We start from the raw sequence: 117,094 nt of genomic DNA, 5'->3' as shown, positions 1-117,094 counted from the left end.
GGCTTAGCTGGCCACTCGTCTGGACTTTGAATGAGAAACGATGGTCCTTGGCTCCATCTGTTGGGCTCCGCAAGGTCTTTCAGAGTCTTGCCTCTTGTGATGTCATCTGCGGGATTCCTCGCCAAATCCACATAGCGCCATGCACGGAGGTCTGTAAGTTCTTGAATCTCAGCCACCTGGGTGCCTAAAAAAAACTTGAAAGCGGCAGGATTTCCACTGCAACCACATCAGCAATGTTGTGGAATATGTCCACAGCGTGGTCGGGTCTATCTTCAAGGTAAGCTCTTTCTCTAGCAGCTTTGCAAACTGGGTTCCAGTGACGGCTGCACAGAGCTCCAGTCTTGGCATGGAATGTAGTCGCTAAGGAGAAACTCTGGACCTGGCCATCAGGAATGACAGGTAGGTCTTGTTGCGACTCTCATCTGTCCTCAGTTACGCAACAAACCTGTAGGCCTTCTCACAGAACGTCACAGAACACATGGACCTCTCTGGTGACACTCGACTGGTAGACATCTGCAGGTACGTAACACCTAGGCAGAGTGATGCGTGGCAGGATCTGTAGCTCCCCTTCCCAATTGTTCCAAGCCTGGAGAAGATCTTGAATGAGAAAAGGGTCATCCCAGTCCCAATGTTTATGCCAGAGGTGCTGGACCAACACTTTGGCTCAGGTGGTGTACACCAAGAGGATCCAACCTCACTGGTTTGATGGGAAGATCAAATGAGGATGATCTTCACCAATGAGGACTAGAGGGTTGGCTTTGATGAACAACTGTAGGGGGAGACCAACCAAGTGCTTGTACCTCATCTGAAGTTGGTCTTGGATTGCGAGGCAGGAGAGTTTCGAAGGGTCACTGATGCACCACAGAGGGTTTGGATGTCCAGGCGAATGGTTCTGAGGGCTAGTTATTCTGTGTTCCCCTGTAACCCAAGCTTCTGTGCAACATCTGGAAGGAGCATGGTATGCTCGGACCCGTCGTCCAGAATATTTTAGGTGTCCACGGTACACTCTCCATGGTGTAGGAGCACCCCGATCACCTTCAGTAGGACGTGATTACAATCAGCTGGTCTGTCCAAGTAGAGCACCTCTGTGACTGCTTACCAGGCAGCTCTCCTCTTTTGGTGCCTCTTTGGGGGTTCTGGCAGTGACCTTGTGAAAGACTTGTAGATGTGTTTCCTTGCAGAGACCGCAGGGCTTGTTGTGGGTGCACGAGGACGCCTGATGGCCCCTTCCACAATGCCAGCACTTCTTGTTGGTCTTGATCATCCACTCTGTTACTTGCTACTTGGTGAGCTTCTGGATGGCTGAGCACTGGTTGAGATAGTGCTCAGGGTTGTTGCAATAAGGACAGTATATTTCTTCTTGCAGCCAAACTATTGAATGCTGAGGCAGCGGATCCATTCTCCGGGTTGTCTTTAGCTCTGTGAAGGATGGATGTTGCACGTTTCGCCCTTCTGACTTCTGCCCAAGTCTGTCCTTATGCACTTTTCTTGATGACTGGCCATCATATTCTTGACACCAGGACATACTGTAACCACTCTGAGAACTCAAGTAAGGTGTATGTAGTACCTGGCTGATGAAACATGTGACAGTGGAAGTCCGACCTCATCTCGGATGGTAGCTTGCTGAGTAGGCATGCCACATGAGACTCACACATCAGCTCTATGTCGCCATCTGGACCCAGTGTCCGGAGCATGCCCACTGAGGATTAGACCTGTAGTTCAAACTTCTTGAAGGCAGCTGTATCTCCAAGGCATACATCGGGAGAGTCCATGACACTGGCTATCTTCTTCAGAGTGACATGGTGTGGCTGTCCAAACTTGAGTTGAGATATGAATCTACCACGAGGCAGGCTTCTTCTTGCTTTAGGTGATCCACTAGGATCTGATACGTGAAGAGCTTGTTCCCATCAGCTGGCAGGATCTGACTTGGGTCTCGGCTGTTGAAATTAGTTGGTTGGCCTAGGCCCTCTGAAGGTCTGCACTGCTGCTGCGGCAGTGGAGCCGCTAGAGGGCTGCGGATGGAGTTGAGATTATGGCCCAGGTATACATGGAACTTGACCTGTTCAGTGACCTGGTGGGTGCTCTGGTTGCCTTTGGCTGGCATCGCTTCATGGCTCATAGGCTGCTGCATGAGGGTGAGCCCTTGGAGGAAAAGGGTCACTGTACCGACGTTACGCTGTGAGGGTCCAGCACTGGCCTGATGAGGAGGTTGGCTATAGTCCACATCTGGGTGGTAGCTTGACTCTCTGGGACACGGCAAAGGTGTAGCCACTCTTTGAGGGTGGCCTGGAGTCTTGACTACTGATGATGGTCTGCTCTGCTTAGCACCAGTGGAAGTAGCCTGATCCCTCATGACTTTGAGCTCACTCATCATCTTATTCCCTCGTCTACCAGCAAGCTCTGGCAAGGGCTGAAACTAATCGGGAGGAAGATGGGCCCGGTGACCGACGAGGTGCTGCACCCGGACAAGGGTAAGGAGAAGCAAACCTACCATGTGAACCTCTTCAAGGCCTGGGAGGAGAGAGAGGAACTGTCCAAGGGGATGTACTTCCTGGTCCACAGAGTAGAAGAAGAGGACGTGTCGGACGGGGTCCCAGAGGCATGGAAGGGACGAGTAGAGGTCATACACTTTAAAGCAAGATGAGCTGAAGGAGCTGTTTGGCAAGTATCTGGCCCTCTTCAGTTAGAGGTCAAGAAGAACAAAGGTCGTGGAACACGTCATCCGTTTGAAGCCTGACCAGAACCCTGTGCACCAGCATCCTTACCCTGTGCCCGAGAGGCTGGTGGTAGCCCTCAAGGAAGAGGTCCACACCATGATAGAAATGGATGTTTTCGAGCCATCGTCAAGTGAATGGAGCAGCCCCATTGTCATTGTCCCAAAGAAGGATGGCTCTTTGCGCGTCTGCGTGGACTTCAGGAAGGTGAATGCCATCTCCCAGTTTGATGCCTACCCCATGCCCCGCATTGACAACTTACTGGAGAGAATAGGTAGAGCTCATTACATCACCACATTTGGAACTCTGCAAAGGGTACTGGCCGGTGCCCCTGGACGAACACTGCCTTCCGGATGCCGATGGGCCTGTTCCAGTTTAAGGTTATGTCGTTTGGCCTTCATGGGGCCCCTGCAACTTTCCAGAGGCTGATGGACAAGGTCCTCCAGAACTGTGACGATTGCTGTGCTGGCCACTTGGACAACGTGGTGATCTACAGCCATTCCTGGGAGGGGCACATACAGCATCTTAGCAGACTCCTGGAGAAGATCCATGATGCGGGCCTCACGCTTAACCTCCTGAAGTGTCAGTGGGCAAACCAGGTATTCAAAAATCAAGAAGGAGTGCCTGGCTATAAAGTGGGCACCAGATAGCCTCTGTTACTACCTTCTTGGGATAACTGTTTACCTGCACATGGACCACAGAGCCCTGACCTGGATCCAGACCATGAAGGACCGGAATTCTCGCGTGACCAGGTGGTATATGGAGCTCTGGCCCTTCCAGTGCTGTGTCCATCACAAGGGAGGAAAATAAAATGTCAAGGTGGACTATCTATCCCGGCTCCCGAACTTGGCCGCTTCACGAGTGGAGGAAGGTAATGTGACGGAGAAGTCTGTCACTGGCCGCGAGCAGCATTTGGTAAGCTAACACAACCACACACACTCATCTCCCCGTCCTTGCTCCGTTTTCAGCTACATTAGCAATGTGGGTCGACACACAAGTTAACTTAGCGATCTTAGTTCATACATTACACACATTATTCTTACCTCCCTTCAGTAACAAAGTAAGCTTTAATTTTTAATTTAAGTGCCGTTTATTGTACTTATCAATGTTATGGATGAGCAAGCTGTTTGTTTGTATCTCTTCCTCTGTCTTTGTAGATTCCGGGTATGCTGAAATAAGGATTTGAACTATCGGCAATCGGGCTGGCTTTGCAGTGCCTGTCCCTCATGTGAATGGGCGTATTGGAAGCCACCATGTCAGTAGTGATGGGATTCTGTAAGTGTGTTATTGTGCTATATTGTATTATGATAAACCGATTGCAACGGTTCAATGAAGATAATTCCTGATATGTTTAGCTGGGTGGAAAATGTAGGCTACAAGATTACGAGGTAGGCTATGTGAGCCATAGACGGCACTCTTCACCACACCATAGCACAGCATGGTATGATGTACAATATTACTAAGACATCAAAACTATGAAATAACACATATGGAATCATCTAGTAACCAAAAAAGTGTTAAACAAATCAAAATATATTTTAGATTCTTCAAAGTAGTCAACCTTCGCCTTGACAGCTTTGCACACTCTTGGCATTCTCTCAACCAGCTTCACCTGGAATGCTTTTCCAACAGTCTTGAAGGAGTTCCCACATATGCTGAGCACTTGTTGGCTGCTTTTCCTTCACTCTGCGGTCCAACTCATCCCAAACCATCTCAATTGGGTTGAGATTGGGTGATTGTGGAGGCCACGTAATCTGATGTAGCACTCCATCACTTTCCTTCTGGGTCAAATAGCCCGTACACAGCCGAGAGGTGTGTTGGGTCATTGTCCTATTGAAAAACTAATTCTAGTCTCACTAAGCGCAAAACAGATGGGATGGTGTATCGCTGCAGAATGCTGTGGTAGCCATGCTAGTTCAATGTTTCTTGAATTCTAAATAAATCACTGACAATGTCACCAGCAAAGCACCATCACACCACCTCCTCCGTGCTTCACAGTGGGAACCACACATGTGGAGATCATCCGTTCACTTACTCTGCGTCTCACAAAGACATGGCGGTTGGAACCAAAAATCTCAAACTTGTACACATCAGACCAAAGGACAGATTTCCACCGGTCTAATGTTCACTGCTCATGTTTCTTGGCCCAAGCAAGTTTCTTCTTATTGGTGTCCTTTAGTAGTGGCTTCTTTGCAGCAATTCGACCATGATGTTCTGATTCACGCCGTCTCCCCTGAACAGTTGATGTTGAGATGTGTTTGTTACTTGAACTCTGTGAAGCATTTATTTGGACTGCAATTTCTGAGGCTCGTAACTCTAATGAACTTATTCTCTGCAGCACAGGTAACTCTGGGTCTTCCTTTCCTGTGGTGGTCCTCATGAGATCCAGTTTCATTTTGGTGCTTGATAGTTTTTGCGACTGCACTTGAAGAAACTTTCAAAGTTCTTGAAATGTTCCGTGTGACTAACCTTCATGTCTTAAAGTAATGATGGACTGTTGTTTCTCTGCTTATTTGAGCTGTTCTTGCCATAATATGGACTTGGTCTTTTGCCAAATAGGGCTATCTTCTCTATACCACCCCTACCTTGTCACAACACAACTGATTGGCTCAAACGCATTAAGAAGTATAGAGATTTCACAAATGAACTTTTAACAAGGCACCTGTTAATTGAAAGGCATTCCAGGTGATTAGCTCATGAAGCTGGTTGAGAGAATTGCAAGAGTGTGCAAAGCTGTCATCAAGGCAAAGGTTGGCTACTTTGAAACATTTAAAATATATTTAGATTTGTTTAATGCTTATTTGGTTACTACATGATTCCATGTGTTGTTTCATAGTTTTGATGTCTTCACTATTATTCTACAATGTAGAAAATAATCAAATAAAGAAAACCCTTGAATGAGGTGTGTCCGAACTTTCGAGTGGTACTGTGCATAGATAATCGGTTTTATTTGTTTTTATGTACAGATGGTTCAAAGGATCCATGCAGTGATAAGGTGGGGGCAGGGAAGTATATACACAAACAAAAAGGTGTAATGGGTTCACACTCAAAAAGATGTCACATAAAGCTTTACTTCATTATTCGATGTTAAAGATCATGTTGAATATTGGACCCACTATATAGACGATTGCTTTATGATCTGGACGGGTTCCTAAATTAAATTAATTTCTTAATTACATTAACTCTAGAGTACAATCAATTTCCTTAACTATGGAAAATAACTATACATTTCTTAGATTTGTTACAAAGGGACAATATCTAAGTACTAGAGTTTACAGAAAACCTACAGGTAAAAAATACTATATTGACAGCTAATAGTTATCACCCTCTCCCCTAAAAATAGGTTTACTAGTAAACCAACTTCATAGACTGCGTCGCATTTGTGACACAGAGGAAGAATGTGATAGACAATCAGATTCTCTCCTTGAGCGTTTTGGCTTGAGAGGATACCTGATACCTGGATTAATAAAGCTCAAAAACAACTTAAGCTTGAACAGAAGCCAGTTACTTAATAAATCCCAACAAAAACATACACTTTTCTCAATAAACTGTATACTTACTTTCAATGATCGCCGTCATAGCATTATCTATTATCAATAAACATTGCCACATATTATCAACAGACTCCTCTTTAAATTCTGCATTCCAGAATCCACCTTTACTTATAAAGTATCAAGAAATCTATCAAATATATTGGTTAAATCCAATGTGGTCAGAGAGAGAAAAGAGGTATTCAGAAAAGGATGCTTCCCCTGTAGATCTTGTACCTTTTGTAGCACCATAAGGAAATGTTCTAACTTGGTATGCACTCAAGACTTCTAGGACCTATGAGATAAAGTCATGTGTAAATTTCACTATGAAATTAGTTATTTATATGTTAGTGTTCTTGTAATAATATTTATATTGGAAAAACATCCCATGCCTTGAAAGTACACCTTGGAGAACATAAATCCACCTCGCAAGTTGCGAGACACTTTATAGAACAAAATCTTTCTATTAATGAATTGCATTGCATCAGAATTTAAAAAGTTCATCCACCACGTAGGCTTGACTATGACAACAAATTACTCCAAAGAAAAGTGGATATACAAATGTAATTCTGTATCTCCACATGGTTTAAAATTAATGAGAATATTTCACGTCCCAATAAGCCAAATTTAGACTGTTATACAAGAACACTGTCCATATCAGATTTTGCATATCGTTTATGAGTTGGCCCCACATATCTATGAACGCTTGTTCCTAACGTCCTTTGTGGAAGGCTACCTCATGAATTGGTGTTATATATTTGGGTGAGCGAACAACTGGGACGGTTGATTTCTCCCCTCTCTCTCCAGATGAAATCTCGCGTCTTGTGACGGCCGGCCGCCCAACAACCTGCCCGCTTGACCCTATCCCCTCCTCTCTTCTCCAGACCATTTCCGGAGACCTTCTCCCTTACCTCACCTCGCTCATCAACTCATCCCTGACCGCTGGCTACGTCCCTTCCGTCCTCAAGAGAGCGAGAGTTGCACCCCTTCTGAAAAAACCTACACTCAATCCCTCCGATGTCAACAACTACAGACCAGTATCCCTTCTTTCTTTTCTCTCCAAAACTCTTGAACGTGCCGTCCTTGGCCAGCTCTCCCGCTATCTCTCTCTGAATGACCTTCTTGATCCAAATCAGTCAGGTTTCAAGACTAGTCATTCAACTGAGACTGCTCTTCTCTGTATCACGGAGGCGCTCCGCACCGCTAAAGCTAACTCTCTCTCCTCTGCTCTCATCCTTCTAGACCTATCGGCTGCCTTCGATACTGTGAACCATCAGATCCTCCTCTCCACCCTCTCCGAGTTGGGCATCTCTGGCGCGGCCCACGCTTGGATTGCGTCCTACCTGACAGGTCGCTCCTACCAGGTGGCGTGGCGAGAATCTGTCTCCTCACCACGCGCTCTCACCACTGGTGTCCCCCAGGGCTCTGTTCTAGGCCCTCTCCTATTCTCGCTATACACCAAGTCACTTGGCTCTGTCATAACCTCACATGGTCTCTCCTATCATTGCTATGCAGACGACACACAATTAATCTTCTCCTTTCCCCCTTCTGATGACCAGGTGGCGAATCGCATCTCTGCATGTCTGGCAGACATATCAGTGTGGATGACGGATCACCACCTCAAGCTGAACCTCGGCAAGACGGAGCTGCTCTTTATCCCGGGAAGGACTGCCCGTTCCATGATCTCGCCATCACGGTTGACAACTCCATTGTGTCCTCCTCCCAGAGCGCTAAGAACCTTGGCGTGATCCTGGACAACACCCTGTCGTTCTCAACTAACATCAAGGCGGTGGCCCGTTCCTGTAGGTTCATGCTCTACAACATCCGCAGAGTACGACCCTGCCTCACACAGGAAGCGGCGCAGGTCCTAATCCAGGCACTTGTCATCTCCCGTCCGGACTACTGCAACTCGCTGTTGGCTGGGCTCCCTGCCTGTGCCATTAAACCCCTACAACTCATCCAGAACGCCGCAGCCCGTCTGGTGTTCAACCTTCCCAAGTTCTCTCACGTCACCCCGCTCCTCCGCTCTCTCCACTGGCTTCCAGTTGAAGCTCGCATCTGCTACAAGACCATGGTGCTTGCCTACGGAGCTGTGAGGGGAACGGCACCTCAGTACCTCCAGGCTCTGATCAGGCCCTACACCCAAACAAGGGCACTGCGTTCATCCACCTCTGGCCTGCTCGCCTCCCTACCACTGAGGAAGTACAGTTCCCGCTCAGCCCAGTCAAAACTGTTCGCTGCTCTGGCCCCCCAATGGTGGAACAAACTCCCTCACGACGCCAGGACAGCGGAGTCAATCACCACCTTCCGGAGACACCTGAAACCCCACCTCTTTAAGGAATACCTAGGATAGGATAAGTAATCCTTCTCACCCCCCCCACCCTTTAAGATTTAGATGCACTATTGTAAAGTGACTATTCTACTGGATGTCATAAGGTGATTGCACCAATTTGTAAGTCGCTCTGGATAAGAGCGTCTGCTAAATGACTTAAATGTAAATGTAAATGTAAATGTTGATTTGTGAGTTGCCCTTGGTGCCCGCTCCCATACCCTATAATTATTTATTTCTTTGTTACTAATTTGTCTACAGGTTGACCAGAAAAGCCACATCCCTGATTGGCAGATGAGTGGTAACAGGGATTAAAAGTACCTGCTGGTTATATGTTCTCTACAAATACTGTTTTGAATTTAAATAAAATTGTACCTACACTGAAGAAGGCTGTAAAGCTGAAACGTCTGTGTATGCTATCCCCGATGCAGTGAAAATAATTACAAACATTGAATAATGAAGTAAGCTTTGTGACATCTTTTTGAGTGCGAACCCAGTACGCCTTTTTGTTTCTCTGAATTTGCAGGTTTTACATACCAGCCAAGGTTCTTGGAGAGCGCGATCATTCTCTTTTGATTAGGCAGGGGTGTATATCCCAGATTTCAATGTTAGATTATATGTCAGTGTATGCGGCTGAGTTGTTGGTTGTGATTATAGGTCTGAGATGGGTGGAGGAGGTGAAACCACTCAGTGGTGATGTTCTCTGATTTGGCTGCAGTGTTGAGTAGTGTGAAGATGGGCAGGTCCGATAGGGGAGACTGTTTGTGGAGATGACGGTGCTGTTAATGTGACTGGAGAGAATGGTAGTGGTGGGAAGCTTTTGCTGGGTTCCCGCCCATGTGGGTGTGGAGGTAATGAGAAGGCTGATGTGGTGGATAAGAGTGCTGTGAGGAGAGAGAGGGAAGATATTCAGCTCCCGCTGGGCCGCATGGAAGTCAAGTCCTTGATCTAGGCAGAAGCGATTGATCTTTGACAAACAGACTAGGAAGTTAGTTGTAAGGGGAGGCAATTTTATCAGGTGCTCAGGTCAGTAAAGGAAGAGATAAGGAGTATGGGATGTAGGAGAGAGGAAGTTGTGTGGAGTAGACTATGGGTTGGGCACACAGGTTTGAATGGCACGTTGTGAATGATGAGACATGAAACATGGCTGTGTGATGAGTGGTTGGTGGAGGAAACAGTGTGTTGATATTTTGTAAACTGTATGATGTAGAAAGGGTTATAGAGGCTGGTTTGTGTGGTGTAGTGGGGGAATGGAAGTGGTGTCTTAGACTTTTTTACTTAGAGGAACAGGACTAATGAAGATATTTTAATGTTGGTTGGTCGTGGCTGGCCTCACACTCCAGTACAGCAGGTGGCGGTGTATGCACCTTAAAAGTTGGATGCGATCTGCCAATCCAATCCCAAAGAAGAAGAACTACGGCCAGTAGATGGCGAAAGGATTGTTGTTAATGACAGGGTAGTTTTCATCACAGGCTGGGAGAACAGACAGCTGTTGTAAAGATGGCATTGGAGAGGCTGCACAGGGAGAAATGTTTGGAGAACATGAGTGATTGGAGAAGGTGGCGGAAAAGGAAATAAGGAAAGAAAGTGGAGCATATTATGAGTAATCATGGAGTGTGGGATTACACAGGCCTTCTGAAAGATCTGGTGAAGGAGAAGATGCTGGACAAGAAAAAAGGAGGACAGTGGAAATGGTTATGAGGGAATTTGGAATGATGGATTTCACAGAACTCTTGGAATAACTTGAGGAAATTGAGTGACGAGAGTGAGGATGAATTAGATGTGGTGGCAGATGCAGTGATGACTGTTGAGAAGAAGTTGAGTGTAGAGGGAAGCAATATGGTGAGGAAGGTTGGTGTCTAGTGCAAAAAGAGGGATACGTGTTCCAGTAGCTCAGCTATGGAACCTGACAAGAGTGTGGATGAAGTTCCTGCAGTGAGGACCGCTGAGTTCGGGCCTCGGTCCGAGGATGTAAAGGATGATTCTGGCCCAGTGGGAGTAAGATTTGTGGAGAGAATGGACCCTTGCATTTAGGCTGATCCATTAGTGGTGGTAGGTTGGGTGGAGAAGAGGTTTGGGATGATTTATTGTGTTTTTTCAGTCCAGAGGGAGTGGGCACCCGGATCGCACGATTTGGGACAATAAATGTGACTTGCTTTGCTCTCCAGCGCAGGGCACCATTGAAAGGAGTGATAACTGGGGTGGCATTAAATGTTTAGGAAGATCAGCTGAAAGTGAAGATTTCCGGTGTCTGTGACGCTTGCCGTTTGATCCGGTGGAGAGCGAGGGTAAACGGAGAAGACATTGTCTGTCGTGTTGAGGTTTGGTGTAAGGTCTTAGCAGCAAGTAGCCTCGTGGTTCGAGCATTGGGCCAGTACCCGAAAGGTTTCTAGATCGAATCCCCGAGCTGACAAGGTAAAAATATGTTATTCTGCCCCTGAACACTGTTCCTAGGCCTTCATTTTAAATAAGAATTTGTTCTTAACTGACTTGCCAGGTTAAATATAGGTAGGCCGTGAATGGCCTCACACTCCAGTACAGTAGATGGCGGTGTAAGCAACTTAAATTTGATGCGATCAGCCAACACTATCCCGAAGAAGAAGTCACAGGCTGCTGCGAGGATACAGCTGGATACTATTGAACGCCGAAGACAGTATTTTTGCCAGGCAAGTCATAGACCGTATAAGTGAAGAAGAGGCAGTTCGAGGGAACAGTAATGGAGAAGCTTTGATCCAACGTTTTTCACGCCACTTCGATACGAAGTGATTTTCATAGCAGGTTAAGAGAGCCTTTTCGGTAGTGCGGCCCCAATTTTCGTGGCAAATCATAACGACTTGTTACCTCAAACGGTGAGCTGCCTTGAAGGCGTTGACGTAAAGTAGATAGCTAGGCTATTTTGCTTGCTAGCCATCAGACACGCTAGCTTGCGCTTAAAAGTTGGCTTGGACAGCTAGTCCGGGTTTCTCTGTTGAAGCTGGTTAGTTAGCTACATTTTTAGCCTGACAGATTTGCTATCAGATAGCTCACTAGATAGTTATCTTGATAACTAGTTAGGTAGCATGCTTAGCTAGGTACCTGTTGTGTTGCTGTTAATTGAACTAACGTTTAGGTAAATACAGTAGGTTGAAAGCCGACGCCGAAAACATTGGTTGCTCGACCTACGCCGAGGAAGGAGAGTAATTGTTTTGTCATCGACAATGAAATATTCTTATGGTTACTGTTTAATTTGTTGGCACCTTTAAATTCTTGCACATTTTCTCATAATAAGTAACTGTTTCAACACTGTCTGCTCAGGCAAAAACGTCTAAACTTGGAACCAATCAGTACTCCTGTGCGTACCTCTCATGATGAACGCAGCCAATGATCTGCTTCTACCTAGCTAAAATGTAAATACAGCCTCGCATGAAATAGTGATCCGAATGTCTGTGTGTTAAGTCAGAGGGACTAACCTAACTTTAGCTCCGAAAGACTGAATGACGTAAGATAAATATTACTTTGAGTGCACTTGAAATATGCAGCATCCTATACGAATGGTCTTGATGTGCCTGCTTAGGAAGCTAGTGTTTCATGAGCTATTTCTCAGTGAATTCAATTTTGAATCATGTTTTGGCATGATTGTTTAATTTAAATTAACTAGTTGCAAGCTTAAACATTCAATCATATAATTTTCATATTAGTCCAAACAAAATAATGTAGATAGGAAGATGGCATGTATGCTAGAATGGAGGTTTAAAAACGACAGCTGCATATGTATATTAGCCAATACATATGGCATAACATAAGCGTACCTTACAATGCGAACTTCTCTAAAAACAGTTGTACAATGTGCTCTGCAATTAAATTACCAGAGTTTGATTTCTAAACCAGATTATTTGTCATTGTAATTGCCCAATACCAGGGCTGGGAATTTCCAGGAAGCTCATGATATAAACACGGCAAAAAAAAGAAAAAAACGTCCTCTCACTGTCAACTGCGTTTATTTTCAGCAAACTTAACATGTAAATATTTGTATGAACATGATTCAACAACTGAGACATAAACTGAACAAGTTCCACAGACATGTGACTTACCGAAATGGAATAATGTGTCCCTGAACAAAGGGGAGCGGGGGTCAAAAGTAAGTCCGAATCTGTTGTGGCCACCAGCTGCATTAAGTACTGCGGTGCATCTCCTCCTCGTGGACGGACTGCACCTGATTTGCCAGTTCTTGCTGTGAGATGTTACCCCACTCTTCTACCAAGGCACCTGCAAGTTCCCGAACGTTTCTGGGGGGAATGGCCCTAGCCCTCACCCTCCGATCGAACAGGTCCCCCGAGGTGCTCAATGGGATTGAGATCCGGGCTTGTCGTTGGCCATGGCAGAACACTGACATTCCTGTCTTGCAGGAAATCATGCACAGAACGAGCAGTATGGCTGGTGGTATTGTCATGCTGGAGGGACATGTCAGGATGAGCCTACAGGAAAGGTAGCACATGAGTGAGGAGGATGTCTTCCCTGTAACACACAGCGTTGAGATTTCCTGCAATAACAACAAGCTCAGTCCGATTATGCTGTGACACACCGCTCCAAACCTTGATGGACCCTCCACTTCCAAAACGATCCCGCTCTAGAGTACAGGCCTCTGTGTAATGCTCATTCCTTCAACGATAAGTGCAAATCCGACCATCACCTGGTGAGACAAAACCATGACTCGTCAGTGAAGAGCACTTTTTGCCAGTCCTGTCTGGTCCTGCGATTGTGGGTTTGTGCCCATAGACGACGTTGTAGCCAGTGATGTCTGAGGACCTGCCTTACAACAGGCCTACAAGCCCTCAGTCCAGCCTCTCTCAGCCTATTGCGGACAGTCTGAGCACTGATGGAGGGATTGTGCGTTCCTGGTGTAACTCGGGCAGTTGTTGCCATCCTGTACCTGTCCTGCTGGTGTGATATTTGGATGTACCGTTCCTGTGCAGGTGATGGTACACGTGGTCTGCCACTGCGAGGAGGATCAGCTGTCCGTCCTGTCCGGCAAAATAAATACAATATAGCAAGTAAAAGAATGGAATGGTAGATTTGCAGTGGAATAATGTGCAAAGTAGAAATAGAAATAATGGGGTGCAAAGGAGCAAAATAAATACAGTAGGGGGAGAGGTTGTTGTTTGGGCTAAATTATAGATGAGCTATGGACAGGTGCAGTAATCTGTGAGCTGCTCTGACCGCTGGTGCTTAAAGCTAGTGAGGGAGGTAAGTGTTTCAGAGATTTTTATAGTTCGTTCCAGTCATTGACATCAGAGAACTGGAAGGAGAGGCGGCCAACGGAATAATTGGTTTTGGAGGTGACCAGAGAGATATACCTGGTGACCAGCGAGCTGAGATAAGGGGGGACTTAACCTAGCAGGGTCTTGTAGATGACCTAGAGCCAGTGGGTTTGGCGACGAGTATGAATGATCAGAGACTCACCAGCAGCAAGAGCGACATCATTGATGTATACAGAGAAGAGTCGGTCTGAGAATTGAACCCTGTGGCACCCCCATAGAGACTGCCAGAGGTCCGGACAACAGGCCCTCCGATTTGACACAATGAACTCTGTCTGAAAAGTAGTTGGTGAACCAGGCGAGGGAATCATTTGAGAAACCAAGGCTATCGAGTCTGCCAATGAGGATGTGGTGATTGACAGAGTTGAAAGCCTGGCCAGGTCAATGAATACGGCTGCACAGTATTGTTTCTTATCGATGGTGGTTAAGATACCGTTTAGGACCTTGAGCGTGGCTGAGGTTCTCGCATGACCAGCTCTGAAACCAGATTGCATAGTGGAGATGGTATGGTGGGATTCTAAATGGTCGGTAATCTGTTTGTTGACTTGGCTTTCGAAGACCTTAGAAAGGCAGGGTAGGATAGATATAGGTCTGTAGCAGTTTGGGTCAAGAGTTTCTTCCCCCTTTGAAGAGGGGGATGACCGCAGCTGCTTTCCAATCTTTGGGAGTCTCAGACGACACGAAAGAGAGGTTGAACAGGCTAGTAATAGGGGTTGCAACAATTTCGGCAGATCATTTTAGAAAGAAAGGGTCCAGATTGTCTATCCCGGCTGATTTGTAGGGGTTCAGATTTTGCAGCTCTTTCAGAACATCAGCTGACTGGATTTGGGAGAAGGAGAAATGGGGAAGGCTTGGGCAAGTTGCTGTGGGGGTTGTCACGAGAATTAAAAGTAAGTTCTAAAGGTTCATAACCCAATTAAATTATACTACTCAGTCTGCAACTCAGAATTTGTAAGATACTGGTCGAATGAAACAGACGAAGCTAAAATGGTCAAAGGTTTATTGACGAGCGCGCTGGTTTGTTTTACAAGACCATTCATTTTATACTGGCTTCTTACGTAAATACTTTCATACACAGACTCCTTACACACATACTTACACACACAAACATTAGGTATCCTACGCACATACTGTACCACCACCCAGCCGACGAAGATTAGGGGAGGCCGTGAGAATCACTCCCTGTCCTCCCTCAAGATAGGGAGACCGTGGGAAGTACCTCCCGTCCTTTCCTCAATCTTTCAGAGGCCCCTAGCCAGGGATAGTCTGTGTTCAAGATACCATGGAGACATATTGTACAGTTATTGTTTTACCCTAATTCTGGCTAAAACTACACACATCATGACTAAAACTACACACATAATTTTATGATTCTGATACATTTCACTGGTCTTTTATATGGTTTCAGGGTGGAATATTCTAATCATTAATTGGAACATATAAATTCCATCAACATGGGTGCAGTGCTGTTGACCGGGGTAGGGGTAGCCAGGTGGAAAGCATGGCCAGCCGTAGAAAAATGCTTATTGAAATTCTCAATTATAGTGGATTTATCAGCAGTGACAGTGTCCTATCCTCAGTGCAGTGGGCAGCTGGGAGGTGTTCTTATTCTCCATGGACTTTACAGCGTCCCAGAACTTTTTTGAGTTTGTGTTGCAGGAAGCTAATTTCTGCTTGAAAAAGCTAGCCTTTGTACTGCAGCGCCAGCTGTGCACCAGAGACTCTGGGTTCGCGCTCAGGCTCTGTTGTAACCGGCCGCGACCGGGAGGTCCGTGGGGCGACACACAATTGGCATAGCGTCGTCCGAGTTAGGGAAGGTTTGGCCGGTAGGGATATCCTTATCTCATCGCGCACCAGCGACTCCTGTGGCAGGCCGGGCGCAGTGCACGCTAACCAACGTTGCCTGGTGCACGGCGTTTCCTCCAACACATTGGTGTGGCTGGCTTCCGGGTTGGATGCGCACTGTGTTAAGATGCAGTGCAGCTTGGTTGGGTTGTGTATCGGAGGACGCATGACTTTCAACCTTCATCTCTCCCGAGCCCGTACGGGAGTTGTAGCGATGAGACAAGATAGTAGCTACTAACAATTGGATACCATGAAAAAGGGGGGTAAAAAAAAGCTAGCTTTTCTAGCTGCCTGTGTAGTTAGATATAGCCCTTGGTTTCTAGCTTCCCTGAAAAGTTGCATATCACGGGGGCTGTTTGATGCTAATGCAGAACGCCATAGGATGTTTTTGTGTTGATTAAGGGCAGTTGGGTCTGGAGAGAATCAAGGGCTATATCTGTTCCTTGTTCTAAATTTGTTGAATGGGGCATGCTTATTTTAAGATGGTGAGGAAGGCATTTAAAAAAAAACAGGCATCCTCTACTGATGGGATGAGGTCAATATCCTTCCAGGATACCCCGGCCAGGTCGATTAGAAAGGCCTACTCATTGAAGTGTCTCAGGGAGCTTTTGACAGTGATGAGTGGAGGTCGTTTGCACGCTGACCCATTACGGATGCAGGCAGTGATCGCTGAGATCTTGGTTGAAAACAGCAGAGGTGTATTTAGAGGGCAAGTTGGTTAGGATGATATCTATGAGGGTGCCCGTGTTTACAGCTTTGGGGTGGTACCTGGTAGGTTAATTGATAATTTCTGTGAGATTGAGGGAATCAAGTTTAGATTGTAGGATGGCTGGGGTGTTAAGCATGTTCCAGTTTAAGTCGCCTAGCAGCACGAGCTCTGAAGATAGATGGGGGGCAATCAGTTCACATATGGTGTCCAGAGCACAGCTGGGGGCAGAGGGTGGTCTATAGCAGGCGGCAACGGTGAGAGACTTGTTTTTTTAGAGGTGGATTTTTAAGTAGAAGTTCAAATTGTTTGGGTACAGACCAGGATAGTAGGACAGAACTCTGCAGGCTACCTCTGCAGTAGATTGCAACTCCGCCCCCTTTGGCCGTTCTATCTTGTCTGAAAATGTTGTAGTTTGGGATGGAGTTCTTGGTGGTCTTCCTAAGCCAGGATTCAGACACGGCTAGGACATCCGGGTTGGCAGAGTGTGCTAAAGCAGTGAATAAAACAAACTTGGGGAGGAGGCTTCTAATGTTAACATGCATGAAACCAAGGCTATTACGGTTACAGAAGTAATCAAAAGAGAGCACCTGAGGAATAGGAGTGGAGCTAGGCACTGCAGGAGTAGGATAAGGGTACGGGTAAAAGCAATGAGATTGGTCGTCTGGAACAGAGTAAAAGGAGGTTTCTGGGGGCGATAAAATAGCTTCAAGATATAATGTACAACATAGGTATGGTAGGATGTGAATACAGTGGAGGTAAACCTAGGTATTGAGTGATGATGAGAGAGATATTGTCTCAATTGAAACCAGGTGATGTCATCGCATGTGTGGGTGGTGGAACTGAAAGGTTGGATAAGGTATAATGAGCAGGGCTAGAGGCTCAACAGTGAAATCAGCCAATAAACACTAACCAGAAAATCAATGGACAAGGCATATTGCCATTAAGGAGAGGCATGCTTAGTCGAGTGATCATAAGGGTCCAGTTAGTAGTGAGTTTGGTTGGGGTAACGGCGATTCAGACAGCTAGTTGGGCCAACGGTAGCAAGCTAGCATAGGATGGAGGTCTGTTTCCGTCGGTAGATTAGTGGGGTTCTGTATGGTAGAGGGGGTCAAGGGGGATCAATACAATCCAATACACCTATTGTAGGTGGGATCAATCCACCTACAATAGGTGATTGTAGCCCAGGAGTGGCTGATGGAACTCTTCAGCTGGCTAGCTCCGGAATAATTGATGTTTGCTCCGAGATCGATGTAAGCCAATAGTCACACGGACAGCAGCTAGCTAGCTGCGAGATCCAGGTGTAAATGACCAGAGCTTGTGGTTGAAATCCGGGGATATGGAGAGAAAAATAGGTCCCGTATGTTCTGGTCATGTTGTATAAAACTGGCGATCGCTTTTTGAGCTAAAGGATATCTGATGACCATCAACTGTGGTTAGCTGAATACTAACGTTAGTCAGTAAGCTGGCTAGCTTCTTAGCTTCTGGCTAGCTTCTATTGTGGATTTCAGATTTTAGGTAAATACATTTTTTTTTTTAAATTGGTGAGGTGGGTTGCAGGAGAGTGTTTTGAAGTTGAGTTTTTGGAAAAGAAAATATTTATAAGATATGCGAAGAAAGATGTAGATGTATATATACACGGGACACATAAGACTTATATCATTATGTATTTAATTAGTGGGTCCTGCCTTGATGACTGTATTAGCTTTACAATACTTGTCCTATAGATTTTTGTAGTCTTAAATTATTACTTGGAATAAACTGATAGCTAAAATGCTCCTTGTCCCGGAATGACATGCTAGCTAGTGATAGTTTTATCTTCTCTTGCAAGCCAGCAACATATCTACTTGTTGTAATTAGCTAGCAAACTAGCAAGATAGCTACTTTACTAAGGTTGTTTGGAGTCATTTTAGAGCTTGCATTGATGTTATAATGATTCTGTAACTACAACTAAATAAAATACTTTACCTGATAGAGCAGTTTGTCAGACTGTAGAGCTCTCGAGCTGTCACCAACTGTCTACTGCCTTTGGTATGGATCATGTCATTGGCAGACGTGATTAGCAACAATAGTTCCATGGATAGTACAGGTGTTGTGATTGGTTTACAGTGTAGTACTCTGCAGTGTTTGTCTGTCCAGCTAGCTAACATAAAATGTACCTACATTTAGGAAAAATTTGGAAGAGTTGACATTGCCAACCAACAGAAATGTTTTCAGAAGAAATAAATATACACTATGTAAAAACCAGCTCCTCTGTCGACAGTGATCAATCATCTCAAAAACTAAAGCAGATGGCTTGTGCGGCCCACCACCTAGATTAATTGCCATTCGAGCCGGGTTTAATAACCTTGCCGTAGTAAGCTCCATGACAAGAGAAGAAGTACTAGCCAAGTTACTTGTCATACCAGCAGTGGTTAGACTATTTTGGAAAAGTGAGCTAGCTAACTTAGCTGTAACAGATAGCTAGCAATGTAGTTATTGACTGGCTTGCAATCACACTTGTCTTTATATGTAACTAGCTAGCTATCTAGCTAACGTAATGCTGAAAGCATGATCAACGCAATATGATATATAGCTAGTAATACTTCATGGGTAATGTCATTTGCACAGTCGGTGTTCCTATGCAATTTCTTGAGCCTCCATACATACATACAGATACAAGTTCAAGGTCTTTTCAAAGTTTGTCATATGCCACTGACTAGCTAGATACTTTGTATGCTAAATGTTGCACATACATGCTATAACTTTACCAAAAAGACAACATGCTTAAGTTTATCTTACTAGGTACGCTGACCTTGCGTTCTAAGCTAGCTAACAGTAGTCCAAAGCTGAAGCTTATAGACTCATATCATATAAGGTTAAACTCTGGGCTATGTAAACCGTAAAAGAGACACACTTTTGAAGGCAACCTGTTACCCTGCCTTGTTGATTGTGTAGACCTGACGCCTCCATTTTTGTCCCCTCGTGGCCTGTTTCCTATCAGACTGTGAGCTGAGATGGAAACTGGAGAGCAGGTTGGAGTGGAGGCTGTCCCCTACTGCTGTTCTGACTTTGATAGTGGGGAGACCCCCGCCCGTGGCCTGGCCATCCGCACCAGAAAGACCCGCAGTCTGAGCACCTCTTCTGCCACTGCCTGCGACTACAGGTACCGTATTATCACCCCATTTTCACTTCACCGTGTGGAATACTAAAATAAACGATGGAACAATCAAATTTAAAGTCACTCTTGGTTTTCTCACTACCCTATTTTTTTGTTATTCACATGAACTTTTTCATTTTCAATGTGTATGCGCAAATTGTATATGCACACTTCTGGGAGTACCAGGTTTCTCCCCAGAGAATGTAACTGTGGTACTGCGCCACCCTGTGGATTGGCTACGCCACTATGTGATTAAAAAAAATATATATCTCAAGTTGAGGGAGCGTGTAATTGGCATTCTGACAGCAGGAACGTCCACCAGAGCTGTTGCCAGAGAATGTTACTTTCTCTACCATAAGCTGCCTCCAACATTGTTTTAAAGAATTTGACAGTACGTCCAACCGGCCTCACAACCGCAGACCATGCCACCCCAGGACCTCCACATCCAGGCTGCTTCACCTGCAGGATCGTCTGAGACCAGCCACTCGGACAGCTGACGAAACTAAGGAGCGTTTCTGTCAGTTGTAAAGCCCTTTTGTGGGGGAAAAACTCATTCGGATTGGCTGGGCCTGGCTCCCCAGTGTGTGGGCCTATGCCCACCCATGGCTGCACCGCAGCCAAGTCATGTGAAATCCATAGATTCGGGCCTAATGAATTTTAAATTGACTGATTTCCTTGTCTAAACTGTAACAAATTTTGTTTTGTGGACATTTTTGTACTTTTTATTTTAGGCCAGGCACCATATCCCAATAGGGTAAAAAAAATGCTCAAGAATGCACAAAATAGCAGTTACAAACTTTTAGCCCTCCCCTGTGCCGTACTCAGCAGCACCATTACCTTGTTGGAGAATCCTGCATGCTTCAACCATGATTATGAACATCTGGTGTTGAGGTCGACCGATTTATGATTTTTCAACGCCAATACCGATTATTGGAGGACCAAAAAAGCCAATACCGATTAATCAGCCTTTAAATATTTTATTGTATTTGTTATAATGACAACCATACTGAATGAGCACTTATTTTAACTTAATTTAATCCATCAATAAAATCAATTTAGCCTCAAATAAATAATGAAACATGTTCAATTTGGTTTAAATAATGCAAAAACAAAGTGTTGGAGAAGAAAGTAAAAGTGCAATATGTGCCATGTAAGAAAGCTAACGTTTCAGTTCCTTGCGCAGAACATGAGAACATATGAAAGCTGGTGGTTCCTTTTAACATGAGTCTTCAATATTCCCAGGTAAGGTTTATGTTGTAGTTATTATAGGAATTATAGTACTATTTCCCGTAATACCATTTTGTATTCCAATAACCTTTGACTATTGGATGTTCTTATAGGCACTTTAGTATTGCCAGTGTAACATTATAGCTTCCGTCCCTCTCCTCGCTCCTCCCTGGGCTCAAACCAGTAACACAACGACAACAGCCACCATCGAAGCAGCGTTACTTTACATTTAAGTCATTTAGCAGACGCTCTTATCCAGAGCGACTTACAAATTGGTGCATTCACCTTATGACATCCAGTGGAACAGCCACTTTACAATAGTGCATCTAAATCTTTTAGGGGGGGGGGGTGAGAAGGATTACTTATCCTATCCTAGGTATTCCTTAAAGAGGTGGGGTTTCAGGTGTCTCCGGAAGGTGGTGATTGACTCCGCTGTCCTGGCGTCGTGAAGGAGTTTGTTCCACCATTGGGGGCCAGAGCAGCGAACAGTTTTGACTGGGCTGAGCGGGAACTGTACTTCCTCAGTGGTAGGGAGGCGAGCAGGCCAGAGGTGGATGAACGCAGTGCCCTTGTTTGGGTGTAGGGCCTGATCAGAGCCTGGAGGTACTGAGGTGCCGTTCCCCTCACAGCTCCGTAGGCAAGCACCATGGTCTTGTAGCGGATGCGAGCTTCAACTGGAAGCCAGTGGAGAGAGCGGAGGAGCGGGGTGACGTGAGAGAACTTGGGAAGGTTGAACACCAGACGGGCTGCGGCGTTCTGGATGAGTTGTAGGGGTTTAATGGCACAGGCAGGGAGCCCAGCCAACAGCGAGTTGCAGTAATCCAGACGGGAGATGACAAGTGCCTGGATTAGGACCTGCGCCGCTTCCTGTGTGAGGCAGGGTCGTACTCTGCGGATGTTGTAGAGCATGAACCTACAGGAACGGGCCACCGCCTTGATGTTAGTTGAGAACGACAGGGTGTTGTCCAGGATCACGCCAAGGTTCTTAGCGCTCTGGGAGGAGGACACAATGGAGTTGTCAACCGTGATGGCGAGATCATGGAACGGGCAGTCCTTCCCGGGAGGAAGAGCAGCTCCGTCTTGCCGAGGTTCAGCTTGAGGTGGTGATCCGTCATCCACACTGATATGTCTGCCAGACATGCAGAGATGCGATTCGCCACCTGGTCATCAGAAGGGGGAAAGGAGAAGATTAATTGTGTGTCGTCTGCATAGCAATGATAGGAGAGACCATGTGAGGTTATGACAGAGCCAAGTGACTTGGTGTATAGCGAGAATAGGAGAGGGCCTAGAACAGAGCCCTGGGGGACACCAGTGGTGAGAGCGCGTGGTGAGGAGACAGATTCTCGCCACGCCACCTGGTAGGAGCGACCTGTCAGGTAGGACGCAATCAAGCGTGGGCCGCGCCGGAGATGCCCAACTCGGAGAGGAGGATCTGATGGTTTCACAGTATCGAAGGCAGCCGATAGGTCTAGAAGGATGAGAGGAGAGAGAGTTAGCTTTAGCAGTGCGGAGCGCCTCCGTGATGCAGAGAAGAGCAGTCTCAGTTGAATGACTAGTCTTGAAACCTGACTGATTTGGATCAAGAAGGTCATTCAGAGAGAGATAGCGGGAGAGCTGGCCAAGGACGGCACGTTCAAGAGTTTTGGAGAGAAAAGAAAGAAGGGATACTGGTCTGTAGTTGTTGACATCGGAGGGATCGAGTGTAGGTTTTTTCAGAAGGGGTGCAACTCTCGCTCTCTTGAAGACGGAAGGGACGTAGCCAGCGGTCAGGGATGAGTTGATGAGCGAGGTGAGGTAAGTGAGAAGGTCTCCGGAAATGGTCTGGAGAAGAGAGGAGGGGATAGGGTCAAGCGGGCAGGTTGTTGGGCGGCCGGCCGTCACAAGACGCGAGATTTCATCTGGAGAGAGAGGGGAGAAAGAGGTCAGAGCACAGGGTAGGGCAGTGTGAGCAGAACCAGCGGTGTCGTTTGACTTAGCAAACGAGGATCGGATGTCGTCGACCTTCTTTTCAAAATGGTTGACGAAGTCATCTGCAGAGAGGGAGGAGAGGGGGGATTCAGGAGGGAGGAGAAGGTGGCAAAGAGCTTCCTAGGGTTAGAGGCAGATGCTTGGAATTTAGAGTGGAAGAAAGTGGCTTTAGCAGCAGAGACAGAGGAGGAAAATGTAGAGAGGAGGGAGTGAAAGGATGCCAGGTCCGCAGGGAGGCGAGTTTTCCTCCATTTCCGCTCGGCTGCCCGGAGCCCTGTTCCCCATGCAGAGCAAGGGGAACAACAACTAGAAGGCTCAGAGCGAGTGACGTTTGAAACGCTATTAGTGCACGCTAACTAGCTAGCCATTTCACTTTGGTTACACCAGCCTCATCTCGGGAGTTGATAGGCTTGAAGTCATAAACAGCGCAATGCTTGACGCACAACGAAGAGCTGCCGGCAAAACGCACGAAAGTGCTGTTTGAATGAATGTTTACGCGCCTGCTTCTGCCTACCACCGCTCAGTCAGATACTTAGATACTTGTATGCTCAGTCAGATTATATGCAACGCAGGACACGCTAGATAATATCTATTAATATCATCAACCATGTGTAGTTAACTAGTGATTATGATTGATTGTTTTTATAAGATAAGTTTAATGCTAGCTAGCTACTTACCTTGGCTTACTGCATTCGCGTAACAGGCAGTCTCCTTGTGGAGTGCAACGAGAGAGGCAGGTCGTTATTGCATTGGACTAGTTAACTGTAAGGTTGCAAGATTGGATCCCCCGAGCTGATAAGGTGAAAATGCCAATTTCCGATTGTTATGAGAACATGAAATTTGCCCTAATTAATCGGCCATTCCGATTAATCGGTCGACCTCTAATCTGGTGTTGGCGAAAGGGTACTGTGTTTTAGCGACTGAGAATGAGGCATCTGTCGTATGACAGTTGAATCAACATAAGAGATTTCCTGGTGAGCAATGCTTTTCAGATAACACACAGACCCATAATTGCCACTTTCACACTTAATTTATTCCGTTTTGGTAGGCCTAAATGTGCTAGCCTCTCCTTTGCAGTGTGGTTTGAGGTTGACAGAGAGTATATATACGCAGCCCATTACGACATGTCCGTGGTTTGAAGTTTCACCATCTCAAATGTGAAATACTGTACAGTCCCTCAGACAACCAGAGCAGGAAACGACACATCAAGTGTGTTTCCCCACGGTGGATGATGCAGGAAGTGGAGGGAGTGTGTGTGATGGCAACTACCAGCTGAGCCCTCCATAAATTATCATCGTCTTAAGCATCACACACACAAACACATTGTGTTTGTCTGCAGCCTGTAGTGTAGTAACAGATAGCAAACTTTTAGAACCAGACCGCTAATAGGATTTGCTAACCTGAGTCACGTGACCTGATTGACCAGAGGGCCTTCTGAGAGGGGAGGAGAGGCTTATCCAGCAGCGTCAGAGCAGGTGAACTCATTTAGCCCAATTGGAAATGGCCTTTAATACAATCTAAGTTCTAAAACAAGTACTGATATTTTAATGAAGTTTAGAAAATTAGTTCAGGATTCTTACACTGCTGCACTCTTGAAGCTGGCTTTCTATCTGTATTTGAGAACTTAGAAGATAACAGGTCACTGTGTGTGAAACTGAATGTTTCTTTGGTTGCAGCCTAATTTATTATGTTCCTATTTCATTATTTGCTGTTGCAGTATTTCCAAAGCTGAGGTTGGACATTACATTTTAATCAGTGTTTGAGATTAATAGTATTTCTCAATTGGTTAAGCTTAAATTTCAGATGGGTGAAGAGGGTGTTGCATAATATCATATTTAATTTGACTTCCTTGCAAAATAATTTATATTAACAGCCCTAGAAAGGAATCATACCTATATCTGAAGACATTTTAATAGCTTCCAACTTCTCCTGAAAATTGCGGTAGAATTGTCAAAATATAATAATTAGAGCGGCAATTATTTTGCAACCTCTCATTGTAAATGAGGGGATATTGAAAATGTAGGCCTAGCCTATGCAGGATGGGTACTTTATTGTTTCATACCAAACTAACAGACCCAGGGCTTAGTATTCATTCTTCTCATGGTTTGAGGTTTCATAAATTATTTTGAAAAGGCATCCTGAGGTGTCTCAACACATTTATACTACCGTGCGAAAGTTAAAACATACTCACCTACTTATTCAAGAGTTTTTCTTTTCTACATTGCAGAATAATAGTGAGGACATCAAAACTATGAAGTAACACACGGAATCATGTCGTAACCAAAAGTGTTCAACAAATCAAAATATTTGAGGTTCTTCAAATACACTGCACCTGTACATAGCCCAAACAACTACCGCCTCCCCCACTGTATTTATTTATTTTGCTCCTTTGCACCCCAGTATTTCTACTTTGCACACTCAAATCTACCATTCGTGTCTGAATTGCTATATTGTATTTACTTCACACCCATGGCCTATTTATTGCCTTTACCTCGCTTATCTCACCTCATTTGCTCACATTGTATATAGACTTATTTTTCTACTGTATTATTGACTGTATGTTTGTTTTACCTCATGTGTAACTCTATGTGTCGAACTGCTTTGCTTTATCTTGGCCAGGTAGCAGTTGTAAATGAGAACTTGTTCTCAACTTGCCTACCTGGTTAAATAAAGATGAAATAAAAAATAGCCACCCTTTGTCTAAATGACAGCTTTGCTCACTCTTGGAATTCTCCCAACCAGTTTCATGGGGTAGTCACCTGGAATGCATTTCAGTTGATAGGTGTATCTTGTTAAGTTGTGGAATGCCTTAATGCGTTTGATCCAGTCAGTTGTGTTGTGACAAGATGGGGGGGGTATACAGGGAGAGCCCTATTTTGTAAAAGACCAAGTCCATATTGTGGCAAGAACAGCTCAAATAAGCAAAGAGAAACGACTGCCCATCATTACTTTTAAGAGATGAAGGTCAGTTATACGGAACATTTCAAGAACTTTGACACTGGATGAAACTGGATATCATGAGGAACCCATAGGAAATGAAGACCCAGAGTTAACTCTTGCTGCAGAGGATAAGTTAACAACCTCAAAAATTGCAGCCCAAATAAATGCTTCAGAGTTCAAGTAACGGACACATCTCAACATCAACTGTTCAGAGGAGACCGCATGAATCAGGCCTTCATGGTCGAATTGCTACGAAGAAAGCACTACTAAAGAACACTAAAAATACTTGCTTTGGCCAAGAAACATGAGCAATGGACATTTTCAAAATTTAAGATTTCTGGTTTCAACCTCCATGTCTTTGTGAGAGGTGTGTGTGTGTGTGTGTGTCTGAACGGATGATCATCTCACGTGTATTTCCCACCGTAAAGCATGGTGGAGGTTTTATGGTGTGGGGTGCTTTGCTGGTGACACTGATTTATCTGTGATTTATTTAGAGTTCAAGGCACACATAACCAGCATGGCTACCACAGCATTCTGCAGCGACACGCCATCCCGTCTGGTTTGCGCTTAATGGGACTATCATTTATTTTCAACAGGACAATTACCCAACACACCTGCAGGCTGTGGAAGGGCTATTTGACCAAGAAGGAGAGTGATTGAGTGCTGCATCAGATGACCTGGCCTCCACAATCACCAGACCTCAACCCAATTGAGATGTTCTGGGATGAGTTGGACCACAGAGTGAAGGAAAAGCAGCCAAGAAGTGCTCAGCATATGTGGGAACTCCTTCAAGAATGTTTGAATAAGTGAAGCTTTTATATTTAAACGTTTTACTTGAACCCTAAATGGTTCTCAAGAAAAGCTCATCCATTGTTTAATTTTTGCCTTTGTACAGATTGCCATGTCTCATTTTCAATAAATTGAAAATTATATACTTTGAAAAAAGTATTTTTCAAACAAGCTTCGCAGACCTGGCTCCAATTTTCAATTTCATCCCCCTGAAAAGAGAACAAAAACGTCCCTTTGTTAGGACCCTGTCTTTCAAAGATAATTCGTAAAAATCCAAATAACTTCACAGATCTTCATTGTAAACAATGTTTCCCATGCTTGTTCAATGAACCATAAACAATTAATGAACATGCACCTGTGGAACGGTCGTTAAGACACTAACAGCAATTAAGGTTACAGTTATGAAAACTTAGGTCACCAATGAGGCCTTTCTACCGACTATGAAAAACACCAAGAAAGATGCCCAGGGTCCCTGCTCATCTGCGTGAACGTGCCTTAGGCATGCTGCAAGGAGGCGTGAGGACTGCAGATGTGGCCAGGGCAATAAATTGCAATGTCTACTGTGAGACGCGTAAGACGGCGCTACAGGGAGACGGGACGGACAGCTGATCATACTCGCAGTAGCAGACCATGTGTACCTGCACAGGATCGTTACATCCTAATAATCCCACAAACGAGGTGGAGGGTCCGTCATGGCCTGTGGGCTTTGTCACAGCATTGTCGGACTGAGCTTATTGTCATTGCAGGAAATCTCAACGTTGTGCGTTACAGGGAAGACATCCTCCTTCCTCATGTGATACTCTTCCTGCAGGCTCATCCTGACATGACCCTCCATCATGACAATGCCACCAGCCATACTGCTCATTATGTGTGTTATTTCCTGCAAGACAGGAATGTCAGTGTTCTGTCATGGCCAGTGAAGACCCCGGATCTCAATCTCACCTCGGGGACCTGTTCGATCGGAGGGTGAGGGCTAGGGCCAGGGCCATTCCCCCCCCCAGAAATGTCCGGGAACTTGCAGGTGCCTTGATGGAAGAGTGGGGTAACATCTCACAGCAAGAAATGGCAAATCAGGTGCAGTCCATGAGGAAGAGATGCACTGCAGTACTTAATGCAGCTGGTGGCCACACCAGATACTGACTGACTTGATTTTGACCCCCCTTTGTTCAGGGACACATTCCATTTCTGTTAGTCACATGTCTGTGGAACTTGTTCAGTTTGTCTCAGGTGTTGAATCTTGTGTAAATATTTGTATGAATATAACATGTTAAGTTTGTTTAAATTAACGCAGTTGACAGTGAGGGGACATTCCTTTTTTTGCCGAGTTTATTATGGCTCAACTCAAATGTGCTGGTTGACAACTGTGCCATACAGATTGCAAAATATTTGGGAAGAGATTTGATGTACGTAGTCCATGATACAGGGTGTATGAGTTGATATATAAAACAACGCAAGATTCAAGACTTTGTGCTTTTCAGCTAAAATTATTACATAGAATTCTTGCCGCCAAAAAAATGTTGAATATTTGGGGCATAAAATCATCGAAGCTCTGCAGATTTTGTTGTGAGGATACAGAATCTATAGACCATTTATGTTGGTATTGCCTTCAGGTAGCCTGTTTCTGGTCTCAGGTTAAAAAAATTTACCCTAGAAATCGTACTGTTCGAAGATCTGGAGAGATCGGGTCAGTCAATACTAATATTCTTAGTAAAAGTATTTATCTTCAACTCGCAATCTGTGGATTCGATTAGATTGGAATTGTACGTTAAACATCATAGCATAGTTGAAAGGTATGTGTTGCGTATAAATCTTAAGGTGGCCAGCAGAGAGAGGTGGGTTGGGACGTGGATTTGGAGACAAGTGGGAGTGGAGTTGCAGAGCTGGAGATGGAATGAACAAATATTTAAAGTAAAGAATTACGTCAAAATAAAACAATTTTATGTTTGAATGACACTGAGGGGCAGTGTTTTTACAGCTAATGCCGGTTTGCCTGAGGCTGATGCCGTGCAGGTGTTTGTACACATGCAAATACACACATTCTCTCATTCAAATAAACTCATATTAGAACACACTGCTTGTAATAGTGCCAGACATGCACACAAACATATACAGTTGGCATTGCTATTATGATTTTAGTTGCCCTTGATGTCCTTTGTGTTAAATGTTTTATATATACATTTTCTTTGCATTGTTTGCTGTTTTCTTCTGTCTCTTCCTTTTTTCTCTGTAGTTCATTCTCTTGGTTGTTGGTGCATTTGGGGGTTCTTGGGGGTGGGAAATGGATATTCTTATTTTTTTCTTCTTGGGGGGGCTGTGGGAGGGGTCTTGAATGGTTGAGGGACAGCTATTGGGCAACTATGCGGGGATCTCGGGGGGGTTAGGGTTAAAGTTTTTTGTCCTGGTGGGAGATCTTTCAACGTGTCCTTGAGCAGGGCATTGACCCTGGATGCTTCTGTGTGTCGCTCTGAATGGGAATCTGTTGGATGACTGGTATGATGTAGTTGTTGAGCGGCTTCACTGCAAGTATATTGTATGTTTCGGATAATCAATATATAGAATTTAAACTCCAAGACTGTTGGAAAAGCATTCCAGGTGAAGCTGGTTTAGAGAATGCCACGAGTGTGCAAAGCTGTCAAGGCAAAGGGGGGCTACTTTGAAGAATCTCTTTTTTTGTTTAGCACTTTTTGGGGTATTACACGATTCCATATGTGCTATTTCATAGTTTTGATGTCTTCACTATTCTACAATGTCAAAAATAAAGAAACACTTGAATGAGTAGGTGTTCTAAAACTTTTGACTGGTAATGTATAGCTTACTTTCTGACTTTTTTTTAAAGTAGCTATTTTCACCTAAACACAGGGGAGGAACCAGAAGGGTTTGAATTGAGAAAGACCAGACTACTGGAATAATTTTCATTTAGGTTGTTATCAGTATAAAACTAATCACCTGTTTCTCTTTGTCATTCAAATGTTTCAGGAGAAATCAGTCTCTACATGGACCAAGTCCTGTGACCACTTTTGGACCGAAAGCATGTATGCTGCAGAATCCACACGCAGTCATGTAAGTCCCTAACAACGGATGTTTTTAAATTACACATGGTGCTTGTGATTCTTACCAACTTTTGGGGGGGAAGAGTCACTTATTTTCCACACAGTTAATTAGAATGTATTGAGTAATTGTTTTGTGCATGCTTTTTCGAGCAGTAGTTAAATCAATTATTAGCCATAAAAATCTAAAATTGACTATTTTATTATTCAGACTATTTTATATATTCTGGATAACATCTCTTCCAGCTAAATAGTTATTGAAGGAAGTTGCCTTAGAAGGAAGTCAGAACCATGCCATGCTTTTGTCTGCTGCTATTGATTGGCGCAAGTTCCTGTGCTTAAGATTTATGATGTATAACATAATTGAATCCAAACCATAACTCAATATAAATTGCCTGATGTAAGAAACTTGGATCACTGAGGGCCAAAATAGTTTGAATCTCCCCATTGTCGGGAATGACTCCTAAATGGTATTTGGACTCAAGTGGAAAACTTTTTAATTTCTAATTACACTGAACCAGTCAGACAACATGGACTGTTCACCTGCATCCAATAAGTAAAGTCTTCTCCATTCCATTGGGGTCAAGCTAGGCTTTGTTTGTCAACCGACATAACATGGTTAAGGTTATACTCTGCAGCTTTCCCATGCTGAAGATGGATCTATGACAGAACAGAGAGCCGGTCAAGTGATTAGCCCGCTTCCATATAGATCTGGCCCTTCTTTGGACATGGTTAATTAACAAACCTCCAAACGAGCTTCAATGCCATACAACACTCCTTCCGTGGCCTCCAACTGCTCTTAAATGCTAGTAAAACTAAATGCATGCTCTTCAAACGATCGCTGCCTGCACCTGCCCGCCCGCCCGACTAGCATCACTACTCTGGTTCTGACTTAAAATGTGTGGACAACTATAAATACCTAGGTGTCTGGCTAGACTGTAAACTCTCCTTCCAGACTCACATTACGTATCTCCAATCCAAAATGAAATCTAGAATCGGCTTCCTATTTCGCATCAAAGCCTCCTTCACTCATGCTGCCAAACATACCCTCGTAAAACTGACTATCCTACCGATCCCCTACCGATCCTTGACTTCGGCGATGTCATTTACAAAATTGCCTCCAACACTCCACTCAGCAAATTGGATGCAGTCTATCACGGTGCCATCCGTTCTGTCACCAAAGCCCCATATATTACCCACCACGACCTGTATGCTCTCGCTGTATACAGTGTGTGCAAATGGCGTGAGGTAGGCAATAAATAGGCCATAGTAGTGAACTAATTACATTTTAGCAGATTAACACTGGAGTGATAAATGAGCAGATGATGATGTGCAAGTAGAAATACTGGTGTGCAAAAGAGCAGAAAGGTGAATAAAAACAATATGGGGATGTGGTGGGTAGATTGGGTGGGCTATTTACAGATAGACTATGTAGTTAGTGAGGGAAATATAAGTCTCCATCTTCAGTGATTTTTGCAATTCGTTCCAGTCACTGGCAGCAGAGAACTGAAAGGAAAGGTGGCAAAAGGAGATGTTGGCTTTGGGGTTAACCAGTGAGATATACCTGCTGGAGCGCATGCTACGTGTGGGTGTTATCGTTAGCTGAGATGAGGCGGAGCTTTACCTAGAAAAATCTTATAGATGACCTGGAGCCAGTGGGTCTGGGGACGAATATGTAGCGAGGGCCAGCTGACTAGAGCATACAGGTCGCAGTGGTGGGTGGTATAAGGGGCTTTGGTAACAAAACGGGTGGCACTGTGATAGACTGCATCCAGTTTGCTGAGTAGAGTATTGGAAGCTATTTTGTAGATAACATCGCCGAAGTCGGATCGGTAGGATAGTCAGTTTTACTAGGGTAATTTTGGCGGCGTGAGTGAAGGAGGCTTTGTTGTGAAATAGGAAGCCGATTCTAGATTTAATTTTGGATTGGAGATGTTTAATATGAGTCTGGAAGGAGAGTTTACAGTCTAGCCAACCACCTAGGTATTTGTGGTTGTCCACATATTCTAGGTCAGAACCTTCCAGGGTAGTGATGCTAGTCGTGTGGGTGGTCTGGTGCCGGCAGCGAATGGTTGAAAAGCATGCATTTGGTTTTACTAGCGTTTAAGAGCAGTTGGAGGCCACGGAAGGAGTGTTGTATGGCATTGAAGCTCGTTTGGAGCTTAGTTAACAGTGTCCAAAGAAGGGACAGATGTATATTCAAACAGCTCTTAAACAAAGGGCATTTATCATTGTTTTCACAATTTCACAGTATTATTCCAACCTCAGTGTGGAAATATACACTGAACAAAAAATATGAACACAACATGTAAAGTGTTGGTCCCATGGTTCATGATCTGAAATAAAACATCCCAGAAATGTTCCATACGCACAAAAAGCTTATTTCTCTACAATTCTGTGCAGAAATTTGTTTACATCCCTGTTAGTGGGCTTTCCTCCTTTGCCAAGAGATTCCATCCACCTGACAGGTGCACCTTGCGCATGGGGACAATAAATATCCACTAAAATGTACTTTTTTCACACAACACAATGCCACAGATGTCTCAAGCTTTGAGGGAGCGTGCTGTTGGCGTACTGACTGTTGGATTGTCCACCAGAATTGTTGCCGGATTGATTGTTAATTTCTCTGCCATTAGCTGCCACCAATGTTTTAAAGAATTTGGCAGTATTTTTAACAGGCCTCAAACACAGACCACTTGTATGGTGTCGTCTGAGCCAATGGTTTGCTCATGTCAACATTGTGAACAGAGTGCCCCATGGTGGTGGTCGGGTTATGGGCAGGCATAAGCTACGGACACAATTGCATTTTATCGATGGCAATTTTAATCCACAGAGATACTGTGACGAGGTCCTGATACCAGAGGTCGACTGATTATGATTTTTCAACGCCGATACCGATTATTGAAGGACAAAAGAAGCCGATGCCGATTTAATCGGACGATTTAAAAAATATATATTTGTAATCATGACAATTACAACAATACTGAATTAACACTTATTTTAACTTAATATAATACATCAATAAAATCAATTTAGCCTCAAATAAATAATGAAACATGTTCAATTTGTTTTAAATAATGCAAAAACAAATTGTTGGAGAAGAAAGTAAGTGCAATATGTGCCATGTAAGAAAGCTAACGTTTCAGTTCCTTGCTCAGAACATGAGAACATATGAAAGCTGGTGGTTCCTTTTAACATGACTCTTCAATATTCCCATTGTAAGAAGTTTTAGGTTGTAGTTATTATATGAATTACAGGACTATTTCTCTACCATTTGTATTTCATATACCTTTGACTATTGGATGTTCTTATAGGCGCTTTAGTATTGCCAGTGTAACAGTATAGCTTCCGTACCGCTGCTCGCTCCTCCCTGGGCTCCAGCCAGGAACACAACGACAACAGCCACCCTCAAAGCAGCGTTACCCATGCAGAGCAAGGGGAACAACTACTCCGTCTCAGAGCGAGTGACGTTTGAAGCGCTATTATCGCGCACCCCGCTAACTAGCTAGCCCTTTCACATCGGTTACACGAGCCTAATCTCGGGAGTTGATACGCTTCAAGTCATAAACAGCAGAGCTGCAGCAAAACGCACAAAAGTGCTGTTTAAATGAATGCTTATGAGCCTGCTGGTGCCTACCATCGCTCAGTCAGACTGCTCTATCAAATCATAGACTTAATTATAACACACAGAAATGCGAACCTTCGGTCATTAATATGGTCGAATCCGGAAACTATCATCTCGAAAACAAGACGTTTATTCTTTCAGTGAAATACGGAACCGTTCCGAATTTTATCTTACGGGTGGCATCCATCAATCGAAATATTCCTGTGACATTGCACAACCTTCAATGTTATGTCATAATTACGTAAAATTCTGGGAAATTAGTTCGCAATGAGCCAGGTGGCCCAAACTGTTGCATATACCCTGACTCTGCGTGCAATGAACGCAAGAGGAGTGACAATTTCACCTGGTTAATATTGCCTGCTAACCTGGATTTCTTTTAGCTAAATATGCAGGTTTAAAAATATACTTGTGTGTATTGATTTTAAGAAAGGCGTTGGTGTTTATAGTTAGGTACACGTTGGAGCAACGACAGTCCTTTTTTGCGAATGCTTACTGCATCGATTATATGCAACGCAGGACACTCAATATAAACTAGTAATATCATCAACCATGTGTAGTTATAACTAGTGATTATGATTGATTAAGTTTAATGCTAGCTAGCAACTTACCTTGACTTCTTACTACATTCGCGTGAGGCAGGTGGTTAGTGTTGGACTAGTTAACCGTAAGGTTGCAATTTTGAATCCCTCAGCTGACAAGGTAAAAATCTGTCATTCTGCCCCTGAACAAGGCAGTTAACCAACCGTTCTTAGGCCGTCATTGAAAATAAGAATGTGTTCTTAACTGACTTGCCTAGTTAAATAAAGATTAAATAAAGGTGTAAAAAAAATAATAATAATCTGCGTCTGTACAAACAATAGTACGCAAGTAAAACACCATGGGACCACGCAGCCGTCATACCGCTCAGGAAGTAGAGGCGTTCTGTCTCCTGGTGCAAAAAGTGCAAATCAATCCCAGAACAACAGCAAAGGACCTTGTGATGATGCTGGAGGAAACGGGTTCAAAAGTATCTATATCCACAGTAAAACAAGTCATATATCGACAACCTGAAAGGCTGCTCAGTAAGGAAGAAGCCACTGCTCAAAAAATGCCATAAAGCCAGACTACGGTTTGAAACTGCAAAGTTTGTGCAAAAAGTACTATGGTCTGATGAAGCAAAAATAGAACTGTTTGGCCATAATGACCGTCGTTCTGTTTGGAGGAAATAGGGGGAAGTTAAAGCTTGGTCACAAATGGGTCTTCCAAATGGACAATGACCCCAAGCATACTTCCAAAGTTGTGGCAAAATGTATTCAGGACAACAAAGTCAACGTATTGGAGTGGCCATCACAAAGCCTTGACCTCAATCCTATTGAAAATTTGTGGGCAGAACTGAAAAAGCCTGTGTGAGCAAGGAGGCCTACAAACCTGACTCGGTTACACCAGCTCCGTCAGGAGGAATGGGCCAAAATTCACCCAACTTATTGTGGGAAGCTTGTGGAAGGCTACCTGAAACGCTTGACCCAAGTTAAACAATGTAAAGGCAATGCTACCAAATACTAATTGAGTGTATGTAAACTTCTGACCCACTGGGAATGTGATGAAAGAAATAAAAGCTGAAATAAATCATTTTCTCTATTCTGACATTTCACGTTCTTAAAATAAAGTTGTGATCCCAACTGACTTGAGACATGACATTTTTACTAGGATTAAATGTGAGGAATTGCAAAACTGAGTTTAAATGTATTTGGCTAAGGTGTATTTAAACTTCTGATTTAAACTTTTATTTGTATATACACACACACACACACACACACACACACACACACACACACACACACACACACACACACACACACACACACACACACAGTACCTTCGTGAAGTATTCAGACCCCTTGACTTTTTCCACATTTTGTTAGGTTACAGCCTTATTCTAAAATGGATTAAATACATGTTTTTCCCTCAAGCGACACACAATACCCCATAATGACAAAGCAAAAATGTTTTTTTTTAAACATTTTTGCTATTTTATACAAAATAGTAAATTGAAATTACGTTTACATAGGTATTCAGACCCCTTACTCAGTAATTTGTTGAAGCACCTTTGGCAGTGATTACACCCTCGACTCTTCCTGGTTATAACACCACAAGCTTGGCACTCCTATATTTGGGGAGTTTCTCCCGTTCTTCACTGCAGATCTTCTCAAGCTCTATCAGGTTGGATGGGGAGCGTCGCTATTCAGCTATATGTGGAAGTATGTCGAAGTATGTGGACAACCCTTCAAATTAGTGGATTCGGCTATTTCAGCCACACCCGTTGCTGACCGGTGTCTAAAATTGAGCATCCAGCCATACAATCCCCATAGACAAACATTTTGGCAGTAGAATGGCCTTACTAAAGAGCTCAGTGACTTTCAACGTGGCATCCTATACCTTTCCAACAAGTCAGTTTGTCAAATTTCTGCCCTGTTAGAGCTTCCCTGTTCAACTGTAAGTGCTGTTATTGTGAATTGGAAATGTTGTTGCACCTAGACATCTCTGCTGCATCGTGGTAGGCCACACAGGCTCGAAGAATGGGACCACTGTGCTGAAGCAGTGCTAAAAATAGTTTGTCCTCGGTTGCAACACTCACTACCAAGTTCCATGCAAGGTTCATACAGAAATGTTTTGTCAAGATGTTTTGTGTAGAAGATCTTGACTAGCCTGCACAGAGCCCTGACCTCAACTCCATCGAACACCTTTGGGATGAACTGGAAAGTCGACTGCAAGCCAGGCCGAATCGCCCCCGACCTCACTAATGCTCTTGTGGGGACTTGCCTCCATTCCAACATCTAGTGGGAAAGCCTTCTCTGAAGAGTGGAGGCTGTTATAGCAGCAAAGGGGGGTGCAACTCCATAATAATGCCTGTGATTTTGCAATGAGATGTTCGAGGAGCATGTGTCCACTTACTTTTGGTCATGTAGTGTAAAACACAGGACAATTACTTTTTTGACGACACTGGGCCTTTAAGACACTGGTCAGACACTTGGAGTAAAAATCTATTCTTTAAAGTTTCTCAGCTGGTGAACAAGACAATTTGAGATTGTGGAAAATGTTATTATGCTCTGACATTGGTTATTCCCCATAATTTGCAACAATCGCGAGGAGTCATCGCCGGCTGTAGATTTTGTGATTTTACGTTCCAAAGGGACAACATGGAATAGTGATACATGTTGTAGTTGAATTAAATTGAAACACAAGTGTGATGTGACGGTATATCATGTGAAATATACCTTCAATTCATTGTCAAAAGTGTGGGATATTATGTTGCATGTACACTACCGTTACAAAGTTTGGGGTCACATAGATATTTCCTTTTATGGGTTGATCATACAGAAATATACAGATATTATTCCAAATCAATTGCCTGTATGGTGTGTGAAACGCTCACTTACTGCCTTAGCGATAATCAAGAATTCTGCTGGTAACTCTTAATGGACAGCTCATGAGGGCTCCTCAATATCTGCCGAATAGGCTTCAGGCTTCGTTTTTATTTTTACCCATAAGAGTATAATTAAAATATCTCTATTCTCAGCACTTACGACTGGTTTTCAACTCTCAGGTGCTTTGTGGATACAGGCCAAGATCACACATTATGGGATAGTCTGCGTACAGCTCATGAAAGACTCTTACCAAAGCAGTTTGGCATCCCCTTAGATTGGCCAGAGCCTTCCTTGACTCGGGCCATCATGTAACTTGGTTATTATACTGTCTGCTTTTAAGCAACAATAATGGATGAAATGTGACTACGTACGTTCACACACACGCATGCATATAGACTCCACACACTTACATATATACACTTTCACACTCTACTTACCATGCTGCTGCACTGTTTATCTATCCTGATTGCCTAGTCACTTTTATCCCTACCTACATCTACATATTACCTCAACTACCTTGTACCACTTCACATTGACTAGGTACCGGTACTCTTTGTATTTCGTCTCATTATTGTTATTTTATTGTTACTATTTACTTATTTTGTAGCAAATTTGTCTAAATGTTCTTAACTCTGCATTGTTGGGAGAAGGCTCGTAAGTAAGCGTTTCAAGATAGTCTACACCTGTTGTATTCGTCGCATGTGACAAATAGAATTAGATTGGATCAGCATCCTCAGGTGCAAAGCCTCTGGGCTGGCTATAAGTAGCAGAGAGAGCCTATAAAACTCATACAGCCTGCCTATCAGCAGTGTTGGGAAAAGTACTCAATTGTCATACTTGAGTAAAATTATAATTTACCTTGAGTAACTTTCTATTAAAAAGGTGAGTCACCAAGTAAAATACTACTTAAGTAAAAGTCTAAAAGGATTTGGTTTTACATTTACTTAAGTATCAAAAGTAAAAGTATACATTTCTAATTCCATATATTAAGCGAACCAGACTTCATCATTTTCTTATTTTTACTTATAGCCAGGGGCACACTCCAACACTCAGACCATTATTTACAAAAGATGCATTTGTGTTTAGTTTGTCCGCCAGACCATAGGCAGTAGTGATGACCACGTGTTCTCTTGATAAGTGCATCAATTTCAGTTTCTTGTCTTGCTAAGCGTTCAAGATGTAACTAGTACTTTGAGTTGTTATGAATAATGTATGGAGTAAAAAGTACAATATTTTCTTTGGGAATGTAAGTAAAAAATATAAATGAAGTACAGATTCCCCCCAAAAAACTACTTAAGTAGTAGTTTTACTTAAGTACTTTACACCACTGCCTACCAGTACTCCTTGATAAATACATAACTGAGTAGCAGTGTAGGTTAGATAGTGTGCTTTAGAGGGAAGACATACAAACATGAACATCAACCGTGCGCGGGTGGTCATCCTTTCTCCTCTGACCACAGAACATCGGCCTGCATTTTCTATTCATTTCCCGGCGATTCTACATGTTGATTAAACTCAAAATATGCTATTCTGTTATTTCGAAATACATTTATTAGCATAATAATGTTTCTTACTTTATGATGGTGTAGGCCTATATTTAAATTGAATCATAAGATGCTCCAAGGGTGTGGCTATTGAACTTGTTTAGGCCTGGCTATTCTAGTGTTAATTGGTTCTTTAGCCATCACTGGGAATGAAGAGGGGTTTTCTCTTGGAGAGGTGAACATGTGTGTGTGTGGTTTCTTCATTCACTATTTGACAATTGATTGTCACCCGTCAGACTATTATTAAGGTAATCTTGTCTGTAGATAACATCTGTTTATTAAATGTGTGAAATTTGTTTAGGTTTAGTTTCGATGGGCCATTATCAGCTGGGCAGGCAACTGACGTCCTCCTAAAAATGTTTAACACATTCTGTTTGTTATCGAAATTCTTACAATGTCAGTGTGTTAAATAGACTTATTTAGTAAAAGTCCAGGACTGGGGGGAGATATGACTTAAAAAATGGCAGAGAAATTACATTTTTAAAATGGAATGAAGTTCAGAAGACGGTGGGTCTAGGATTAATTAGTCTGTTCATGACTCAATGCTATAAGCAATAACACCTTTATAACTTTTCCCTGGTAAGCCATTTCCTTGTCTGGGTGGGTGTGTCCATTTTTAAACTACCCAACCCTAATAGGAAGGGCATTTTTCTTTGTGTGTGTGTAAGAGAGACCGACAGAGACACTGGGGACTGTGTAGTGATGGACTATAGAGAGAATCCACACCCTTAATATATCTGGTATGACAAAGAGCAGTCTTTGACAGGCTCTTGTTTTAGGATGGCTCTTTTTTTTTCTTTTATTTAACAAAATACCAGTATGTGGTAGTTGAAAGTATTTAGCTCTTACTGTATATGCCCTAGGAAACCTTTTAGGTTGGCCTACCTGGGGAAAATCCACTTGAACATTGTTCTATATCATAACACAGCTAGCCAATGAGAGGGTAGTCTTCCCTTAAAGGGGCAGGTCTGTAGTGGTTGTGGGCGTTACTTGTGGTGATGTCATCTTTCAGGTCTGTCTTAAGATGAGTGAGCGGTTTGGATGACTGGCAGAATAGAGATTTAACTTTTAGACGTTGTTGTGTGGACAGCAATTCAAGAAGAATTAGTGACTAGTTTGGCTTTCCTGGTGTTTTAATGAGGGGGAGAGATTGAATATAGCTCATGGGAAGACTACAGAGCAGAATGAATTGTTTTGCTTTAGATTGTGGAATCGGTAGACTGAAGAGCAGGTAGCAAGGCAAAACCTGGCCGTTAGTGCCTTCCACTCATCTCTGCTAGAAGAAGCCTCATCACATGCAGGCAGACATGAAATTCAACCATTGTGTGCAACAGCAAGCTCTGGAGAACAGCGACAACAAAGTGTGGAAATGGTAAGAATATTCTCGTTCCTCTCTGTCTCGGTCTGCTGAAAGCGTTTCTCAACAGGAACATGGTGGTGCCAGCAATATTTGACTGAATTTTTAACCTGCATTGTCTTCTATTGTTGGCAGTAAGTTTTGTTTTAACACATTTTCTACGTGAAACATTTATCTCAAAATAACACTTTGAACTTACACAAGGTCAACAGACAGCCTAACCACAGAAAAATTATAATTCACTGGCTGTGTAAATGTGAAGCATCCGCTTGGTGTTTTCACTCACTACCAAATATGGTAGTGAGAGGAAGCCCAGTGGTTGAAGATGGAAGGAGATGGATTTTGGCTGACCTTCTGCATGTTTTCTCATCAACTTAAACATTTTATCTTAATACAGTTTTCTGTTCCCAAAGCTAGAATCTGTTATGAGCAGCATGGACTAAGTTTTTTTTTTTGTAGGAGTGCAAAGGTGAATTGAGTTGTATCACACACGTACATCAGAGTAGTCATTCCCTAACAGAAATATGCAGTTGCATGCTAGAACGGGCCAACAGGATCTCGCTAGCTCGTCCACCTCGTTTGTTCTGCATACTGACTAATTTGTTCCCATTGGAAACGACAGGCTGTGGTCTATCTTGGCTTAGTTATAAAAACATCTTTGGCCTAACTATGGTTTTCCCTAAATTAGGCTACTTGTTGATTCGTTTGGGTTTTTGTTTGAATTGGCCATTTGAGTTTTCACTTAAGGTAATGTCTAACCAGCTCATAAAGTCTACAATGACTGATAAAGCCAATCACAGGCAAGTGTAATGATTACAAGTAGCCTTACTTTGAATAAATGGCAAGTACAAGTTCTACCGCGTAACAATTGATAAAGTATTTAAGTGCATCTGTAAACCTTCATAAATGTACATGACTTTGTAAATATGAAACGAATACAACAGTGGAAGTTGACAAGAAAAATACTTCCTTATTATGTATTGATGGGAGAATAATTTTGACTATCGCAATATTATTTTTTAGCTTGTTGTCTGTACCTGCTCAAACTCCAGTATTTTTCCTTCATAGCTTGTTCTCCATTTTATTTTTTAAATAGGGAGCCTATTTGTTTTCAGCACTTATTTCCATGACTGATCAAAACTCGTTTTCATGGCTCTCGTGTCTCTCTGCAGCAGACATATGGTGCGCAATATGTTTGGACCATCGTATAGCAATATATATTGTATCAGCACCTTAGTATTGTGATAATATTGTATCGTGAGGGCCCTGGCAATTCCCAGCCCTAGAATTATGACACCAAAGCATTTACAATCTGTAGCCTTAATCGGGGTGATATTCCTGCACCTTGGTTGGAACGCGAGGTCCCTGTGATGAGTATGTAAATGTACTGGTCCCTGTCTTGACCCTTTTGAACTCTGATGTTGCTAGACTAAGCCCTGGCCAATAATAGGATAGGTGTTAAGCAGCCTTGCCTCTTATCCAACTGGGCAAACACAAACCGTATGAAGTAACACTGAGCCAACAAGAGCTCAAAACATGGCTATTGAGAGCTCACCGTGCCCAAACCAGAAATGTTCCACAGCCACAACGCTTACATGTTACAGTAGTGAGCAACCATGATATATAATTACAAATGTGTAAACTATTGATTTACATACTGTACCTCAAGATGTCAAGGTGAGCAATGACTTGTCAACTATTGCTCTTAGCTGTATGTTTACAAATGGTGCTCCACCAAAATGGTATAATTTTGGAAAGCCCGATTGGGTCAATGAGTCATGCATGTCTCCATATTAAGGAACAACATTTCAATGTTTCTCTTTATTGCTGCAATCCCTTTGATCAAATAATGAGTGATCAAATTGTCCAGTCATATATGACCATTTTGAAAAGGTATTGATTTAAATGTGGTCGTTCTCGCCATCCAGGCACATTCAGGACCCAGCCAGTCAGAGGCTGACGTGGAACAAGCCTCCCAAAAGTGTCCTTGTCGTCAAGAAGATCCAGGATGCCAGTCTACTGCAGCCTTTCAAAGAGCTGTGTGTTTTTCTCACAGAGGTAGGACATTTTCACCTTTTTTTTGCTGAGTCCATCTAGTCTCATATTATACCTTTCTGCACCTACGACCTGTGTAGTATATTACTTCCGTTTCATTAAAGTCTGCAATGAAGTCCCTGAAAACAGAGGTTTTAGTGACTGAAAATTTGTACATTTCTTTTTTTTTACCCCATCCTGTCGACCCGTTCGTCTTCTAAAGGGTGATTACATGTGCATGTTGCTAATGCATATGTTTATACTTGTGCGTTGTTCTAGCAGAAAAACATGATTGTTTATGTGGAGAGCAAGGTCCTGGCGGACACAGCCATTGCGGGCGATGAGAGCTTTGGGGCCGTCATCCAGAAGTTCTGTACCTTCAGAGAAGGTGAGGAGACCACTAGCCATCAGAGGACTGGGTTGTATTGATTAGTGCACACCGTAGCACTTTTATTTACATCAGAAAACGAGTATGCATTATCTTATGGGAGAGGTTTAGTGGCGGCAAGTAGCCTAGCGGTTAAGAGTGGGCCAGTAACCAAAAGGTCGCTGGTTCGAATCCCTGAGCTGGCAAGGTGGAAAAATCTGGGTGTTGATTTAAGGCACCTCTGATTCAGAGGGGTTGGGTTAAATGCGAAGACACATTTCGGTTGAATGCATTCAGCTGTCCAACTGACTAGGTATGCCCTTTCCTTAGTTCCTCCCTATTTTAGTTTGTTTTCTTCCATTTGGTGCCTAGTGAATACAATCCTTATTGATGATAGATTGATCTGTGTGACTCTCTAGCTAGTGATGTAGTGTCAGGATTGTCTATGGAACTCTAACTTAAGTAGTATTGCTTTCTCTTACGGACATGATCCTAATGTGTTTGTATGCACTGTTCAGATCTCGATGACATTTCCAATCGAGTGGATTTCATCATCTGTCTTGGTGGAGATGGGACCTTACTTTACGCATCGTCACTCTTCCAGGTATACATTTACAATATTAACATCTTGTGGTATAGTAAACACATTGATTTATACATTTTTGAGTGTACTCTGTGAATTGTACTAAAATAATTCCTCAACTTGGTTGTGTATTGATTTGTATCAATTTAGCTTATTCCATAGCGTGCGTATGCTCCTGTGTTTTCAGGAGAGCGTTCCACCTGTTATGGCCTTCCACCTGGGTTCTCTGGGCTTCCTCACACCTTTCAAATTTGACACATACCAGTCTCAGGTCACCCAAATCATTGAGGGTACGTTGTGTTTTCCTTTAGCCTCTGCCTTATCTAATTTCAATAACAGGAGCCGTGTTCTCATTTCTAGCAGCTAGGTTAACCTCTGTGCTCCTTTTGGTTTAACGTGTGTGTGTGTGTGTGTTTCTCTTTTGGGGTGTGTGTTTCTGCTGAGCAGGTAACACCGCCATCATCCTGCGCAGTCGCCTGCGGGTGAGAGTGGTGAAGAAGGGCATCATCGTGACGAACGGTGACAGTGAGGGCAGCCGCAAATCCATGCAGTACCAGGTGAGCTCTACACCATACACCTGGCTGGTTATGTCATCCTAGTATTATGGTTCGTACCACAATAGGTTGCTAGCATCATGATGACTTGGCACATCTCATGCTTATTGTCTTTACTGTGTCTTTACTGTGTGGTCACTGGGTGTTCACCTATTGTTGCGACGTGTTGAACAAACATGCAGTCATCGGGTGCATGTAGCGGACATGAGGCGTTTCCTCTGGTCATATTCCCACTGCCACAGGCCTGACCACAGATCCCAGTGGGGTGATAAAACACCAGGAAGTTTGAAATGTACCACCTTTTCTGGGGTGTGTAGGGTGGCAGCAATCGTTCAGGGCTTGTTTCAATTCCTCCTTATTTGTTTGATGTAATCCTTCACAAGGATTGGTTTCCCTGTTTTTCTGAAGGTTCTAACAATCCACGCTATTTGCTTCCGTTTTGGCCTATCGCACCATGGAGTTAATGTACGTGAGCTGTGTGGGATGTTTGAGTTGTGTCATCATACTTCCTACTGAGTGGACTTTGACAAGTCATAACATATGGCTGTGTTCAAAAAGGGTTCCCAAAGTGACTAACAACTTGGCTAGTGCAGTATCTCTGGTTAACATGGCTCCGGGTGTTTTGGTCCAACAGGTGCTAAATGAGGTGGTGGTGGACAGAGGCCCGTCGTCCTACCTTTCCAACGTGGACCTCTTCCTAGACGGACACCTCATCACCACGGTACAGGGAGACGGTGAGTAGTAAACTCCTCAACCTGCTGCTACTGGTTTAAAGGATTACACCCCATCTGTTTTGGCTGCTTCACTTTTATTTCCCACTTAGATGTTTCACTAATATAATACACTTTTATTGTTCATGCAGCTCTGATTTTAAGTATTAGAGTTTAGATGCTGTAACTGGTCGTCATACTGTTTGTGCTACTGCTCACTGCCTGTGTACAAGCCCAGAGTGCAAACAAGCACCAGTGGTACTGATGGTCTATTTGTGCTGCAGACTGTTGGACTGCAGCTCGCCTTGTTAGTAGAGCATAGACCAAGCTCTCCCATCTGTCCTTCACCACTGCCTAGTAATTCCCTCACTGGAAGCCTCTCAAGGTCTGATGTATTTCCCTTGTCTTCGGTAATGGTTTACTGAGTTTTGGAAATGCTTTCAGCTTGTTGGTGTTTGTAGGCGTGTGTCACTTGAGTGTTTTTGGGGTTGTGCTCAAAGTAGTGTCTGTGTGTTGTCTCAGGTGTGATAGTGTCCACTCCCACGGGCAGCACGGCGTACGCGGTGGCGGCCGGAGCCTCCATGATCCACCCCAACGTGCCGGCCATCATGATCACTCCCATCTGCCCCCACTCATTGTCCTTCAGACCCATCGTAGTACCTGCTGGGGTGGAACTCAAGGTAAACACACACACACACACATACAGAACCAGTCAAAAGTTTATTTTTACTGTTTTCTTTATTGTAAAATAATTGTGAAGACATCAACTATTAAATAACACTTATGAAATCATGTAGTGACCAAAAGTGTTAAACAAATCAAAATATATTTAAGATTCTTCAAAGTTGCCCCCCTTTGTCTTGATGACAGCTTTGCACACGCTTGGCATTCTCTCAACCAGCTTCACCTGGAATGCTTTTCCAACAGTCTTGGAGTTCCCACATATGCTGAGCATTTGTTGGCTGCTTTTCCTTCACTCTGTGGTCCAACTCATCCCAAACCATCTCAATTGGGTTGAGGTCAGGGGATTTTGGAGGCCAAGTCATCTGATGCAGCACTCCATCACTCTCCTTCTTGGTCAAATATACCTTACACAGCCTGGAGGTGTGTTGGGTCATTGTCCTGTTGAAAATAAATGATAGTTGGGATGGCGTATCGCTACAGAATGCTGTGGTAGCCGTGCTGGATAAGTGTGCCTTGAATTTTAAATAAATCAGACTGTCACCAGCAAAGCATCATCACACCACCACCTCAATGCTTCACAGTGGTAACCACACATGCAGAGATCATCCGTTCACCTACTCTGCGTCTCACAAAGACACCACGTTTAGAACCAGAAATCTAAAATTTGGACTCATCAGACCAAAGGACAGATTTCCACCGGTCTAATGTCTGTTGCTCGTGCTTGGGCCAAGAAACAAGTCTCCTTCTTATTGGTGTCATTTAGTAGTGGTTTCTTTGCAGCAATTCGACCATGAAGGCCTGATTCATGCAGTCTCTTCTGAGCAGTGGATGTTGAGATGTGTCTGTTATTTGAACTCTGAAGCATTTATTTGGCCTGCAATTTCTGAGGCTGATAACTCCAATGAACTTATCCTCTGCAGAGGTAACTCTGGGGCTTCTCTGTGGAGGTCCTCATGAGAGCTGTTTTCAACTTAGCGCTTGAAGGTTTTTGCGACCGCACTTGAATTCACTTTTAAAGTTCTTGACATTTTCTGGATTGACTGACCTTCATGTCTTAAAGTATTGGACTGTTGTTTTTCTTTGCTTATTTGAGCTGTTCTTGCCATAATATGAACTTAGCCCTATTTGGTAAAAGACTATCTTCTGTATACAACCCCTACCTTGTCACAACACATCTTAATGCATTTGAGCCAATCAGAAGGAAAGCAATTCCACAAATGAACTTTAAAAAGCCACACCCGTTAATTGAAATGCATTCCAGCTGACTAGCTCATGAAGCTGGTTGAGAGAATGCCAAGTGTGCGACGCTGTCATCAAGGCAAAGGGTGGCTACGTTGAAGAATCTCAAATATAAAATATATTTTCATTTAACACTTTTTTGATTACTATATGATTCCATATTTTATTTTTTATTTCACCTTTATTTAACCAGGTAGGCTAGTTGAGAACAAGTTCTCATTTGCAACTGCGACCTGGCCAAGATAAAGCAAAGCAGTGTGACACAGACAACAACAAAGTTACACATGGAGTAAACAATAAACAAGCCAATAACACAAACAAATCAATGACACAGTACAAAAAAGAAAGTCTATATACAGTGTGTGCAAAAGGCATGAGGAGGTAGGCAATAAATAGGCCATAGGAGCGAATAGTTACAATTTAGCAGATTAGCACTGGAGTGATAAATGAGCAGATGATGGTGTGCAAAAGAGCAGAAAAGTAAATCAAATAAAAACAGTATGGGGATGAGGAAGGTTGATTGGGTGGGCTATTTACAGATGGACTATGTACAGCTGCAGCGATCGGTTAGCTGCTCAGATAGTTGATGTTTAAAGTTGGTGAGGGAAATAAGTCTCCAACTTCAGTGATTTTTTTTTTTTTTTTGCAATTCGTTCCAGTCACTGGCAGCAGAGAACTGGAAGGAAAGGCAGCCAAATGAGGTGTTGGCTTTGGGGATGATCAGTGAGATATACCTGCTGGAACGTGTGCTACGGGGCTGGGTGTTGTTATCGTGAACTGAGATAAGGTGGAGCCTTACCTAGCATAGACTTATAGATGACCTGGAGCCAGTGGGTCTGGCGACGAACATGTAGCGAGGGCCAGCCAACTAGAGCATACAGGTCGCAGTGGTAACAAAAAGGATGGCACTGTGATAGACTGCATCCAGCTTGCTGAGTAGAGTGTTGGAAGCTATTTTGTAGATGACGTCGTCGAGGATAGTTATGTCTTCACTATTATTCTACAATGTAGAAAATGGTAAAAATAAAAACCCTTGAATGAGTTGGTGTCCAAACTTTTGATTGGTACTGTACATTCACGCAAATTCATACAGACACATTCAACATAGACATGATCTATTTACCAGTCCTCTCCACAATCAATTAGCATTTACTACTCCTCTCCAGAACACATAACACGTAAGACAACACAGGCAATGACCGGTAAGAAATGATCAGTCTGACACACAGCTAGCACAATGCATACCCTTCAGTTGTCACAGGTGATGGGAATTGCTTGTAATACACACACACTTTAACAGAGCATTTCCTGCTGAAGACTTTTTGTTGCCTTTGACTGGTCGTTCTTCTGCTCCGTTTGTCACGCTCAGATCATGCTGTCACGTGACGCCAGAAATACGGCCTGGGTGTCGTTTGACGGGAGGAAGAGACAAGAGATCTGCCATGGAGACAGGTGGGCAACCTTTTGACCCCACAATCACTGCAACCCCTTAATTAAATCACCACCGAACATCAAATGCTGATGAACATGGAAGATGGCCTGACACACTTCCGCAAGTCGCCTGAATACACACAGTTATGTAATTATATTGACCCGTTTCATGGACTCAAGCCAAGAAGGTCATGTCACATGATGTTCAGTACAGGTTTTCCTTTATGTAGGCAGAGAGAATTATTCCTTGTTGCTGAAATGCTCACAGCCCATGTCCATTGATTTACTAGTAACATTTTCAAGTAATTCTTTGGATGATTGTGAATACCTGGCATGCCTCCCACTCAAGACTTGCGACTTGACGGTCTTTGCTCTTTATCTCCCTATTGTCATCTCCAGCATTACCATCACTACTTCCTGCTTCCCTGTTCCCTCCATCTGTTTCCGGGACCCCGTGAACGACTGGTTTGAGAGCCTGAGCCAATGTTTACACTGGAATGTGAGGAAGAAGCAGAACTACCTCAGCTCAGAGGAGGAAGAATTCTGAGGCCAACAAACTCGCCTCCCGGTGACGCTATGTTGACCCTTTGGGTGCGTTCCAGATATACAGATTCTGCACAGTTCACTGATGAAATCCGATCTTTATAATACCTGGACAAGTGTTTTAACATACTAGGATACGACGTCAACATGATATTTTGATATCCTATATCTGGAATGCACCCATTGATTTCAGTTGGATTCCATCAGGTAAATTTGCAACTAATATCCTCCAGAGATGGTTTGCATTATTTTGTTTTGGTTCTAGAATGAATCATCCCTTACTGTTAAGAATTTCACGCCCTTTGAAAAAGATTGTCTAAATTGCCTTTTTATGCCAACAAATAGTCTCACGGGTTAACTTAAACCTTGATTGTTTTCAGTCAGACGTGAGACAAAGTAATACTGAGCTAGGGATCAAAACCATGATATCAATCCTCCTGATAATGATTGTTAAAGTTGGCCCATGAGATATGTGGTCTGTTTTAGCACTTTGTCTATTGTTTCGTGGCGTCTACAGGCTATCAGGGACAAACCTCGGCTCCTCTTAAACCATGGACGTTGTTTTGTTTAGCTTGAGCGACGTGAATGCTAAGGGGCTGCCAAGCTCCTCAACATAGAAAACAGATGTCGTGACTATTGTCAGTGGGGTTGTTCATCAAGAACCAATGTTCTTGGAGATAATGGGGATAAGGAATTACATGTATTTGTTTTTTATACAGTCCCTAACAGAAAATTAGGTATTATTATTACTACTTCAGGAAAAGCAGAATAATTGCATCTACTCTGCAATAATGAACTAAATGTGTAGATTGTGCCTTCAACTTATAACTATTACATAGATAATTGCTTATTAAGGTTTACATAACTTTAATTTTCTTAATCGTATTTACAGCTTAGTGCAAGTGTAGCATAATCATATCTTCAGTATTCCTCTCTCTGCAGTTTGTCTGCAGTGCAAGCCATTTGAGAAGCTTCTGTACATGTTCATCTTACGTTAACTACTCTGTCTACAACAACGTTGTAGTGTCTGACCATGTAAAATGCCAGAACAGTATGGAACAAACGTTAATAACTAAAGTCCATTCCAGGTGAGATGAGACCACAACTTGATTGTATTCATTGCCTTTCACTGTAAAGCCATAGATCTACTATGTCGTTCATTTCAAGGTAATTTCGTTGTTCACAACGAAGGCAGTTGTGATTCTACAGGGTTTTACCACCCAAGGCAGGGGTACGGCAACCCTGGTCCCGGAGTGCCGTGGATACCTCAGGTTTTTATAGTTTACGTATTTATATTTGCTTTAGACTTGGGAGGACAGAGAGATGGAATTTAGCCCATCAATGATATTGAATAATTAGCTCAGTTGGCGAGGTGATGAGTCTGGTGTGGTGCCTGGATGGACCTAAACCCTGCTGTGCCTGTGGCACTCCAGGACCAGGGTTGTCCGCCCCTGACCTATGGTGTCAGACTTATTGCAGTATGATGAGAGATTGAAGGCATTCATATACCAGTTGTAGGTGTTGGCCTACCTTACCCAATGAGAATAATTCTCACCCCCTCTGACGGACCAGCTCTGAAATATCGACTTGATAATATAATAAAATATATGATGGTTTGAGGGTTTTTCTTCTTTCCTAATTGGCTTTTCGGGGGGTGGTAAAATTGACATGTTTTTCATATAACATTTTATCAAGGAGTTATAATATAGTCTTTAACTATCAGATGTTCATTTTAGAGACAACTAATTATAGTTTATATGAATTTAATACTTTATGAATTTGCGTGTTAAATGTACTTGTTCGATGGGCAAGTAACATTTCCCCCAATGGAAAAAGTGGTTTACGCTCTGGATACCAGCGCACCACACTCTGCAAGAGGACCAGCTCACTCTAACTAGTCAATCAATCATTCCTTTATTTTCTCATTTATGATGCTTCAATAAGATGTTTTTTATATAGCCTATATGTTTATTAACCAGTTTGCACTGTATCATTGCTGAAATATAATTATCTTTACTACTTTTTCTATATTGATATTGTCTTAAGGCTTCAGTGCAGGTTAGTTTCACAATCTATTATTTTAAAGTAGAAAAATATTAATTTCCTCTAACAATTGAGTTTGGAGTGGAGTCTGTTCATCAAGATTGAATTACAGTCCCTTCAGTTGTTAGGGGATATCGTTTTATAAGAGCAAACATTTGAAAGAAATGTGTTTATTTGCTACTATACTTTGTTTTTCAGTGAGTACAGTGTATCCTCTACTGAAGTAATGGCAGTCGTGGACTTTGCCTTACAAACCAGCCGATAGATAACGAAAGAACCAAGATTTTTACACTGAAATCATTTAAGCTTCCCCAATGTGATACCTTTATGGTTCCTTTTGGATGAAGGACCTTATTCCTATGATGCTTTCTATGTCAAGTCTAATCTTCAAGTGCTTCTCACTTTGTTTTGTAGACTTCTACAGCTCTGTGGTCCTATAACTCTTTTGTAATGGTACGTTTTGTAAATATTGTTTCTAAAATGAATTCTGCTATTTTTCCAGAGCACTTTAATAAACAGAGAGCCAATGAATTGTCGGGCAAGTGTGAATTTATTTGTTTGGTATTATTGGTATGCCTTGTTGAGACATTCATTTGCTGCATGTTGGTTTCATCTGATGAATTTGAACCCTTTTGTAGGTGTCTAGGAACAAGGAAATAGACAACACAACCTATGATTTTATTACCCATTGAATATTTGAGGAAGTAATCTCTTTCCCAACAGTGCACTCCTCTTCCTGTATTTATTTTCAAAATGAAGCAACAAAGGAGTTTACTGCAATGATTTTGTTTTTTCATTTTGAGAACCTGTAGTTTACAGGAACACAATGGGTGGTCAACCAAATCATTATCATAGTACAGCAAAAAACCTAGATAGATCACGTCAACGGGCTATCAACAATGTGAGCAACTTTTAATTGATATAAGGATTAATCAACTTCAATTAAGATATTTCCTTTAAGTGTGTAGAAAATTGAAATGTCAAATAGTTAATACATTAATATATATAAAAGAATAGGTCTTATTTACAAAGGATACATCTCTAATGCTAATAAAAAGTTGGCAGTATAAAACGTATCAGTCAATTACATAGATGGGGCTGTATTACAATACCACTGAATACTTGTTAATTATATTACTACAAGCATTACTAAGGTAAGTGATCATTTGCTAAAAGGTTCATGGTAAAAGCAGCAGACCCTAAAAATAAAATAATTGTGCTGAATAACTGCATTGATTTAGTATTTCTGTAATTCTTTCAGTGATCGAAAGTTGGATTGTGCATGCTGTGGCCGAGCATCTCACTGTATGTGTTGTAGGCACACTGAAGGGTAAGCATCGGCCACAGTACTCCAGAAGTAGGTAAAATGTGGTGGAAAAGTAATCCTGTGTAGTACACTAGACTCGCGTAATAAATTATAACCAGTGGTGATGCTCAACAGCTATTATAAAATAATCAGTTTACAATGTTTTGCATGGCATTCTTATTAACAGACCAGTCAGATGGCCATTTGAGTGCATTTCTCTCCAGTTCCTAACTTCAAACATTGGTTAGAACCAGAGTTGTTACAAAATTATTGGGAAATTGTTACAAACAGCTAATCCGTCCTGTGTAACCGTAGCCATTTCCTTCTCACAAAAACAATGTACTGCTTGTCTGTTAACACTGGAGAGAGAAACATAAGTACCCTGATGAGTTAGTCACACAATCCAGTTTTCATACCCCAAATTTCAAAAATCACCACTGCTGTGAAGGAAACAGGAAGTGTCGGTACAATTTTCTAAATGTTGACAGAATTTGTTGTCCCATGAACATTGTGTAATTTACTGATGGTAACTTGTCACATAGGGATATCGAATGTCAAATCAAATTGACCATGGGCATTACAATCGGATTGTGTGCAGCTGCACGCCGATTTGATTATTATTTGGGTGCTGTGGACATGTGGAAAGGGTTGAAAGAAACTCAACCCAAGGAAAACTTACTTTACCCTTCATTCCGTGACCATTGTTTTTCCCATCTCTGTTTTGCACAAAACTGACTTTATGATCCAAATGATCTTATTTACACTTTGTGGTCAATTTTCACACTCCAATTGATGCCATATAGACCGTTTTCAAAAAGAAGTTGCTTTTTAGGGGCAGTCGCTCTAAGCCAGAAGTGTTTATGTGCACTGTCATCATGCACAGCCTTTTATCCGCAACAAGTCAGTTTGATGGAAATAAACCAAAACAATCTGTTGCAAATTGGATGGAAACCTTCCAACAAAAACAAGTAGTTGGTCCATTTTTCGATTTCAGTCAGAGGTTCTCGGAATGACTGTTATACTGTGCCCATAACAAAAATGTTTCTACAAATGATCCTTAAATGTGTCAAAATGATTTTTTGAAGTCATGTTTGTGTGTCATCTATGAGCCTTGTTCTTGTCTAGCCTGAATATCCTGGACTTCCAGTGACTCCTCGTAAACAAGCAATGGAACAGGTGAAGGAAAAATAAGCTATACTCTACTCACTCCTGTCCAGGGCCTGGACAGAGCTGCGCGCCAATCAGAAGAGAGCCCAGAAGAGCACGCCCTTGATCAGCACTGAGATCACTGCTCCTGTCACAGCAGCGGTCTCCAGTGTTGTACGTCTTGTCCTGCCCCCAATGTGTACTGATCTGAAGTCAGAAGACTGGTCATTTGAAGTGGATTTCTGAACCAACCACATTTCCTCCAAAGACCTGATTCGGGATCAGGTCAACCATTGGCTTTACTCACCATGTACATCAGGTACAGGAAGTAGGCTACCTCTGGCACATTCTAAAACTTGGAACAAAGGATGGATAAACCTGTTATTGCGCCAAACCTGTTTTACATGAAGTATGCGCCTCATAAGTGAAACTCCAGTCTCCTTTTCACCTCTTAACACCTGATTTACTTAACAAAATGCACATCTTAATAGGTGGTCCAGGTAAGTCATGACATTGCACAAGTGTGGGGGATGGGGCTTTCCTCTTTTGTTCTCTATAGTGCTTCTATTGTTCCTCAAGCAAGGAAGGAGGCCGATGACATCATGGATTCCCATCAGACCAACTCCTTGAAGTTGCCTAAACACTTTTGCTCAAAATGTTTTTTTTAAACTCTTTAGTGGGTGTACTTTACTGTGTATATAGTTGGAATATCACTGGAGGACATCTTTAAAGGTTAACATTCTTTCCACTACCCTTCCTTCTATTGAGTTCACATGCTTTATGCATAGTATTGTGTAATCTTGTATTGAGTTATTTCTGTACTGTTCTTTACATACTGTTTATGCAATTGTAGCTACTCATAATATTATGTTCAGTGCACGTACACCAATGATTAAATGTTTTTATTTTTTATCTTCTTGATACTTGTTACTCACTGCGATAGCCCCCCACGACTGCGGTAAGGCAGGCCCAGACCACTCCAAAACCCAGGATGATGCGGTTTGTGAGGGACATGGTTGTGCCTGACATCATGATCAGGATGCAAAGGCACAGCTGACAGACAAATGTCAAAACCAGCCAAAGGTTAAACCAACTACCGATCCAGTACACCTCCATCCCAAATACCCAGGTACCCTGAAGTCAATCATATACATCTGCACCACAGATCAAGTCCACACCTCTTTAGAATGACACCATCTGTTGGAAGACAACGGCTATCGGGTGCCAGATGTGTTATGATTCATGTGGAATGTGGCAGTACCTGAGCCTGTAGTTAAAATGTAACCATGGAGGAGCACAGATTGAGCAGGAAGTACTGCTCCTGGATGGTCTCGAGAGCTCCGCCCACCCGGCAGACCATCATGTTGGGCCTCTGGATGAGCAGCGTGGCACACAGGACATGGGCCACCACGACCACACACAAGATGCATACAAACCGCACCTTCCACAAAAGCGCACACACAGGCCTTTTCTTAATTGCATACTCCTTGAGTCATCACTCCTCGTCTCCTCAAAACCTATTGGAGGAAAAGGTAAGAGGGGCGGTACCTCTGGCTTTCTCATCCAATGGGTTTTTCAGAAGGAGATGAGAGGCCATCGAGTTACAACTGCCGCTACCAAAACAGTACCTGTGGCATAAAGACTTGCACAGTCATATATCTGGTCATAATTGAACCATGTTCAGTAGAGAGAAACGTTTTGAAACAAGAAGTTACTACCTGAATGTGTCCAATGAGAGCTCAGATTGTTATTTTCTGTTGCAAAACGTTTTGCTATGGTGTACAGTACTGAACATGACCCTTTAAAAAGAGGTTGGTTTAATTTTGTACGTACACATGCAACATACCACAAGCAAGTTCTTTCTATCCTGGACTGGAAGCACCATGAAGTTGACCACAGAGTGCATCATGACCATCAACACACTGAGGACAAACACTATCAGCTCCTGCCTGTTATCCTGCAGGATGCCCCTGGTGATGTATATATGCAGAACGTTGGAGGAACGGAAAGAAGTCTATCACACAGTCTTTGGTGTTGGTGGCATAATCAGGATTTCACCATAGCAAACAATGTTGACATGGTGGATGATCTGAGTCGGGGGTGCATTTATTTTCTCTGGACTTTTCATCATGTGTTCATGTCTGCACACTTCTGCTTTCAGGAGGGGTGTAGGTGGCTGTTGATTAGGTCATAAGTTTCCAATCTGTTGTTATTGCCACTAATGTAAGTCACGCCACTTACAAATTCCAACCAGTTGGATGAGGGATACAGTGAAGTCGTACTTTTCCTGTAGATGTTTGTCAGTGTGAGGGCCAGAGTGCCATCAAAGAGGCGATGAGGAAGCGGAAGTAAAACTTCAAGCATGAGAGCTCTGACCAAGGCTTTATCTCTAGGGTCAAGAGAAAGCAAAGCATATTGGCTTTGGTCCCCTTGCCCCTACCCGGGCTCGAACCAGGGACCCTCTGCACACACAGACAATTGACACCCACGAAGCATCGTTACCCATCACTCCACAAAAGCTGCGGCCCTTGCAGAGCAAGGGGAACAACTACTTCAAGGTCTCAGAGTGAGTGAAGTCACCTATTGAAACACTATTAGCGCGCACCACTGCTAACTAGCTAGCCATTTCACATCGGTTACACTGACACCTAGGTCCTACTCAATCAAAACTGGGAAAATTCCTGAGTAAGACAGTCATTTGTCTTGTGCTGTGAAAATGTACCTTGCATTCTGATTCATGTGATAATATAAAAATGTGGCACTAAGGAACTTATCCAAAGCTTTTCTTGCAGTTCTGGAAGAATGTTGAACTGAATAAATGGTTAAATGTGACAAAAAGGTCTCTCTACTCCATGTATAAGGAGAACAGTTGGAACGTATACTGACCGGGCCACAAGGTGGAGGGATCAGTTCCTGGTGCCTTGGTCTCAGGTTTGGGGATGGAAGATCTGAGCCCTCCCATTGCTAAACAATGGACTGAAATAGGGTTATACACTATGTGGATATTAGTTACAGTACAAGATGGTAACAAGTCCACATGTATATTGTATGGCTGATATATAATAATATGCTAATTGAACCACGATATTACTTAAATAAACATATGACTGTATGCTTTTATTCTGGTTTTGGAGAAATGTGCACTGATTTGCCCAATTTTGGGGAATTTTACTAATTAGCACCCCTAGAGCATAATGTGTTGCGGAATACACCTTCAAGGCCTTGATTACATCGTTAGTGTGTTTGTGCAAAATAGTACTCAGCATCATCTGGATATTTGTGCAACAAAAGTTCAACATTCACCTTCTTCCACCATTTATGTCAAGCCGTCTACCATAGTTTGGCGCATACGTTCGATAAATCCAACATATGCCCCACACAGAGCGCGCAACAACTGTCTCTGCAACGCAATGCTGCAAGGCAAACGCAGGGGTCCTTTGGAAACGAATGTACCTCCGATGATCGAGGCTAACTCCGCAGTTTACATAGGGGTACGCGCCTTGTAAATAAAGCACACCTGTGTGCACATGACTGCAGTACTGTATGGAGGTGTAAAAAAACTGTTGTGACTTGAGGACGCTGGACACAATTTCATAGATGTGATGTTAGTTTTATGTTGATAAGATGAGTATCGTCCATTTTTAAGTGAAACAGCAGCTAGAAAATCTTATCTTGTTCTTGATGTTTATATGTCTCTGCAAGCACTCAGGCCCACATTTTCTTCTGAATAAAAATACATTTTTGGGGGGTGCTGTAGCACCCTCAGCACCGCTAGTACCCTCGGCTATGGGTGGGGGGACCACAACAACATTTGAACTCATCATGGAAGCTGCATTGGTTTGCAGGTCTGCATACCCACAACTATACCCACACATATATTTTGCCATGAGGCAGAGAAAAATGCAGCAATGTTATAACTAATTTCATGCAGTTCTACGAATTTTGCCATGGTGCAGAGAGAAAAATTTTCCATTTTACAGTAAATTTCCTGCAATTCTACATATTTTGTCATAGGGTGGAAAGAAAGGTTTGCAGTTTTTATTATGATATCTGACTGAGAGTGACTAACAAAATCAATGAGGGCCTCCTGGTTGGTAACTCGACCATGATTACAGCAAGTTTAGATAGCTGGCTACAAGATTAATTTACAATCTAAAAAATGTTAGCTGACATGGGCTAATTGTGTGACTAAGTGACTGACAAGGAAAAAACTGCTGAAGCACAACCAAATGTTGAAATGACATCTTGTGTATTCTTCTATTATAACTCTCAATAAAAACTCCACTTTGTCCATGACAGCCAACAGATGCTCATCATAACACACCCCTTCTTACATGTGTCTCGTGGATCAATGGACCTACAAAATGGGGGTCGGCCGACAGTACAATATTTTTTTTTAGCACAACCACTTTGCTCCATTCATCTTTCCTTCGATTCTGACTAGTCTCCCAAAATTAAAAATAAAACTCCACAGCATGATTCTGCTACCACCATGCTTAACCATAGGGATGGTGCCAGGTTTCCTCCAGACGTGATGCTTGGCATTCAGGCCAAAGAGTTCAATCCTGGTTTCATCAGACCAGAGAATTCAGAGACCTGCATCTTGTTTCTCATGGACTGAGTCCTTTATATGGCTTTTGGCAAACTCCAAGCGGGCTGTCATGTGCCTTTTACTGAGGAGTGGCTTCCATCTGGTCACTCTACCATAAAGGCCTGATTGGTGGAGTGCAGCAGAGATGGTTGTCCTTCCGGAAGTTTCTCCCATCTCCACAGAGAAACTCTGGACCCTGTCAGCGTTACCATTGGGTTCTTGGTCACCACCCTGACCAGGGTCCTTCTCCCCCAATTGCTCAATTTGGCCAGGTGGACTCCAATAAAGTTGTAGAAACATCTCAATGATGATCAATGGAAACAGGATGCACCTGAGCTCAATTTCGATTATCATAGCAAAAGGTCTGAATACTTATGTAAATAAGGTATTTCTGTTTTTAACTTTTAATACATTTGCAAAAAAGTCTAAATACATGTTTAGGTTTTGTCATTATGGTGTATTGTGTGTAGATAGATTAGGATGTTTATCTATTTAATTGGGGTGGCAGCGTAGCCTAGTGGTTAGAGTGTTGGACTAGTAACCGAAAGGTTGCAAGATTGAATCCCTGAGTTGACAAGGTACAAATCTGTCGTTCTGCCCCTGAACAAGGAAGTTAACCCACTGTTCCTAGGCAGTCATTGAAAATACGAATTTGTTCTTAACTGACTTGCCTAGTTAAATAAAGGAAATAAATGAATCCATTTTAGAATAAGACTGTAACATAACAAAATGTGGAATAAGTCAAGTTGTCTGAATACTTTCCGAATACACTGTATATATTTGTTGACAGAACGTAACATATCATACTTAATGGATGATGTTGTACAATAGAGAAGGATAGAGGCCTATAGTGGCCAAAAGGGGGTGTTAGTATGGGCAGCTTCCACCACTTTAAGGCAGTCAACTGGGTGGGACTTCCAATGACTTCCTGTTGGAGCCATGTCCAACCTGGTCATCAGGAGGGATCAGCCAATTTTGAAGAAGAAAATGGATTACTTAAAAAATGGTATCACCTTAATGGCGCTGCCTATGCTGTCACAGACACAAAGATGAGTCCTCTCTATCTCTGTGTGTTACACACTTTCTGGGGACCAGTTTTGAGTGCTAATTTTAAAACTACTGGCTGAAATTATACAAAACCTTTGTATTGTCTTTGTTTACATTGTCCAATGCACTGATCAGAGGATTGGGGAGTCATTATGCCCCCTTGTGGTCAAACATTTCCAGTGGAACCTCATCAGAGTTGTGTTCAAGATTAAACCAAAGCTTTATAACTAAACAAAGATAGACCACCGCCTGTCGTTTCTAATGGGCAGAACAAGTCTGTGTTTGCATATTTCATTAAGGAACGTCTACTCTGTGAAGTGCGCGTGTGTAGTAATAACTAAATTCGCCTTTGCACTCCTTCTACACAGCGCTTTTTTAAAACAACTTTTGCAAAGGGTAAAGTCTACCAAACGTAGTCCACTATGTTCATAGTAGATTCGAGTTTTCGGAACTGAGAGCAAATGTTTCATCGATGAGAAAATGTGCAGAATGTCGGCCAAAATCCATCTCGTTCCATCTCCTCCCACCATATTTGGTAGTGAGTGGAAATGCCAAGCGGGATGCTTCATATTTATTCGTCCAGTGAATTATCTGTCTAATCGTTCTGTGATTAAACGTTTCGGAAGTTGAGATGAATGCAGTTTGCAAATGCACGTTATAAACATAGAAAACTTCCACTATTAACATGCAATTTCGCGGTGATCCTTGTATTATCTATTCAAAACGATATTTTAGGGACACCTTTGTTATTTTTAAGGTTGGAAATGCTGCAGCGGGAGTTGTGGTCTCGACAGTCGACTCGAACCAACGCTAAACTCCGTGAAAGTAATTGGAAGTCCAACAAGCCGGGGGTGGTGTTGGCTTCCACTAGATACCACAGCCAAAAAGTCAAAATTAGCTACAAAAAGTAGCCTTGTGGTCTTCATTTAATGTTAGGCATAAGGTTAGCATTGTGGTTAAGATTATTTAAAAATATTTTAAGAAGATCAATTGTAGAAATGGGCTGGGTCTAGCCATAATTAGGACTTTGTCGCTGTGTTAACTAGTGACGACCGGTGGTGTCCTCATGCTAGCGATTGTTTTGAACTTACAGAAGCAACTGCAAATCGGAGTTGCCTAGGTGTGACCACTTGGTAAGGTAATTCCTAATTCCCATATTTACTGCATCTACAAGATGATTTTTAATTTTTTATTATTATTTTTCCAATGAAGTACGCGTTCATTTAATGAATGAGTATGTTCACGAGCTGGCTATTTGACAGGCAGGCACAAGCGCACTCATATTTAAGCTAACGTTAGCTAGCATTAGCCAACTGGTTAATTTTGCTTGTCAACTATACTGAACAAAAATATAAACGCAACAATTTCAAAGATTTTGCTGAGTTACAGTTCATTTAAGGGAATCAGTCAATTGAAATAAATAAATTAGGCCTAATCTATACATTTCACATGACCGGGCAGGGGCGCAGCCATGTGTGCGTGCGTCTACAGTGGTTTGCGAAAGTATTCACCACCTTGGCATTTTTCCTATTTTGTTGTTTTACAATCCGGAATTATTATTTTTGGGGGGGTGGGGGGGAATTAGATTTACACAACATGTATACAACTTTGAAGATGCAAAATATTTTTTGTGATACAAACAAGAAATAAGACAAAAATAGATCATTTGAGCGTGCATGACTATTCACCTCCCAAAGTCAATAGAGCCACCTTTTGTTAGAGCCACCTTTCGAAAGAATTATAGCTGCATAGCTCTTGGGGTATGTCTCTATAAGCTTGGCAGATGCAGCCACTGGGATTTTTGCCCGTTCTTGAAGGCAAAACTGCTCCAACTCCTTCAAGTTGGATGGGTTCCACTGGTGTACAGCAATCTTTAAGTCATACCACAGATTCTGAACTGGATTGAGGTCTAGGCTTTGGCAAGGCCATTTAAATGTTTCCCCTTAAACCACTCTAGTGTTGCTTTAGCAGTATGCTTAGGGTCATTGTCCTACTGGAAGGTTAACCTCCGTCCCAGTTTCAAAACTCTTGAAGACTGAAACAGGTTTTCCTCAAGAATTTGCCTGTAGTGCCATCCATTATTCTTTAAATTCTGACCAGTTTCCCAGTCCCTGCCGATGGAAAAACGCCTCCACAGCATGATGCTACACTGTGGGGATGTTGTTCTCGGGGTGATGAGGTCTTGGGTTTGCGCCAGATATAGCATTTTCCTTGATGACCAAAAAGCTCAATTTTAGTCTCATCTGACCAGAGTACCTTCTTCCATATGTTTGGGGAGTCTTCCACATGCCTTTTGGCAAACACAATGTGTTTGCTTATTTTTATCTTTAAGCAATACCTTTTTTTCTGGCCACTTCAGTAAAGCACAGCTCTGTGGAGTGTACGGCTTAAAGTGGTACTATGGACAGATACTCTAATCTCTTATGGATTTGATGGTGCTCTGTGGGATGTTCAAAGTTTCTGTTATTTTTTTATAACCAAACCCTTATCTGTACTTCTCCACAACTTTGTCCTCGACCTGTTTGGAGAGCTCCTTGGTCTTCATGGTGCTGCTGGCTTGGTGGTGTTGCAGACTCTGGGGCCTTTCAGAACAGGTGTATATATATTGAGATCATGTGACAGATCATTTGACACTTAGATTGCACACAGGTGGACTTTAACTAATTATGTGACTTATGAAGGTAATTTGTTGCACTAGATCTTATTTAGGGGCTTCATAGTAAAGGGGTGAATACATATGCACGCACCACTTTTACATTTGTAGAATTCTTTTTAACAGTTTATTTTATTTTTCATTTCACCAATTTGGACTATTTGGTGTATGTCCATTACATAAAATCCAAATAGAAATCTTTTTAAATTACAGGTTCAATGCAACAAAATAGGAAAAATGCAAAGAGGGATGAATACTTTCGCACTGCGCTGTGGGGTTATGTTGCTTCACAGTCCCCGCTGTTCCTTAAGGTGTATTTTTATCAGGGTTTTAAAATATCTAATTTTACTGCTTGCATCGATTACTTGATGTGGAATAGAGTTCCATGTAGTCATGGCTCTATGTAGTACTGTGCGCCTCCCATAGTCTGTTCTGGATTTGGGGACTGTGAAGAGACCTCTTGTTGGGGTATGCATGGGTTTCCATGCAGTAGTTCAAACAGACAGCTCGGTCCATTCAACATGTCAATACCTCTCATAAATAGAAGTAGTTAAGAAGTCGATCTCTCCTCCACTTTGAGCTAGGAGAGATTGACATGCATATTATTGATGTTAGCTGTCTGTGTACATCCAAGGGCCTGTTGTGCTGCCCTGTTCTGAGCCAATTGCAATTTTCCTAAGTCCCTTTTTGTGACACCCGACCACACGACTGAACAGTAGTCCGGGTGCGACAAAACGAGGGCCTGTAGGACCTGCCTTGTGGATAGTGCTGTAAAGAAGGTAGAGCAATGCTTTATTATGGACAGACTTCTCCCCATCTTAGCTATTGTTGTATCAATATGTTTTGACCATGACAGTTTACAATCCAGGGTTACTCCAAGCAGTTTAGTCACCTCAACTTGCTCAATTTCCACATGATTTATTACACGATTCAGTTGAGGTTTAGTGAAAGATTTGTCACAAATACAATGCTTTTAGTTTTAGAAATATTTAGGACCAACGTATTCCTTGCCACCCACTCTGAAACTAACTGCAGCTCTTTGTTAAGTGTTGCAGTCATTTCAGTAACTGTAGTAGCTGATGTGTATTGTGTTTAGTCATTCGCATACATGGACATACTGGCTTTACTCAAAGACAGTGGCATGTCATTAGTAAAGATTGGAAAAAAGGTAAGGGGCCGAGACAGCTGCCCTGAGGAACTCCTGATTCTACCTGGATCATGTTTGAGAGGCTTCCATTAAAGAACAACCTATGTGTTCTGTTAGACAGGTTATGATCGACAATGGCAAAAGCCGCAATGAAGTCAAACCCCACAATCCTTTTTATCATCAATTTCTCTCTGCCAATCATCAGTCATTTGTGCAAGTGCTTGTTGAATGTCCTTTCCTATAAGCGTGCTGAAAGTATTTTGTCAATTTGTTTACTGTAAAATAGCATTGTAACTGGTCAAACACAATGTTTTCAAAACATTTACTATGGGTTGGTAACAGGCTGGTTGGTCGACTATTTGAGCCGGTAAAGGGTGCTTTACTATTCTTTGGTAGCGGAAGGACTTTTGCTTCCCTCCAGGCCTGGGGGCACACACTTTCTAGTACAGTGGTTTCTCCTTTTAAAGTTGCGAGCTTGCACCGTGGGACTTAGAGGGTCCCAGCGTCACAGCTTCATTGCTCCAGACCACCACAAGGGGAGTTAGAGCACTCATTATGCATTTGGGTCCCACGGTTTTATATGACCAATCATATCGAGTGGTTCCAATGATACATTTTGACACGAGCCACCCGTCCCTGGGTGAAGATGGCTGACAAAATGTACAATTGAAGGAATATGTCAGTTAATGTAGAGACAAACGTTTGTGCATATTGTTTTTGTCATAAAGTTAATTTACGAAAATCGCTATTTAGCAAGTTCTCTGACTAGCTAACATTAGCCAGCTAGCTAGTGTTGGGAGAATTAATTTGTAATTCTTGTTGTTTGTTTTAGCGACTCCTGAGAAAACCAGCAAACCAGGCTGTCGTCTTGTCAAACAGTGGATGTAAATAATCTAGCTAGCCAAAGCAGTTACTGCAAATTGAATGTACAATTGTGTAAACTTGCCTTGCAATGCAGCTGAAGTAACATAGCTAACTATTTATTTGCTTATTGTGTAGTGGAGGATAAAAATAACTATGCCTACAGCATGTAGCCAATCTGTGTATGGACTAGAGGTCGACCGATTATGATTTTTCAATGCTGTTACCGATTTATTGGAGGACCAAAAAAAGCTGCTACCGATTAATCGGCCTATTATTTATTTATTTATTTATTTATTTATTTATTTGTAATAATAACAATTACAACAATACTGAATTAACACTTATTTTAACTCAATAAAATACATAAATAAAATCAATTTAGTTTCAAATAAATAATGAAACATGTTCAATTTGGTTTAAATTAATAAAAAAGTGTTGGAGAAGAACGTAAAAGTGCAATATGTGCCATGTAAAAAAGCTAACGTTTAAGTTCCTTGCTCAGAACATGAGAACATATGAAAGCTGGTGGTTCCTTTTAACATGAGTCTTATTCCCAGTTAAGAAGTTTTAGGTTGTAGTTACAGTGCCTTGCGAAAGTATTCGGCCCCCTTGAACTTTGCAACCTTTTGCCACATTTCAGGCTTCAAACATAAAGATATAAAACTGTAGTTTTTTTTGTGAAGAATCAACAACAAGTGGGACACAATCATGAAGTGGAACGACATTTATTGGATATTTCAAACTTTTTTAACAAATAAAAAAATAAAAAATTGGGCGTGCAAAATTATTCAGCCCCTTTACTTTCATTGCAGCAAACTCTCTCCAGAAGTTCAGTGAGCATCTCTGAATGATCCAATGTTGACCTAAATGACTAATGATGATAAATACAATCCACCTGTGTGTAATCAAGTCTCCGTATAAATGCACCTGCACTGTGATAGTCTCAGAGGTCCGTTAAAAGCGCAGAGAGCATCATGAAGAACAAGGAACACACCAGGCAGGTCCGAGATACTGTTGTGAAGACGTTTAAAGCCGGATTTGGATACAAAAGATTTCCCAAGCTTTAAACATCCCAAGGAGCACTGTGCAAGCGATAATATTGAAATGAAAGGAGTATCAGACCACTGCAAATCTACCAAGACCTGGCCGTCCCTCTAAACTTTCAGCTCATACAAGGAGAAGACTGATCAGAGATGCAGCCAAGAGGCCCATGATCACTCTGGATGAACTGCAGAGATCTACAGCTGAGGTGGGAGACTCTGTCCATAGGACAACAATCAGTCGTATATTGCACAAATCTGGCCTTTATGGAAGAGTGGCAAGAAGAAAGTCATTTCTTAAAGATATCCATAAAAAGTGTTGTTTAAAGTTTGCCACAAGCCACCTGGGAGACACACCAAACATGTGGAAGAAGGTGCTCTGGTCAGATGAAACCAAAATTGAACTTTTTGGCAACAATGCAAAACGTTATGTTTGGCGTAAAAGCAACACAGCTCATCACCCTGAACACACCATCCCCACTGTCAAACATGGTGGTGGCAGCATCATGGTTTGGGCCTGCTTTTCTTCAGCAGGGACAGGGAAGATGGTTAAAATTGATGGGAAGATGGATGGAGCCAAATACAGGACCATTCTGGAAGAACCTGATGGAGTCTGCAAAAGACCTGAGACTGGGACGGAGATTTGTCTTCCAACAAGACAATGATCCAAAACATAAAGCAAAATCTACAATGGAATGGTTCAAAAATAAACATATCCAGGTGTTAGAATGGCCAAGTCAAAGTCCATACCTGAATCCAATCGAGAATCTGTGGAAAGAACTGAAAACTGCTGTTCAAATGCTCTCCATCCAACCTCACTGAGCTCGAGCTGTTTTGCAAGGAGGAATGGGAAAGAATTTCAGTCTCTCGATGTGCAAAACTGATAGAGACATACCCCAAGCGACTTACAGCTGTAATTGCAGCAAAAGGTGGCGCTACAAAGTATTAACTTAAGGGGGCTGAATAATTTTGCACGCCCACATTTTCAGTTTTTGATTTGTTAAAAAAGTTTGAAATATCCAATAAATGTCGTTCCACTTAATGATTGTGTCCCACTTGTTGTTGATTCTTCACAAAAAAAAATACAGTTTTATATCTTTATGTTTGAAGCCTGAAATGTGGCAAAAGGGGGGCGAATACCTTCGCAAGGCACTGTATTATAGGACTATTTCTCTCTATACCATTTCTATTTCATTTACCTTTGACTATTGGATGTTCTTATAGGCACTATAGTATTGCCAGCCTTATCTCGGGAGTTGATAGGCTTGAAGTCATAAACAGCGCTGTGCTTCAAGCATTGCGAAGAGCTGCTGGCAAACGCAGGAAAGTGCTGTTTGAATGAATGCTTACGAGTCTGCTGCTGCCTACAACTGCTTAGTCAGACTGCTCTATCAAATATCATATCATAGACTTAATTATAATACACTGCTCAAAAAAATAAAGGGAACACTAAAATAACACATCCTAGATCTGAATTAATGAAATATTCTTATTAAATACTTTTTTCTTAACATAGTTCAATGTGCTGACAACAAAATCACACATTATCAATGGAAATCAAATTTATCAACCCATGGAGGACTGGATTTGGAGTCACACTCAAAATTAAAGTGGAAAACCACACTACAGGCTGATCCAACTTTGATGTAATGTCCTTAAAACAAGTCCAAATGAGGCTCAGTAGTGTGTGTGGCCTCCATGTGCCTGTATGACCTCCCTACAACGCCTGGGCATGCTCCTGATGAGGTGGCGGATGGTCTCCTGAGGATCTCCTCTCAGACCTGGACTAAAGCATCCGCCCACTCCTGGACAGTCTGTGGTGCAACGTGGCATTCGTGGATGGAGCGAGACATGATGTCCCAGATGTGCTCAATTGGATTCAGGTCTGGGGAACGAGCGGGCCAGTCCATAGCATCAATGCCTTCCTCTTGCAGGAACTGCTGACACACTCCAGCCACATGAGGTCTAGCATTGTCTTGCATTAGGAGGAACCCAGGGCCAACCGCACCAGCATATGGTCTCACAAGGGGTCTGAGGATCTCATCTCGGTACCTAATGGTAGTCAGGCTACCTCTGGCGAGAACATGGAGGGCTGTGCGGCTCCCCAAAGAAATGCCACCCCACACCATGACTGACCCACCGCCAAACCGGTCATGCTGGAGGATGTTGCAGGCAGCAGAACGTCCTCCACGGCGTCTCCAGACTGTCACGTCTGTCACATGTGCTCAGTGTGAACCTGCTTTCATCTGTGAAGAGCACAGGGTGCCAGTGGCGAATTTACCAGTCTTGGTGTTCTCTGGCAAATGCCAAACGTCCTGCACGGTGTTGGGCTGTAAGCACAATCCCCACCTGTGGACGTCGGGCCCTCATACCACCCCCATGGAGTCTGTTTCTGACCGTTTGAGCAGACACATGCACATTTGTGGCCTGCTGGTGGTCATTTTGCAGGGCTCTAGCAGTGCTCCTCCTGCTCCTCCTTGCACAAAGGCGGAGGTAGCGGTCCTGCTGCTGGGTTGTTGCCCTCCTACTGAGAAGTGGTCTGTGGTCACCACCTGCAGAACCACTCCTTTATTGGGGGTGTCTTGCTAATTGCCTATAATTTCCACCTGTTGTCTATTCCATTTGCACAACAGCATGTGAAATGTATTGTCAATCAGTGTATTGTCAATCAGTGTTGCTTCCTAAGTGGCCAGTTTGATTTCACAGAAGTGTGATTGACTTGGAGTTACATTGTGTTGTTTAAGTGTTCCCTTGACTTTTTTGAGCAGTGTATAATAAACACAGAAATACGAGCCTTCAGTCATTAATATGGTCACTTATGTCATAATTATGTAAAATTCTGGCAAATTCATTAGTCTTTGTCTTCACACAGTTCGCAAAGAGCCAGGCGGCCCAAACTGCTGCATATACCTTGACTCTGCTTGCACAGAACGCAAGAGAAGTGACACAATTTCCCTAGTTAATATTGCCTGCTAACATGAATTTCTTTAACTAAATATGCAGGTATAAAAAAATATACTTGTGAATTGATTTTAAGAAAGGCATTGATGTTTATGGTTAGGTACATTGGTGCAACGACAGTGCTTTTTTTCGCAAATACGCTTGTTAAATCATCACCCGTTTGGCGAAGTAGGCTGTGATTCGATTAATTAACAGGCACCGCATGGATTAAATGCAACGCAGGACAAGCTAGTTTAACTGGTAATATCATCAACCATGTATAGTTAACTAGGGATTATGTTAAGATTGATTGTTTTTTATAAGCTAAGTTTGATGCTAGCTAGAAACGTACGTTGCCTCCTTTCTGCACTCACGTAACAGGTGGTCAGCCTGTCACGCAGTCTCCTCGTGGAGTGCAATGAAATCGGACATAATTGGCACCCCAAAATGCCGATTACCGATTGTTATGAAAACTTGAAATCGGTCGACTTCTAGTATGGACACTAATAGGTTCTGAACTAATATTCATACCAAACATATCTATGAACCTCAGCTATCATAGTTGTTGGAACAACTTCAAGTCTGAATGGCATTAATGAAGCCTATGTGTAACCGGTGTGAAATGGCTAGCTAGTTAGCGGGGTGTGCGCTAATAGCGTTTCAACCGGGACGTCACTCACTCTGAGTCCTTGAAGTAGTTGTTCCCCTTGTTCCCCAAAAGCCGCGGACTTTGTCGCTGTGTTAACTAGTGACGACCGGTGGTGTCCTCATGCTAGCGATTGTTTTGAACTTACAGAAGCAACTGCAAATCGGAGTTGCCTAGGTGTGACCACTTGGTAAGGTAATTCCTAATTCCCATATTTACTGCATCTACAAGATGATTTTTAATTTTTTATTATTATTTTTCCAATGAAGTACGCGTTCATTTAATGAATGAGTATGTTCACGAGCTGGCTATTTGACAGGCAGGCACAAGCGCACTCATATTTAAGCTAACGTTAGCTAGCATTAGCCAACTGGTTAATTTTGCTTGTCAACTATACTGAACAAAAATATAAACGCAACAATTTCAAAGATTTTGCTGAGTTACAGTTCATTTAAGGGAATCAGTCAATTGAAATAAATAAATTAGGCCTAATCTATACATTTCACATGACCGGGCAGGGGCGCAGCCATGTGTGCGTGCGTCTACAGTGGTTTGCGAAAGTATTCACCACCTTGGCATTTTTCCTATTTTGTTGTTTTACAATCCGGAATTATTATTTTTGGGGGTGGGGGGAATTAGATTTACACAACATGTATACAACTTTGAAGATGCAAAATATTTTTGTGATACAAACAAGAAATAAGACAAAAATAGATCATTTGAGCGTGCATGACTATTCACCCCCAAAGTCAATAGAGCCACCTTTTGTTAGAGCCACCTTTCGAAAGAATTATAGCTGCATAGCTCTTGGGGTATGTCTCTATAAGCTTGGCAGATGCAGCCACTGGGATTTTTGCCCGTTCTTGAAGGCAAAACTGCTCCAACTCCTTCAAGTTGGATGGGTTCCACTGGTGTACAGCAATCTTTAAGTCATACCACAGATTCTGAACTGGATTGAGGTCTAGGCTTTGGCAAGGCCATTTAAATGTTTCCCCTTAAACCACTCTAGTGTTGCTTTAGCAGTATGCTTAGGGTCATTGTCCTACTGGAAGGTTAACCTCCGTCCCAGTTTCAAAACTCTTGAAGACTGAAACAGGTTTTCCTCAAGAATTTGCCTGTAGTGCCATCCATTATTCTTTAAATTCTGACCAGTTTCCCAGTCCCTGCCGATGGAAAAACGCCTCCACAGCATGATGCTACACTGTGGGGATGTTGTTCTCGGGGTGATGAGGTCTTGGGTTTGCGCCAGATATAGCATTTTCCTTGATGACCAAAAAGCTCAATTTTAGTCTCATCTGACCAGAGTACCTTCTTCCATATGTTTGGGGAGTCTTCCACATGCCTTTTGGCAAACACAATGTGTTTGCTTATTTTTATCTTTAAGCAATACCTTTTTTTCTGGCCACTTCAGTAAAGCACAGCTCTGTGGAGTGTACGGCTTAAAGTGGTACTATGGACAGATACTCTAATCTCTTATGGATTTGATGGTGCTCTGTGGGATGTTCAAAGTTTCTGTTATTTTTTTATAACCAAACCCTTATCTGTACTTCTCCACAACTTTGTCCTCGACCTGTTTGGAGAGCTCCTTGGTCTTCATGGTGCTGCTGGCTTGGTGGTGTTGCAGACTCTGGGGCCTTTCAGAACAGGTGTATATATATTGAGATCATGTGACAGATCATTTGACACTTAGATTGCACACAGGTGGACTTTAACTAATTATGTGACTTATGAAGGTAATTTGTTGCACTAGATCTTATTTAGGGGCTTCATAGTAAAGGGGGTGAATACATATGCACGCACCACTTTTACATTTGTAGAATTCTTTTTAACAGTTTATTTTATTTTTTCATTTCACCAATTTGGACTATTTGGTGTATGTCCATTACATAAAATCCAAATAGAAATCTTTTTAAATTACAGGTTCAATGCAACAAAATAGGAAAAATGCAAAGAGGGATGAATACTTTCGCACTGCGCTGTGGGGTTATGTTGCTTCACAGTCCCCGCTGTTCCTTAAGGTGTATTTTTATCAGGGTTTTAAAATATCTAATTTTACTGCTTGCATCGATTACTTGATGTGGAATAGAGTTCCATGTAGTCATGGCTCTATGTAGTACTGTGCGCCTCCCATAGTCTGTTCTGGATTTGGGGACTGTGAAGAGACCTCTTGTTGGGGTATGCATGGGTTTCCATGCAGTAGTTCAAACAGACAGCTCGGTCCATTCAACATGTCAATACCTCTCATAAATAGAAGTAGTTAAGAAGTCGATCTCTCCTCCACTTTGAGCTAGGAGAGATTGACATGCATATTATTGATGTTAGCTGTCTGTGTACATCCAAGGGCCTGTTGTGCTGCCCTGTTCTGAGCCAATTGCAATTTTCCTAAGTCCCTTTTTGTGACACCCGACCACACGACTGAACAGTAGTCCGGGTGCGACAAAACGAGGGCCTGTAGGACCTGCCTTGTGGATAGTGCTGTAAAGAAGGTAGAGCAATGCTTTATTATGGACAGACTTCTCCCCATCTTAGCTATTGTTGTATCAATATGTTTTGACCATGACAGTTTACAATCCAGGGTTACTCCAAGCAGTTTAGTCACCTCAACTTGCTCAATTTCCACATGATTTATTACACGATTCAGTTGAGGTTTAGTGAAAGATTTGTCACAAATACAATGCTTTTAGTTTTAGAAATATTTAGGACCAACGTATTCCTTGCCACCCACTCTGAAACTAACTGCAGCTCTTTGTTAAGTGTTGCAGTCATTTCAGTAACTGTAGTAGCTGATGTGTATTGTGTTTAGTCATTCGCATACATGGACATACTGGCTTTACTCAAAGACAGTGGCATGTCATTAGTAAAGATTGGAAAAAAGGTAAGGGGCCGAGACAGCTGCCCTGAGGAACTCCTGATTCTACCTGGATCATGTTTGAGAGGCTTCCATTAAAGAACAACCTATGTGTTCTGTTAGACAGGTTATGATCGACAATGGCAAAAGCCGCAATGAAGTCAAACCCCACAATCCTTTTTATCATCAATTTCTCTCTGCCAATCATCAGTCATTTGTGCAAGTGCTTGTTGAATGTCCTTTCCTATAAGCGTGCTGAAAGTATTTTGTCAATTTGTTTACTGTAAAATAGCATTGTAACTGGTCAAACACAATGTTTTCAAAACATTTACTATGGGTTGGTAACAGGCTGGTTGGTCGACTATTTGAGCCGGTAAAGGGTGCTTTACTATTCTTTGGTAGCGGAAGGACTTTTGCTTCCCTCCAGGCCTGGGGGCACACACTTTCTAGTACAGTGGTTTCTCCTTTTAAAGTTGCGAGCTTGCACCGTGGGACTTAGAGGGTCCCAGCGTCACAGCTTCATTGCTCCAGACCACCACAAGGGGGAGTTAGAGCACTCATTATGCATTTGGGTCCCAAGGTTTTATATGACCAATCATATCGAGTGGTTCCAATGATACATTTTGACACGAGCCACCCGTCCCTGGGTGAAGATGGCTGACAAAATGTACAATTGAGAGGAATATGTCAGTTAATGTAGAGACAAACGTTTGTGCATATTGTTTTTGTCATAAAGTTAATTTACGAAAATCGCTATTTAGCAAGTTCTCTGACTAGCTAACATTAGCCAGCTAGCTAGTGTTGGGAGAATTAATTTGTAATTCTTGTTGTTTGTTTTAGCGACTCCTGAGAAAACCAGCAAACCAGGCTGTCGTCTTGTCAAACAGTGGATGTAAATAATCTAGCTAGCCAAAGCAGTTACTGCAAATTGAATGTACAATTGTGTAAACTTGCCTTGCAATGCAGCTGAAGTAACATAGCTAACTATTTATTTGCTTATTGTGTAGTGGAGGATAAAAATAACTATGCCTACAGCATGTAGCCAATCTGTGTATGGACTAGAGGTCGACCGATTATGATTTTTCAATGCTGTTACCGATTTATTGGAGGACCAAAAAAGCTGCTACCGATTAATCGGCCTATTATTTATTTATTTATTTATTTATTTGTAATAATAACAATTACAACAATACTGAATTAACACTTATTTTAACTCAATAAAATACATAAATAAAATCAATTTAGTTTCAAATAAATAATGAAACATGTTCAATTTGGTTTAAATTAATAAAAAAGTGTTGGAGAAGAACGTAAAAGTGCAATATGTGCCATGTAAAAAAGCTAACGTTTAAGTTCCTTGCTCAGAACATGAGAACATATGAAAGCTGGTGGTTCCTTTTAACATGAGTCTTATTCCCAGTTAAGAAGTTTTAGGTTGTAGTTACAGTGCCTTGCGAAAGTATTCGGCCCCCTTGAACTTTGCAACCTTTTGCCACATTTCAGGCTTCAAACATAAAGATATAAAACTGTAGTTTTTTTTGTGAAGAATCAACAACAAGTGGGACACAATCATGAAGTGGAACGACATTTATTGGATATTTCAAACTTTTTAACAAATCAAAAAATAAAAAATTGGGCGTGCAAAATTATTCAGCCCCTTTACTTTCATTGCAGCAAACTCTCTCCAGAAGTTCAGTGAGCATCTCTGAATGATCCAATGTTGACCTAAATGACTAATGATGATAAATACAATCCACCTGTGTGTAATCAAGTCTCCGTATAAATGCACCTGCACTGTGATAGTCTCAGAGGTCCGTTAAAAGCGCAGAGAGCATCATGAAGAACAAGGAACACACCAGGCAGGTCCGAGATACTGTTGTGAAGACGTTTAAAGCCGGATTTGGATACAAAAAGATTTCCCAAGCTTTAAACATCCCAAGGAGCACTGTGCAAGCGATAATATTGAAATGAAAGGAGTATCAGACCACTGCAAATCTACCAAGACCTGGCCGTCCCTCTAAACTTTCAGCTCATACAAGGAGAAGACTGATCAGAGATGCAGCCAAGAGGCCCATGATCACTCTGGATGAACTGCAGAGATCTACAGCTGAGGTGGGAGACTCTGTCCATAGGACAACAATCAGTCGTATATTGCACAAATCTGGCCTTTATGGAAGAGTGGCAAGAAGAAAGTCATTTCTTAAAGATATCCATAAAAAGTGTTGTTTAAAGTTTGCCACAAGCCACCTGGGAGACACACCAAACATGTGGAAGAAGGTGCTCTGGTCAGATGAAACCAAAATTGAACTTTTTGGCAACAATGCAAAACGTTATGTTTGGCGTAAAAGCAACACAGCTCATCACCCTGAACACACCATCCCCACTGTCAAACATGGTGGTGGCAGCATCATGGTTTGGGCCTGCTTTTCTTCAGCAGGGACAGGGAAGATGGTTAAAATTGATGGGAAGATGGATGGAGCCAAATACAGGACCATTCTGGAAGAACCTGATGGAGTCTGCAAAAGACCTGAGACTGGGACGGAGATTTGTCTTCCAACAAGACAATGATCCAAAACATAAAGCAAAATCTACAATGGAATGGTTCAAAAATAAACATATCCAGGTGTTAGAATGGCCAAGTCAAAGTCCATACCTGAATCCAATCGAGAATCTGTGGAAAGAACTGAAAACTGCTGTTCAAATGCTCTCCATCCAACCTCACTGAGCTCGAGCTGTTTTGCAAGGAGGAATGGGAAAGAATTTCAGTCTCTCGATGTGCAAAACTGATAGAGACATACCCCAAGCGACTTACAGCTGTAATTGCAGCAAAAGGTGGCGCTACAAAGTATTAACTTAAGGGGGCTGAATAATTTTGCACGCCCACATTTTCAGTTTTTGATTTGTTAAAAAAGTTTGAAATATCCAATAAATGTCGTTCCACTTAATGATTGTGTCCCACTTGTTGTTGATTCTTCACAAAAAAAAAATACAGTTTTATATCTTTATGTTTGAAGCCTGAAATGTGGCAAAAGGGGGGCGAATACCTTCGCAAGGCACTGTATTATAGGACTATTTCTCTCTATACCATTTCTATTTCATTTACCTTTGACTATTGGATGTTCTTATAGGCACTATAGTATTGCCAGCCTTATCTCGGGAGTTGATAGGCTTGAAGTCATAAACAGCGCTGTGCTTCAAGCATTGCGAAGAGCTGCTGGCAAACGCAGGAAAGTGCTGTTTGAATGAATGCTTACGAGTCTGCTGCTGCCTACAACTGCTTAGTCAGACTGCTCTATCAAATATCATATCATAGACTTAATTATAATACACTGCTCAAAAAAATAAAGGGAACACTAAAATAACACATCCTAGATCTGAATTAATGAAATATTCTTATTAAATACTTTTTTCTTAACATAGTTCAATGTGCTGACAACAAAATCACACATTATCAATGGAAATCAAATTTATCAACCCATGGAGGACTGGATTTGGAGTCACACTCAAAATTAAAGTGGAAAACCACACTACAGGCTGATCCAACTTTGATGTAATGTCCTTAAAACAAGTCCAAATGAGGCTCAGTAGTGTGTGTGGCCTCCATGTGCCTGTATGACCTCCCTACAACGCCTGGGCATGCTCCTGATGAGGTGGCGGATGGTCTCCTGAGGGATCTCCTCTCAGACCTGGACTAAAGCATCCGCCCACTCCTGGACAGTCTGTGGTGCAACGTGGCGTTCGTGGATGGAGCGAGACATGATGTCCCAGATGTGCTCAATTGGATTCAGGTCTGGGGAACGAGCGGGCCAGTCCATAGCATCAATGCCTTCCTCTTGCAGGAACTGCTGACACACTCCAGCCACATGAGGTCTAGCATTGTCTTGCATTAGGAGGAACCCAGGGCCAACCGCACCAGCATATGGTCTCACAAGGGGTCTGAGGATCTCATCTCGGTACCTAATGGTAGTCAGGCTACCTCTGGCGAGAACATGGAGGGCTGTGCGGCTCCCCAAAGAAATGCCACCCCACACCATGACTGACCCACCGCCAAACCGGTCATGCTGGAGGATGTTGCAGGCAGCAGAACGTCCTCCACGGCGTCTCCAGACTGTCACGTCTGTCACATGTGCTCAGTGTGAACCTGCTTTCATCTGTGAAGAGCACAGGGTGCCAGTGGCGAATTTACCAGTCTTGGTGTTCTCTGGCAAATGCCAAACGTCCTGCACGGTGTTGGGCTGTAAGCACAATCCCCACCTGTGGACGTCGGGCCCTCATACCACCCCCATGGAGTCTGTTTCTGACCGTTTGAGCAGACACATGCACATTTGTGGCCTGCTGGTGGTCATTTTGCAGGGCTCTAGCAGTGCTCCTCCTGCTCCTCCTTGCACAAAGGCGGAGGTAGCGGTCCTGCTGCTGGGTTGTTGCCCTCCTACTGAGAAGTGGTCTGTGGTCACCACCTGCAGAACCACTCCTTTATTGGGGGTGTCTTGCTAATTGCCTATAATTTCCACCTGTTGTCTATTCCATTTGCACAACAGCATGTGAAATGTATTGTCAATCAGTGTATTGTCAATCAGTGTTGCTTCCTAAGTGGCCAGTTTGATTTCACAGAAGTGTGATTGACTTGGAGTTACATTGTGTTGTTTAAGTGTTCCCTTGACTTTTTTGAGCAGTGTATAATAAACACAGAAATACGAGCCTTCAGTCATTAATATGGTCACTTATGTCATAATTATGTAAAATTCTGGCAAATTCATTAGTCTTTGTCTTCACACAGTTCGCAAAGAGCCAGGCGGCCCAAACTGCTGCATATACCTTGACTCTGCTTGCACAGAACGCAAGAGAAGTGACACAATTTCCCTAGTTAATATTGCCTGCTAACATGAATTTCTTTAACTAAATATGCAGGTATAAAAAAAATATACTTGTGAATTGATTTTAAGAAAGGCATTGATGTTTATGGTTAGGTACATTGGTGCAACGACAGTGCTTTTTTTTCGCAAATACGCTTGTTAAATCATCACCCGTTTGGCGAAGTAGGCTGTGATTCGATTAATTAACAGGCACCGCATGGATTAAATGCAACGCAGGACAAGCTAGTTTAACTGGTAATATCATCAACCATGTATAGTTAACTAGGGATTATGTTAAGATTGATTGTTTTTTATAAGCTAAGTTTGATGCTAGCTAGAAACGTACGTTGCCTCCTTTCTGCACTCACGTAACAGGTGGTCAGCCTGTCACGCAGTCTCCTCGTGGAGTGCAATGAAATCGGACATAATTGGCACCCCAAAATGCCGATTACGATTGTTATGAAAACTTGAAATCGGTCGACTTCTAGTATGGACACTAATAGGTTCTGAACTAATTCATACCAAACATATCTATGAACCTCAGCTATCATAGTTGTTGGAACAACTTCAAGTCTGAATGGCATTAATGAAGCCTATGTGTAACCGGTGTGAAATGGCTAGCTAGTTAGCGGGGTGTGCGCTAATAGCGTTTCAACCGGGGACGTCACTCACTCTGAGTCCTTGAAGTAGTTGTTCCCCTTGTTCCCCAAAAGCCGCGGTTTTTGTGGAGCGATGCGTAGCGATGCTTCGAGGGTGGCTGTTGTCGATGTGGGCAGAGGGTCCCTGGTTTGATCCCAGATAGGGGCGAGTAGAGGACGGAAGCTATACTGTTACATATGGATAGAGTAGAATTTAATAACTTTGTTGTGCCAAGGATGCAAGTCCTATATACATGTACTGTAGTTATTACCACCTATGAGATTCCCACATTGTAGCCTGTACAATGAGGCTGCAATGATCATGTACTCTTCCTTGGCAAATAAAGGTGCAGTTCAGGTATGAATCTCTGAGGCATTATTTTTCAGTCATATCAAACTCCATGATTTGAATGATGCTGTGTCTGCATGTATGTATTACAATTATACACTTCCACAGTGTTTACCGCTCATGGGATATCAATGATTTCACATTGTAACTATGCAATAGACTAGAAACATGATTGATTTGTAATTCATATATACAGAAAAATAACTATGCATATCGAACTCCATCTGCATTAATCTGAGGACACAGGATAGTATTTCAATAAGATATTTAATTTCAACCAGTGGAGAATGTGAAACGCTTTATTGAAAGAAGTTCATTATCCAGGTGTTATAAATACATTATAATTATGATAATTGGTATATTATAAATACAAGTTCAATCTGTACTTCAATGCACATATAAATTGAGGAAGAAAGACGAGGTGGGGAGAGAGGTGTAGAAGACAGAAAGGGAAAGAGTTAAGAACAGCGGTAGACAGCATATGATTCATGAATTACAGTGCTACCCTAATATTCTCTCAGTTCTTCACAATTGCGGTGTCTCCTAACCAGCCTTGGGCCCCCAGTTGGCCCGAAGGTTATTTTAAGAGCAGGTGAGGTGGCGATGATGGGACTGGCTTTCTCTCGCACATCAAAACATACCTGCAGACAAGTGACAGATGGATACAGAGAGAGCATGATTTAAGCTTTGTTTTTATATTCTAACATGGTCAGTCACTCGGACTACTACATCTCTGTCTGTATTTCAATGTAAAGCATTTCTTTAATAATATTCCTGTTGACCCGACCAAGTGACATCTCACCTATGATCATGCTGTGCCGTCTGTGTCAGACAGTTCAGATGCGGGAGGGGTTCACCAAAACAGCGGATAAAACCTAGAGGATTTAGGGAGAAGGGGGAGAGGGATGAAGTGAAGAAGAGAGACTGTTATTGTGTGTGTGTGTGTGTGTGTGTGTGTGTGTGTGTGTGTGTGTGTGTGTGTGTGTGTGTGGTCTCACCTGGTGTCCACACTGAGTGGCTACAGAGTACTTTATGCTGAAAAACAGACATGAAGACAAATAATAGGAGATAATGTCCATAGAAGATACTGTATGCGACGCAGACACCTATCTGAGTGTACCTGAAACATTTAAATATAGAGGGCTATGTGTCTCACCACTTGGTTATTACAAGGCTAACCCCCAGGGAAATCATGACCTGGCAGCAACAGATAGTCCAGTGAAAATGGCTATCTGTTGCTGTGTTTATGTGGTGTCAGCTGCTAATTTTCAGATTTACATCTTAAGGTTTTTTAAATTAATGCATGTGAGACAGGTTCCATGTACAACAAGACAGGCAGAGATGGAGAAAAAGAACACAGAGCAGTTATGGACACTTTGGCCAGCGATAAAGCTTCCACGGCCTGTTCCTCAGACAGTGAACATCTGGCAATATCTACATTTTCCACCTCTTGATCATCTCGCTCTCTGAAAGTAAAGAAAACAGCTAATTTTTTTATAGATATGAAAACAATAACTGAGATATGACTGTTCAGTCTAAAGCAGCAGATGTCAATTTTAGAATATATCAATACAGCCCAGTGCTGCTTCTCCTTTGTCGGAGAAAAGTTGCTTTCATAACAATTTATTTGTGATTGGAAAAAATAAGTTTTTTTGCTCTTGACAAAAATACACAAATGTACCTCCATAGCATATAACAATTTGCCTGTGAATAACCACACCTTCATACAAACGTGCTACTGTATGTAGAATTCTTGACGCACAACCGAAGATGCTGCCATATCCTGCCAGCACGCCCGCAAGCGAGCCACTCAGGAGCGCAATGATGACGCGTAAAAGAGGGAAAGCAATGAGATGGGAACAACAATTTGTTGCAAATTGGGGTGGGGGGCTAAATAATTGAACAATAGACTATTCAACCTTTTACTAAAGAATAGTCTAATAGCTGAGCTAGGTGTGAAACCCCCCTCCCCCTATCACAGACCAGATTTGCCCTAACGACCAAGGGGTAGCTTGCTACTCAATGTAATAAAGTAATGACTTTTCAAATAAGTTACCTTACACGTTATGTTTGCTGTCAATTTGTTAGCTACGCTGTCCTTACAAACCACATAGCATATTATTACAGCAGTATGTACCAGTATGTTAGCTAGCTACCTAACGTTAGTAGTTATACATCAAACTTAACAGTATACTAACTACAGGCTAACTAACTACCCAACGTTTATTGACTTGATTACTTTCGTTAATAAAATAAAGATAAATACTCTTTCAAAATGCAGATGTTGATTTAGTTATGGATCCATAACAAATTACTATGGGAATAAATATCACTGATTTACAGAAATATTGGAACAAAGTTGTCTCATGAAGGCAAAACAATTTAGAATCCTCCAATCCTGTAGCCTACTCCCGACAATCACGTTGTACAGGGCCATATTTACCATTCTACCCTAACGGAAACCCTCAGGGTTTCTTTTTTCTCTCTGAATGGAAACACCATAATATGAATCAAATTAATTAAGCCACATTTCTTAAAATCAATCCCATACTATGTTATTACAAAAAAGGTTTTACATTATCTTGTAATGCCAATAAAAAATACTATCAAATGCTTCTCAAAGATCCCCTCTGGTGGTCAAACTAGCAATATCTTGCAGTAACAGAAGAAATGGCTGAGAATGAAATGACGTGCCACAGAATGCTGCTGCAGCAGAACGCAGGGTGTGCCGCGGTATGACACAACATTTAAAGGAGGAACCACTGTAGACTTAAATTGAAAATATGGCAAATAGGAGTGGTAATATTGTTCGCTATAATCCTAATTTTCAGATACCGGTGGCTTGTAGACAACAGTTATTTCTTCACCTCTTCTACACTCACTTAAACAGAATTCAAAATTACAATGCTTGTCTTTCATACTTTGGTCAGATATACTTGGATTTGTAATGTCAGCGTTTGTTGCTGGCATGTCATGCCTATGTTTGCTAATCTTGCCAATGAAAAAATCATTAAAGTAGTTGGAAATATCAGCCGGTTTTGTGATGAATGAGCCATCTGATTCAATGAATGATGGAGCTGAGTTTGCTTTTTCCCCAGAATTTCATTTAAGGTGCTCCAAAACTTTTTACTATCATTCTTTGTCATTTATCTTGGTTTCATTGTGTAGTTTCTTCTTTTTATTCAGTTTATTTTAGATGATTTCTCAATTTGCAATATGTTTGCCAAACGTTTGTACAGCCAGGCTTATTTGCCATTCCTTTTGCCTCATCCCTCTCAACCATACCATTTTTCAATTTCTCATCAATCCACAGGGATTTAACAGGCATTTTCTTAATGGTTGCATGCTTATTGCATGCTTATCAGTTTTTCACAATTCCTGACATTTAATCCTAGTAAAAATTCTCTCTCTTACGTCAGTTAGGATCACCACTTTATTTTAAGAATGTGAAATGTCAGAATAATAGTACAGTGATTTATTTCAGCTTTTATTTCTTTCATCACATTCCCAGTGGGTCAGAAGTTTACATGCACTCAATTAGTATTTGGTAGCATTGCCTTTAAAATGTTTAACTTAGGTCAAATGTTTTGGGTAGCCTTCCACAAGCTTCCCACAATATGTTGGGTGATTTTGGCCCATTCCTCCTGACAGAGCTGGTGTAACTGAGTCAGGTTTGTAGGCCTCATTTTTCTATAGGATGAGGTCAGGGCTTTGTGATGGCCACTCCAATACCTTGACTTTGTTGTCCTTAAGCCATTTTCCACAACTTTGGAAGTATGCTTGGGGTCATTGTCCATTTGGAAGACCCATTTGCGACCAAGCTTTAACTTCCTGACTGATGTCTTGAGATGTTGCTTTAATATATCCACATACTCTTCCTTTCTCATGATGCCATCTATTTTGTGAAGTGCACCATTCCCTCCTGCAGCAAATCACCCCCACAACATGATGCTGCTACCCCAGTGCTTCACGGTTGGGATGGTGTTCTTCGACTTGCAAGCCTACCCATTTTGACTCCAAACATAACGATTGTCATTATGGCCAAACAGTTCTATTTTTGTATTGTCAGACAAGAGGACATTACTCCAAAAAGTACAATCTTTGTCCCCATGTGCAGTTCCTCCATTGAGTAAAAAAAAACTTGAGCTGTTACTATCGATAAGGTGTCTGATTCATCATTTTCACCTCGAATAGATAGAGGTTTCTTGTTGTGAGCGCTGAGGGAACTTTATGCACTTGGCCTGATGATTCCACATCTTTGTTGCATTCTTCACATATGATTTGGCCCAGTATCTGCAAATATACACAGCTTTTCCTTCTACATTAGCTGCAGTGAAATGTCTCCATACATCAGATAGAGACCCGTGGCGTTTTCCTATGAAGATTGGAAAAGTTAGATTAAACAACTCCTTTGTAAGATACATGTTTTACAATGAAACATGTATGGAAACAGGTGAATTAACACTCCTCAGTTAGCAGGCTCAAGCAAGCTAAAACCCACATGGTAGCAAAAACTAACTAGCAGAAATTGTTAACAAATGAGGAATTATTTAAACACACTTTGCTGTAGGCTACAATTTACTAGTTAACAAAAAAATCATGTATGTCCTATAAAATATATTCACCCCAGCCAGTATTGTAATCAAAACTAACCAGAAAGCATGTAGTCCTTGGCTCAGACAGTGTAGTAGTGTGGGCTCAATAGCATCTCATTAGTGTGCAAGATCTTGAGAGTGCACTGCACATGCATAGGGTTGCAATTCCATTGAATTGGGGATAGTTTAACCAAAATATGCCACAAGACCTAGAATTGCCTTAAATTTTTCGAAAAATGTCCGACCCTTTGCAACCCTACTCACCACTCATGGCTTTTAATAGCCATGTCTTGTGGATCTGACTCTTGGTTTGCGCTGTTAGAAGTTTGTGCCCGGCAGTATTGCCTTCAATGTCTAGTGTATCGTTTAGAAAATCAGTAAAGACTGCATATGGGTTAAGTAACTTTGATCCCTTTTAGGATTATTTAAAAATGGCACAATGCTAGAAGACTGTCAACTATATTCATTCCTTGTGTTTTAGCTGTGTTGCAGAGACCACCAGTTCTACAGTCATGCTGAACACACCGTTGGATAGACTGACGATGGACTGACCGGTCCTCTCCACCAGTCCCCTCCCCCTCCTCTGTATTTGTGCCTGCTGGATCCTGGTCAGTGGATCCTCGGGCGCTGTGCTTCATGGCGTCCAACGGTTGGGCTGGGAGACATTCCCTGTGGCGGTTCCTTTCGCCGTTTCGAAGCAGGCAGGAGCGTGTGGTGCTGGCACGCAGCGAGAGCATGCCGGGAGAACACGTGCTGAAGATCACCATCACAGAGACCACGATAATCGAGGCAGATTCAGGGGTGTGGAACTCTAAGTCGCTGGTCTACCTGGGCCTGTGGTATTTCTTCAGCTTCTGCACACTTTTCCTCAACAAGTACATCCTATCTCTGCTAGAGGGGGAGCCAAGCATGCTGGGTAAGGAACAGGCATCCATATATATATATATATATACACACATACACACACACACACACACACAATTTCAAATTGTCAATACTCCAATCAATAGAGGATAGTTGGTTGATTCTAATCAGTGTACTAAGGGCCTCGGGTAGATGACTCAATTCCTACATGTTGTTGAACCATGGTTTATTGGTTTTAACTGATTTGTAGGCGCTGTTCAAATGGTCTCCACCACCATCATAGGCTTTCTGAAGATGTATGTGCCTTGCTGCCTATACCAGCACAAGTCCAGGACTGAGTACCCCCCCAACTTCCTCATGATCATGCTGTTTGTGGGGCTCATGAGGTGGGTCTGTACTCTAATGACTCTATTTTCAGCTGCATTGTTGAAGTTATTTGGTTGGTTTGTTTCCTTTTGTTAAGTTGGACTAATACATAACTAGCTTTTATTTCCGTAATGGCTAATGTTAATTGATCAATGTTTATTTTGTGATCATTTGAGTGTTGTTTCCATAGTAGAAGTATCAGTGCTGCCAAAATGGTTGTTGAACTTAAATTGGCACTAAATGGGTATATTTTAGGGAAGTGAGATGCTGCACCTCAATATCAGCTCCTATCATTACAGGTAAACAGTTTGACAATCTGCAAAATTTAAACAGACTTTGTGTAGCAGAGGTTCAGGTTCAGAGTGGATGTAGTGTGTCATTGTCTTCTGGTCTGAATGCCACTGACCTGTTCCATTCTGTAGGTTCACCAGTGTGGTGCTGGGTCTGGTGAGCCTGAAGAATGTGGCCGTTTCCTTTGCCGAGACGGTGAAGAGCTCTGCGCCCATCTTCACTGTCATCATGTCAAGGCTGATCTTGGGGGAATACACAGGTAAAGGACATACACACAGTGAAGTGCCTGGCTGAGTTCCAATCCAGAAACCCCTTCACTATCCCCTTATATGCACCCTTCATTATGTTCTTAGGATTCTGTCAGGGTTTCATTCTGTAAACATTCCTTTCTCTAGTATCAAATTGTATTTGTCACATTTCGTAAACAATTGGTATAGACTAACAGTGAAATGCTTACTTACGGGCCCTTCCCAACAATGCAGAGAGAGAAATTAAAAAAGACAATAATACAAGGAATAAATACACAATGAGTAAGGATAACTTGGCTATATACACGAGGTACCAGTACCGAGTTGATGTTCAGGGGTACGAGGTAATAGAGGTAGATGCAGTGCATTTGACTTTTTCCACATTTTGTTACATTACAGCCTTATTATAAAATGGATTAAATAAAAAAAGCCTTATCAATTTACACACAATACCCCACAATGACAATGCGAAAACAGGTTTTAAGAAATGTTAGCAAATGTATTAAAAATAATAAACATACCTTATTTGCATAAGTATTCAGACCCTTTGCTATGAGACTTGAAATTGAGCTCCGGTGCATCCTGTTTCCATTGATCATCCTTGAGATGTTTCTACAACTTTATTGGAGTCCACCTGTGGTAAATTTAAATGGATTGGACATGAACTGGAAAGGCACACACCTGTCTATATAAGGTCCCACAGTTGACAGTGCATGTCAGAGCAAAAACCAAGCCATGAGGTCGAAGGAATTGTCTGTAGAGCTCCGGGACAGGATTGTGTTCAGGCACAGATCCGGGGAAGAGTACCACAAAATGCAGCATTGAAGGTGCCCAAGAACACAGTAGCCTCCATCATTCTTAAATGGAAGAAGTTTGGAACCACCAAGACTCTTCCTAGAGCTGGCCGCCCAGCCAAACTGAGCAATTGTGGGAGAAGGGCCTAGGTCAGGGAGGTGACCAAGAACTGGATGGTCACTCTGACAGCGCTCTAGAGTTTCTCTGTGGAGATAGAACCTTCCAGAAGGACAACCATCTCTGCAGCACTCCACCAATCAGGCCTTTATGTTAGAGTGGCCAGACAGAACCCAACCCCCTTTTAAAAGGCACACGACAGCCCACTTGGAGTTTGCCAAAAGGCACCTAAAGACTCTCACTCAGACCATGAGAAACAAGATTCTCTGGTATGATGAAACCAAGATTTAACTCTTTGGCCTGAATGCCAAGCAATACATCTGTAGGAAACCTGGCATCATCCCTACGGTGAAACATGGTGGTGTCAGCATCATGCTGTGGGGATGTTTTTCAGCAGCAGGGACTGGGAGACTAGTCAGGATCGAGGGAAAGATTAACGGAGCAACGCACAGAGCAGTCCTTGATGAAAACCTGCTCCACAGCGCTCAGGATCTCAGACTGAGGCAAAGGTTCACCTTCTAACAGGACAATGACCCTAAGAACACAGCCAAGACAACGCAGGAGTGGCTTTGGGTCAAGTCTCTGACTGTCCTTGAGTGGCCCAGCCAGAGCCTGGACTTAAACCCAATCTAACAATTCTGGAGAATTTTAAAGAGCCAACTTTGCAGGATTCGATCTTAGTCCGTTACTGATGCTTTCCCTGTTTAATGGCTCGTCGGAGGTCGTAACGGGATTTCTTAAAAGCGTCCAGATTAGTGTCCCACTCCTTGAAAGCGGCAGCTCTAGCCTTTAGCTCAGTGTGAATTCTGCCAGTAATCCATGGCTTTTGATTGGAATATGTATGTTCGGTTAATGTGGGGACGACGTCATCGATGCACTTATTAATGAAGTGTGTGTGTGTGTGTGTGTGTGTGTGTGTGTGTGTGTGTGTGTGTGTGTGTGTGTGTGTGTGTGTGTGTGTGTGTGTGTGTGTGTGTGTGTGTGTGTGTGTGTGTGTGTGTGTGTGTGTGTGTGTGTGTGTGTGTGTGTGTGTGTGTGTGTGTGTGTGTGTGTGTGTGTGCGTGTGCGTAAACTACTGTAGGTATGTGGGTGAACCTGTCCCTCTTTCCTGTCATGGCTGGTCTGGCCCTCTGCACTGCAACAGAGATCAGTTTCAACATGCTGGGCTTCTCCGCAGCCCTCTCCACCAACATCATGGACTGGTAGACACACACACACACACACACAGTAACACAATAGTACCCACGTGCAGCCCTCTCCACCAACATCATGGACTGGTAGAGACACGCACACACACAATAGTACCAGCATTGATAACTTTTCTCACATTTCACAGTTTTGTTTTTTCTAAGGCAATGTAACACCACATGTTTTCATTGTTCTCTTCATATTCCCTTTCAGTTTACAGAATGTTTTTTCAAAGAAGCTACTAAGTGGAGACACCTACAAATTCAGGTAAGTTGTTTTTAGTTCCTCCATATTTTAGTAAATGAATGTAGGCCTGTTATGCCAGTTTTATATCCTGTACTAGATTATAATACCTGTTTAATTGTATCATAGGAATAAAAAAGCACAATACATCAGTGTATTAACAGATGTGTAAATAATGTGAGGAGTTGAGGAATTTGATGTTTACTGTAGATTATAGTATGTGAAACTGTACTGAATAAAATACTTGTTCCTGTGTCCTGTTTAGCCCTCCAGATCTGCAGTTCTACACCAGTGCAGCTGCAGTCATTATGCTCATACCTGCCTGGGTCTTCCTCATGGTCAGTCACATATACAGTACAGTGCCTTCAGAAAGTATTCACATCCCTTGACTTTTCCACATTTGGTTGTTACAGCCTGAATTTAAAATGGATTACATTGAGATGTTGTGTCACTGGCCTACACGTAATTACCCCATAATGTCAAAGTGGAATTTTGTTTTTAGAATTGTTTACAAATTAATAAAAAATGAAAAGCTGAAATGTCTAGAGTGAATAAGCATTCAACCCTTTTGTGATGGCAAGCCTAAATAAATTCAGGAGTAAAAATGTTCTTAATACGTCACATACTAAGTTGCATGCATGCACTCTGTGTTGCAATAAGTGTTTAACATGATTACCTCATCTCTGTACCCCACACACACAATTATCTGTAAGGTCCCTCAGTCGAGCAGTGAATTTCAAACACAGATTCAACCACAAAGACCAGGGAGGTTTTAGAATCCCTCGCAAAGAAAGGCACCTAATTTGTAGATGGGTACAAACATTTAAAAGCAGACATTGAATATCTCTTTGATCATGGTGAAGTTGTTATTACACTTTTGATGGTGTATAAATACACCCTGTCACTACAAAGACACACCTAACTCAGTTGCCGGAGAGGAAGGAAACTGCTCAGCAATTTCACAATGAGACCAATGGTGACTTTAAAACAGTTACAAAGTTTAATGGCTGTGATAGGAGAACACTGAGGTTAGATCAACATTTACATTACATTTAAGTCATTTAGCAGACGCTCTTATCCAGAGCGACTTACAAATTGGTGCATTCACCTTATGACATCCAGTGGAACAGCCACTTTACAATAGTGCATCTGAATCTTTTAGGGGGGTGAGAAGGATTACTTTATCCTATCCTAGCTATTCCTTAAAGAGGTGGGGTTTCAGGTGTCTCCGGAAGGTGGTGATTGACTCCGCTGTCCTGGCGTCGTGAGGGAGTTTGTTCCACCATTGGGGGGCCAGAGCAGCGAACAGTTTTGACTGGGCTGAGCGGGAACTGTACTTCCTCAGTGGTAGGGAGGCGAGCAGGCCAGAGGTGGATGAACGCAGTGCCCTCAACAACATTGTAGTTACTCCACAATACTAACCTACATGAAAAAGTGAAAAGGAAGCTTGTACAGAATAAAAATATTACAAAACATGCATCCTTTTTGCAAATAAGGCACTAAAATAAAACTGCAAAACATGTGGCAAAGAAATTAACTTTATGTAATCGCTGCCAACTGTGACTCTAACATGTATTGACTCAGGGGTGTGAATACTTAAGTAAATTAGATATTTCATTTTCAATAAATCTGCTAAAATGTGTAAAAACATGTTTTCACTTTGTCATTATGGGTATTGTGTGTAGATGGGTGAGGAAAAATATATTTAATTCATTTCGATTTCAGGCTGTAACACAACAAAATGTGGAATAAGGGGTATGAATACTTTCTGAAGGCACTATACTAAAGTACTGTTGAGTATATTACATTTGTAAATGGCCTAATATAGAAGCTTGTCTGTTCTATGAAATATATTCCCAAATGTATTCTCAAATATTAAATTTTTTCTGTTACGCTGTGTGCTCTGAACTGATATGCATGATTGTTACTGACACTCCGATGTTCAGAAGAGGAATTAGTCTATAATGCGCATCACCGCGCGACGCTCAACTCAACAGTGGTGTGTAGCTGCTGGCAAAGCAATTCAAAGCCTATACTTCATCACTCAGAATGCAACTTTCCAGTGCTACTATTTTTCCCATGTAGCCTATTGTTATTAAAACTAAATCAGACAACTCCATAATAGAATAGTAGACCTATTTACCTGGTCAGCCTGTGTGTTCTATGTGAGAGAAATACTCAAAGGAAAACATGTATTTTGACAAGCGGTCAATGCACAACAATTCTTAATGCAATCGTGGGAAAACACTTTTGAAGACGGTTTTGGCCATTTTAAGTCAAGAGGGGATCCCAGTTTTCCATTGCTACTGCATTTATTTCTAAACTCCTTCAATTGCACAAGTGGCATTGTTTTTACAAATACAGTTGCAACCAGTGTTTCAAGCATTGTTAGGTGTAGCTTGTGGTAGAAATTCTATAGGAAGAGAGACTGCAGATTCTTACAAACAACAAATGTATTATAAGATTTGCAAAAACTGAAGCAATCAACCATAACTAAGAATAGTTCAAAGTTGAATGCCCAACGATCTGAGTTGTCACTCTCCTCTTATAGAAAGTACATTCTTTAATCTTTGTGACAGTTTGCAGATGTGCAGAAACAGGCCCCGGGGAAATCGTTTTAAAAATAAATGTAGCTCTTCTGTGTAGATCAAGAGAGCTAATATCTCCACCATCCTCTGTTCCTACTGCCGATCGCAAACACAGGTCGTCACATACTGCCGTCGCGCCCAAGTGTCTCATAAATCTTAGATTTATGACTACAGTACCAGCTAAAGTTTGGACACACCTACTCATTCCAGGGTTTTTCTTTATTTTGAATATGATGTCTGGCAAGTTTCTTCGCCTTTTTACACCAATAACAAATTAACTATATACTGTACAAATGAACTATATACACAACACAAAACCCTCAACACAGTTTTGGCGATTGCTTCGTTGCGGCGTGATACAAAGTTGGACTATTTGTAAACATCATTCCTGCTCTCGCCCATATACTAAAAATGTTAGTGTATACTAATAGGTAACATATTGTCTTTGAATCTCGCAAGGATTATCCAACCCCAATACCAGCTCCAATTCTGTCGCCATGTAACATTATTCGGGTATTGTTACTGGTCCTATGGGTAGTAGTCTTATTGCTTTTGATTCTGTCCGTTTCCCCACTAAATATAATACTTTTCCTGTCGTACATTTAGCCAATTTCAACTGTATTGCCTCTACTCACTTTTTAATGACCGACGGTCCCACACCTTAAACAGGGTGACTTTCACTGTGACTGTATTAACTACACACACGGCTGCCAAGAGAGCGGAATTGGATTCTACTCAACCTCCTTTACTATTTCATTCCAATTAAAAATGTTTCAAACCTCCCGTCAAAGCATACGTACAAATTTGATCAACATACTCACATACCCAAGCTGTGTTCGAATACAATTACATACCGGCCATGTTCCAACGGGTGTTGAGCATTAGTGAATTCAACAGTTAATCTGCACTCGGAGCAGATAGCCAGAGCGAATTTACAAAGCACCTGATTTTACAATGTTCATTGAGAACGCACAATGACTATACCATTTATCTAAGCTAAGAATGACATAAATAATGAATGTTGGGTAGTTGGCATATAGTTAATATATCAATTTAACACTCAGAGTGCAAAATTGGGGCCCACTATACATGTTCGTGCACAGTAGGCTGTCTTTGGGTATGGTCTCTGTCAGCCAATTCTGTTAATAATATAAATCTCTTGTCAATGGTGAGAAATTTGCAGTGCAATGTAAGCCAGTCTGTGACATAACTGCCTTTCTGTTTCCAACAGCTGCCAGCAGTTGAGAAAATTTTAAAACAATAGAGTCATAATGTGACCACTCAATATCCTGTATGTCCCATGCATAGTACCAATCACATGTTGAAACCGTGTCGAACAGCATCATGAGATGACATGTCTCACGAGGCTGTACAACACTGAGGCCTTTTCCTTTGCAAAGAATATTAATCCCCAATTTACAGAAAGGTCTCTTCCTGACAAATTTACAGGACAACATGCAGAGTAACTGAATTGATGTATGTGTTATCAACTTTAACAGGTAGAGGCATCGTGAGCAGCTCTTTCATAGTCACTCCTGAGGCTCCCACAGTGCTGACGGATTAATTTGGCATGGGAGGTTTGGACATAGATTTAGAGTTTATGACGGACATTGCAGCGCCAGTATCTACTAGAAAATTGATTAACTCACCATTGACGAAAAAACAAACCATCGGCTCCTCACGGGGGGTTAAAAAAATCTTGAAATGCTGTGCAAGGGTGTCAGTTGTCTCTACCTTGTGTCAGTCCATATGTGGGTTGAAAAGGGTTGTTTTCGGTGGAGGTCCGGTTTTCCAACATTCCCCCGCTGCCCCCTGTTAGTTAGATTCGTTTCAACATGTTCTGGCGAAATGTACCTCCTTTCCTGTTGTAACAAGCAAAGTTCCTACCCAGTAGTGGTTGTCGTCCAGCCTGTCCGTCAGCACTGGCTCCCCCCCTTTCTTCTACCCCTTCCTCTTCCCCTCTGTCCATCGTCCAAGCCAGAGTTGATGTGTACGGAACGGATTTCCACTGCTCATGGGCCACCTCCTAGCGGTTTGCTGGTCCCGTAATTGTATCAGGTCTTGTTGGGGGTAGAGCTGCGGCTGGGGTGACAGCTTAGCGAGCTGCTGTCGGACAACCAGGGCTGGTGCAGTGGATACAGGGGTATAATAGGGGGGTGGAAAGTCATTATCATCAACATCCCTGTTTCTTCTTCTTACTTTTTTTCACCAATATTCCTTGAACTTTCCTGTCTTTCGGCTTCCCTCTCCCACTTTCTAAACTTGCCCCAATTTATTTGACATTTCTTGCCTTTCTTGGTTTCCTCAAACTTCTCTAACTTCTTTCTACATTCTGCTAATAAAACTTCACTCAATGTGCCTTTTTAAGGGAAAATATGCTACTTTGTGCCAGAGCGGTACCTGTACCAGAATGTCCCTGCCCCATTTATCTGCCAGTACCTTGTCCAAACACACATACACACACAAAGCAATAGTGTTTAATTAGGAACGTCTTCCTTTCTTATAATTCAAATTATATACTACCGTTCAAAAGTATGTGGTCACTTAGAAATTACCATGTTTATCATTAAAACACACATGACATGAGTTGCAAAATGAATAGGAATATAGGCAAGATGTTGACAAGGTTATAAATAATTATTTTTTAATTTAACTAATAATTGTGTCCTTCAAACTTTGTTTTCGTCAAATAAACCTCCATTTGCAGCAATTACAGCCTTGCAGACCTTTGGCATTCTAGTTGTCGATTTGTTGAGGTAATCTGAAGAGATTTCACCCCATGCTTCCTGAAGCACTTCCCACAAATTGGATTGGCTTGATGGGCACTTCTTACGTACCATACGCTCAAGCGGCTCCCACAACAGCTCAATAGGGTTGTGATCCGGTGACTGTGCTGGCCACTCCATTATAGACAGAATACCAGCTGACTGCTTCTTCCCTAAATAGTTCTTGCATAGTTTGGAGCTGTGCTTTGGGTCATTGTCCTGTTGTAGGACGGAATTGGCTCCAATTAACCGCCGTCCACAGGGTATGGAATGGCGTTGCAAAATGGAGTGATAGCCTTCCTTCAAGATTCCTTTTACCCTGTACGAATCTCCCACTTTACCACCACCAAAGCACCCCAGATAATCACATTGCCTCCACCATGCTTGACAGATGGTGTCAAGCACTCCTCCAGCATATTTTCATTTTTTTCTGTGTCTCACAAATGTTCTTCTTTGTGATCCAATCACCTCAAACTTAGATTTGTCTGTCCATAACACCTTTTTCTGAGATATGGCTTTTTCTTTGCAACTCTGTCTAGAAGGCCAGCATCCCGGAGTCGCCTCTTCACTGTTGACGTTGAGGCTGGTGTTTTGTAGGTACTATTTAATGAAGCTGCCAGTTGAGGACTTGCGAGGTGTCTGTTTCTCAAACTAGACACTAATGTACTTGTCCTCTTGCTCAGTTGGCCACTGGGGCCTCCCACACCTCTTTCGATTCTGGTTAGAGCCCGTTTGCGCTGTTCTGTGAAGGGAGTAGTACACAGCCTTGTACGAGATCAGTTTCTTGTCAATTTCTCGCATGGAATAGTCTTATAGTCTCATAACAAGAATAGACTGACGAGTTTCAGAAGAAAGTTCTTTGTTTCTGGCCATTTTGAGCCTGTAATTGAACCCACAAATGCTGACGCTCCAGATATCTCAACTAGTCTAAAGAAGGCCAATTTTATTGCTTCTTTAAACAATTTTCAGCTGTGCTAACATAATTGCAAAAGGGTTTTCTAATGATCAATTAGCCTTTTAAAATGATAAACTTGGATTAGCTAACACAAGGAGCCATTGGAACACGGGAGTGATGGTTGCTGTTAATGGGCCTCTGTACGCCTATGTAGATATTCAATTAAAAATCAGCCGTTTCCAGCTTTATAGTCATTTACAACATTAACAATGTCTACACTGTATTTCTGATAAAATGTGTTATTTTAATAGACCAAAAAGTTGCTTTTCTTTCATTTCTAAGTAACCCCAAACTTTTGGTCAAAAGTTTTAGAACACCTACTCATTCCAGGGTTTTTCTTTATTTTTACTATTTTCTACATTGTATAATTTATAGTGAAGACATCAGAATTATGAAATAACACATATGGAATCATTTTTAGTAACCAAAAAAGTGTTAAACAAATTACAAATCTATTTGAGGTTCCTCAAATAGCTACCCTTTACCTTGATGGCAGCTTTGCAAACTCTTGACAAGGGTACTCTTAAGTGTACCCCTTTCACTGACCAGGATACTACTAAGTTCTACTAAGCTATATGGAATTGTTTTAAGAAGGTAATACCAAGGATAATTTAGCTATTTGATTTAGAATTTTAAGACCCCTTGAAGTATAAAAAAAATAAATGAAAAGGTGATTTGAGGATAAATACATTTTGGCTTTACTGCTATTAGCCCATGCAAACTCTTTGAATAACAGATAGACCCCCCCCCCCCAACAATCTAAAGAAAGTTTGTTCTGAAGTGTCTGTCCTATATCTGAGAGATGTAAAGAAGATCAGGATACATAAAAAAATATATATATATATATTTAACCCCTTATTTTTGGCACAAAAGAGTGTACATGTATACTTCCATTCATTTATTTTTCAACTGGTGCTGGGGTACCTTCAGATGAGTATTGTGAGGCCTGTGGGCATCCTAGAGCAATACAAGTGACATGTTCGTGAGAGTCTCACCATCATATTAGTGTGTAGCCTAAACTGTTAGGACACTAGAGACGGAAGTTAGATCGGCTGTACCCACTTTAGAGCAAAACTGAGGACAGCCATTGTGTTTGAGAGTCTAAATTTCCCATAGAGGGGTCATAATAGTTTGTAGGCCAAACCGATCGGATGCTACAGACGATTTTGTGAGAAGGCCGATTTTTGGGAAGTCTCATCTAGCTCTGTTACCTTTCACAGCAGATTCTGAAGTGCAAAAAAAACATCTCTATCTTAAACTGAAAGATTTATTTTTATTTTTTGTATTACTTGTTATTATTATGCTAATTTGTTTTTGGGGGGGAGTATGGACATTGACTTTAGGGGTTAAATGGGCAATGATGTCTTAAATGGCCAATGACAGGCCTACTTTATAATAAGAATCTCCAGATCTCAACCCCATAGAAAATCTTTAGAGGGAGTTGAAAGTCCGTGTTGCCCAGCAACAGCCCCAAAACATCACTGCTCTAGAGGAGATCTGCATGGAGGAATGGGCCAAAATACCAGCAACAGTGTGTGGGAAAACCTTGTGAAGACTTACAAAAAACATTTGACCTCTGTCATTGCCAATAAAGGGTATATAACAAAGTATTGAGATAAACATTTGTTATTGACCAAATACTTATTTTCCACCATAATTTGCAAATAAATTCATTAAAAATCCTTGTGCCTTGCAAAACTATTCAGACCCCTTGTTTTTTTCACATTTTGTGTTACAAAGTAGTATTAAAATGGATTTAATTGTCATTTTTAGTCAACAATATTCACAATACTCTGTCAAAGTGGCATACAAATTGCTTAAAAACAAAACATGAATACAAAAATGCATAACTAAAATATATTTGTTGCATAAGAATTCAGCCCCATTGTTTAAGCAAGACAAAATTAATTCAGGGGTAAATAGTTACATGGACTCACTCTTAGGGTTTGACATGATTTTTAAATGACTAACCCTTCCTTTGTCCACAATACATTTCAAGCATAGGTTCAACTACAAAGACCAGGGAGTTTTTCAAAAGCTTCAAAGAAGAACAGTGATTGGTAGATGGGTAACAATAACACAATTGAATATCTCTTTAAGCATGGTCAAGGTAATAATCATGCTGTGAATTATGTATTAAGCTACCCAGACAGTGAAAAGAACACAAATGCACAGAATAAGAGTATTTTTTTCTGGTAATTGAGAACACACATATAGGAACACTTGATCTCGCGCGCCCAACAAAAGATAGGAAAGGTAGAATACTGAACATAAATCAGCAAAAAGTAGGTTATTAGAGTTTGACTATTCTGTTTAATACAATAGATAATGAATAGCCTACAACAAAGACAAACGTTTTGAAATAATCTGGCATAAATTTGATAGAGGCGGGACAATTTGCAGGCAGACATGTGTTATCAATATTTAATTTCCAGTCAATGCTGGAGCCTAAATGATAGCCTATTATGTTTAGGAAGTTCATGTCCATGGAAAAATGACTGTGCAGGGCCCACAATGCAGCTCTCTACCCTAGAGTATATTGTGTAGTGTATACCGGTCTCCATTTTGTTTTGAATATACACTGAACAAAAATCTAAACGCAACATACAACCATTTCAACGATTTTACTTAGTTACAATTCATATCAGGAAATCAGTCAATTTAAATAAATGCATTAGTCCCTAATCTATGGATTCACATGACTGGGAATAAAGATATGCATCTGTTGGTCACAGGTGCCTTAAAAAAAAAAAGTAAGGGCGTGGATCAGAAAACCAACTGGTTTTCTGGTGTAGCCACCATTTGCCTCATGCAGCGCGACACATTTCATTTGCATAGAGTTGATCAGCCTGTTGATTTTGGCCTGTTGAATGTTATTCCATTCCTCTTTTAATAGCTGTGAGAAGTTGCTGGATATTGGCGGGAACTGGAACACGCAGCATTATCATGTTGAAACATGAGGTGATGGCAGTAGATGAATGGCACGACAATGGGCCTCAGGATCTCGTCACGGTATCTTTGTGCATTCAAATTGCCATTGACAAAATGTAATTGTGTTTGTTGTCCTTAGCTTATGCATGTCCATACAATAACCCCACCTTCACCATGGGGTACTCTGTTCACAACGTTGACATCAGCAAACCGCTCTTCCACACAACGCCATACACGCTGTCTGCTATCTGCCCGGTACAGTTGAAACCGGGATTCATCTGTGAAGAGCACACTCCTCCAGTGGCCATCTGCATTGCTTGCTGTTGGGGGCTTTTGGCTGGGTTTCTGTATAGCACTTTGTGACATCGGCTGATGTAAAAAGGGCTTTATAAATACATATTATTGATTGATCGAAGGTGAGCATTTGCCCATTGAAGTCGGTAACCAAGCCAAACTGCAGGTAAGTCAAGAACCTGGTGAGGACAATGAGCACGCTTCCCTGAGACAGTTTGACAGTTTGTGCAGAAATACTTTAGTTGTGCAAATCCACAGTTTCATCAGCTGTCCGGGTGGCTGGTCTCAGACAATCCCGCAGGTGAAGAAGGTGGCTGAGGTCCTGGGCTGACGTGGTTACACGTAGTCTGCAGTTGTGAGCTGGTTGGGCTTACTGCCAAATTTTCAAAAATTGAACATTGGACGCTGAACATTCAATTATCTGGTAACCGCTCTGGTGGGCATTCCTACAGTCAGCATGTCAATTGCAAGCTCCCTCAACTTGAGACATCTGTGGCATTGTTTTGTGACAACTGCACATTTTAAAGTGGCCTTTTCTAGTACCCAGCACAAGGTGCACCTAATGATCATACTGTTTAATCAGCTTTTTTATATGCCACACCTGTCAGATGGATGGATTATCTTGGCAAATGAGTAATGCTCATTAACAGGGATGTAAATGAATTTGTGCACAACATTTTAGAGAAATATGTTTTTTGTGCGTATGGCACAATTCTGTGATCTTTTATTTCAGCTCATGAAACTTTTGACCAACACTTTACAAGTTGCGTTTATATTTTTGTTCAGTGTAGTATTGTGTTGTGCAGCCAAAGCTACTGATGGCAGATGCAAATTATAAAATACTATTACTATCATAATGATCGCCAAAACACAGGTATTATGTTGACAAATTGTTGCCTTAAAAACAAGCAATGAAAATGATAATTGCACTGAGTGTGTCAGCCTTTTTAAGTTGGAATGAAAGTGGTAAGTTAGCAACTTACCTGATATTTGGTTTGGGGGAGTGCCAACAGTTTGAAGATGTTCTCCCATGCTCCTTTGTGTTTCCAGGACATTTCAGTGATTGGGAAGAGTGGGCGTTCGTTCAGCTGGAGTCCAGACATCGTTCTGCTGCTGCTGTTTGATGGGGCCCTGTTCCACCTGCAGAGTGTCACTGCCTACGCCCTCATGGGACGCATCTCTCCCGTCACCTTTAGGTAAGAGTCTGACACACACAGGCAGGGGGCATCTCAATACAGTTAGCCATCATTCCCATCAGTTATTTTACCTCAGTACAGATGAAGGAAAGTAGATAAGGATAGAGAGCCACGTGAATTTATTGAGATGCCCCCCCACCCACTCACTTTCAGGTGGGACTATTGCCCTTTCAGGTGGCACTATTATCCTTGACAGTCAATTGCATTTAGACAGGCAGACAGTCTGTCAGACAGAAGCAACATTCAATAAATATTTAGTGCGGTCTGCAGCAGCGTCTAACACCCTCCCCTTGCCTCCACAGTGTAGCCAGCACAGTGAAGCACGCCCTGTCTGTCTGGCTGAGCATCATCTTGTTCAGTAACCACATCACGGTGCTCAGCGCTGCCGGCACGGCCCTGGTGTTTGTGGGCGTGCTGCTGTACAACAAGGCCAAGCAGTTTCAGAGACACACCTTAAAGGCCCTGGCCCACGCCCAGGCTCAGGGCCACAACTACAAACCACTACTGCAGGATCACAAGCTCAAAGCATCGGACCGATAGACTCCCCAGGAGACCAAGGGGGAAGAGACCAGAGGTCTCTTCTCTCTAACTTTGATCATGTAGAACCTGATACGCAGATGATTTGACTAGACCATGTTTTGACTCGCGCCAGCATTATTACGAATGAGGGAAGTCAATGGTCATCATAGCACAGTAGAAGGATCTGTCACTCAAGTGAGGTTTCGTTCAGTAAGAATGGTCCATTTGAGAGGCTGGTTTCTCTTGAGGTTTCATTCGGCCTCACTTTGATGCATTCTCTGATACCTATGTGAACTTGTCTTAGTGTGTAGTCTGACCACGGACCACTGTTTGACAGTGGACTGGTGCAGCAGGTGTGAGCAAACTTTTTGGCTTGAGGGCCACATCCGGATTTCTAAATTGAACGGGGGCCACACAGATTTATTTTTGACTGATATGTTTGTCAAAATCAATTTTTGTGCCAGACATTCCCGTTATTTTTTAAATATATAGGTCCATTTATATTTCGACATACTATCTATCTAGTTTTAGACGTTCAAGTGTGGCCTGGAGTGTTTTTAATTTTTTTTTTACCCAAAAATTTCCCACCTCCCCAAAAAACAACTTATTTTAATTTGTTTATTTTTACCTCCTGTGGGTCGGATTGAATGGGCTCATGGGCCAGATCCGGCCAGGCCGTAGTTTTCCCAGCCCTGGGGCCTCATTTATCAAAGTTGCATGCGCACAAAAAAAGACTAAACTTTCCTGCGCCAGTTAGGCCTCAAAGTTGGGTGTTTATCCATTTTGAAGTTGACGGGAAAGTGTGAGTATCTCCACGCAAATCTCAGGCCAAGCGTACACACTACTTCTAATGGTTGATCAACTGTATTGAAAGCAAATATTCTTATTTCTTTCTCGTCTGAGTGTGCCAGAGCGCAGAATAACTGATGAATTTACGAACGCTTAACACCCGTTGAATATGGCCGGTGTCAGTAAACGTCGGCAAAAAAACGTAATTAAATTGTTGCCAGCAGCACAGTTAGTCACCAACCCTCTGGATAACAAGAAAACAGCCTAACAAGCTCTGCTTAGGACCAGTAAAATGGTTAGAGTGAGGTGTTCTCTCATTTGTGTCTGGAAATAGTTAGCAAGCTAGCCAAAATTAGCCAGTTAGCTTGGGTGCTTGACTGCCATTGTGTGGTCAGAAAGCTCGGATCAACCCTACTGCTTGGCCAGAACGTCCAGTGTGCACTCTTGAGAGCGAAACATTTACGAACGGACAATCTGACAACTCTCTGAATTTACGATCGCCCTCTGAGCGCCCCCTCTGACACTCTAGATTGAATTTATGAACACACCCTTAATCTCCGAGCATATACCAAGGCAGGAGATAGAAACACAATCACGTATTTATAAACAAAATATTGAACAACAATTTGTATTTTTCATGGAAGTGTGGGCTGTAGGAAGCATTTAATTTTAAATTGTTCAATAGACAATAAAACTTGCAGAATGTGCGACTAGTGTTTGGCACTCGCTACAGGTGGTATGCATTTTTTGTAAAGAAACATTCTGCCCACACCTCTACAGAAATGTGATCACATTTGCCATTGAGCTTTCTTTTGCAACTATCATGGCCCAGTTCCAACATCACCAAATCAAACAGCAAATTAAGGCGTTGTTGTTACCATAACTGAATCAATAAGTTTTACAGGCAGGGTTGTTCACGAACTCACAAATTATAGTGTATCAATGAAAACATGATTATGTTCCGTGCCACAGTTTGATAAATCGCAATAATTTGTTGCACAGGCAAATCAGGGCCAGACTACTGCATTTGGGCCCCCAGAATTGTTTTAAATAATAATAATTCTGTTTAATAATGCTAAACAAGTTTTAAAGCGAATTTCCTGCAATTCTACACTATTTGACATGGGTCAGTGATAAATGTTTTCTATAGCTCATCTCATGCTCACATTTTCTCCATGAGGCTGAGAGAAAATGTTGCAGTTTAAAGCATATTTCCTGCAATTGTACATATTTGTTCTATCATATGCATATGCTATCTGGGGGGCCACTGACCTCCAGGGGACCCAAAAAAGGTTAGGGGCCCCTGGGCATGTGCCCTGTTTGACCGTTTGGTAATCCGGCCCTGACGTAAATCCTAGAATCTCCCAAGTATGCCGGAATTGAGTAAGAAATGTATGTATAGTTGATAAATGAGGCCCCTGGTCAAGCACTCGGCCAGATGGACAGATCTTCAGACTTCACTTCACTGTTACACTGTCAATTCCTTTTGTTGTTTCATTCCTTCGCCTGTTTTCAAATAATGTGAAAACTCAGGATTTCTCTAAATGTTCATTGGTGGAAGTGGTTCAATACAAGTCTATTTTTTCTGCAAACTTGCCTTTTAGGATTTTATTTTTTCCATTGGTCTTTAAAAAAATTGGTTATAGGCACATATTCTCGTTAACAAAACGGCTTTATTCTCCCGATTTCATTAGCCACCGTCCATCATAATGTAGAACAGTTAAGGCATTTATTAATTCCAATAGGGCATTAGCTCAGCTGTTTACCAACTAGTCACAAGTGAAAAGCAAATATTTGAGGCAGTAGCCTGACTACAAAGGTGTGTCTTACCCTCAGGGGAGAAGAGGTATGGAGAGTAATGTTTATTTGTTTTCCCAAAGCTCACTTTTGACACTGAACTTCTCACAGCAATGTGAAATATTTGAAAGCCTTGAGCGCAGTCTACAGAGATCATATCATCTGCAGTTCTTATAAATTCACCTATTTCTCTGATAATATTATTTGTTATTTTTCTTGCACGAAAACCTGAAAGGTTCCTTCAGTTTATTTATAGATAGATTGATTTGGTATGTTGTGGCATTGTGTAGCCTTCCACACCCATGCCTTACTTTATGTGCCACATTGAATCCTGTTATTCACTATGAGTCAGTTGAATATTTGGTTTAAAAGGGACTTCACTGTAAAGTGCCAATGACTTGGTGTACTTTATTTAAAGTGCTGTAATTCAAGTACTATACATGAAACTGTTATTTGTCTTGAGTACATTCCTTTGTCTTAACAGCGCATTTAATTTTAGTCATTCGGGTTGTGAAAGCCCAAGGTCTCAACCATTTTCACCATTTCCTCTGTAATTTCTATATATTACCATTTGGGTGATATAATCTCATATTTGCATTAAACAAGCTCAATTATATCAATTTTGTTGAGGAATCTACAAGTACTGGTTTACTCCACTGCCTGCCTGTAGACAGAGAATAAGCGAGCAGACAGTGGGTGTACATCTCCTGCATTCTATTCTGGTTCTCGTCCTTGCCTTGTTACTGAATAATACCGGCATAACCAGGTGTGTGACTTTCCTCGCTATTTTAGCAATTAAGCACCAGGGAGAAACAAAAACCAGCAGTACATCGGCCCCCAAGGACGGGCATATTCATTCCAGAAACAGTTTAAGAACTAATCGGAAGCAAAACAACATTTTCTATTGGACAAATTTAGGTAGGTCCCTCCGTTCTGTTTGCTTCCATTCCATGAAAAAATCCCCCAAAAATCAACAAAATCGGCATGATGAATACCTCCCTGGAGTTGTGCACCCCTGACACAGCCGGAATTCAAACCTTGCAGATTTTTTGGGTGTGTTTGATTTACACCCCAGAGTATCCCGGATAGATGGAGTTGCCAACTTAATTAGAATATGGCAGTCCTGTGGGTTGAAAGAGCTAGGTGCAAGGCTTGAAATCCAACCTAATCTTATTCAACCTCTCTATTGAGCTTAGGTTTAGTGAAACTGGATCTCATTTTTGTCCTTTGTCTATAGTGAAAGTGTGGTCAGTTGGATAGGATAAAGCGAAACTACAGAACTGATGACATTTTGTAAGGGGAAGCTGACATAAAAAGGAAATGTGTCTGTTTGCTTGAGTGAATGGCACTGGCATTTCCTTGGTTTTGTTATAGTGTGGTTCTTTTCTCAGACTAACAACAAGTTCAGCAAAGGAAAGTTCCCAATATGTGGATGTCTCAAGTTTGGACAGATCATTTATGTGAATTTGACTAGAATGTAATCTTATGTTCCCTGACTATTGTAATCAATCAATGTTTATAGCTACAAGTTGAAAGTTCTTTCTGACTCCTGTTGACTGATTTTGTTTACTTAATTATTTTACAAGTGCCACTTGCACATGAATTGTTCCTTTAGGGCTGTTTCTCTGAATTCATGTTCTTGCCAAAATGTGATTTTTACTGATGGTCCAGTGTTGATATGATTACTGTAATTAAGATATTTACTGTAGACTTCAAAATGTTTAACCGATGGGGTATATCGAAGGCTACATAATTTCTACTGTTAAGTGAAATTCTCACCAGGTGACCTTTTTCATCTCATTCTCTGAGAATTTGCTCAGAACCTCATTTTTTGGTTGTATTTTCTAAGTACTGTATCACTCATAAAAGAGAGGCCTCTGTCGTTTTTTAAAAGAAACCTGTGGACTAAGATTTCATGTTGATGCATTCCCCAAAATGATTGTGTTGGTTGTCATATGAACCAGACATAGTTTTACACTGATTTATAACCACTTTTCTAATTTAATAGCAATATGTCACAATTCACAATATTATACCTCTCAATCTGTGAGTCACAAGGATGAAAGGGAAAAGTATTGTGTAGGAAGGAGTACTTAGATTGACATTCAAGTCTGAAAGGCACTTAACCATCGGGCGGGCAAGACAGGAGTTTTGGCTGCCTGAAGGTTATGATCATTTGCCAGAAATGTAAATGAGCTATTTACTTGCAGAAATGCCATATATTGTCTGCCTTGCACCTAAACATAGGGTAGCAATCAAAAAAATAATAATCACCTACTCAATGGGGCAACCTCAGGGCAGGCTTGCACGACTACTCAATTCACTTGCCCCAGGCAATAGGGCAACCCTTAATTTCAATTCCTGGTAAGGGATGGAAATATATCAAAATAGACCTGCTAATATAACAAAAAAATGTATTGGGAAAAGGGGAAATGTTCATTAAAATTGTCAGTGAGGATGCTAATTGTATATTTTGGGGAGCTGTTCATGTGAATTTTATCTGAGATGTAATGATGTTTAATAATCGATAATGTTATCCACATGATTAATAAAATATATTTTTCTTCCGCATTTATATTGTTTTTTGTTTGCTTGTACTGTATCTGTCGTTTTGCACCTAGAAACAGTTGCAAGTCCTGTCCAGGTGATAGCACAGTAAGGTGTTCTCTTAGCTTTAAAAACCAGCGAAGAAATATTAACTGGAAGTAATTGTATGACCTTTAGAAGAAGAAGGAAGCGTTTGAGTCTTCCGGTTGTCCAAGATTGCGCGGAGTATATTTCAGGTTTGTTTAATAATTTGTAATGCAAAGAATTAAAAAGTTCAGTTAACCCACTTCAGATTTATTGAGAGGAGTCGGATTTCAATTATAATTTTCTCCTGGAAAAAAACAAACCTAATGTCATCAGCTCCTTAATTTCTCGCCAATGCTAATGTTAGCTTATTAGCATACGTTAGCACCTGACCAGAGCTTCTCTATATATATATGGCTCTGACTGCAACGGACTAGCTTACTAGTTACACGACGCATGCAGCTAGGTACACTTTCAGATGTTAACTAACGACCGCCACGGGTTAGTATACAGTAGCTACTAGTAATTGAGAATTTTGCTTACGCTAGCTACCGTTAGCTGTACGATATAGTACGTTAATTGGTATCACGTAACGTTTAGAGTTGGTTTATTTATGACAACGGGCCTAGCTAGATAACTAATGAATTAAAGCTAATTATGCTGTATACTTATAATGTAAGGAGTGTCGGCGAGTAATATTTCATAGATTCAGTTCACATTTAGCATTACACAGTGCGGTTTCACGCAACGTGTGTGTAGATCTCTCTATTTGACTTGGACGTATGACTTCTCTCCCCCTTCTATCACACCGACGTTTTCCTTCCATTTTGGGATTTATTTTTATTTTGTACCAGTGAAACTGCTATGGATAAGATACGAGGCGCTACTCAGGTAACAACAGAAATTATAGGCTTACAAACTTGAGCCTCCTCTCCCATACAACCCTTATACGATGGGACCTTTTTTTCTATATCCTGGGCAAGACCCATCTTGACTATTATAACCCATCAAATTCTTATTCGTACAACCCTCTTGTCCCGAGGTGTGAAATAGTGTGTGTAGCTATGTACACCTTTGCGCAAATCATGAAACGCATGCATTGAACTGTGGAATGTATTGTCCAAAGGCTAAATGCAGGCCTACATCACCTAATGAATATAAATGAAATATTTGCACATGAATACCACAGTTGCCACTAACATGACACCAGTGCACACTGCTCTTCCATTGCCCTCCATGTTAGTCTGAAGCAGGGGGTCTCTGTCTCTGTAGCAGGCGGCGAGCGGGTGCTGATGGGGGACGAAAAGGACACCTGGAAAGTGAAAACACTCGACGAAATTCTGCAAGAGAAGAAACGCAGACGGGAGCTGGAGGAGAGTACGGAGCCCAAACGTCTGAAAAATGTAAACGGAAGAGAGATTCTGTGGTGCCCCAAACTGACCCTAGTACCCCCTATACACTTGGAGAGATCTGAAAAAAGATTGGGATAAGGAATGTGGAAATGGCTCCACCTTTCCCCCTGATAAACTAGGTGAAATGTTTGCCATATTGCTTACACACATCCGATAGCTCAGATCTCCACCTGACGATGGTCTAGGGTTGATTTGGGGCATATTGTTTCTCTTCCCCCATCAGAGGATGCTGGTTCCCATTTTGATTAGATCATGTTTATCGAAATGTATCACAGACTAGAGCTATACCTGTACCAGTGACTCAATCTTTATTGTAATCTTACCATATGTGCAATCAATCATTGTTATGGTTACCATACTGTTTTTTTCCCCCTACATGTTTTTTGGTGGGAATGCGTATAATGTCCCCTCTTTCTCATGTCTTGTCCAGTGCGTTCCGTGCCCTGTTCCACAGACGGATGATCGGGAAGCCAAACGGGACACTCCGGAAGAAGGAGAACTACGGGATAAAAAAATGGAAATAACAATCCGGAATTCCCCGTACATACGGGAAGATTCCACCGAGGACAGGTAAAGAGGATACGAAAAAAGAGCTGTGGGAATTAGGGTCACGTTCAGGCGGGCCAGATAATGGAGAAAAAAATGTTTCAAAACTGAACTTATTCCTTTTGAATACATTTTCTCCCATTTTTGTCCCAACTGAACGCCACCCTGCTATGCACAGGGGCAGCCTGTTTGTTGAGTCGTTGGCACTAGACAGTCTTCCCAATTCCAGGGGAGAAGAGGATGAATCGCTGGCAATAAAGCCTCCCCAGCAAATTACCAGAAAAGACAAATCTCACCACAGAAAGGAGGAGAAAAGAAAGGACAAGAGACGCCGCCGCAGTCACTCTGCTGAAGGAGGTATGTTGCCATCCTGGGACGTGTATCTCTGTAGAATGCTTCATAGGGACTGGATCATGTAGTGTTAAACTGTATTTATGCATAATGTAGCACCTATTAGCACTCTATCACATTTTGTATTTATCACAGCAGCAGGGAAACGTGTTCGGCCCAAAGACAAGGACAGGGAGAGTGAGCGCAGAAAGCGGCAGTGGGAGGAGCAGGACAAGGCCCGGCGAGACTGGGAGAGGCAGAAACGCAGGGAACAGGCCAGAGCACAATCCCGCAGAGAGAGGTGACCACCGACTACTGTGACCATACACACACAAAGTTGGGTGTATTAGCGTGGATTGTATTAGCTAATATGTACAACAGAACAAATCACTTGTGTTCAAACGTATGAAGTTCTCAACATGTCTGTTAATCAGCGGCATCTCATATTGTACACCTCTATCAGAATATGACCCCCAAGAGTGGGGCAAGTTGGAACAAAAGTTTCAAGAGCAAAGACTACCCAAAAAATACATCAGCATTTTTTTATTAATGCGTATCGCCTCACTATCTTGTGATGTCATATTGCTTAGTCTACTTTTAATCTTGCAGATCTTCAAACAATCACTGCTCAGTCATCACGTTTACTGTGCAGTTACCTGTCACACTGTATACTGTACTCTTCCCTGAAGCAGACATTAACGGTGTGGGGTGGGTGGCTTTTGGGTTTCTGGAGAGCTCCTGACAGGATTCCCCCGTCTTCCCCGGACTACAGGGACAGGTTGGAGCAGGTGGAGCGCCAGCGCGAGAGGGACCGCAAGCTCCGCGAGCAGCAGCAGAAGGAGCAGCGTGAGCAGAAGGAGAGGGAGAGAAGGGCAGAGGAGCGCCGGAAAGAGCGTGAGGTGCGCCGAGAAGGTCAGGCTTCACAAATGCATATTCGCACACACAAGGTTAAAGTTTTTGCTTTAGAGTGTGTGTGAGTGATGTATGTCTTTTGATGTATGTAAGGGCACACTGTTGGTGAAGGAAGCTCAATCTGTTGTCCCCCTCTGACAGTTCCGTCCCACCACCGTGCGCTGCCCGATGAGTACGGTGATAAGCCCAAACAGAGCCACCGCAGTCGCAGTCCCAACCCCAACCAGACTCCCCGGGATAGACTGGAGCAAAACAGCGAGCCACACAGAACTGGTGGTGAGACTAACCAATCAAGTTGTTTTTAGAAAATATTGCTTTGGTGGTAGTTAGCTTCAAAATAAATTAAATCCATGACTTATAATGGGGTGCTCGTGTTTGTTGTCCAGCGGCAAAGGATGAAAAGCCTGAGGACAAGGACCTTCTCTCTGACCTCCAGGACATCAGTGACAGCGAGAGGAAGACCAGTACAGGAGAGTCCTCCTTAGGTAGACACACTCATTTACAGTCGCAACATACCCCACTGTCACTTTACACCAGATTGGCATAACAAAAAAGGAATGAAAACAAAGCACACTCCTACTGATGTTTAATCAGTAATGGAGTTCTGTTATAGATATTCAGTCAAGACACTTCTCCTTGTGTTATGTTAATGTGGGTAGTTTGGCGGTGACACGGAGTGGATTTTTCTTTCCTAGGTTCAGGGTCAGGCTCTGATGAGGAGGAGAATGATGATGGATCTAGCAGCGAGGGAGAGGAAGAGGAATCGGGTTCGGGCTCAGGAGAATCTGACCAGACTGCAGGTCTGCTGAATTTATGTCTCTCTGTTATTGTGATTGTGTGTGTGATCGTGCGCATTTCTTATCCCGGACTACCATTACGGTGTTGTCACGGTGACATGGCTTGGACCCACCCATTGTCTGTGTTCCAGGTGACGTGAGTGAAGATGAGCGGTCTGAGGAAGAGTTTGAGGAAGAAAGAGTGAACAGCAACCATATTGCCCCAGGTAGGCATTTCGTACTCCATTTGTCTGGTGGCAGTCATTTGAACATGTATTATTATGTCATGTCTAAGAGTAAAGTTTGTTTTGACTGGTTTTGAAGCTTGTTTATCTAAAAATGTTAGGAGGTATTCTCAACCAGCTGCTATATGCTATTTTGTTCTGTTTCTATAAGTTATAACTGCCCCCTCATTAACCATCCCAGTGCCTGAGTCCCGATTTGACCATGACACTGAGGAAAGTGGAGAGGAGGAGGAGGAGGAGGAAGAGGACGAGGAGGAGGAAGAAGCAGGGGGGGGAGATGTCACCCCCCAGTCGGTGTCTCACTCCCACTCAGCCACCCCTGAACTTGAGGAGAACTACATCCCTGACTCCCCTCCCATCTCCCCGGTGGAGCTAAAGAAGGAGCTGCCCAAGTACCTGCCAGCTCTACAGGTCTGTTTGGCAGCACACCACACCTGTGTCAAATACGTGTTTGTTTTATTTCAAATACGTGTTTGTTTTATTTCAAACACCTGAGGTGCGCTTGACCTAGCTTACCATGTATATTGGGGCCCATTAGAATATTCCAAGAAATGCTCAAGTATTTAACAGAAAACAAAAACATATTTGACCCAGACCTGTACACACATGCAAATCGTATAGAGACGTATTAATTGACATTGGTTTTCCAGGGGTGTCGCAGTGTCGAGGAGTTCCAGTGTCTAAATCGTATCGAGGAAGGGACCTACGGTGTGGTGTACAGGGCCAAGGACAAAAAAACAGGTACAGTGCATTCGGAAAGTATTCGGACGCCTTCACTTTTTCTACATCTTATTACTTTACAGCCGTATTCTAAAATTGATTATATCAATTGTTTTCCTCATTCTACACAAAGAAATTGCAAATGTATTAAAAATTGAAGAACAGAAATACCTTATTTACATAAGTATTCAGACTCTGCTATGAGACTTGAAATTGAGCTCCGGTGCATCCTGTTTTCATTGGTCATCCTTGAGATGTTTCTACATCTTGATTGGAGTCTACCTGTGGTAAATTCAGTTGATTGGATATGATTTGACAAGGCACATACCTGTCTATATACGGTCCCACAGTTGACAGTGCATGACAGAGCAAAAACCAAGCCATGGGGTTGAAGGAATTGTCTGTAGAGTTCCGAGAAAGAATTGTCGAGGCACAGATCTGGGGAAGGGTACCAAGAAATGTCTGCAGCATTGAGGGTCCCCAGGAACACAGTGGCCTCCATCATTCTTAAATGGAAGAACTTCGGAACCACCAAGACTTTTCCTAGAGCTGGCCGCCCGGCCAAACTGAGCAATCGGGGAGAAGGGCTTTGGTCAAGGAGGTGACCAAGAACCTGATGGTCATCTGAAAGATCTCCAGAGTTCCTCTGTGGAGATGGGAAAACCTTCCAGAAGGCCATCTCTGCAGCATTCCACCAATCAGGTCTTTATGCTAGTGCACAGACGGAAGCCACTCCTCAGCGGCAGGGACTGTGAGACAAGTCGGGAAAGATGAACAGAGCAAAGTACAGAGAGATCCTTGATGAAAACCTGCTCAGGACCTCAGACTGGGGCAAAGGTTCACCTTCCAACAAGACAACGGACCTAAGCACACAGCCAAGACAACGCAGGAGTGTATTCGGGACAAGTCTCTGAATGTCCTTGAGTGGCCCAGCCAGAGCCTGGACTTGAACCCGATCAAACATATCTGGAGAGACCTGAAAATAGGTGTGCAGCAACGCTCCCCATTTAACCTGACAGAGCTTGAGAGGATTGGCAGAGAATGGGAAAAACTCCCCAAATACAGATGTGCCAAGCTTGTAATCGCTGCCAAAGGTGCTTCAACAAAGTACTAAGTAAATGGTCTGAATACTTGTCATTTTTTTATTACATTTGCAAACATTTCTAAAAACCTGTTTTTGCTTTGTCATTATGGGGTATTGTGTGTCAATTGATGAGGGGAAAAAACAAATCAATTTTAGAATAAGGCTGTAACGTAACAAAATGTTGAAAAAGTCGAGGGGTATGAATACTTTCACTGTGGGCTACCTTGCAATCGATTTTCAACCCTTGGACTCGGACACACACTAAAACACACCTTTCCCTTTCAGATGAGATTGTGGCCTTGAAGCGTTTGAAGATGGAGAAGGAGAAAGAAGGTTTCCCCATCACGTCTCTGAGAGAGATCAACACCATTCTGAAGGCCCAGCACCCCAACATCGTCACTGTCAGGGTGAGGAGCATAGAAATACATATTGGTATTCTATTTCTATGGTGAGCGGCACACACCTGATTTAGAGGAACCCCCCCCAATATTTAGACATTTGTTTTGTTTAGCTCCTTTCATCTGAAAGTGTAGCACAAATTCAAGTTAAAAAATTGATAAACGAGCAATGTATACTAGTGATAGCTGAACTCGTACTTCATCCCGTTTTCTCCCATGTTAGGAAATTGTTGTTGGAAGCAACATGGACAAGATCTACATTGTTATGAACTACGTGGAACACGACCTGAAGAGCTTGATGGAGACCATGAAACAGCCTTTCCTGCCAGGTAATTTTGTGGGCTACAGTTTGAGTTGGACTACATGCGGTATGCAAATGTCCACCAGCCATTTTCCCATATCATGTGGCTAGGTAAGTGGTACTCTGTTTGGTATAGAAATGAAATGTGTTCTCTGGTGTGTTCCCTTTGTTTACCTAGCAAATATTGTCATGCTTCTGTGGTGAGCATACTACCAAAAGGGTTAGTACTTCGTCCCAGACGATGTGGTCTGGGGTTTAAAGGATTGTTCTAATGTTTATAAACTCATGTCTCTTGTTTCCTCTTTTTCTTTGGCCTCAGGTGAAGTGAAGACCCTGATGATCCAACTGCTGCGAGGTGTTCGCCATCTCCACGACAACTGGATCCTCCACCGCGACCTGAAGACCTCCAACCTGCTGCTCAGTCACAAGGGGATCCTTAAGGTGCCATAGATGTCTTGTTTTGTATTATGCTATGTCCCATTTATATTAAACCACTGTGGGTTGGGAACTTCCGATGAGGATTAGGTCATCCATGGCTCGGATAAAGTAATTCTAGGCTTTTTGATGACAACAAATAATGATGTTAATGTGTGTGAGAGGGTGTGCTTGCCTCATAGGCATCTTTGAAATGTTTCTTGCGCTCTTCTAGGTGGGGGACTTTGGTCTGGCCCGTGAGTATGGTTCTCCCCTGAAGCCCTATACACCTGTGGTGGTGACACTGTGGTACCGCTCTCCAGAGCTGCTGCTGGGAGCCAAAGTGAGTCAGAACTTGATCTGGAATAAGTTTACCCTCCCCAAATCCTAATGATGAATGAGATTACACACCTGTATTCGGAGACACAAGAATACTGTCAGAATACCTCTGGTCTACAAAGACGCAATGCAACTGAGTTAAAATGTCTCAAACATCAAAGACCCTCTACAGTCAAAATGGTGCCATTCTAAACCCTAAACAAGTCCCTGCCTGACTGTGAACCTTACCACACCCAGACATCACAACACATACTTCGTACACCTTCAAATATTGTAGAAGTATGGTTCTGAACATATCCCAAGACTACATACACATAGCACCAAGTCAAAGCTTGTCCTCACCCAGACTAAACACTCCAACCCAGACTCATGTAGTGCTGTCTGTTCCTTGGAATACTGTGGTGTTTTTCTCTCCACAGGAGTACTCCACAGCTGTGGACATGTGGTCTGTGGGCTGCATATTTGGAGAGCTCCTTACCCAGAAACCTCTCTTCCCTGGAAAATCTGAAATCGACCAAATTAACAAGATATTTAAGGTTAGCTAATTTTGATCAAGAAGTCCCATTTTACTTCAAACTGTCTGGAACGTAATAGCACTTTACCCCACTCCTACAGTACCAGTCAAAAGTTTGGACACCGCAACTCATCCCAGGGTTTTTCTTATTTGTACTATTTTCTACATTGTAGAATAATAGTCAAGACATTAAAACTATGAAATAACACATGGAATCATGTAGTAACCAAAAAAGTGTTAAACAAATCAAAATATATTTAAGATTCTTGAAAGTAGCCACCTTTTGCCTTTGACAGCTTGCACGCTCTTGGCATTCTCTCAACCAGCTTCACAAGGTAGTTACCTGGAATGCATTTCAATAAACAGGAGTGCCTTGTTCAAAGTTAATTTGTGGAATTTCTTTCCTTAATGCGTTTGAGCCAATCAGTTGTGTTGTGACAAGGTAGAGGTGGTATAAAAGAGATGTATTTGGTAAAAGACCGAGTCCATATTATGGTAAGAACAGCTCAAATAAGCAAAGAGCAATGACAAACCATCATTATTTTAAAAGATGAGAGTCAGTAAATCTGGAACATTTCAAGAACTTTCTTCAAGTGCAGTCGCAAAAACCATAAAGCGCTATGATGAAAATGGCTCGCATGGGGATCGCCACAGGAAAGGAAGACCCAGAGTTACCTCTGCTGCAAAGGATAAGTTCATTAAGAGTTACCAGCCTCAGAAATTGCAGCCCAAATAAATGCTTCACAGAGTTCAAGTAACAGACACATCTCAACATCAACTGTTCAGAGTAGGCTGCTTGAGTCGGGCCTTTATGGTCAAATTGCTGCAAAGAAACCACTACTAAAGGACACCAATAAGAAGAGACTTACTTGGGCCAAGAAACACGAACAATGGACATTAGACCAATGGAAATCTGTCCTTTGGTCTGAGGAGTCCACATTTGAGATTTTCTTTTGTGAGGCGCAGCGTATGTGACTGGATGATGTCCGCAAATGTGGTTCCCACCATGAAGCATGGAGGAGATGTGGGGGTGCTTTGCTGGTGATACTGTCTGACTTATTTCGAATTCAAGGCACACTTAACCAGCATGGCTACCACCGCATTCAGCGATATGCTCTCCTCTGGTTTTCAACAGCACAATGACCCAACACACTTCCAGGCTGTGTAAAGGCTAAGAAAGATAATGATGGAGTGCTGCATCAGATGACCTGGCCTCCACAATCACCCAACCTCAACCCAATTGAGTTTGAGATGGACCACAGAGTGACGCTAAACTAGCCATCAAAATCAAGTCAAATTGTATTTGTCACATGCGTCGAATACAACAGACCTTACAATGAAATGTTTACTTACAAGCCCTTAACCAACAATGCAGTTTTAAGAAAATAAAATGTGTTAAAGTATTTACTAAGGAGAAACAATAAAATAACAGTAGCGAGGCTATACACAGGCTATATACAGCAATGGTTAGTTGAGGTAATATGTACATGTAGGTAGAGGTAAAGTGGCTGCATGGATAATAAACAGAGTAGGAGCAGTGTACAAAATGTAAAAATGGGGGAGGGGACAAGGCAAATAGTCCGGGTAGCCATTTGATTAGCTGTTAAGTCTTATGGCTTGTTAAGAAGCCTTTTGTACGTATACTTGGCTCTGCTCTCTGCCACTGCTTGCCGTGTAGTAGCAGAGAGTAAGTCTTTGACTAGGGTGGCTGGGGTCTTTAGCAATTTTTTTGGTCCTTTCTCTGACACCACCGGGTATGGAGGTACTGAATGGCAGGAAACTTGGCCCCAGTGATGTACTGGGCGTACGCACTACCCTTCTGTAGTGCGTTGGAGCAGTTACCGTACCAGGCGGTGATGCAACCAGTCATGATTCGATCATGCAGCTTTATAACATTTTGAGGATCTGAGGACCCATGCCAAATCTTTTCAGTATCCCGAGGGGGAATAGTCATTGTCGTGCCCTCTTCGTGACTGTCTTGGAGCAATGTAGTTTGTTGGTGATGTTGCCACCAAGGAACTTGAAGCTCTCAACCTGCTCCACTACAGCTCTGTCGATGAGAATGGGGATGTGCTCGGTCTTCCTTTTCTGTAGTCCACAATCATCTCTTTTTTTGATCATGTTGAGGGAGAGATTGTTATCCTGGCACCACACGGCCAGGTCTCTGACCTCCCTATAAGCTGTCTCATCGTTGTCAGTGATCAGGCCTACTACTGTTGTGTTGTCAGGAAACTTAATGATGGTGTTGGAGTTGTGCTTGGCCATGCAGTCATGGGTGAACAGGGAGTACAAGAGGGGACTGAGCACACACCCCTGAGGGGCCTCTGAGGATCAGCGTGTTGTTACCTACCCTTATCACCTGGGGGAGGCCCGTCAGGAAGTCCAGGATCCCGTTGCAGAGGGAGGTGTTTACTCCCAGGGTCCTTAGCTTAGTTATGAGCTTAGAGGGCGCTATGGTGTTGAATGCTGAGCTGTAGTCAATGAATAGCATTCTCATGTAGGTGTTCCTTTTATCCAGGTGTGAAAGGGCAGTGTACAGTGCAATAGATCTTCTGTGGATCTGTTGGGGCGGTATGCAAATTGGTGTTGCTTGACTCGAAGCCAGCATAGAAGTTATTTAGCTCATCTGATAGGCTTGTGTCACTGGGCAGCTCGCAGCTGTGCTTCCCTTTTGTAGTCCGTAAAAGTTTTGCAGTTTTTTGATCTCCCCATAGGGTTGCAGAGTTAGGAATATAATATAGTTGGATTAAATGGATTTAATTTGACGTCACAATCTATTTTTCAGAAAGGGACTGCGGTTCAATGACCCAGTCTCTTTTAGACAGTGTGACATAACGGTCTTGTCTGTGGCGCTTGTCTGACTGGGCTCAACTGTAAAACTCGGATTAAAAGATGTGGTCTTGACTGTGCTCCAGTACTCCTCACTTAGCAGTTCTGAACATACCAGACAAAATGGTGACCACCCCTCATATACACATAATAACTATGTGTTGATGCGTGTTCTCACCAGGACTTGGGGTCGCCCAGCGAGAAGATTTGGCCGGGCTACAACGAGCTCCCTGCCGTGAAGAAGATGACTTTCACAGAGTACCCCTACAACAACATGCGCAAGCGCTTCGGAGCCCTGCTTTCAGACCAGGGCTTTGACCTCATGAACAAGTACGTCTACTCAACTTCAGACTTGCACTTACCCCTAACCATTTCAACCGCATGGTTAGTTACAACACCATTCATTACTAACCTATTTAAAAAACCTGACTTGACTCACCTTTACACCAAACCTCAGACTTACTTGAAATTCAACCTCAACTGAGCAGTGTATCTAAAGTGTGAGAATGCATTTTTTGTTGTTGTACCTAATTCTTAATTATCCATCAACCTGAAAGACTATTGTGTGTGTGTGTCTGCCAATGTGGTCTTTACTCTTTCAGCGGGGGGTTTAACATCAGCGTTGCTATGCCTTGATGTAATGTGTGTCTGCTGTCAGGTCTGCCCTGTGATATGCTCCACATGTCTTCTGCTTCAGTCACTGCACTCTTGGCAAGCTGACTATAAACAGGATGGAGAAGTAGCGTTTTGGCGTTGCATCAAAGTACCTCAGCCCTCCTCCAGACCTGTATTTCATTTCACAGCTTTGTTTTTTTTTCATCTTCGCTTGCGTGTGTCTCACAACTGCATTAAAGCAGGGCCTATCATAAATGAATATGCTAGGATATTTTACACGCAACTGACCGAAGACTGAACACACTCGCATCATCGGCAAAGAAAAGTAGCAGGTGAGCCAGCAAGATGGAGAGAGGATGAGGGAGGCAGAAAGAACCGTGCGCATATGTCTTGGTAATCTGTATCTCGCATATTTACCAAAGTATCCTCAAGTTCACCTTTATTTAAATACACAACTTTCCCTAGGAATATGTTTTGTGATAACAGCACAGTGACTTAGTTTGTGAGAAATTAGTTAGCATTTAGAAGAAAGAAAAACATCTCAATTTAGTTTAAACATTCACACCCCTATCATTTGCGTCACACCTGTAATGGGTGGCCATGTATGGCCACGGGAGGGGTTGGGGTCAGCTTTTGGGTGAACTTTGACACCAGTCCAACTGAGTGGAATGCTGCAACAGTCACATGACCCAGGAAGTGCAATGACCCTCGGCCAGTGGCTGCTAGCCGTCTCATTAGACCCTGACCCCCTGTGAGCTATGTTTGGACTGGAGGCTGGACCTCCTTCAGCCGCAGAACTGAACTGGCGTAAGTCTATTCATTGAGTGTGTAGGCTTTCTGGGTGGACATGGCAGTCCTGTTTCAGTTTGGAACATCACACTCCTCCATGGCACCAGGCTGTAGGGGGGAGTTTAGTGCTGTGACCTGAATGATGACCTTGCAGATGAAGTATGCATCTCAGTTAGGGATGTCCCTGAAAAAAAAAAAAGTTATTTTGACCAATCCATTGGTATTTTTTCATATATTGACACATCCTATGTGTTTTAATCAAATCAACTATATTCACTGAGCTTGTCTGATGCTTTAAGCACACTGTTTGATTAAATAATTAAGACACACAAATGACTAGAGGGAGTCCAACCAGCAATTGATTTGATTGTGCTGGGCTTGCTGTGTAAAAATAAGACGGTGACTGACCAGCACCCGTTGTCTTTCTCCTCCCTGTTGCAGTGACCACCATTGAACATCAGTGTTTATCACGCTGTCCGTGTTACTGAAGTTGCAACATAATTAGACATTTCTGACTGAAAAAAAAAATCATTTGTTTAGGAAAAATATTCCTTATTCCCTCAAACCCGCTCTCTTTTACGTGACATGTGTATGCATCGCGTGCATGTGACCGACTAGCTATTCACACAGGATTAGTATTACTAGAGAATGTTTTATGTAATTATTACTCCATAATGTCCATTATTCCAGAGGACAATTCAGACGTGATTCTATTTCCAAATTGCCCCCTGTAATTATTATTTTTTGATATATTGACAGTTATGACGGAGGTTTTTATTCTAGCCGTGCATATACAGTATTTCAACATGTCCAGGTGATAACTCAAGCTTGGTTTGGTTTAGAAACCATCTTTTGTGTGATGTCGCAATAATATTTAAATTGAGGAAGTGTGATCATAATCTTTAGGATATTTTAGCATTCCGCAGTACGTTCTAAATGCCTCCCAGCCTTCAGATGTGAGCTGAACAGTGCAGCTGCACTTGCGATGCATTTTAAATCTATGGATGAGAAAGTCTTACGCTTAGATCACACCTAGAGTCACTGCTCAATAGTATGCAGCATCATCTGGATATGTATGCAACAAAAGTTCAACATTCACCTTCTGCTACCAGTTCTGTCAAGCCATATAAGCATACAGTTTGACGCATACGCTCGATAAATCCAACGTATGCACCACACTGAACGCACTGCAACTGCGTCTGCAAAGCAAACACAGCGTTTAATTGGAAATGAATGTAATTCTGGTGTACCAAAATGTAATGACTTTGGCAGTGTGATTTTAAGGGTGAATTTTAACATGAAGGGTTGCATTAAATAGGCACAATTTTGATGCATTTGGCAATATTCAATTAATATGCACCAAACATAAACAAAAGCATTCACTGTAAACATTGATAGGCTACATGTCGGCCATTTCAAAAATAATTTGTGAACTACTTAAATTTATCGACTCAGTTATTGTTTTCATGCGCAGAACCGCAAGCAACACCTGTCAAACGTTCTCACCTGTCAAGACATTTCTCTCAAAACACAAGGATGTTGATTAGCACAGGTCTAGTATTATATGAGAGGACTTTGGAGTTTGACAAAGAACAGTAGGCTATTCTGGCTGGAATTGTTACTCTCCTGCCATGTAAAAATTACTGACATGGATTCAAACGGAACTAAAATTACAGATGTGGTGTTTTGTGCTCGTGCACAATTTGTTACCCGACCTCCCCATTAAAACTAATCCAGTCCGAATAGGGCACAATGGGGCCTGACCTATATCATAAAATCCTACTAATAATAATACTAGTAATAACAATAAGGAGATCAAGAAAAAGGAGCGATATTTATAATAACATTTTGGAACCATGTAAACACTAAATGATAAATAATACCACAGAGGCTGTTCTAAGGGAACGTGTAAATCATTTATTACAGCAAAGATTGTTTTTTTTTTTTTTAAGCTGAATTTGTGAAATTGTTTACTTGATATGTTGCATGAGGGTTGGCGCTCACGGAATCAGTAGGCTATTAAACAAACAGGCAACAGAAGCAGGACCTGTCTTATTTCTGTAGATATATGAGCGTCTGCTAAATGACGTAAATGTAAATATATAGGCATATTTAACAGAGGTCTATAATCAATAACCTCATTAAGTTGGGGCTTTCTCTCATTTTTCATCAACAAGTCAAGGGCTGTTTTCTCGTCTCATTCTGCTGCTGCCTCCGCACATTTTTGTTCTAAAATAATATTATTTGTGTTAGTGTTGTACCATTGTTCTTATGTAATGTAACTGTATACAGTTTCAGTAGCATATGTTGTAGACTGATGCGACTGGGCCATCCTCACAGCCTCCACAATAGATCAGTCCACTCACAGGCGCAAATCAGACAGGTGTGTTGTACACAATACTTTATTTAAAACATTTTTTGCTACTGCTTAGTTAAATAAATCATGGTCGATCAAACAATCAACCAGTCGACTAAATAGGGTCAGCCCTAATCTCGAGTTTAAAGGGGACTTCTTCTCATCGGCTTCTCTCCAACTTCTCCGATGTAAAATAACTCTTGGAAGGCGTTCAATTCAAAACAACTTTATTAATCGCGGAAGGTCAATTTCATTGTCAGGCTTGTTGCTTTCACTTACCCTATGTGTTCAGATGAGATGAGGGAGAGGACGCCGCTTTAGACTATGGAGAGGGACCCCATGTGCTCTATGAAAGCTTTAATGCAGAAGTGTTTTGAGTGACCTCTGCCACCCCTGGCCTTGACTTTTTCCCTTTCCCCAAGGTTCCTCACCTATTGCCCCAGCAAGAGGATCCTGTCGGATGAGGCACTGAAGCACGAGTATTTCCGGGAGACGCCGCAGCCCATCGACCCGTCCATGTTCCCCACCTGGCCCGCCAAGAGCGAGCAACAGAGGGTGAAGAGGGGCACCAGCCCGCGCCCCCCCGAGGGAGGCCTGGGCTACAGTCAGCTGGTGAGGCTGGGTTGAACTCTACATCCATATGTTGACCAGGGTTTAACATCTGAGCTCAGTTTCTGTCATACACAGATTATAGACCTACAGCACTCTAGTCGAGACATCCTCCCACTGCTTACTACTTCTGTTTTCAAGAATACATTATTTCCGTGGCATAACAGCAATGTACCTCATCAGCTAACGTGTGTGGCTTGTCGTCTCTCCAGGGTGACGATGACCTGAAAGACACCGGCTTCCATCTGACCACCAGCAACCAAGGGGCTTCTGCTGTGGGCCCAGGGTTCAGCCTCAAGTTCTGAGCTGCACATGGAGGACAGGACACCCTGTGTATGCAAAAAGAGAAACTAGCATGGTCACCTGACCAGACAATGAATCATGGGACATGTAGGTTTTAATGTGGCTGGGCTTATTGTGGGAATGACCTCCGGTGTCAGGGGTCAGCTTACTGCCCTCACTGTGAACCTGTGAGGGTACAGACTGGTCATGACATGAACAACGGACAAATCCGCTTAATGTCTCTTTCCGTTTGGATGAATCCCAACAGTTAAACAGTCACTTCTTTTAACATTCTCGACTCTTGACAAGTGCATCGAAACCAAACTACAATTTGTCAGTAGCTTAGCTCATGTTGGCTTTTTGTTTTGTTTTCCGTCTTTTTTTTACACTGCGGAAAAGGACCAGATTTTAAGTGGTTGGTATTTTTTGAGTACTGGAGCTACTGTATAATAATGAAGCAGCGTTAGATCCATGTCAATCCATCATATTGTAAGGACTTAACTGTGTGACTGATGGCTAACATACCAGGACATGTTTTTGCTAGAAATAAAATGTAAAACTCTTTTGCTGGCATTTATAAATGCTGTCTGAGCTAAGCAAACAGCACCACACACTGCCTGCCAAAGAAAAAAAGAAAGGACGTCGAGTCCAACAAAAATTCCAGCCTTGAACCCGGCTCTATAGTAACCGTCCAAGAGTGATGTCCTCCTTTGCCCTGCACACTGTCTCAGCACAATTCAGGGGAAGGAGCCCCTGATTGTCTTTGTTATTGAAGTGGCTCATGATTTTTAGGACTA

At 42.3% G+C, this 117,094-nt stretch overlaps 3 protein-coding genes and 1 long non-coding RNA gene across 24 annotated transcripts; 3 read left to right on the top strand and 1 right to left on the bottom strand.

Moving 5' to 3' along the window:
* Nucleotides 1-11,097: 11,097 nt before the first annotated feature.
* Nucleotides 11,098-50,177, top strand: nadka (NAD kinase a). Of its 5 annotated transcripts, none has more exons than XM_035738563.2 (12): nt 11,098-11,239; nt 19,402-19,563; nt 29,458-29,541; nt 41,387-41,516; nt 41,772-41,880; nt 42,378-42,463; nt 42,630-42,732; nt 42,890-42,999; nt 43,631-43,730; nt 44,229-44,386; nt 46,999-47,081; nt 47,460-50,177. In XM_035738563.2, the coding sequence occupies exons 2-12, from the start codon at nt 19,415-19,417 to the stop codon at nt 47,605-47,607; spliced, it is 1,260 nt and encodes a 419-aa protein (XP_035594456.1). In that variant the 5' UTR covers nt 11,098-11,239; nt 19,402-19,414; the 3' UTR covers nt 47,608-50,177. The 5 variants fall into 5 exon arrangements, with proteins under 5 accessions (XP_035594456.1, XP_035594457.1, XP_035594455.1 ...); XM_035738564.2 differs by having other exon boundaries at nt 11,185-11,422; nt 41,775-41,880; XM_035738562.2 differs by having other exon boundaries at nt 11,186-11,422.
* Nucleotides 50,178-58,641: 8,464 nt separating this feature from the next.
* Nucleotides 58,642-100,826, top strand: LOC118359800 (solute carrier family 35 member E2A-like). 4 transcript variants are annotated; one of them, XM_035738560.2, is made up of 9 exons: nt 58,642-58,869; nt 80,791-81,225; nt 81,424-81,559; nt 81,962-82,089; nt 84,072-84,192; nt 84,392-84,445; nt 84,687-84,759; nt 95,005-95,150; nt 95,453-100,826. In XM_035738560.2, exons 2-9 carry the CDS (start codon nt 80,946-80,948, stop codon nt 95,688-95,690), a joined length of 1,176 nt encoding a protein of 391 aa, XP_035594453.1. In that variant the 5' UTR covers nt 58,642-58,869; nt 80,791-80,945; the 3' UTR covers nt 95,691-100,826. The 4 variants fall into 4 exon arrangements, with proteins under 4 accessions (XP_035594453.1, XP_035594454.1, XP_052338127.1 ...); XM_035738561.2 differs by having other exon boundaries at nt 58,642-58,874; XM_052482167.1 differs by lacking the exon at nt 58,642-58,869 and adding an exon at nt 67,106-67,221.
* Nucleotides 75,998-82,053, bottom strand: LOC127912518 (uncharacterized). The gene is made up of 4 exons (XR_008083038.1): nt 81,946-82,053; nt 76,713-76,749; nt 76,517-76,589; nt 75,998-76,355 (listed from the first exon to the last, which is right to left on the bottom strand). It is a non-coding gene; the product is annotated as an uncharacterized LOC127912518 (long non-coding RNA).
* Nucleotides 100,827-100,884: 58 nt separating the features above from the next.
* Nucleotides 100,885-116,860, top strand: LOC118359798 (cyclin-dependent kinase 11B-like). Of its 14 annotated transcripts, none has more exons than XM_035738550.1 (21): nt 100,982-101,038; nt 101,681-101,717; nt 102,099-102,229; nt 102,669-102,808; nt 102,963-103,141; nt 103,271-103,415; nt 103,848-104,026; nt 104,168-104,302; nt 104,413-104,511; nt 104,722-104,826; nt 104,955-105,029; nt 105,229-105,458; nt 105,698-105,788; nt 107,137-107,258; nt 107,473-107,578; nt 107,870-107,991; nt 108,200-108,307; nt 108,723-108,839; nt 111,828-111,976; nt 115,829-116,018; nt 116,228-116,860. In XM_035738550.1, the coding sequence occupies exons 3-21, from the start codon at nt 102,119-102,121 to the stop codon at nt 116,318-116,320; spliced, it is 2,496 nt and encodes an 831-aa protein (XP_035594443.1). In that variant the 5' UTR covers nt 100,982-101,038; nt 101,681-101,717; nt 102,099-102,118; the 3' UTR covers nt 116,321-116,860. The 14 variants fall into 14 exon arrangements, with proteins under 14 accessions (XP_035594446.1, XP_035594442.1, XP_035594438.1 ...); XM_035738552.1 differs by having other exon boundaries at nt 101,009-101,038; nt 102,102-102,229; XM_035738551.2 differs by lacking the exon at nt 100,982-101,038 and adding an exon at nt 101,147-101,327.
* Nucleotides 116,861-117,094: the final 234 nt, after the last annotated feature.

The sequence above is a fragment of the Oncorhynchus keta genome, chromosome 27 (genome assembly GCF_023373465.1).
Source record: "Oncorhynchus keta strain PuntledgeMale-10-30-2019 chromosome 27, Oket_V2, whole genome shotgun sequence".
NCBI lineage: Eukaryota > Metazoa > Chordata > Actinopteri > Salmoniformes > Salmonidae > Oncorhynchus > Oncorhynchus keta.
The sequence above is the reverse complement of the archived record's forward strand: the minus strand, read 5'-3'. Positions and strand labels throughout refer to the sequence as shown.

What these genes read in the sequence shown, in the direction of transcription:
- nadka (XM_035738563.2), top strand. Translation starts at nt 19,415, where the DNA reads ATGGAAACTGGAGAGCAGGTTGGAGTGGAGGCTGTCCCCTACTGCTGT. An exon ending in GCCACTGCCTGCGACTACAG is followed by an intron (nt 19,564 to 29,457) that starts GTACCGTATTAT and finishes CAAATGTTTCAG; the next exon opens with GAGAAATCAGTCTCTACATG. An exon ending in CTGCTGGGGTGGAACTCAAG is followed by an intron (nt 44,387 to 46,998) that starts GTAAACACACAC and finishes TGTCACGCTCAG; the next exon opens with ATCATGCTGTCACGTGACGC.
- LOC118359800 (XM_035738560.2), top strand. Translation starts at nt 80,946, where the DNA reads ATGGCGTCCAACGGTTGGGCTGGGAGACATTCCCTGTGGCGGTTCCTT. An exon ending in CTGTTTGTGGGGCTCATGAG is followed by an intron (nt 81,560 to 81,961) that starts GTGGGTCTGTAC and finishes TCCATTCTGTAG; the next exon opens with GTTCACCAGTGTGGTGCTGG. An exon ending in GATCTTGGGGGAATACACAG is followed by an intron (nt 82,090 to 84,071) that starts GTAAAGGACATA and finishes AAACTACTGTAG; the next exon opens with GTATGTGGGTGAACCTGTCC.
- LOC118359798 (XM_035738543.2), top strand. Translation starts at nt 100,969, where the DNA reads ATGACCTTTAGAAGAAGAAGGAAGCGTTTGAGTCTTCCGGTTGTCCAA. An exon ending in CAGCAACCATATTGCCCCAG is followed by an intron (nt 105,030 to 105,228) that starts GTAGGCATTTCG and finishes TAACCATCCCAG; the next exon opens with TGCCTGAGTCCCGATTTGAC. An exon ending in AAATTAACAAGATATTTAAG is followed by an intron (nt 108,840 to 111,827) that starts GTTAGCTAATTT and finishes TGTTCTCACCAG; the next exon opens with GACTTGGGGTCGCCCAGCGA.